A 124615-nucleotide genomic window follows, 5' to 3' on the forward strand; every position below is an offset into this window, starting at 1 on the left:
CTTGCTGTAAAATCCTGTTCTCTGTCCGCAATAAACGGAAGAGAAGGAATTCAAGTATTCAGTCCTCCCAGCTATACCCTTCTTACAGGGACTAAAGGCCCCTTTACACTGCTAAGCACTTGTTCATCAGGTAATAGGATTGTTTGCTGGCAGCAGATCATACGGTCTAAACAGCCTCTGCTGCCTGCAAACAAGGATTCTGTATGGGGACAGAATTTGCTGTTCGAGAAGGCACCGGTGCTCAGCCCCATAGAAGTGAATGGGGCTGAGCGCAATACCAAGCACAGCCGCTATACAGTGTATGGTGCTGTGAAAAGGCCACGGTGCTCACAGGAGTGCCAGTGTCTTCTCAAACAGCTGATCAGCGGGAGTCCCGGGCGTTAGACCCTCACTGATCAGATACTGATGACCTATGCCAGTGGTCGGCAAAGTGCGGCTCTTTAGAACCTTCAATGCAGCTCTTTGGTGCGGGTGGGCGGCCGCGCATCCATATCGCGCCGCTCAAGCCGCTTGCAAAATGTCCGTCATGCGCCTCCTGCCCCGTCTGTCTGCTCCTTCCACTTTATAAATGAAGCAGGCAGGAGGCGCATGACGGAGGGTGAGATGTCACGCTGCGCACAGCAGCAGAAGGGCGGGCAGCGCGGCTCTAGTTCGGCTGCCTACTGTGAGGAGGGGTGGAGTGGTGAAGAGGCCGCCGCTCAGGAGACTTGGAGCGAAATGTCCTGCAGCAGAAAGGTAGGAGCTGCCCCTGGTGTGTGCCCAGCGCCGGGCACTGCACCGGCCCCGCCGCAAATGTCCCTGCCTCCTCCCTTCCCCCCCACTAATACATTACTTTACTTACTAGAAGTCACTTATGGGGGATATCTGTGGATGACGCACTTATGGGGGATATCTGTGGAGGGCACATATATAGCATCTTATGCTATAAGTGCGTCATCCACAGATATCCCCCATAAGTGCGTCATCCACAGATATCCCCCATAAGTGCGTCATCCACATTACATCCACATCTGCAGACAAGTTTAATAAAAGTAAAAAAAATTATAAAGATAAAATGAAACAATAATCAAGATCCAAATAAAAGAAAGTACATATAAAAGTATTCAAAAACACACTCTGGGCTCATGCCCAGGAATGTAAGGGTGCCGTGCCTGTGCTGCGGTCCGCAATGCACGGACACAGACCATGGGGCAGCTGCATGAGGATCGCGGACCCGTTCACTTGAAGGGTTCGCGATCCACATCCGACTGCCCGCACCGCAAAAAAGTAGCGCATGCTGAAGTGAATGGGTCCATGATGCGGGCTGCACACGACCGTGTGAAGCCCGCATCATGGACCCATTCACTTCAATGGGTCCAGGATCCGGGATATGAGTGCTACAGAGTGCTTCCGTGGTGCTTCCGGCTGTGCCTCCGCACCGCAAAAAAAGTAGTGCATGCGCTACTTTTTTGCGGTGCGGAGGCATAGCCAGAAGCACTACGGAAGCACTCTGTAGCACTCATATCCCGGATCCTGGACCCATTGAAGTTAATGGGTCCTTGATGCGGGAGTGTGCCCAAATCGAGTCAACCATCATTTGAGATGCTGGGGTGTGGGGTCGTGGACTGCCGGCAAAGGTAGACAGGATGCGCTGGAACTCAGTGTGATAATTAGAACATGCAAAATGAGTTATGGAGGTCACCACCTGCCTGGGGGTTCTGTTATTTTGACATGACCAAGATTGGGTTAATGCCTATCCCTGTAGGATTGCAAAGCTAAGCAGATCTAAGCTAAGCTATGGCAGATCTTACCGGGTTTCCAGAAAACTTCCCCCTCCCTCCCCCCGTATGTCTACTAGAGGGCGCAGTGTTTCTCCACATTTCCAACAGCTAACACAGGATCAAGTTTACAATTCCAATAGATGGCGCTGTGACAGTGAAATCTTCGTATTGTGCCGAATGCATAGGATAAGATTATGAGTCTAATAGATGGTGCCCTCTTTTTTTGAGGAGTGAATTATACTAGGATTATGACTATATCATGAACTCTGCTGCCCTTTTAACCCCCTAGATGCTGTGGTGCCTAATCACCTGCAGCATCTATGGGGTTAATCCGCTCTGCCATACTTTAGTGAGGACGTGATGGACGTTGCTCCAGAAAAATGCCAAGAAGCTTAAAAAGTTGCAAATTATGGTACATGCATGTCATGCGCTATAATCGGTGACTTTTACATCAGTATAGTGGCATAAGACAATTAGTAAATGTCCTCTGTTGTGTCTGTGTGACCAAAAATCTGGGTGCATGCCAGAAACTCGGAGCATCCTTGGCATCACTGTGCTGATTGGTGGGAGAGTTGAGACCCCCATGATCAGTATTGATGGCCTACAATAGCGCTCAGCAACCTTTGGCCAGGAACGCAGCTTTAGATGTCCTATTCTTGTCCATGTTGCAGATAAGGACAGGTATTGTTACAATGGATCCGCAAAAATAACAAAGAAAAAAAAATGGATGCAATACGGATGTCACACAGACGTCATCCTTATTTTTGTCAATCCGTGTTTTGTGGACCATAAAATACATACATTTGTGTGCATGAGCCCTTAGGGTAAGGGCTCATGCACATGACTATGTATTTTGTGGTCCGCAAAAAATACGGATGACGTTCGTGAGTGTATTCCATATTTTACGGAACAGCTGGCCTCTAATAGAACAGTACTATCCTTGTCCGTAATGCGGATAATAATAGGACATGTTATATTTCTTTGCAGAACAGACATACGGAAACGGAATGTACACAGAGTAACTTCCGTTTATTTTGCGGACCCATTAAAGTGAATGGTTCCGCAAAAAAAAAAAAACATGGAAAGAAAATATGTTCGTGTGCATGACCCCTAAGTGTCACGGTTTGGTCGGTATTAAGGTTAGGGTCAGTTTTAGGGCTCATACACACAAACGTATTTTCTTTCCGTGTCCGTTCTGTTTTTTTTTTGCGGACTGTATGTGGAACAATTCATTTCAATGGATCCGCAATAAAATGGAAGTTACTCCGTGCGCATTCTGTTTCCGTATTTCCGTTCAGCAAAAAAATAGAACATGTCCTATTATTGTCCGTATTACGGACAAGGGTAGTACTGTTCAATTAGGGGCCAGCTGATCCGTTCCGCAAAATACAGAATGCACACGGACCACATCCGTATTTTTTGCGGATCCGTTTTAGGCGGACCGCAAAATACATACGGTCGTGTGCATGAGGATTAATAATAGGGTCAGTATTAGTTACCGCTATTATTAGGGTTGGTATTACAGTTAGGAGTCCGGATTAGGAATAGTAATAAGGTTAGGGTCAGTATTATAGTAAGGTTCTGTCTCAGTATTAGGGTAAGGGGTCAATATTACAGTTTGGAGCAGTATTAGGGCCAGGGGTCAGTTTTCGGGCACATGAACAGAAAAGGGAAGGACTGTCTCAACGAACCTGTCATAGAGGGGTCCCACGATGATCATGCAGTGATGCAGACAGGCCTGCTCTGGTGTAACGTCGCAGGCAGTGCGATGACATCCTCTACGTCACAGAGAAGCGCCCAGAATGGAGGGACAGGGAACCAATTGAGTGCAGGAGCTCCAGAAACCAAGTGAATTCACCTGGTGCCATTGTTGGACTGGGGTGCCTGGGGCCCACCCTATAGCTACATGGAAATATTAGGGCACATCATGTCACACTGGACATAAACGCTGTAGATTTGCTGCACACAAGTATATGGTGGCAGGTCCACAGCGTTTACGTGCCAGCAAAGTGCATATCATTTCAAAGAGTCTCAGCCACATGTTACGAACAAAATTCACTGCACAGATTGGACTGCGGTGTGGATTTTAATTCAGTGGCTTGATTTGCTGTGGATTTTACTGCTGCAGATTTACAAAATGACGGACCCGCGCCTGTTCTTTTGTCAGGACTGCACCACACAGAACTGTATTGTGCACTGCCATATATCAATATGGTAGGCTGGGGATCGGCAACCTCCGGCGCTCCAACTGTACTGAAACTACAACTCCCAGAATCCTCCTTTTACATCTATGGGAGTTACAAGAACAGCTGAGTAAATGTGCATGCTGGGAGTTGTAGTTTCACAGCAGCTGGAGTGCCGAAGGCAGTGGCGTAGCTAAAGGCTCATGCCCCCCGATGCAAGAGTTCAGCTTGGGCCCCCTTACCTCAGTGCTTTGTGGCCAGGGAAGCACATTGCTTTTGCGGTGCCTGAGGCAAAAATTGAAATGGCAATAGAAATGGAAATTTTAAATGAAAAAGGCTATTTATTTTTACATTTATTTTTGACACTTATGACCCACACTGGACTTGGAAAAGAAAATTCAAATGGAGAAATTGAATGTTCTTTTTACTTTTGCCATGCATTTTGCAGACACTAGATGAAATTAAAATGTTAAAACCTTATTTTAATTATAATTTTAGTTTTTTCAATTTCATTTTAAATTAGGCAGGTTTTACCTCCCATACACATGCGGCAGAGTTTGTGGCAGAAAATTCTGCGACTGAAAATCAGTTCCATTTACCTTGCAGAAATTCATGTGCTTGCTGCCCCATTCAAATTAGTGGAACTGATTTTCAGTCGCAGAATTTTCCGCCACAAAATCTGCTGCGCATGCCAGCACCCTAAGGCTGGTTTCACACGGGCGTTGCGGGAAAAGATGCGGGTGCGTTGCAGGAACATGCATGATTTTTCCACGCGAGTGCAAAACATTGTAATGCGTTTCGCACGCGTGTGAGAAAAATCGGCATGTATGGTACCCGAACTTCTTCACAGAAGTTCGGGTTTGGGTTAGGTGTTGTGGAGATAGTATTATTTTCCCTTATAACCATGTTATAAGGGAAAATAATAGCATTCTAAAATACAGAATGCATAGTACAATGGGGCTGGAGGGGTTAAAAAAAATATATATATATATTTTTTTTAACTCACCTTAATCCACTTGTTCGCGCAGCCCGGCTTCTCTTCTGTCTTCATCTTTGCTGTGCACAGGAAAAGGACCTGTGGTGATGTCACTGCGCTCATCACATGGTCCGTCACATGATCCATTACCATGGTGATGGATCATGTGATGAGCACAGTGACGTCACCACAGGTCCTTTTCCTGTGCACAGCAAAGATGAAGACAGAAGAGAAGCCGGGCTGCGAACAAGTGGATTAAGGTGAGTTAAATTATTTAAAAAAACATTTTTAACCCCTCCAGTGCTATTTTACTAAGCATTCTGTATTAAGAATGCTATTATTTTCCCTTATAACCATGTTATAAGGGAAAATAATAAAGATCGGGTACCCATCCCGATCGTCTCCTAGCAACAGTGCGTGAAAAATCGCACCGCATCCGCACTTGCTTGCGGATGCTTGCGATTTTCACGCAGCCCTATTCACTTCTATGGGGCCTGCGTTGCGTGAAAAAACGCGCAAAGAGGAGCATGCTGCGATTTTCACGCAACGCACAAGTGATGCGTGAAAATCCCCGCTCATCTGCACAGCCCCATAGAAATGAATGGGTCCGGATTCAGTGCGGGTGCAATGCGTTCACCTCACGCATTGCACCTGCGCGGAAATCTCACCCGTGTGAAAGGGGCCTAAGGGAGGAATATGCCCCATTCACGTGCCTGGATAGCACAGAACCACCTAGGTTCCCCCAGCAAAACAAAGGTGTGAGAATGGGAGAAAGAGGTGACGTGGCCGAGACAAGGGTTTCCCAACATGTCTGCCGAAGGAATGCCTCCCCAAGCAGGGTCACCCCCTTCAGTGTACCACTCCTTGGGGAGGGCAGTTACACTGGGAGTCCTGACGCTGAGGTGACCCTAAGGCTGGCAGGAAACAAAAAAGATTTCAGGGTCTGCTGTGCTGCCTGTAAACCCGTAGGTATAATTAAATGCAGACCTGCCAAAGGTCCAAATCTTGTGTGCCTCCGCGTTTTTTCACGGACCCATTGACTTGAATGGGTCACCGAACCGTTGTCAGTCAAAAAAATAGGACAGGTCATATTTTTTTGACGGGCTGGAAACACGGATCACGGACGCGGATGACAAACGGTGCATTTTCCGAGTTTTCCATGGACCCATTGAAAGTCAATGGGTCCGCAGAAAATCACGGAAAACGGAACGGACGCACACAACGGTCGTGTGCATGAGGCCTATCTGAAACCATGTTGTCAGACGGACCCCACTGACGATAATAAAGGACTTTTTTTGTCTGTTGTTTTTAACTGGCCCCAGTCATGCAGATTGTTGCCCCTGCTCCTAGAGGCTCCGTTCACCCACCTCTGGCCACGCCCTGCTACACTAGATTGACAGGGGCCGGCATCGTTTGTCTCCTACCTCCGGCTGTGTCTGCAGTGTAAAAATCGCGCCTGCGCCGTCCTGTTCAGTATACGGCGCAGGCGCAGTGAGTGAAGGGCACTCGCCGGCTGCCAGCTTCCTCTCTGCGCCTGCGCCGAATACTGAACGGCGCGAGATCTTCCCAGAGCACAGGACCAGCAGGAGGAGGTGAAGGCTGCCTGGCCTTGTCAATCTAGTGTAGCAGAGCGTGGCCAGAGGTGGGAGAACGGAGCCTCTAGGTGCAGGAACAACGCCCTCCTCCTGCTCCTAGAGGCTAATTAGCATATTATTAAAGTTAGTTTTTCTCAATAAAGGCTTTAGGCAGTGAGATGGCACTAATATAGTTATGTTCAGCTGACATTGGCACATCGCTAATGTCAGCCAGCTTAATACCCATTTTTCAGGTGACAGAAACCCTTTAAGGTTTACACTAGCTCCTAGCTGATGTACATTCCAGTTCTGACACAAGGACTGGCCAAGAGGCAGCACTATAATTAGGAGCTGTGCGTCTCCTAACAACTACAGTGTATCTGACAGTAGTGTCACTGAAATGAATACTATTACTGGTGTATTCCTCCTTTAGACCAGTTTCATGTAATCATATTCCGTCTGGGAAAAACCGCTCCGTGTTGTAGATGTACTTGTATATCCTGGACTGAACACTACTCCTATAAAGTGAACTTGCAGTATAATAATGATATATGATGCTGTGAGTCTGCTGAACTGTAGTCACATAATGCTGTGACTCCAGTTCGGTAGACTCACGATGAGATGGGAATTCACAGCATCATAAATCATTATGATGCTGCGAGTTTACTTCAGAGGAACAGTGTTCAGTCTGGGAAATACATCTCCCAGTGTCTCCTGGAATTAAAATGCTCGTGCGAAATTGCCCTTAATGTATCGGATGGGTAACCACCACCAGTACACAGATGCTAAAATACACCCAGTGTCTACATGGCACAATGAGCTTCTTCTACCCTGGATAATAAGGTTTGGACGGATGAGTGTTCCTTTTACATTGTTACTCTAATGAAAGCAGCAGAAGTATCAGATTTGTATAATGGTATATATATTAGCTGAAATGAATCCATCCTTACATGTATGAGGCCTATAAATGGGAATTCCCACATCGTAACCAACTGTAAATACGTCAATGACTAAGTCCTCCTGAGATGGCACAGAACCAACGGCCCTGTGTTGGCTAATCACCAATGTTCTTCTCGTACTTTGGGTTTTCGCGCCAACTGAGGGTTGAATTGGGAGTTGTATCGTCGCTTTCTGTCGTCTATCTCCAGTTCTGGCGCTGGCTGGTCCTTTCTACCAGACAGCAGAGCCTCAGCACGCGCTCTCTCTGCAGCTTCTCTCTTCAACCGCTCTTGCCTCAGCTGTTCCATGGATGGTTTGGATCCCCTGTGTGGTTGAAGAGAGTGAAATCAGCAGCCATTACTGCAGCTTTACACCTCTAAACATTCACTAATCTTATATTTGTTACTTTCCACAGAAAGATTCAATACTATACGAGGCATAACATTAAAACAAAAAAGATTACAAAAATCATATTGCGTCAAAAGAGGGCCTAGAGTGCAAGATGTGGAAAGTATGCCTTCATAGAAGGAGAGGAGCAAAGGAACACCCATCCTATTCTACAGAGTCAGGCTACATGCACACGACCGGTGTGTGTTTTGCGGTCCGCAAAACAAGGATGGCGTCCGTGTGCGTTCCGCAATTTGAGGAACAGCACGGACAGCCTTTAATATAACTGCCTATTCTTGTCCGCAAAGCGCAGACAAGAATAGGACATGTTATTTTTTTTTTGGGCGGATTACGCAACGGAGCAACATTGATGTGAATGGGTCCAAGTCGCCAAAACTGCAACTCGGATGCGGACCAAAACAACGGCCGTGTGCATGAGGCCTCAAGCTGAAGTAAATTAAAGGGGTTGTCCAAGTTATTTTTATTGATGACCTATCCTCAGGATAGGTCATCAATATCAGATTGACGGGGGGGGGGGTCTAACACCCTGGCCGATCAGCTGGTTGAAGAGAGGGCGCGCACCGTGCCAGCGCTGCCTTCTTTTCATGTTTACCAGCTCTCTGTCTCAACAGCAGCGGTAAGCAGGTTTAATTACAAAAAGCCGTCCCATACCCATACCATTGTGCGCCGGAGCGATCTGCTGTTTCCTGGCCAGAAGGTGGTCGGGACCTGTGTCTCATCTCCCCTTAGTAACGACGAGGTGAGAAAAGCCCTTTAACACTTCATTACCAAAACTGCTGAATACTTTTTATAAAGACCAGTAGTAAAAATGATTTTTAGCCCAAAATGAGTAAAATGCAATCATAAAAAAAAAAATTTTTATTGTCCCTGAAGGTATCCATAGCTTGGGAGCAGCAAGGGATCAGGAAATAGGCTTTTTAAAACAATTGCGATGGCTGTACAATCCCTTAAAGGGGTATTCCCATCACAGACAATGGGGTATATAGCTAGGATATGCCCTCATTGTCTGATAGGTGCAGGACCCGCTCCTACAACGAGAATGGAGCAGGGAGAGCTGTGGCTGGAAGACCCCGGGGTCCGTCCACCACCAAGCGCTGCTCCCATAGAAGTGAATGGGAGCGCACCGCGCATGCGTGGCCCCTGCTCCCATTCATTTCTATGGGGCAGACGGAAGTAGCCGACCCAGTGCTCGGCTATTTTCGACGGCCCTATAGACATGAATGTAGGGTGGCTGCGCATGCGCAGTGCGCCCTCCGTTCATTTCCCCGCTCCATATTCACATTGTAGGTGCGGGTCCCATCAGACAATGGGGGCATATCCTAGCGATATGCCCCCATTGTTTGTGATGGGAATACCTCTTTAAACCCACTGGCCCAGATTTACTAATGTATCTGCATCAATTTGGTTTATCTAGGTCAGGGCTGGCCAACCTGCGGCTCTCCAGCTGTTGCAAAACTACAACTCCCAGCATGCCCAGACAGCCTACAACAGTGCATGGTGGGAATTGTAGTTTTACAATAGCTGGAGGGCCGCAGGTTGGCCAGCCCTGATCTAGGTGGTCAGGATTAGTAAATCTAGGCTACAGTTTGGGTCTTGTGAAACCAACCAATAAGGTACAGTTTATTTAATGCACCTATGTGGAGCCTCACTTACCCCTTCTTATCATTTCCTTTCTCCTTCACTTTCTTGTGCTCTTTTTTACCAGAGGGCCTCTTTTTCTCCCCCGTTTTCTTATGAAGGTATTTTTCCATTTCAGTCATAGGATCCAGCATCCGTTTCAGCTTTTCATCCTTTGCCGTATCATCTTTTTCCTTCTTTTGAGGAACAGGAACCTCTTGGTACCAGGGGCGACATGTCTGGGCTTCTGCTGCACTCTGTCCTAAGTAAGTCAGAATCCCCAAAGCTTTTTCTTGACGTTCCTAGGAGAACCAATATTTAAAATGAATACATTTTCTCCCGTAATAAATGGACAAACTCTGATCGAGCAGAAATCACCTTCTCTCTGCGTTTCTCTTCTTCATATTCCTTGTTTCCTTGGGTGGTCCCTTTGCCCTCCTGAACATCTTGAAATAAATTGATGTGGCCAGACTCTTCGTACACGTCCACCACTGTTGACCTGGCCGTAGATGTCTCTGGTAGTGACGAGCGAGCCTTTTTACGCAGAAAGTCAGTACGAGCCTGAAATATGAAATGGATACAGACAAATGATGTGATATACTAAAGGGGTATTCCAGTTACATCAAGTAATCCCCTATCCACAGTATAGGAGATAACTATTAGATCTGTGGGGGTGCTGAATGAAGCAGCAGGTCGAGCATGCCGCTCCATGCACCTCTACTATGAAACATACATATGAAGGATCTAATATTCCTTTGGGTAGGATCACATGGGACTGAAAATCGACAGATTTTATGCTGGAATTCCACTAAATAGCGCAGTTTTTGTTGCGGATTTCATTACAAAAATGCAATAGATTTGACACCGTTTTCACTTTTTGCAAAGGGTAAAATCCCCAATGAAAATCTGTAACGTAAATCGACAAGCGGCAGATTTAAAATCTGTACCGCAAATCAATTTCCAATGAAGAAGATTTTTATGCAGCATGTGGATGAGATTAAATGGCTGGAAGCAACCTGTCCTACAGTGTAAGCAGGGCTGGGCGCCTCCCCTGCAGAGCTGCCTAGGGAGGGGGGTTGAGGGGGCGAAGCTCTGGTACTTGCATATGCTACAAACTGGTGAGCGTTCCTGTCAGGCTGCTCAGCCATGATGATTAATGGTTGGAAGGATTGCATCATTTCCATCTATTGCGGAGCAGAGCCGTGAGGCCACGCTCCCTCCTCAGTCAGCTCTGCAAGTGGGGGCAACTAGTCCTAGTCAGATTGTAGGACAGGCTGCTGGCGGCCATTTTAACTCGTTCCTGGAGAACCCCTTTAAAAACATAATCTCATTTACTTTTTTCTGCTACTGTAAAACATGGAGAATTTTCCACATGCGATTCTGTGTCAGAAAATACACAGCGTATCTGCTACATGTGAGCATACCCTCAAAGGGCAAATCCAGCGTATCTCTGGGACAGTTAGTGAGCTCAGACCCAAATTGATTCTAGAACTGAAGGTGCTGCACCCTGAATCCCTCTGGTGCCAGCTGCATGGTGGATCGGGGTGAGCACCGCTGCAACATTAGGTTCAGTGGAGGGCAGTGCTGCCATATAAACAGCAGGAGAAATATCCGCCAAGTAATCCAACATATCCTGTGGGAAACCTTGCAGTAAGAGTTTTATTTCCCCGCAGCGCCACCTCATGGGGAATTAAGTATTACAGCTATTACCCATTCAAATCAATGGGCTGTCTGTGTAACGCCCAGGTCCGCAGAGAGAGACACTCTTTCTCTCCAATCTGACCAAGAGGTGAGGATCCTATACAGAAGACGTGCCTTTATTAAAGGGGTTGTCTGACTGTTTTATACTGATGACTAGTGTTCGGCATCTACAGTTCGGGTTATCAAAGAATCGCGTTATGGATTCCGCTACCACGGACCATAACGGAATTTAGAATCCATAACGCGATTCTTTGATAACCCGAACCCGAACTTTAGACGCCGAACTTAAAACACAAGTTAGCTCAACACTACTGATGACATATCTTCAGGATAGGTCCTCAGTATCTGATTGGTTGGGATGCTGGAAGTCGGACGCCCTCAGGTGAGCGCCATCGCCTCTTCCTAGGCCAGTGGCGTCACATTCATGAGGAGAGCATCCCCGGCTTCTTCAAACCGCTGATTGGCAGGGGGTGCCAGTACCCCCACCAATCACATCCTGAGGACCTATCCTGAGGAACTGGCGTTGCCTCTCATTACCCCTCCAGAATAATCATGGCTCGCCAGCCCCTCCTTCTGGTCACAACAGGTTATTATTATTATTGGGGACTGGATAACCTTATGGATACAGCCGTTTTGTTTTTAACTTGAACAGGAGGGTTGACACCACTTTTGGTAGTTTTTTGGGGAAAATGACTGATCTTTCTTGATATGGGCGGGGGGGGAGAGCAAAACAATGGTAACAGTGACAACTTTGACAATTAGGATGACGTTCAAAGCGATAAAATAGCAGGAACACCTTGATGCCTGATTCTGACCCACCTCTTGCTCTGCTAGCTCCGCCCTCTTCCCGCGCTGTCGCTCCTCCTCCGCGGCCTGGGCTTCATCTCTCCGCACTCGCGCAACGTTGTCCTTATTGCGCACATGCCAGCTCTTTTTCGGCAGGATATTCATCTTCGGGTCACGTGGTTAATACTCAGTAAGTAACAAGCCCCGCCCCTGTAGCCCCCCGGGCTGTACAAGTATTCAGCGGTGAGGTCTTCTTCCAGCGCTTGTTTACATTGTACGGGACTTCCTCGCCAAAAAAGGTGATGATTCGCTAGCGAGCCAAAACGTCATCATAACGCGCTACGCTTCTATTGGGAAATTGGTACAATCATGTGATCCCATAGAATCACGTGGGTGGAAGTCGTCAATTCGAACTGTTGGGTCGGCCATGTTTGATTTGGGAATGTTCAGCTTTGCCAGGATGGATTAGCTGCCAGCTATAATTCAGTCAGCTGCAGGGCACTGAGGCTGGTGCTGCTCTCACGAGAAGTTCAATATCTGTATTGGTTAAGTGAAAACATAAAAAGGAGAATTCCTACAGAAGAAAACGCAGTCCTCAACATGGCACAAAGAGTCCTGGTGACAGCTGAAGGGGTTATACATACTCAGGATGGCATTTTAATCACCCCTTTACCATCCGCACCCCCCAAAAAAATCCAAAGTCTGTGTGCCGTAAGGACCTTGTGATGTCACAGGGTCACATGACATGCTATAGTCACGTGGGTTTAAAGCAGCCGCAGGTTAATAGCTACATCAAATGGTCCTTCCTAGAGAAGAGCGAAGCTTCAGATGTTACATCATTACTTTGGATTAATACTGTTCGGAGATCCGTCCCTGTAGAGAATCAGAATGAATGGACTGGTCATCACTGATAGTTGTACACAGGGGAGGTGTTATCAGTGATTGATAGCATTCTCTGTGTAAGGGTGCACTCAGACGTCCGTATAAATGGATACGCATCCGTTCCGCAAATTTGCGGAACGGGTGCGGACCCATTCATTTCAATGAGACTGCAAAAGATGCGGACAGCACACCGTGTGCTGTCCGCATCCGTTGTTCTGTTCCGTGACCCCGCAAAAAAGATAGAGCATGTCCTATTCTTGTCCGCAACCGCAGACAAGCTTAGGCATTCTCTATATAGCGCTGGCCATGTGCGGTCCGCAAATTGCGGAACGTACACGGCCGGTATCCGTGTTTTGCGGATCCGCAATTTGCGGACTGCAAAACACTAACGGTCGTGTGAATGCACCCTTAGGCCTCCTGCACACAACCATTTTTTTTTTTTTCCATTTACGAGCCATTTTTTGTATGTCTGTATACGGTCCTTATACGGAACCATTCATTTTAATGGTTCCGCAAAAAAGGTTATGTACTCCGTATGCATTCCGTTTCCGTTTTTCCGTTTCGTTGAAAGATAGAACATGTACTATTATTGCCCGCAAATAACGATCCGTGGCTCCATCCAAGTCAATGGGTCAGCAAAAAAAACAGAATGCATACGGAATGCATCCATATGTCTTCCATATTCGTTCCGTTTTTGCGGAACCATCTATTGAAAATTTTATGCCCAGCCTAATTTTTTTGTGTACTTAAAATTGTTTTAACATTATTGTATGCTTCCGTTTCTGTTTGCGATTCGCAAAAAACGGATCACAAACGGGAACCAAACGGATCGGAAACACTACTGAAACAATTTTTTTTTTTAAACGGATCCGTTTAAAACGGACCGCAAAATCATACAGTTGTGTGCAGGAGTCCTAAGTGTGTATACAAAGGCCCCTTTCACACGGGCGAGTATTCCGCGCGGATGCGATGCGTGAGTTGAACGCATTGCACCCGCACTGAATACCGACCCATTCATTTCTATGGGGCTGTTCAGATGAGCGGTGATTTTCACGAATCACTTGTGCGTTGCGTGAAAATCGCAGCATGCTCTATATTCTACGTTTTTCACGCAACGCAGGCCCCATAGAAGTGAATGGGGTTGCGTGAAAATCGCAAGCATCCACAAACAAGTGCGGATGCGGTGCGATTTTCACGCACGGTTGCTAGGAGACGATCGGGATGGAGACCCGATCATTATTATTTTCCCTTATAACATGGTTATAAGGGAAAATAATAGCATTCTGAATACAGAATGCATAGTAAACTAGCGCTGGAGGGGTTAAAAAAATAATAATAATAATTTAACTCACCTTAGTCCACTTGATCGCGCTGCGTGGGATCTCCTTCTGTCTCCTTTGTTGAATAGGGCCTGTGGAGAGCATTAAATACAGTTACAGGACCTTTGATGACGTCACTCCGGTCATCACATGGTACGTCACATGATCTTTTACCATGGTGATGGGTCATGTGATGACCGGAATGACGTCACCAAAGGTCCTGTTGCTGCACAGAGATCAGATGAAACGAGAAGGAGATGCCGGGCCGCGAACAAGTGGACTAAGGTGAGTTAAATTTTTTTTTATTTTTTTTTAACCCCTCCAGTGCTATTTTACTATGCATTCTGTATTCAGAATGCTATTATTTTCCCTTATAACCATGTTATAAGGGAAAATAATACAATCTACAGAACTCCGATCCCAAGCCCGAACTTCTGTGAAGAAGTTCGGGTTTGGGTACCAAACACGTGCGATTTTTCTCATGCGAGTGCAAAACGCATTACAATGTTTTGCACTTGTGCAGAAAAATCGCGGGTGTTCCCGTAACGCACCCACACATTTTCCCGTAACGCCCGTGTGAAAGAGGCCAAAGAGATAGCTGTCAGTCACTGAAAGCTGTACACAGGGGAAGTGTTATCAGTGACTGATAGCATTCTCTGTGAAGACCTCTTGCACTCGAAAGTATTTTTTTCCTGTTTACGTTCCGTTTTTTGCGTTCCGTATATGGACTGTATACAGAACCATTCATTTCAATAGATCCGCAAAAAAGCGGAAGGTACTCCGTATGCCTTCCGTTTCTGTATTTCTGTTCCGTTCAAAGATAGAACATGTCCTATTATTGTCCACATAACGGACAAGGATAGTACCGTTCTATCAGGGGCCAGCTGTTCCGTTCCACAAAAAACGAAATGCACATGGACGTCATCCGTATTTTTTGCGGACCGCAAAATACTGAAAAAGCCATACAGTCGTGTGCAAGAGGCCTAAGGCTAGTTTCACACTAGCGGCAGTGGACTCCGGCAGGCTGTTCCGGCCTGTGCTCCTCCACACATGCTTAAAGTCAAGGGGACAGCGGCCTCCTTGCTTCAAGTCACGGTAACCACGCCCCCTTCCCTGCCCCTTCACTGTGACTGGCCCCTTCACTGCTCATGGTCGTGACTCCTGGACCCGCATGCTGTTGCCGCGGTCTGGTCTTTTTATCAATCACAGGTGAGGGCTGAAGTATATGGCCTCACGTGTGGTTGCCACTGGCAACAGGATGTTATTCACAGTATAGCGTCCTGAGCTGTTGCTAGGCAGCTTGCTGTTAAGGGCATGCGGTTGCACCTGGCAACCTGTCTTTGTAGGTGTTCCTTTTGTCTGTATGGTGTGCACTGTGACATTTTCCCTTCACTTGCGGTTGCTCGCGGTAACGTGTGGTGTTCTGTGCATGTGGTGGCAGTGTCTCGGCCTTCTGGCTGGTTCCCAGGACATGGTTGCCACGCATGCCAATGCCGGCGGTAACAGGTGGAGTGTGGTGTTTATGTGTGTATTTCCCTTTAAGTGGTTTCCGTTCTTTGCCTGGTGTAGGAAGGGTTAACTCCCTTCTTAGTGTGTGAACACTGATATTACTGTAGGGGAAAGCTTGGGATCTAGTGATCACCAGTCAGTGTGGTTTACTATAAGTACAGTGACTGAGTCACACCACACAAAAACAAAAGTTTTAGATTTTAGAAAAACAGACTTTTCTAAAATTAGATTAGTGGTATACGAGTCCCTATCAGATTGGAACAGTTTCATTGGAGTCCAGGAGAAATGGGACTACTTAAAAGTGGCACTATTGAAGGCAACAGAAAATTGCATTAGGCTTGTCAGTAAAAGCAAAAAAAGGAAGAGACCACTGTGGTACTCAGCAGAAGTGGCCAAAATCATTAAAAACAAAAATATAGCATTTAGGAATTATAAAAAAAAAAAAAAACGAGGATGACAGGCAAATTTATAAGATTAGGCAGAGAGAGGCCAAACAAGTTATAAGAGCTTCTAAAGCACAGGCAGAAGAGAAATTAGCTCAGTCAGGGAAAAAAGGCGATAAGGCATTCTTCAGATACATAAATGAAAAAAGGAAACTAAAACAAGGAATTACCAAATTAAAAACAAAAGAAGGAAGGTATATGGAAGAAGATAAAGAACTAGCTGACTGCCTCAATGAATATTTCTGTTCAGTTTTTACAAAGGAAAATGAAGGAGAAGGACCTCAGTTAGGAAAGAAGACTAATGAATCTTTTGATGCATGTGTCTTTACAGAGGAAAAGGTTCTAAGTCAGTTGTCTAAAATTAATACAAATAAGTCACAGGGGCCTGATGGGATACACCCAAAGCTATTAAAAGAGCTCAGCGGTGAACTAGCAAAACCATTAACAGATTTATTTAACCAATCACTGGCAACAGGAGTCGTCCCAGAAGATTGGAAATTAGCAAATGTTGTGCCCATTCACAAGAAAGGTAGTAGGGAGGAATCGGGCAACTATAGGCCAGTAAGCCTGACATCAATAGTGGGGAAATTAATGGAAACCATACTTAAGGAGAGGATTGTGGAACATCTAAAATCCCATGGATTGAAAGATGAAAAACAGCATGGGTTTACTTCAGGGAGATCATGTCAAACTAATCTTATTGATTTTTTTGATTGGGTGACTAAAATAATAGATGGAGGAGGTGCTGTAGACATCGCTTATCTAGACTTTAGTAAGGCTTTTGATACTGTCCCACATAGAAGGCTTATCAATAAAGTGCAGTCTTTGGGCTTGGACTCCCATATTGTTGAATGGATTAGGCAGTGGCTGAGGGACAGGCAACAGAGGGTTGTAGTCAATGGAGTATATTCAGACAAAGGTCTTGTTACCAGTGGGGTACCTCAGGGATCTGTTCTGGGACCCATATTGTTTAATATCTTTATCAGCGAAATTTCAGAAGGCCTCGATGGTAAGGTGTGTCTTTTTGCTGATGACACAAAGATTTGTAACAGGGTTGATGTTCCTGGAGGGATACACCAAATGGAAAAGGACTTAGGAAAACTAGAGGAATGGTCAAAAATATGGCAACTAAAACTTAATGTTGATAAGTGCAAGATAATGCACCTGGGACGTAAAAACCCAAGAGCAGAATATAAAATCAGTGATACAGTCCTAACCTCAGTATCTGAGGAAAGTGATTTAGGGATCATTATTTCAGAAGACTTAAAGGTAGGCAGACAATGTCACAGAGCAGCAGGAAATGCTAGCAGAATGCTTGGGTGTATAGCAAGAGGAATTACCAGTAGAAAGAGGGAGGTGCTCATGCCGCTCTACAGAGCACTAGTGAGACCTCATTTGGAGTATTGTGCGCAGTACTGGAGGCCATATCTCCAGAAGGATATAGATACTCTAGAGAGAGTTCAGAGAAGAGCTACTAAGCTGGTACATGGATTGCAGGATAAAACTTACCAGGAAAGATTAAAGGACCTTAACATGTATAGCTTGGAAGAAAGACGAGACAGAGGGGATATGATAGAAACTTTTAAATACATAAAGGGAATCAACAAGGTAAAAGAGGAGAGAATATTTAAAAGAAGAAAAACTGCTACAAGAGGACATCGTTTTAAATTAGAGGGGCAAAGGTTTAAAAGTAATATCTGGAAGTATTACTTTACTGAGAGTAGTGGATGCATGGAATAGCCTTCCTGCAGAAGTGGTAGCTGCAAATACAGTGGAGGAGTTTAAGCATGCATGGGATAGGCATAAGGCCATCCTTCATATAAGATAAGGGCCGAGGGCTATCCATAGTATTCAGTATATTGGGCAGACTAGATGGGCCAAATGGTTATTATCTGCCGACACATTCTATGTTTCTATGTCTGTGTGGGTGTGGCTACTTGGGCTATTTAGCTTCCGCTGGATTCCTGTAGCTGAGGGGTACTTCAGCCATGTTTATGCTGGAGTCAGCCTCCTGGTATTATACCATCTGTCCAGTGAGGGCCACCCTTGTGGTCATAAGTAATGTTTAGACATAGATGTTTTTATCTTATTATATGTCTAGTGGTGTCTCTATGTTTATTGCAGCTTATGGTTTCTGGGTTCCTGTGTGATTTGTGTGTGTGCTGTGTCCTTTTGTATTTGGTGTGGACATTAGCACTTGTGCACGGGTTCCAGTCTGTGGCAGGTAGGTGTTGTACTAGTTTCACTACCTGCCATTGCCATCTGCTGTATATGTTCCCCATTCCTTGCAGCTTGGCCAGTGAGACCCCTGTTCATCCGTGCCTAGGTGGAACAGGTCGTCTTACCCTGCTCCTAGTTCCAGGGCTATCCTGAGGGCTAGTAGGGACCCTAGGTTCCGGAGTATGAGCCCTCCTACCATCAGGGTTGGCTCATACAGCTAGGAGTCAGGGTCAGATTTACGGACGCTATAGGAGGTGACCTGCTCCCTGTTTCCTGTCCTGGCCCAGCAGCTACCCTTTATTATTGACACCACAAGGCTGAGGGTTTACCCCACCCTCAGCCGTGACAAGCGTTGGGCAAAGCTAGCCAAACTGCCGGCTGTCAGTCACAGCGAAGGGGCAGGGAAGGGGGCGTGGTTATCTTGACTTGAAGCAAGGAGGCTGCTGCCCCCTTGACTTCAAGCATGTGTGGAGAAGCGCGTCGGGCGGGGGATGAAAGAACGTTTTCTGAGCTGCCGCATCGGCCTTCAGGAAGAAAATTTTCATCGGAAACACGCTGCTGGCTACTGTCAGGTACTGCTGGTGGCGTGGGATGGTTTTTGGAGGTGACAGGTTCCCTTTAAGAGGCATCTGCATCTCACTCACTCCCACTCCGGCGCAGAGGGATGAAGACTAATGTATGATAAATGTCCTTCATGTATTGACGAGGAGTGTGGTCTCCTAGGTACACAGCAGCCCAGAGGTGGGGGGAAGGCATGCACTCTCCTCAGCAAAGTTATAAATGATTCCAGATGCTGCCTATGCATAATAATCTGTAATATTTAGCAGTTTACACTTCTCACATCACAAAGTGATGATAAATGTGGGTGGGTTTAGTGTAAGGGAGGGACCACCTGTGGACTGTAAGACTTACGGTAATTTGCTCCAGAAATTGGCAACCTACATGTTGTAGCAGAAATCTCTTCCTGCATAGATTTCCACTTTTGACATAGTTATAGATACACCAGGTTTATTAAGAGGCATGCTCCCCTTCATAAATTTTGTACATCTTACGACAAATTAGTTTAGTTTAAGACTAGTGAATAAAGCGCTATTCTAGCAGATCACTTTCGGTGAGTCTCCTGGATTTTCTGATCACTCCTTTTAGTCAAATGGCTTAGTATCTTTTTGTACTATTTTGGCTAATAGGAAAGCAGATCTGTCCCTATACCGCTGGGACCCGCACCTATATCGGGAACGGAGCCCTGCAAGGTGGTGGCTGGAGGACTCCGGTCCGGCCACCACCAAGCGCGCTCCCCATAGAAGTTAATAGGAGCGCACCGCGCATGACCGGCCACCGCTCCCATTGACTTCTATGGGCCTGACGGAATAGCCAGCTATTTTCACTGGCCCCATAGAAAATGAATGGAGGGCGGCTGCGCATGTGCACTGCGCCCTCCAATACATTCGGGGCTCCATTCTTGATATAGGTGGGGGTGCCGGCGGTGGGACCCGCGCCTGTCAGACAATGGGGGCATATCCTAGCGATATGCCCCCATTGTCTGTGATGGGACAGCCCCTTTTATGTCCTCATACTATGCTAGGGATTCTCCACCCTTTTGGCTTTTTTCTTTAAAGGCACACTACCATCATTTCTTTTTTTTTTATCACATATTAACAGCCTATATGTGAATATTCTATATGCTTTTTTTTTTGCAAAAAAAAATAAAACGGGTGGATGGTTTTCTGGATATCACTACTTTCTCTACTACCTCTGCTTCTTGTCCTGACTCCTCAGGACAGAGATACAGTTAAATGCTGCAGCAGGGCACAGGAGCAATGTCTCTCTGCCCCACCATTCCCTTTGATAAAAGCTTTGGGCCTAATGCCTGTACCCTACAACAGGTCAGCGCAAGCGGCACAGGCAGGATAATGGGTCAGGGGGGGGGGGGGGGCGAGTCATTATTATAACTGTGGGAAGCACTATGGGGACATTTGTTCTACTGGGGGCACTAAAAAGGGGTATGTTTTGTACAGCCACATGTTATAAGGAGCATTTTTATGTACTGGCACATGTTAGAGGGAGCATTTTTTGTACTGGCACACATTATAACGGATATTTTTTCTACTGGCGTGCATTATAAAGGGAATTTTTGTTCTGGACCACATATGGGGTTATATTTTGAACTGGTTCATATTATAAGGGGGCATTTTCTGTACTGGCACACAATAATGGGGCATTTTTGTACTGGCATACATTGTAATGGTGTATTTTTTGTACTGGCACGCATTATAAGGGAATATTTTTTGTACTGGTACAGATTAGGGGGCATTGTTTTCACTGGCACATATTATAAGGGGACTTATAAACTACATAAACTAGTGACATAGCCCCTTACCAGAATGCTGGGTCATTTTTTTTATTACTATAATTGTAATTTTGTATTGGCTCACACACCTCACAACATGCACCAGGTGCTCACTTTCAACGGCAACACCTAATGCCGGTACAAAAAATATATAGAAAAAACAACAGACTGAAAGGGAACTTCATCTAATGTATGAGGATGTCCCTTTGTTTATTAGCATATGGATATCCTTATGCATGTGTTACTAATTATGTGCTTGCAATTGTGTGCATAATTCTTTTTTGACAATCAAGAGTCCAGTTACTAACTCATAACTTGCAATTAACCATATGTGCTGATCAAATACATTAGTCCATCGTATTTGTGGCCGTGAGTGACTAGAGATCAGGCCAGTAGAGATGGCCTTGCGGTTTGCCCGGCGGTCGTTTCGCGGCGAACTTTGCGTGTTCGCGATTCGCCGAACATGCGAACATATGGAGAAATTCGCGCCCGCCATATTCTTTTACATTATGAAGAACTTTGACCCTTGACACATCCATCAGGTGGTACAGGACAGCCAATTGAGACATTTCAGCACATGGACATACCCCCTACCTTATAAATAAACCTGATCTGGCCGCCATTTTACATTCTGTGTTTTGCCAGTGTAGGGAGAGGTTGCTGTGTGGAGCAGGGACAGACTGTTAGGGACGCCAAACGCTAGCTAATAGGGCCACAAAAGTAATTTTAAGGACTAGTATAGGTGTGCTATCGATAGGTGTGATACACAGAGGGGTGCGATATACAGTACAGACCAAAAGTTTGGACACACCTTCTCATTCAAAGAGTTTTCTTTATTTTCATGACTATGAAGGCATCAAAACTATGAATTAACACATGTGGAATTATATACATAACAAACAAGTGTGAAACAACTGAAAATATGTCATATTCTAACGCAAAATACAAATGCAATAGCACTCTGCAACCAGCACTCTGCCCTGCCTCTATGCTGGATGAGGCATTGGTGTACATTTTGGCCATATAACAAGTGCTTCAAGAGGTAGTCCCCTGAAATGGTCTTCCAACAGTCTTGAAGGAGTTCCCAGAGATGCTTAGCACTTGTTGGCCCTTTTGCCTTCACTCTGCGGTCCAGCTCACCCCAAACCATCTCGATTGGGTTCAGGTCCGGTGACTGTGGAGGCCAGGTCATCTGGCGCAGCACCCCATCTCTCTCCTTCATGGTCAAATAGCCCTTACTTTCAAAGTGTTCCCAATTTTTCGGCTGACTGACTGACCTTCATTTCTTAAAGTAATGATGGCCACTCGTTTTTCTTTACTTAGCTGCTTTTTTCTTGCCATAATACCAACAGTCTATTCAGTAGGACTATCAGCTGTGTATCCACCTGACTTCTCCTCAACGCAACTGATGGTCCCAACCCCATTTATAAGGCAAGAAATCCCACTTATTAAACCTGACAGGGCACACCTGTGAAGTGAAAACCATTTCAGGGGACTACCTCTTGAAGCTCATCAAGAGAATGCCAAGAGTGTGCAAAGCAGTAATCAAAGCAAAAGGTGGCTACTTTGAAGAACCTAGAATATGACATATTTTCAGTTGTTTCACACTTGTTTGTTATGTATATAATTCCACATGTGTTAATTCATAGTTTTGATGCCTTCAGTGTGAATTTACAATTTTCATAGTCATGAAAATAAAGAAAACTCTTTGAATGAGAAGGTGTGTCCAAACTTTTGGTCTGTACTGTACTTATACTTTTATAATGAGTCAAAAACACATAGATCTATATAGTGATCACCTGGAAGTCAGGGGGCTAGGGTCTAGGGGCTTACTAGGGCCATTTTTATATAGGGTAAGGTTCCGGACGGGGTCGCTCTTATCAGGGCGGGTGGTCTGTGGTTAGGCTATCAGGGCCAGAATAGCACCCCCCTGTAGGGCAATATCAGGGACAGTTCTTTGACCACCCTGTCCTTCAATACCACATCATCATCTAGCCCAGGGATAGATGGTTTTTGCTTTCCCTCCGGGATTCATGGATGTGCACTGGAACATGTGGTAGGACATATGGTTTCTGATTTGGTGCCGCCGAGCACCTGTTTTAGTGCCGCAGAGCACTTGTTATTGTCTACCACATCTATGCTTTTTGCTTAAAGGGGTTCTGCACTTTGTTTTAACTGATGATCTATACTCTGGATAAAATCTTGTTTGAGAAGGCAGCGGCGCTTCAGCAGCGCCGCGGCCTTCTCGCTGTTTACCGCTGGCCCAGTAACGTCACAACTAGTATCAACTAGCGTGGGCGGGGCTAAGCTCTGTTCACTTGAATGGATACTAGTCGTGACATCACTGGGCCAGCGGTAAACAGTGAGGAGGCCGCGCCGCTGCCTTCTCCAACAGCTGATCGGCGGGGGTCCTGGGTGTCGGACCCCTGCCGATCAGATGCTGATGATCTATCCAGAGGATAGATCATCAGTTAAAACAAAGTGCAGAACTCCTTTAACTTTAATATCTTTTCCATTCATACGTCCGCAAAATGGGTCCGCATCCGTTCCGCAATTTTGCGGAACGGATGCAGACCCATTCATGTTCAATGGGGCCGGAATGTGCTGTGCGATGCTCTGCGCTGGGGACTCCAAGATGGCGTTCGGTCCGGATGTCTAGAAGCTCAAGTTCTCGCAAATCTCTTGAGCTCCTTCTCCCTGGCTAAGAGCGGGGCGCTGCGATTGGATGCGCTCGCTGCCAGGGAGAGCATAACCGCGCCCACCAGAACTTAGAGAACAACGCCTACTATAACTTCATCGCCTCATTTGCATATGAGGCGACGAAACTAACGGAGAGCGTAGCGGCCGAATGGGGGCTCCATTTTAAAAAAAAGTGTCCGGACATCAGTGAGAGCAGCCCCATAAGGTCCTATAAGAATTTAACCCACTATTTTCTGATGAAAGTTCCTCTTTAAACTCTTGTAATAAAGCTTTAGTGCATGCCAATGAATCCTGATATTCATTAGCTCAATGTCAAGACTTCACCCTCTGTTTCGATCACAACCCGTCTTCATCCAGGTCTGTTCTCCCATGCTTCTCCGCCACACGGCACAAAACCAGTCAGAGCACTAGGTTGTGTGCTGTGCCAGTGGGCAGGAAGGGCGTGGGGGGAGCGGAGCAAATAGAAGATTAGCACTGATTGGCTGTGGCTCAGCCAATCATTGTTAGATGTCATTTCAACACCGCCTCCTGGCTCGGCACTGTGTTTGACTAAAGAAGAGCAGCTCTGGACAGTGCCACCCAAAAAGTTCAATGTCTTCATCTTGCATCTCCTTGGTTCAACGGATAGCCAGTGAGATGCAGCTTGTCTCAGTTCAGCAAATAGCATGTATCATGTACAGAAAGTTAATATAAGGCACTTACTAATGTATTGTTATCATCCATATTGCCTCCTTTGCCAGCTAGTTAAATTTGTCTATTACATTATACACTGCTCGTTTCCATGGCTACAACCATCCTGCAATCCAGCAGTGGTGTTGGGACCACGGGAGTATGCATAGTGCAGCACTTTTCTCTATAGTGTGCAAGCATGGCCACCGCTGATGGATTTCAGGGTGGTTGTAACCATGGAAACAAGCAGTGTACAATGTGATGGAAAAATGAAGCAAGCCACGAAAGAAGGCAATACATTATTAAGTTGTTTTTATTCACTTTCTCTACATGATAAATGCTATTTGCTGAAGTGACACAACCCCTTTAAATACTGATGACCTATCTTCTGTTTGAGAAGGCAGTAGCACTCACAGTAGCGCCACAACTATCTCTCAGCTTTCCCTAGGCCGAGTGATGACACGTTCATCAGTTCCATGGCCTATGAGCAGGCCAGCACTCTAGAGGTGAATGGGGCGTAGCTGCGATAACAAGCACAACCGCTGTACAATGTACGGCACTGTTCTTGGTAAACTGAGAGAAGGCCATGGCAATCACAGGAGCACCGATGCCTTCTCAAACAGCTGATCGGAGGGGGTCCCAGGTGTTGGACCCTCACCGATCAGATACTTGTGACCTATCCGGATGTTGGTATTAAACAAAACAAAGATTAATAAAAGAAAGACGGATGGCAGCCATAAAAAGTGATGAATTTCAGCTTAGCATAAGTCATCAATTTATTTCTAAGAAGTGCCAAGTGATCCAGTCACACTTCTTGATCCTGTACATGTCCATATGAGATGTATGATATGATATATGATTTCAACAAAAGTCAATATCATTAAACGTTTAACTATATATACATATATACACAATCACTGGTTTCAGAAAACGGTGTTGGTGTGGCATTTTTGCTAACATATCTCCTGAATTATAACGGTGGGATTATTATTAATTGATCAGTATACAGCAGGGAATGTGATGTCACCCAGTAAATTAAGTCCATACAGTCCATGGTGTAATATACACTTGATGGCTCCTCAGGGGTGGGACTGTCACAATGCATTAAAGTTACAGTCTAATGGGCTGTTAGCAATAACATTGCAGTTACAAATATGTCAAACATATGACTTATATTCATGTCTTATATGGTATGACTTGCTGGAATATAACATCCACTTTAGATTGTTGAAGCTTGTGAATATCCTCATTGATGCTCTTGAATCTGGCTTTACTGGTATGCCTGATTCAGTAATATCTTTCTGCTTCTTTCCTAGAAGAAATAAAATAGAAGCATGAATGTAGTAACAGTGGGGAAGCTGTATTAACCTCTTAAAGGGAATCTGACAGCAGTTGTGTTCATGCTAAACCATTGACAGGGTATTGGGAAGCAGTAGATACATAGACATACCCATTGTGGACCAGTAGCAATGCGAATATGAACTTTCCTTTTTCTAGATTCTGCTCCAGGTGCACTCTGCGTACCACACTGAGCTGCTTCAACCCCCCCTCCCCCCAACCAGCTGTAGTGCCCTCCTGATTGGATACTACAGCTGTCAGAGGGCAAGGGTTGTGAAGCAGCTCAATGCATAAAGCACTTCACAGTGAATCCCCACCTCCAGTGCACTTGCAGGAGCAGAACCTGGCAGAATATAAGTTCATATTCTCACTACTCCATATAAGGTACCACTTGGAACGGAAACCGAGTTCGGGAAAAGGTTAATAACAGTAGAAATACATTTTTGAAGTTATTACCCGAAGTCTCGCGAGACTTCACAAAGTAATAACTTCGACTCATCTGAGCCAATACATTCTAATACTGTACCGTATTTAATCAAAGTTTTATGCGAATCAACTTCGGATGTTTCATCCGAAGTCGATTCGCTCATCCCTACAGGTAACCAATATTAAGTGTGGCTAGATGGCGAAAAGAAGTCTCAAAAAGTTGTGTGACCATGTTGAATTTTCTGCATTTGTCATGTCGCAGCCGCAGCATGTTGCGTTTTCATAATGCAACCCCGTTGACAATCAGATGCAATGTCACGTGATCTTCAGGTCGTATGACACATTGCCTTGTAGCCCCAGCCTAAAAGTGATGGACACTAAACAGCAACAGCTCATGTTGACCTCTAGTTGTGGTCATATCACGATCTGATATTGGCATTATACATTCACTGTATATGTTGTATCCTTCAACTTACCATTTGCAGTTGATCTTTGAGTGTTTTCACTAATTTCCCATATGAACTTCCAAGTGCCATGAGGTAGAACATGATAATACTGTAGGACAGAAAACAGATTCAGTTAGGTACAACATAAACATCTGATATCTGTCCGATTCTCCATTTTAATCTGCATCAAAGACTTTATTTGTCTCACCATGAAAAGAAGAACAATGGTATCGCAAACGCCTGCGATCCAATAAACTGAAAGAATGCCCTGGCGACTCTTGGTAGGACCTCAACAGACGTGGAAATAGTATCCCAGATGAACTTCTGGTTTCTAAAGGGACCACAGGCTTTTGATGGAGTCATACTGGAAAGAGAAAGGTACAGCCTAGAATGCTTACAATGATAACAGTGCCAGATTGTCAAGTACAGTAATGGACCAGGACTACAATATATATCGCACATTTAGATATTTCATGAGTAGTGACTGTTCTGGAAGGATTTATTGAATATTTAGCTATGAATACAAGTAATATGTTGTCTTTTTTTGCCCTCTTAAAGGTTATATATTACATGGCTGAGCTCGGAGGGGGCTGTCTTTGATTAGAAGAAAAGGGTCTTCTTTTCCCTTTTCCAGAAAGTACAGCACTCGTCTGTGAGCTGTGACTGGTTTTGCAGTTAATCCCTGTTCAAGTGCATGGGGATAAGTTGCAATACCAGGCATAGTCCATGGATAGGTGTGGCGCTGTTTCTGGAAAACTTTTTTGTAAACTAGACCACACTTCTATGTCACTGTTTGACCTCCATCCCCATACTTTCCCTCTCTCTTGCTACAAATAGACACCTTTCACAGTGTTTGAGCCATTATGCATTTTTTCCACTGCTTCAGATATGTACTAATATTTTATCCTTCATTTATTTCACAGCATTTTTCTTGATTGTTCTGACAAATGACACAAAAATGCACTAGTGACAAATGAAAAAACACCTGGAAAACTTAATTCGCTTGAGCTGAGAATGACAAAGTATAAACTACTAGAGGTGATTGGTCAATGATCACACAACCAAGGTGGTGCGCACATTACTTTGGGTTCTTCAGCAGGGTATAGGAGGGTTGGAGAATGCGTACTGCCTTCATGCATTGTGCGGAGACACGCAGGATTAGCCAGGTGTCATGGTGTGGGGCAGCATTAGCTATCATGTTCCTTACCGTCTGGTATTCATGGAGGGAACACTGACCAGTCTTCGGTATGTTCAGGACATCGTGGAACCAGTTCTACTACCTTTTTTTGACTCAGTTGAGAGATGTGGCGCTCCAACATAATAACACCTGCCCACATACCGTCCGTGCTACACAATGTGCTCTTCAGGGTATTCAGCAGCTTCCCTGGCCAGCTCCATCACCATATCTCTCCCCCATCAATAATATCTGGGACTGGATGGGACAACGGATCTCCCATGCAGAGCAGCTAACAACCACCTTGGATTAAATAGGGGTCCCAGTTTAAAGAGCTTGGAAGGACATACCACAGGAGGTCAGATATCCAGCAACTGTATAACTGTTACCATGCCAGAGTGTCAGCCTGTATGGCAGCAAGGAGAGATGCCACCCAGTATTAATGTGACCCGGCCTCAATGTATACCCTGCTGCAGAACCCAAAATAATGGGTGCACCACCTTGTTTGTGTGATTGTTAACCAAGCACCACTAGTAATTTATACTTTGTTAATCTCAGCTCAATCACATAGATTTTTCCAGGTTTATTTTCCAGTAGTGTATATTTTCATTAGAAACCATGAAAACAAAATTTTGCAATTGACCAACATCTAGGAACACTGGAGTGAATTTTATTTGTGGTGATTATGACTTTTACAATGCCCTATGATAACCGGGACTTGTCAAAGACAGTGTGGTGTTATAGGGACACAGAAGAAGAGGAACTGCAGGTTCTGGGCCAATAATTTCTATCAACGATTTGTTCAGAGGGCAAAAATTATTCCAATCTTAAATGTCCCCTATATTTACATATTTTGCAAGTTGTCTATAGTACTTTATAATCACACCTACCTATAGCTGTATAAAATAAGTGTTTATTCTTGGAATACTTACGAAAACATGCTATACAGGACAGGCACCCAAGATATGGCAAGACCAAGGAGCAAGACCAGCAGAAAAAAGAAGTTTGCACTGGATGCCCGAAATGTGCGACTGGCTGGTCGGCAGTTGCTGAATAGTGTTACCTATAATGAAATATGTTGTATAATGTAATTAGTGGTTTCCTGATACAATATCTCTCACTGTTTCCTGCATTTTTAGCCCTCTTTACAGTAGAAGAATAACTCTTACCTTTTTCATATAGAATACGATGAAGTATTTTATTGTGTTGAGGAGAGGAAGCAAAGGGCAGAAAAAGGTTCCAATCCAGCATACCGTCTGCCCATAGATAATGTCCAGCACAAATGGGGGGACCTCAAATTCCTGCTGACCCCATAATTGGATGAGCTTACATGAACAGTGGTCAACAATCATCCTGAAACAAGATATAAGAAGATGATGTATTAACCCCTTAAGGACCCTGAGATTTTCCATTTTTCCTTTTTTATTTTTCACTCCCTGCCTTCTCATAGTCCTAACTTTTTAATTTTTTCATTCACATAGCCTTGAGGGCTTATTTTTGCGGGACAAGTTGTACTTTCTAATGGCACCATTTAAGGTTGCATACCATGTAGTAGGAAGCGGAAAAAAATTCCAAATGGGGTAAACCTTTGAGGAAAAAATAAATACATTTTATAACCATATTATGACCCCTATAACTTTTTTGTAGTTATGTGTACAGGGCTGCGTGAGGGCTAATTTTTTGCGGGATGATCGGTTCTTTTCAGTGATACCTGTTTGAAGTGTGTGCGACTTTTTCATCACTTTTTATAAAAATAATTATTGGGTAGTTGAAGGGACAAAAAATGGCAAATTGGCTGTTTTCATTTTTTCCCCGTTACGCCATTTGCCGTATGCCATTAATATTGTTATATTTTAATTGTATGGGCATTTTTGCATGCGGCGATGCCCATGATGTTTATTTTTTTATTGTTTAAGTATTTTGTTTTTTATTTTAAGGAAAGGGGGGTGATTTGAACTTTTTTTGGTCCATCAGGTTTCCTTCATTGTATGTCAAAAATAGTTCTACATGCTATGCTTTTCTGGCCAAAAAATGGAAAATCAATGCAATGGAAAACAACAGTAATGTGAACAAAGCCTTAGCCTTTAAAGTACAGAATAAAATATGTCCTTATCCATCATCTTTTGGTTCTGGGGGAAAATATGTATCATGTGCACCACCTAAATATACTGAAATGCGTATATAAAAAATTATTTATCCAGACATCATGCACACATATATGAAAATGTATGTTCTTGTTTCTCTTACTTTCGAGGGAAGTCCATCAGTAATATCTTTACCAAGACAGTAAGGAAATCAAAGATCAGCAGTTTATACATCTCCTGACCAACCCGATTCTCCCAGCACTGCAAACACAAGACAGAATGATTACATTGTGACTTTAATGGTTTGAATACATCTATACACTCACATATAATAAAGTCTCTATTTCACAGTCTGCTATAGTCACTACATACAGTTGCAAGAAAAAGTATGTGAACCCTTTGAAATGATATGGATTTCTGAACAAATTGGTCATAAAATGTGATCTGATCTTCATCTAAGTCACAACAATAGACAATCACGGTCTGCTTAAACTAATAACACACAAAGAATTAAATGTTACCATGTTTTTATTGCACACACCATGTAAACATTCACAGGGCAGGTGGAAAAAGTATGTGAACCCGTGGATTTAATAACTGGTTGAACCTCTTTTGGCAGCAATAACTTCAACCAAACGTTTACTGTAATTGCAGATCAGACGTGCACAACGGTCAGGAGCAATTCTTGACCATTCCTCTTTACAGAACTGTTTCAGCTCAGCAATATTCTTGGGATGTCTGGTGTGAATCGCTTTCTTGAGGTCATGCCACAGCATCTCAATCGGGTTGAGGTCAGGACTATGACTGGGCCACTCCAGAAGGCGTATTTTCTTCTGTTTAAGCCATTCTGTTGTTGATTTACTTCTATGCTTTGGGTCATTGTCCTGTTGCAACACCGATCTTCTGTTGAGCTTCAGCTGGTGGACAGATGGCCTTAAGTTCTCCTGCAAAATGTCTTGATAAACTTGTGAATTCATTTTTCCTTCGATGATAGCAATCCGTCCAGGCCCTGATGCAGCAAAGCAGCCCCAAACCATGATGCCCCCACCACCATACTTCACAGTTGGGATGAGGTTTTGATGTTGGTGTGCTGTGCCTCTTTTCTCCACACATAGTGTTGTGCGTTTCTTCAAAACAACTTAACTTTGGTTTAATCTATCCACAGAATATTTTGCCAGTACTGCTGTGGAACATCCAGGTGCTCTTGTGCAAACTGTAAACGTGCAGCAATGTTTTTTTTTGGACAGCAGTGGCTTACTCTGTGGTATCCTCCCATGAAATCCATTCTTGTTTAGTGTTTTACGTATCGTAGATTTGCTAACAGGGATGTTAGCATATGCCAGAGACTTTTGTAAGTCTTTAGCTGACACTCTAGGATTCTTCTTTATCTTATTGAGCAGTCTGAGCTGTGCTCTTGCAGTCATCTTTACAGGATGGCCACTCCTAGGGAGAGTAGCAGCAGTGCTGAACTTTCTCCATTTATAGACAATTTGTCTTACCATGGACTGATGAACAGCAAGGCTTTTGGAGATACTTTTATAACCCTTTCCAGCTTTATGGAAGTCAACAATTCTTAATCGTAGGTCTTCTGAGAGCTCTTTTGTGAGAGGCATCATTTACATCAGGCAATGCTTCTTGTGAAAAGAAAACCCAGAACTGGTGTGTGTTTTTTATAGGGCAGGGCAGCTGTAACCAACACCTCCAATCTCATCTCATTGACTGGACTCCAGTTGGCTGACACCTCACTCCAATTAGCTCTTGGAGATGTCATTAGTCTAGAGATTCACATACTTTTTCCACCTGCCCTGTGAATGTTTATATGGTGTGTTCAATAAAAACATGGTAACATTTAATTCTTTGTGTGTTATTAGTTTAAGCAGACTGTGATTGTCTATTGTTGTGACTTAGATGAAGATCAGATCACATTTTATGACCAATTTGTGCAGAAATCCATATAATTCCAAAGGGTTTGCATACCTTTTCTTGCAACTGTAGGTGTGGAGGGACCTGGGTAGGTTGTATTCAAAGAAAACCAGGGGGCATCTGAATATATTCCACCCTTTAATCTCCTTTAGGACCAAACTACCTTTTTGGGGACTGAAATGTGTGTTTGTTTTTTAAATCAGCATTCTAGATTTTTTTACTGATTTACTTCATTACTGTAGCTATCTTTTTTGTGAGTTAAGTTGTAATTCTGTATGTAACTTTTTGGGGTATATGTTAGTTGTAAATTTAAATAATTTAATTTTTTAGAGGGACAAGCAAAAAAATTACTTTTTTCTTTGTTCATGCCATTATTTGCTGTCTTATAATAAGTATATATATTTATAGCACACGTGGTTACAGTTATGGGGATAACACACATGTTTAAGCCCATTCTACAGGGACCCCCAGTGATCTGTCGTTTTTTTTACCTTGTCTGTGGATATGCTTTGGTGTCTTTATAACTTACTTTGTTGTCCACATAATTGTATCCGCATATCTCACAAGGTGTTTTATCTTCTCTATCCCCACAGGTGATATTGTTCCATAGAGAGTACAGCAACATTCCCAGACTGGCCAGCCGTAGAAACACACACCTGTAAAGAAAGTCTGTGAGGAATTCAAGTGTAATCTGTTAGTCCTGAAGGAACTTGAATTAGAGATCTAGTTTATAACCTATGCTTGTACGCCTATTTAGTCGAAAGGCGTCACATCTGCCTGAATTCTGTTTATGGCAATAAAATAAAGATTTATTAGCATAAAAAATTGAGTTCTGGTCCACTTCTTCTACAAACCGGATTCCAAAAAAGTTAGGACACTAAACAAATTGTGAATAAAAACTGAATGCAATGATGTGGAGATGGCAAATGTAAATATTTTATTTGTAATAGAATGTAGATGACAGATCAAACGTTTAATCCGAGTAAATGTATCATTTTAAAGGAAAAATAAGTTGATTCCAATTTTCACGGTGTCAACAAATCCCCAAAAAGTTGGGACAAGTAGCAATAAGAGGCTGGAAAAAGTAAATCTGAGCATAACGAAGAGCTGGAAGACCAATTAACACTAATTAGGTCAATTGGCAACATGATTGGGTATAAAAAGAGCTTCTCAGAGTGGCAGTGTCTCTCAGAAGCCAAGATGGGTAGAGGATCACCAATTCCCACAATGTTGCGCAGAAAGATAGTGGAGCAATATCAGAAAGGTGTTACCCAGCGAAAAATTGCAAAGACTTTGCATCTATCATCATCAACTGTTCATAACATCATCCGAAGATTCAGAGAATCTGGAACAATCTCTGTGCGTAAGGGTCAAGGCCGTAAAACCATACTGGATGCCCGTGATCTCTGGGCCCTTAAACGACACTGCACCACAAACAGGAATGCTACTGTAAAGGAAATCACAGAATGGGCTCAGGAATACTTCTAGAAACCATTGTCAGTGAACACAATCCACAGTGCCATCCGCCGTTGCCAGCTGAAACTCTACAGTGCAAAGAAGAAGCCATTTCTAAGCAAGATCCACAAGCTCAGTCGTTTTCACTGGGCCAGGGATCATTTAAAATGGAGTGTGGCAAAATGGAAGACTGTTCTGTGGTCAGATGAGTCACGATTCGAAGTTCTTTTTGGAAATCTGGGACGCCATGTCATCCGGACCAAAGAGGACAAGGACAACTCAAGTTGTTATCAACGCTCAGTTCAGAAGCCTGCATCTCTGATGGTATGGGGTTGCATGAGTGCGTGTGGCATGGGCAGCTTGCATGTCTGGAAAGGCACCATCAATGCAGAAAAATATATTCAGGTTCTAGAACAACATATGCTCCCATCCAGACGTCATCTCTTTCAGGGAAGACCCTGCATTTTTCAACAAGATAATGCCAGACCACATTCTGCATCAATCACAACATCATGGCTGCGTAGGAGAAGGATCCGGGTACTGAAATGGCCAGTCTGCAGTCCAGATCTTTCACCTATGGAGAACATTTGGCGCATCATAAAGAGGAAGGTGCAACAAAGAAGGACCAAGACGATTGAACAGTTAGAGGCCTGTATTAGACAAGAATGGGAGAGCATTCCTATTTCTAAACTTAAGAAACTGGTCTCCTCAGTCCCCAGACGTCTGTTGAGTGTTGTAAGAAGAAGGGGAGATGCCACACAGTGGTGAAAATGGCCCTGTCCCAACTTTTGGGGGATTTGTTGACACCATGAAATTCAGATTCAACATATTTTTCCCTTAAAATGGTACATTTTCTCAGTTTAAACTTTTGTTCCGTGATTTCTGTTCTATTCTGAATAAAATATTAGAAGTTGGCACCTCCACATCATTGCATTCAGTTTTTATTCACGATTTGTATAGTGTCCCAACTTTTTTGGAATCCGGTTTGTACTTGGATATATAACCTACAAATTAAGCAAAAAATCATACCAAATCATTCTCTAAAATGGTTTTCTGAAATTTTCTTTACTGATGACCTATGTGATTGCCGGGGATCCTGGGTGTTGGACCCCCCACTGATGACCTATCCTGAGGAAATCTCAGAAAATTTGGACAATCATATGGTAGAAGAGTCCATTAAAATGGTTTTCTAGAAAGTACAATATTGATATCCTCAGATTGGCCATTCTTGGTAAGCTCTGAGGAGGCCACATTGCTTACCAGAGTTTAGCAGACTCCTCAAACAGCTGATGGGTGGGATTGCTGGCTGTTGTGAAATTAAGCATTACACAGTTCCCATTCACATAAACATAATACCGGACAGGTCCTCAAGAGTGATAGAAGACATTTTTAACTAATCTCCACTAATGACAGGAGCAGGCATGGGCTTGGCATTTCTGTGGCCAGAAGCAAAATTATGTCTTGGGGCCCTAAGAATGTCTCCTCTAATGTAAAAATTATTTTTCCTCATCTTTTGGACCAGACCGCCATGACAAATTGTTTTAACCACGTCTTATCTCTGCAGAGTTTGCCACACAGACATTTTAGATTACTAATTTTTCCATCATCCTCCACCTTCTGGTCGCCCAACAGTGTTATCCTGCTGCCAACTAAAATACTGTAACCATTGTGTTCCCCAGCATTCCCCCTGTATTATTATAATGCCTCTGCAATTCCCCCCTGTATTATGTCTCCCAGCAGTGCCCCCTCTCTTATTATAATGCACCCTGCAGTGCTCCCTGCATTAGTATGTGCCCCAGCAGTCTCCCCTGCATCATTATAAAGCCTTCTGTATTTGGTATAATTTCCACCAATAGTGGACCCTGTATGTTTATAATGGCTCCCAGCAGTGCCCCCTACATTAGTATAATGGCCCCCAGCATTGCTTCCTGCATTAGTATAATGGTCCCCACTATTGTCCCTGCATTAGTATAATGTCCCCCAAAGCCGCTAATAGTGTCCCCTCCATTAGTATGTCCCCCAGCAGTGCCCCCTACATTAGTATAATGGTCCCCACTATTGTCCCTGCATTAGTATAATGTTCCCCAGCAGTGCCCCAATGCCCCCAGTAGTGTCCCCTCCATTAGTGTCATCCCCCAGCAGTGACTATAATGTCCCCCAGCAGTGCCCTAATGTCCTCAATAGTTCCCCTGCTATAGTTTGTCCCCCAGCAGTGCCCCTTGCATTAGTTTAATGCTCCCCAGTAATGCCTCCCAGCAATGCCCCCAGTAGTGACCCTTGCATTAGTATAATTAGCCCCAGCAGTGCCCAATGCCCCCAATGGTGACCCCTGCATTAGTACAATGTCCCCTAATAGTGCTGGCTGGGAAATTTAAAGAAAAAAAAAGTACTTACCTCACTAGCACTTAATGAAGCATATCCTGAGGGCCTGAATTGCCTGTATGATGATGTCATTTCACCTCTTGACACCTGGAGATATTTATATGTGACTGCCTGCACTGGTATATTTCCTCATAGGCTTCAGGCCTAGTGGCCTGAAGCTTATGATATTGACGGCGCTGTCTGACTCGCCCCCTTGGGGCCCCCTGACAATTGCGTCGTTTGCTTGGCGCTTGACTGCCACTGGACAGAAGATGAGGATCTTGAATAGGGGATTTTATTAAAAGTTATTTTTGAGACTTATACACTGATGACCTATCCTTAAGAAAGGCCAGTAATATTAGTTCAGTAGGGGTCCGACACCTAGAAGCCCTACCGATCAGCTGTTTCGGACAGCTGCTGGTGCCAGACACTATACAGCGGACAAGAGGCTGTGTACACTGTATATTTCCCAATGGCAGCATAGTGCAGCTTAGCTCCCATTCACTTCTGCTTCCGGCTCCATCCACTCTATAGTTTCTGGTGCCTGCCGCTGATCGGTGAGGGTGCCAAGTGTCAGACCCTGACCAATCTGTTATTGATGACTTATACTGTAGGTGGCAGTGATACTGGTAACAGCGAGAGATGGACCAAGTAGAAAAAGATAAGGTATTTGGGGCATATCTAGGATGTGCAGTTTAAAAAAATGCGTATGGGTCTCTGAGAGCCCTTTAAGCCCCAACTCCCTGGATAAGCCCTGTCCCTTCATCTAGTCCTCTGATGAAAATGGAACAGATCAGCAGGAGATTGATCTTTTATCTCTGCAGGTTTTAACAAGGCTGTTTGTTTATGATTGCATTTTAATCATTTTGGGCTAAAAATCTTTTTTTTTTTAAAGCATTTTTTTTTCAATTGGTCTTCCTTAAAAATGTTCAGCCATTTCTGAGATACAGGAGTTAAAAATCCGTCTGTTTCAAGCTGTCATCAGTGGCATACCTCCAATAGAGGCAGACCACGCAGCTGCTATGGGGCCTGTTGGAAAGGGGGGTTGGTAGTGGACTAAAGGCTTAAATAAGTGTTTACGAGACCAGAAGGTAAAAATGATTTAGTGAGGGCTGCTCCAGGCTTGGACTGGACCACAGGGGAACAGGTGAATCCCCCGGTGGGCCCCTGACAAAAGGTGGGCCCCCAGTCCACCAGCACAGCATCTCAAATAACCTATATCAATATAAAAAACTGAGTAGGATATTTAACAAATGATCCAGATTATTATAGATGCCTCAGAAAGGCTAAGATGACCTCTAGGAACAGAGGCAGTATCCTCTCTCCCCTGGGACCCACCTTATGAAGTTGTGGCAGAGACCCCCATAATCAATCATCTTGTTGCTGTCTGCCGCTGTGTGGGCATGTAATATTTGCATGTAGCTGTACAGTGGGCCCCCAGAATGAATTTTACTGGTGGGCCTTGGCACCACCAGTCCGACACTGGGCTGCTCAGTAAGCGTATGGTTGAGAGATGGGCCCTCCATACATTGGTCCCTTAGGCAGATTCAGAGGAGCCATGACATGCACATCACTTCAACCATCCAAAGAAAATACACTTTCCCTTTTCATGTGTTGGACATCACTTCCATAGAAATTTGACTGTGTGAAGAAGATTGCATTTGCAATGCTGTCAGTCTTTGGGTCGACGTATTTCTGGGAGCAGATCTTCTTACATATCAATGCCATCCTCTGCCCTTCTGAAAGTAGGCTCACTGCAAACCACTGAGAAGCCATTCCTTGTGCTCCCGGGTCCGTGTGGCCAAGCCACAGAAGATAGGACAAGTCGTATCTTTGGCTGCAACATGCCAGTTAATGGGTCTGCACTGCGATGCCATGTGCACATGGCCGGTGTCCGTGTTTTGTGGATCCGGGTTCGCGGTTTACAAATCAGACATGGTTGTGTGCATAGGGCTTTAAACTGTGGAGGGAGAACCAATGTCTCAACAACTCAATACCTATATGAAATGAAAATTTAGCCCCCCTACTGGTGCATACTGCTGTCCTTTTTGACATAAAGGTCATATTTAGGAAGCACCGCATTGGCCATTTTTGGACACCATCGACAATTCATTTGTTAAAGTTTCTACTCCACTTCTCATTTTACAACAATGCACAAGTATGGTATAGCAGGTTTTCATTTCTGTACAGACCTGAATAGCGTCATCTTAATTTCCACGCTAACAATGTACTTCTCCCATTTGATGCTGATATTAAATAACATCGGCAAAAGGATGTTGGCGGCTGTGATGACGATTGAAGGCAGATAGCCAGTCAGCAGTTCCAGGATGAAGTTACCCTTCACTGTTTCCTGTGAAATGCACAATTATTTCTTATCACACTCCCATTTATTCCCATGTATTACTTATTAGTATATTATTAGTAAGTCCTCACCGATTCAAGCAGTAGTTGAGATTGTTCTGTAGAAAGGTAGATACAATAGAAAGCGCCACATATGAGGCCAAAGACAATGAAATTGAGTAAGATTCGGATGGAGTAAATTTTAATTCTTTGATTCATGGTACGCTGGGCATGGAGACGCTTCATTTTTTCCTCTTCAAGATCTACCTGGATAAATGATAACCATAGTTAATGAAGAAAGAGTTCCTAAGATGATTACAAATTAAGGAAACAGCAGTGTGAGCTTTGTTTTCATATGACCTGAAAACATTAAATATTCTTCACAACCCTTTTCCTCTTAAAGGGGTTGTCATAGGTGCAAATTATAACTTCCACTCAATAGAACCCACTGCAGGTAACAAGTATTATTACATGGTTGGCCACAAGAGCGGGAGCTAATCAAATTTAGCAGCTCTCCACTCTGACTCATAAATACAGTGCCTTGAAAAAGTATTCATACCCCTTGAACTTTTTAAAATGTTTTCACATTACACCTACAGAGTTTCAGGGCCGTCTTTAATGCGGGGCAAAAGGGGCAGCTGCCCGGGGCCCAGTTGCTCCTGGGGGTCCCAAGGCAGCTGCCTCTTGAGCCCTGCTGGCCATTGGTGATGTGGGGGGTGGCGGCAGGGCACAAGGAGATGAGACATTGTGGAAGCGCTCATCTCCATAGTCTTCTGTATCGCCGTCCTCAGGACAGCAATACAGATAGAAGTGCTGCAGTGGGGCAGGGGAGGGAGAGGCATCTCCCTTCCCCATTCCTCTGATAGGCTTCAGGTAGAGATGGCCTTGCGGTTTGCCCGGCGGTCGTTTCGCTGCAAACTTTACTCGTTCGCGATTCACAATATACTTGCTTCCACAAAATACTGATTAAAGGTTTTGATATACCTGCTTCCACCAAATATTGATTAAGGGGTTCTATATACCTGCTTCCACAAAATACAAATTGAGGGGTGCGATATACCTGCTTCCACCAAATATTGATTAAGGCCTGCGATATACCTGCTTCCACAAAATACTGATTGAGGGGTGCGATATACCTGCTTCCACCAAATATTGATTAAATGGTTCTATATACCTGCTTCCACAAAATACAGATTGAGGGGTGCGATATACCTGCTTCCACAAAATACTTAATAAGGGGTTTGATATAACTGCTTCCACAAAATACAGATTGAGGGTTGCGATATATCTGCTTCCACCAAATATTGATTAAGGGGTTCTATATACCTGCTTCCACAAAATACTGATTAAGGGGATTAATATACCTGCTTCCATAAAATATTGATTGAAGCCTGCGAAATACCTGCTTCCGGAAAATACTGATTAAGGGGTTTGATATACCTGCTTCCACAAAATACTGATTGAGGGGTGCGATATACCTGCTTCCACCAAATATTGATTAAATGGTTCTATATACCTGCTTCCACAAAATACAGATTGAGGTGTGCGATATACCTGCTTCCACAAAATACTGATTGAGGGGTGCGATATACCTGCTTCCACAAAATACTTAATAAGGGGTTTGATATAACTGCTTCCACAAAATACAGATTGAGGGTTGCGATATACCTGCTTCCACCAAATATTGATTAAATGGTTCTATATACCTGCTTCCACAAAATACAGATTGAGGTGTGCGATATACCTGCTTCCACAAAATACTGATTGAGGGGTGCGATATACCTGCTTCCACAAAATACTTAATAAGGGGTTTGATATAACTGCTTCCACAAAATACAGATTGAGGGTTGCGATATACCTGCTTCCACCAAATATTGATTAAGGGGTTCTATATACCTGCTTCCACAAAATACTGATTAAGGGGATTGATATACCTGCTTCCACAAAATACAGATTGAGGGGTGCAATATACCTGCTTCCACCAAATATTGATTAAGGGGTTCTGTGATGTACTAAACCGTCACTGGCGCTGCTGGAGAAGCCTGAGGGCTAGCCTCCTTCCTACAGACTATGGACCCAGAAATATGGAGACCCCCTCAGACCTTTTGGGGTTACAAGGAACTATGAACCCTGATTTATGTGTGGAATTTATATGACACATATTTCCTATTGCCCATTAAAGGTGCAGGGTGTGAATTCAGCAACACAAAAAGGGGTTAACTCTGCACTGAGACTCCCACTAATTGTGTTAGTGATGGGATTAAGATAGCTGACTCTAGGAGCAGCCGACTCTTAGATGAGTAGATCACCCTATGATACACTCAGGAGATAATCCCATCACATGTGTCTCCTCTCTCCCTATTCATTCATTATGGAGTGGGGGGGAGATGTCTGTTTGCATGTTGTTCATGGTTGATTGCGTTATGTTGTTAGACTTCTTGAACTGTATATATATTGAGTTGGTCTTCAATAAAGTGAGTTCCTGTTTTGGCCTTCAACGTAGAGCCTCGTCTCATGTGTGTGTGGATTGCTATACGCTGTATACTCCCCTGGCTATAACCCCTAGCTCTTGTAAGAGCTGTTCCTGTTCCTTGTTCCTGTGGTGGTTACGGTGTCGAGCGGAGTGCTTGGAGCCCTCGGGAAGCACTAGGAGCAACCATCAATGGAGGTACCCAGTTGGGATGCCAGGAGATCCAATACAGGTTCTATATACCTGCTTCCACAAAATACTGATTGAGGGGTGCGATATACCTGCTTCCACCAAATATTGATTAAGGGGTTCTATATACCTGCTTCCACAAAATACTGATTGAGGGGTGCGATATACCTGCTTCCACCACATATTGATTAAGGGGTTCTATATACCTGCTTCCACAAAATACTGATTAAGGGGATTGATATACCTGCTTCCACCAAATATCGATTGAGGCCTGTGATACACCTGCTTCCACAAAATACTGATTGAAGGGTGCGATACACCTGCTTCCACAAATATTGATTAAGGGGTTCTATATACCTGTTTTCACAAAATACTGATTGAGGGTTGCGATATACCTGCTTCCACCAAATACTGATTAAGGGGTTTGATATACCTGCTTCTACAAAATACAGATTGAGGGGTGTGATATATCTGCTTCCACCAAATATTGATTAGGGGTTCTATATACCTGCTTATACAAAATACTGATTGAGATGTGCGATATACCTGCTTCCACAAAATATTGATTGAGACCTGCGATACACCTGCTTCCACAAAATACTGATTATGGGGTGCGATATACCTGCTTCCACCAAATATTGATTAAGGGTTCTATATACCTGTTTCCACAAAATACTGATTGAGGCTTACGCAAAATAATGATTAAGGGGTTTGATATACCAGCTTCCACAAAATATAGATTGAGGAGTGCGATATACCTGCTTCCACCAAATATTTATTAAGGGGTTCTATATACCTGCTTCCACCCTAATATTGATTAAGGGGTTCTGTGATGTACTAAACCGTCACTGGCGCTGCTGGAGAAGCCTGAGGGCTAGCCTCCTTCCTACGGACTATGGACCCAGAAATATGGAGACCCCCTCAGACCTTTTGGGGTTACAAGGAACTATGAACCCTGATTTATGTGTGGAATTTATATGACACATATTTCCTATTGCCCATTAAAGGTGCAGGGTGTGAATTCAGCAACACAAAAAGGGGTTAACTCTGCACTGAGACTCCCACTAATTGTGTTAGTGATGGGATTAAGATAGCTGACTCTAGGAGCAGCCGACTTTTAGATGAGTAGATCACCCTATTATACACTCAGGAGATAATCCCATCACATGAGTCTCCTCTCTCCCTATTCATTCATTATGGAGTGGGGGGGGGGGGGGGGGGGGGGGGGGGGGGGGAGATGTCTGTTTGCATGTTGTTCATGGTTGATTGCGTTATGTTGTTAGACTTCTTGAACTGTATATATATTGAGTTGGTCTTCAATAAAGTGAGTTCCTGTTTTGGCCTTCAACATAGAGCCTCAACTCATGTTTGTGTGGATTGCTATACGCTGTATACTCCCCTGGCTATAACCCCTAGCTCTTGTAAGAGCTGTTCCTGTTTCTTGTTCCTGTGGTGGTTACGGTGTCGAGCGGAGTGCTTGGAGCCCTCGGGAAGCACTAGGAGCATCCATCAATGGAGGTACCCAGTCGGGGTGCCAGGAGATCCAATACAGGTTCTATATACCTGTTTTCACAAAATACTGATCGAGGGTTGCGATATACCTGCTTCCACCAAATACTGATTGAAGCCTGCGATACACCTGCTTCCACAAAATACTGATTGAGGGGTGCGATATACCTGCTTCCACCAAATACTGATTGAGGGGTTTGATATACCTGCTTCTACAAAATACAGATTGAGGGGTGTGATATATCTGCTTCCACCAAATATTGATTAGGGGTTCTATATACCTGCTTATACAAAATACTGATTGAGGTGTGCGATGTACCTGCTTCCACCAAATATTGATTAAGGGGTTCTATATACCTGCTTCCACAAAATATTGATTGAGGCCTGCGATACACCTGCTTCCACAAAATACTGATTATGGGGTGCGATACACCTGCTTCCACCAAATATTGATTAAGGGTTCTATATACCTGTTTCCACAAAATACTAATTGAGGTTTGCGATATACCTGCTTCCACCAAATATTGATTAAGGCTTACGAAAAATAATGATTAAGGGGTTTGATATACCAGCTTCCACAAAATATAGATTGAGGGGTGCGATATACCTGCTTCCACCAAATATTTATTAAGGGGTTCTATATACCTGCTTCCACAAAGTACTGATTGAGGCCTTCGATACACCTGCTTCCACAAAATACTGATTAAAAGGATTGATACACCTGCTTCCACCAAATATTGATTCAGGCCTGTGATATACCTGCTTCTGCAAAATACTAATTAAGGGGTTTGATATACTTGCTTCCACAAAATACAGATTGAGAGGTGCGATATACCTGCTTCTACCAAATATTGATTAAGGGGTTCTATATACATGCTTCCACAAAATACTAATTAAGGGGATTGATATACCTGTAAATCACAGAAAAAATGCACCAAACGGATATGCCACTGACTATACTGGCTAGTCATAAATGCAGATATTAAAAGCTGAGACTTTTGCCAATATATTCCTGTCAGGAAAATATCGGAGCCCATCATGCACCACGTCACGGTCACTCAGCATGGCAAGGGGTCCTACCACTACGCTAACTATGGTGTGAACAAGGTCTGAAGGTGATGAAATCCAGCTCACAGCCAAGCTTCCACACAACCGCCTAGCAGGACAACTAGTGCAATGTGAACAAAGCAAGACTGTAAGCCACACCCATATCAGACCATGTGATGGAGGTTACCAGGTGCAAAAGAGTGTTGGAATGCCAGGTAGAGGCACATCCACTACATATAAAACAAGACACAAACACAGAAATATAGTGGCAATTCTGGGGGAACTGCTCAACCCCTAACACTGTAGCGTGTTTTTCATTGGGGGAGCAGCAAACGACTATCCCCAGCAAAAAAATGCATACAATGGAGGATGTCGGCGCGGTCCACATGCACCACAAAGGCATCCTACACAAAACGGAGCATTGTGCGGATGAAAATATAATCATATAAATCACAGAAAAAATGCACCAAACGGGCTCCGATATTTTCCTGACAGGAATATATTGGCAAAAGTCTCAGCTTTTAATATCTGCATTTATGACTAGCCAGTATAGTCAGTGGCATATCTGTTTGGTGCATTTTTTCTGTGATTTATATGATTATATTTTCATCCGCACAATGCTCCATTTTGTGTAGGATGCCTTTGTGGTGCATGTGGACCGCGCCGACATCCTCCATTGTATGCATTTTTTTGCTGGGGATAGTCGTTTGCTGCGGTCCACATGCGGTGGGGCTGCCCCCCCCAATGAAAAACATGCTACAGTGTTAGGGGTTGAGCAGCTCCCCCAGAATTGCCACTATATTTCTGTGTTTGTGATTGATATACCTGCTTCCACAAATACTGATTAAGGGGTTTGATATACCTGCCTCCACAAAATATTGATTGAGGGGTGCGATTTACCTGCTTCCACAAAATACTGAATAAGGGGTTTGATATACCTACTTCCACAAAATGCTGATTGAGGGGTGCGATATACCTGCTTCCACCAAATATTGATTGAGGCCTGCGATACACTTGCTTCCACAAAATACTGATTGAGGGGTTCTATATACCTGTTTTCACAAAATACTGATTGACAGTTGCAATATACCTGCTTCCACCAAATACTGATTGAAGCCTGCGATACACTTGCTTCCACAAAATACTTAATAAGGGGTTTAATATACCTGCTTCCACAAAATACTGATTGAGGGGTTTGATATACCTGCTTCCACAAAATACAGATTGAGAGGTGCGATATACCTGCTTCCACCAAATATTGATTAAGGGATTCTCTATTCCTGCTTCCACAAAATACTGATTGAGGGGTGCGATATACCTGCTTCCACCAAATATTGATTAAGGGGTTCTATATACCTGTTTCCACAAAATACTGATTGAGGCCTGCGATACACATGTATCCACAAAATACTGATTAAGGGGATTGATATACCTGCTTCAACCAAATATTGATTGAGGCCTGCGATACACCTGCTTCCACAAAATACTGATTAAGGTTATTGATATACCTGCTTTTACAAAATACTGAATAAGGGGTTTGATATAACTGCTTCCACAAAATAATGATTGAGGGTTGTGATACACCTGCTTCCACCAAATATTGATTAAGGGGTTCTATATACCTGCTTACACAAAATACTGATTAAGGGGATTGATATACCTGCTTCCACCAATTATTGATTGATGCCTGCAATACACCTGCTTCCACAAAATACTGATTAAGGGGTTTGATATACCTACTTCCACAACATACAGATTGATCGGTGCAATATACCTGCTTCCAACAAATATTGATTAGGGGTTCTATATTTCTGCTTCCACAAAATACTGATTGAGGGGTGCGATATACCTGCTTCCACCAAATATTGATTGAGGCCTGCGATACACCTACTTCCACAAAATATTTATTAAGGGGTGTGATACACCTGCCTCAACCAAATATTGATTAAGGTGTTCTATATACCTGTTTTCACAAAATACAGATTGAGGGTTGCGATATACCTGCTTCCAACAAATACTGATTCAAGCCTGCAATACACTTGCTTCCACAAAATCTGATTAAGGGGATTGATATACCTGCTATCACAAAATATTGATTGAGGCCTGCTATACACCTGCTTCCGCAAATTACTGATTAAAGGGAATCATATACCTGCTTTCGCCAAATACTGATTGAGGCCTGTGATACACCTGCTTCCACAAAATACTGATTAAGAGGTTTGATATACTAGGTTTCACCAAATACTGATTGAGACCTGCGATATACTTGCTTCCACAAATACTGCTCTTCTCTAGGGTCTTTGGCACAGGGTCATTTTAAAAATGACAGGTAGAGGAAGAGGCAGGCCGTTCCTCAGGGGTGGTTGAGGTCTGGCAGGTGCACCAGGCCGGAGCCTAAGTGGGAAGTTGGAGAAGGTGCGTGTGTCAAAGAACGCACCGGAGTTGGTTGAGTGGCTCACTCAGCCTTCCGCTTCTGCACTCTCCACATCCTGTGTATCTGCACCCTCCTCACTCTCTGCTGCGTGCACCCCCAAAGACACCACCACCACCATAGCCCCTCCACTCGAGTCAGAGGAATTATTTTCCCATCCATTCCCAGACCTTACCGATGCGCAGCCATTCTTGACATCAGATGAGGAAGAGGAGGTAGCAACGGCTGCCACCCAGCAGTCTGACGACAGTACCCAGATCAGCCCAAGGAGGGTGGTCCCTGCTGTTGATCTCTAATGTCAGTGGTGATGAAGGTGACGACTGATGACGTGTCGATGGACGTCACGTGCGTGCCCACATGAGAGGAAGAGGAGGGGAGTTCAGAGGGAAAAATGGAGCAACAGATAGGGAGGAGAAGGAGGAGAAGCAGGCAGAACTCGCAGTGCACCAGAGGCAAAAAGCAGACTGCAAATGTATTTGGAGCAAGCCATCCACAGTGCACGGTCACATCTTGCGCTCCCAGGTCGCCGGCATATGGCTCCGCAGTGTGGGCTTTTTTTTAACGTGTCAGCTGCTGACAATAATGTTGCCATCTGCAGCCTGTGCTGTCAACGCATAAGTCGTGGTAAGCCCAACACTCACCTAGGGACGACTGCCTTAAGAAGGCACCTGGCCTCCCATCACCGAGCCCAGTGGGAGCAACGCCGTCAGAACCCACAAAGCCAGCGCTCCACGTCCTGCCTCTTCTCCTCTCTCCTCCCATTTGTCCTCCACTCCACCTTCCACCGTGCCGTCGTCGCGTTCATCTGGCAGAAGGCAGGCTTCCATGGCCCAAATGTTCGAGCAAAAAATGTTAATGACGCCGCATAACCCTCTTGCCCAACGGCTGACTGCTGGCTTGTTGGAACTGCTAGCCCGCCAACTACTGCCATATAAACTGGTGGACTAGGAGACCTTTAGAAAGTTTGTGGCCATTGGCACACCGCAATGGAAAGTCCCCGGAAGGAAATATTTCTCCCAGAAGGACATCCCAGAGGTACAGTTGTGTTCAAAATAATAGCAGTCAGACATCACTAACCTGATCAATCACTATTTTTGGTAGAAATTATATTTCTACATGGCAAATAATTTACTAGCAGGTGTAGTAGAGTATGCTTCTGATTCTGTGTAATTGAATCACTAATTGAAAGGGGCATATTCAAAATAATAGCAGTGTGGAGTTCAATGAATGAGGTCATTCATTCTTTGAAAAACAGGTGGCAATTATTGCACTTATTTAAGGAAGGAAAGCAGCAAATGTTGTACATGCTGGTTACAGTGCATTTCTCTCCAAAATTCTGAGGAAAATGGATTGTTCCAGACATTGTTCAGAAGAACAGCGTACTTTGATTAAAACGATTGGAGAGAGGAAAACATATAAAGAAGTGCAGAAAATGATAGGCTGCTCAGCTAAAATGGTCGCAAATGCTTTAAAATGTCAACCAAAACCTGAAAGACGTGGAAGAAAGCGAAAAACTACCATTCAAATGGATAGAAGAATAGCCAAAATGGCAAGGACTCAGCCAACAATCAGCTCCAGGAAGATCAAAGAAGGTCTAAAGTTACCTGTGAGTACTGTTACAACTAGAAGACTCCTATGTGAAGCCAAGCTATCTGAAAGAAGCCCCCGCAAAGTCCCACTATTGAAAAAAGACATGTGCTGAAGAGGTTACAATTTGCCAAAGAGCACATTGACTGGCCTAAAGAGATATTTTGTGGACTGATGAAAGTAAGATTGTTCTTTTTGGGTCTAGTGGCCGGAGACAGTTTGTCAGACGACCCCCAAACACTGAATTCAAGCCTCAGTACACTGTGAAGACAGTGAAGCATGGTGGCGCAAGCATCATGATATGGGGATGTTTCTCATGCTATGGTGTTGGGCCTATTTATTGCAGGGATCATGGATCAGTTTGAATACATCAGAATACTTTTTTTTTTTCATTTAATTATCTTTATTATTTAATATATCAAACAAGTTACGATACAAGAGAAAATACAAAAAATAAATTTTTTCCCTTCCCTTTTTCCCACCCCCCTCCCCTTACCTGTGGTGCGAAAAAAAAAAAACAAAAAAAAAAAAACACAGCAGCCACAATTTTCACAACTAATCAAATCCTCCAACCACCCCATATCTTAGTCCACTTATCATCAGCTCCCCTCTGTTTAAAGATGATTTTCTCATAGTTTTTTACATTGTCAATAAGGTTTACCCATGTATTTATATCTGGAGTATAACGAGCAAACCAGGTCCGACTAACCAGAACTCGGGCCAGCATCAATATCCTACCCAGAAAAATCTTTTGATACTTAGGATTATCTATTTTGGAAAGATCATTAAGCAAGAATAGATGAGGTTCAAAAGGGATTCGTATTTTTAGTTTGTACCTGATAAAATTATTGATGCTGTTCCAATAGTTTATGAGTTCTTGGCAGGTCCAGATCATATGAAGATAATCCGCTCCTAAAGTGTCACATTTAGGGCAATTAGACGTATCCCTTAGTCCACATTTATTCATCCATAAAGGAGTAATATATAATCTGTGGCAGATATAAAAATGTACTACAACATGGTTGAAGTTCAGGGATAGTGAACCTAAATTCCCAAAAATATTCTCCCACCCTTCTCGTTGTATATTCGGACAATCCACCTCCCATGCTCTTTGTCCTGGTGACTGTGTATCACTAAAACGTGCCTTAAGTAATCGCTTATATATATTTGAGATCTTTATTCTAGACAGTGTATCCCCTACCCAATCATTCAAAAAAGATGAACTATCTATTTCCAACACCAATTTATCGTCCAGACTAGATAGTACTGAACGCAATTGAAAATACCTAAACCATGAAAAATTTTCTATATTATGTGTCATCTCTATAAATGGCTTAATGTCTCCATCCCTAACTACCTGTGAGATATACAAAATGTTGTTCCTTTGCCAAAATGTGTCAGCTGCAATATCATCTAACCTTTGTAGGTAGACATTGTGCCAAAGAGGAGTGAATGTAAGTGAACCTTTTACCTTCAACCATGTCCTAGTAGTAGCCCACACTTTCAGGAGCAGCTTTATAGTCTCTCTGTAGCCCAGCTCATAGATCTTCAATAGCCCGGATTCCAAAAGAGTAAATATATTATTATGAGCGTAGCTCCCTACCAACTTCCCTAACAGTGCACTATTTTCTGATTCGTAGCACATCAATAACTGAGCTGCAATAAAATAACCTTTAAAATAAGGGAGATTTAGACCCCCACACTCCAGTGATTTATACAGATATTCCAACTTTAATCGAACTCGTTTTCTTCCCCATATTAAATCATTAATTATTCTTTCCATGAGTTTAAAGTATTTATCTTGAATCCAAATAGGTGAATTCCTAAGCACATAGAGAAGTTGTGGTAGTATCACCATCTTGACCAGTGAAACTCGGTCAGCTCTAGATAGGGGAAGTTTCAACCAGATCCCTATTTTAGCTCTAATCCTTGCCATTGTGGGGATCAAATTAAGTTGTACAAAATTTTCCACCCGGGGTGATATATTCAAGCCCAAATATTGAAAAGTGTCAACGATGTCCAACTGTGTTACGAGAACCTCTTTCTGTGGCAGGGGGTCTATTGGCATCAGACTGGTCTTAGACCAGTTTATAAGAAGACCGGACACCTCACCAAATGCTTTAACCATTTGAATAATTCTAGGAAGAGTTATTTCCGTGTGGTCTATAAAAAAAAGAACATCATCCGCATATAAAGAGATGCGATCTTGCACTCCTAACGTACCGAATCCTTTAGCCCGATCGTCCTGCCTAATGGCCATCGCAAGGGGTTCAATATAGATGTCAAATAACAATGGGGAAAGTGGACAGCCCTGCCGCGTCCCTCTGTTTAAATCAATGCTAGTAGTCAAGGTCCCATTTAAACTTAGTTTTGCCCTAGGGGATCTATAAAGTAGTTTGAGAATACCTATAAATTTTTCCCCAAAGCCCATCCTTGCCAGAACCTTCCAGAGGAAGCGCCACTCCACCCTGTCAAAGGCCTTAGAGGCATCCAGTGACAGGATGGATCGAGCGGTCCCCCCAGGGGCCTGTATATTGGAAAAAAGCCGATGCAGATTATGATGGGTACCCTTGTTTTGAATAAAGCCATTCTGATCCGGATGTATAATAGAGGAAACAACCCTAGAGAGCCTTGTGGCTAGAACCCTCGCAAGAAGCTTAACATCTGCATTCAGCAGTGAGATTGGTCTATAAGATTCTATATCTAGTGGATCCTTTCCTTTTTTTGGAATTAATGTTATTACAGCTTCCATCATTGAGTCTGGCAACTTCCCGTCCTCCACTGATTCAGAAAAAACCTCCAGCAATCTAGGGAGAATACAATCCCCGTATTTACTATAAAATTCATATGGAAGTCCATCTGAACCAGGGGTGGAGTTGGCTGAGCATAGTTTAATAGCTCCCTCCAGTTCCTGAATTGAGATCTCTAGTTCAAGTGCTTTCCTTTGCACTTCAGTGATAGTTGAAAAAGCAATGCCATCAAGATACGAATCCATCTTATCATCTGTGATCTTAGATTCAGCCTTATACAAATCCAGGAAATAATCCACAAAGGCCTCCTCTACAGGACCCTGTCCACTAACCATCCTACCATTACTCAGTCGAACCTTATCTATGTATTTTTTAGATTGGTGACTTGAGATCACTCTGGACAAGAGTTTACCAGGTCGCCCTGACTCCGTAAAGTATTTTTGCCCCTTAAAAAAAAGGGATTGTTGGGCCTTATCCAATAAAAAGTTAGAGTATACTTGTGTGGCTCTTTGCATACTTTCCCTATTCTCCTCCGTCTTATTCATATAGAAGGATTGTGTCGCCAGTGATGCAAGTTCTTCTAAATATTTCTGTTTTTTCCCATACTCCTTTCTGAGATTCGCAATATTACTAATCATCATTCCCCTCATATACGCCTTAAGGCACGGGTGTCAAACACAAGGCCCGCGGGCCGAATCCGGCCCGCCAGACCTCGTCATGTGGCCCGCGTAGCCGCAGGCGGCCCCCGCTCCTCCTGGCTCCTGTATCGGGTGTATCGCATAAGGAGCGCTGTGTATTACCGGTACTTACAGATACAAGCGCTCGCCGAGAGGAGGCAGGCTGGGAGGACGGGCGCTGGCAGTGTGAGTCATACGTCACGCGCCTGCGCCGCCCACTTTATGAATGAAGCAGGCGCGTGACGTATGACTCACGCTGCCAGCGCCTCTCCTCCTGGCCTGCCTCCTGCCTCCTCTCTGCTACCTACCGAGCGGCGAGCGCTTGTAGTTGTAAGTACCGTAATACCCAGCGCTCCTTATGCGATTACATACAATTACAATTAACTATTAGACATAGGATTATACAGTGAGCGGGGCCCGTGTAGTAGAATAGTCACTGCACGGGCCCCGCTGACATAATAAAAGCAGATGCCGGCCCCTAGCCCGTGTATTGGGGGTCATTCACACTACAGGGACACTTATGGAGGGGATCTGTGGATGACACATAGCATAAGATGCTATATATGTGTCACCCACAGATCCCCCCCATAAGTGTCACCCACAGATCCCCCATAAGTGTCACCCACAGATCCCCCATAAGTGTCACCCACAGATCCCCCATAAGTGTCACCCACAGATCCCCCATAAGTGTCACCTCAGATCCCCCATAAGTGTCACCACAGATCCCCCATAAGTGTCACCACAGATCCCCCATAAGTGTCACCACAGATCCCCCATAAGTGTCACCACAGATCCCCCATAAGTGTCACCACAGATCCCCCATAAGTGTCACCCACAGATCCCCCATAAGTGTCACCACAGATCCCCCATAAGTGTCACCACAGATCCCCCATAAGTGTCACCCACAGATCCCCCATAACAGTGTGTCACCCACAGATCCCCCATACCAGTGCGTCACCCACAGATCCCCCATACCAGTGCGTCACCCACAGATCCCCCATACCAGTGCGTCACCCACAGATCCCCCATACCAGTGCGTCACCCACAGATCCCCCATAACAGTGCGTCACCCACAGATCCCCCATAACAGTGCCATCCACAGATCCCCCATAACAGTGCCATCCACAGATCCCCCATAACAGTGCCATCCACAGATCCCCCATAACAGTGCCACCCACAGACCACAATTAGTTCAAAACCCACCAAAAGCACACCTTTTGGTTCAAATTTTTTTTTTCTTATTTTCCTCCTCAAAAACCTAGGTGCGTCTTATGGGCCGGTGCGTCTTATAGGGCGAAAAATACGGTAACCCTTACAGTTCTGGAATGTGTTGGATAACACTGACAGCATTATGTCAGTGTTATCCAACACGTTCCAGAACTGTAAGGGTCACATAGCATCATGAATCAGTATAATGCTATGTGACCCCAGTCAGCGCTTGCAGGTCAGGCCGGGACCGGCCCTTTGAGGGGGACCAAACTGCTGATGCGGCCCCCGATGAATTTGAGTTTGACACCCCTGCCTTAAGGGTATCCCATACCACTTGAATTTTTGCTGAGCCATAGTTGTTATCCCAGAAACGGACAATTTCCTTCTGAATTATTTCATGTGTCTTTATCACTGATAACCAATAAGGGTTTAATCTGAAAGGGGGTTTTTGTGTATATCTTTCCTGGGTTAAACAGAGTTCAAGGACTAACGGTGAATGGTCCGATATTGACCTTGTTTCATATTTCATTCGTTTTACCAATTTCACATGTTTACTACTTATCAGTGCAAGATCTATTCTGGACATAGATTTACCTGCTTTGCTAAAGCATGAAAAAGCCATTTTCCCCTGTCCTAAGTATCCCCAGACATCTTCAAAACCAGCCTCAGAGCAAAACCGTGCCAGGGGAGACCCCTGGACCGGACTGTCTCCCTTGACACTCGTAGAGACCCTATCACGTAGAGCAGGGGTACTCAACTAGTTTTATTAAAGGTCCACATACCAGGGTCTGCAGTCAGGTGAAGGTCCGAGCTGAACGCCAACAGTAAAGATGCCATGCGATCATGTGATCCATGCACGTGGGGCGCTCTGACGTTATAGTGGAGCGCCCCGGGTAAGTCCCAGAATTAGTAATGGCCACATTAGTGCCCCAGTAAGAATAATGTCCCCATTAGTGCCCCCAGTAAGAGTATTGCCCCCATTAGTGCCCCCCTTCTCTGCTTTTGCAAAAAAAAAAAAAATATTAGCATTCACCTGGCTGCGGTGAACATTCGCTGCTGACTGCAATCTCAGGAGTGGTGCTCCAACGTGATGGCGTCTTGTAGGTCCTGTCCTGAGCTTCTAGTCAGCAGGGAGTGTTCTCCACAGCGTGAGCAAATGGAGGTGGAGGTACCGTAATACAGTGTTTCCCAACCAGTGTGCCTCCAGCTGTTGCAAAACTACAACTCCCAGCATGCCCGCACAGCCAAAGGCTGTCCAGGCATTCTGGGAGTTGTAGTTTTGCAACAGCTGGAGGCACAATGGTTGGGAAACACTGCCGTAATATATATATTTTTTTTACTAGCACAAGTAGCGGTGGAGGTAAAGGCTGTACTAATGGGCGTTCCATGATGGAAGCGCTCATTAGTAAGGGTACTTTCACACTTGCAGCAGGATGGATCCGACAGGCTGCTCACCCTGTCAGATCCATCTTGCCACTACTACGCCGTGCCGCTGCTCTGTGCCCATCGACTATAATGGGGATGGGGGCAGAGTTACGGCGCAGCACGGTGAGAGGCCGCCAGACTAAAAGTACTACATGTCCGACTTTTTCGTCTGGCGGCCCCCTCAATATAATAAACATTGGTGGCGCAGTGCGCCCCCCCTTTAAAATAATAAACATTGGTGGCGCAGTGCGCCCCCCCTCAAAATAATAAACATTGGTGGCGCAGTGCGCCCCCCCTCAAAATAATAAACATTGGTGGCGCAGTGCGCCCCCCCTCAAAATAATAAACATTGGTGGAGCAGTGCGCCCCCCCTCAAAATAATAAACATTGGTGGCGCAGTGCGCCCCCCCTCAAAATAATAAACATTAGTGGCGCAGTGCGCCCCCCCCATCACCCCAGTATAATAAACATTGGTGGCGCAGTGCGCCCCCCCTCAATATAATAAACATTGGTGGCGCAGTGTGCCCCCCAATATAATAAACATTGGTGGCGCAGTGTGCCCCCAATATAATAAACATTGGTGGCGCAGTGTGCCCCCCAATATAATAAACATTGGTGGCGCAGTGTGCCCCCCAATATAATAAACATTGGTGGCGCAGTGCGCCCCCCAACATAATAAACATTGGTGGCGCAGTGTGCCCCCCAACATAATAAACATTGGTGGCGCAGTGTGCCCCCCAATATAATAAACATTGGTGGCGCAGTGTGCCCCCCAATATAATAAACATTGGTGGCGCAGTGTGCCCCCCAACATAATAAACATTGGTGGCGCAGTGCGCCCCCCCTCAAAATAATAAACATTGGTGGCGCAGTGCGCCCCCCAATATAATAAACATTGGTAATGCAGTGGGCAGTGCCAATGAGGGTTAAAAAATAATTTACTCACCTCCTCCAGTTGATCGATTAGCTGCCGGTCTCCAGTTCTTACTTCTTTCTTCAGGACCTGTGGTGACATCACTGAGCTCATCACATGATCCATCACCATGGTAATGGGCCATGTGATGAGCTCAGTGACGTCACCACAGGTCCTGAAGAAAGAAGTAAGAACAGGAGACCGGCAGTTAAGCGATCAACTGGAGGAGGTGAGTTAATTTTCTTTTATTATTTTTAACCCTCATTGGCACTTCCCACTGAGCCACCAATGTTTCTTATAATGGGGAAGGGGGGGGGGGGGCGCACTGCGCACCAATGTTTCTTATACTGGGGTGTTGGGGGGGGGGGGGGCGCACTGTGCCACCAACGTTTCTTATACAAATACAGGAGGCGGGTGCTGGAATCAAATAGCCGGCACCCGACCTTTGTGACAGGGGGCTGCGATCAGCTACAATTAACCCCTCAGGTACCGCACCTGAAGGGTTAACTCAACTGCAGCTGATCGCAGCTCCCTGTCACAGAGGTCGGGTGCCGGCTATTTGATTCCGGCACCCGCCTCCTGTATTTGTAATACAGGTCAGTTTTCTTCATTGGTGGCGCAGTGGCCACAGCCCCTCCCCTCCTCCTCCTGCCTCTTCTTATTGGCAGCGGCGGGGACAGCAGCAGCACAGGGGGGAGGGAGAGACTCCTCCTGTGCCCGCCGCTGTATTGAGCAGAGCTGCCAGAGTGTGCAGGAGGAGGAGCGCTACATGTGGAGGAAGCCCTGTCTCACTGCGCTGTGGGACAGGTGGAAGTGCGCCGGTAAGCTCCTCCTCCTGCACGGCACAGTGTGCAGGAGAGGAGCAGCGCTCTAAAGGATGGCCGGGGTCCGGACAACTGGCGGCCGCGGTCCGTATTTGGACCGCGGTCCGCCAGTTGAGTACCCCTGACGTAGAGGATCAATAACACAATTGAAATCGCCAATAATCAATTTTGGACACTCTGGCCATTTATCCATAAATAATAACAAGGAATTAAGAACCAAAAAGGAAAATGGCGGTGGAATGTAAACAAAAGCCAAAATACATGTCTTCCCCCTTAATCTACAATATAGGAAGATATATCTCCCCTGATGGTCGACAGAGGATGCCTCACAAGCGAAATCAATCAGTCTATGTACCAAGACAGTAACACCTCTGGAGTAACTGGAAAAAGTAGAATGATACGAATGGGAAGCCCATCCCCTGCCGACCACCCTGGAAGTTTCTTCAGTGAGATGGGTCTCTAACAAGCATACTATTGCTGGTAAGTGGACCCGTGTCAAATCAAAAACCGCTTGTTTTTTTCCTCTGTCCCCCAGACCGCGTATATTCCAGGCAATAATTCTAGTCGACATTATCAAAAGCGGTTAGGTCGGACAAAACAAAAATAAATAAATAAATAAATAAAATAAAATAAAATTTTTGGACGCACCACAGCCCAACCCCACCCCTGACCCCCACCCCCCCATACAGGTAATCCACCACATATTGTAGTAGATTTCTCTCCTATGACCATCCCTCCCACACTCCCCCCGCTCGACCACCCCTATTAGGAAGCAAAGAGAAACAAAATTGGGGGTATAAGCCCCCATAACAATTATTGTTCCCACTAAATCCTAAAGCGATTGGATCATAGATCATTTTGTTCAAGCCAGTCCACGGCTTCATCCGGGGTATCGAAAAAAAGGGTTTTATCCTTAGAAATAATCCGCAATTTTGCTGGGAACATAAGAGAGTATTTAATATCTCTTTCTCTTAGCCTCTTTTTTACCGTCATAAATGTGCGTCTCTTTTCTTGTATGTCCTTTGAAAAGTCTGGAAAAAAGGCCACTCTATTACCATTATATACAACCGGTGAACATTCCCTCGCCCTTCTCAATAGCATGTCTTTATCCCCTATGACCAGTAGCTTGACAAGAAATGTCCGAGGTTGTCTCCCTGGGATTGGTTTACCCCCGGGACCCGATGAGCTCTTTCTATCATAAACAATGGGGAGAACGAGTCCTTCCCAAAATTCTCAAAAATTAGCTTCTGTATGAATTCGGTTGGGTTCTTCTCTTCAGCGCCCTCAGGGATCCCTATTATTCTCACGTTGTATCTTCGTGATCTATCCTCAAGGTCCACCACCTTTTTTTTCAAAAGGCTACACTCTGATTTCAGTGTGGAGATTTCAGAGTTTGTTTTTTGGGATTCATTCTGTATCAGGGCGACGGAGCTCTCCAGATTGTTAACTCTGTCTCGCATTTTGGACAAATCATCTTTTATTAGTCCCACATCGACTTGGATAAACCCAAGTTGAGTTGTAACAACTTGTATTAAATCCCCATTTTGTTTAACCGCTAGCAATATTTCCTCTAGCGGAGAGGAATTATCATTAGGGATAACTTCTCCCATTATACCCTCTTCCTCTTCAGGGTATCTGGAAGCTTTTTGTGGTTCTAACCCAGTCACCTCAGAGTCGTCATTTTTTTTGGAGGCAAGATCCTTTTGTCCGCCCCTCGTATTAACCCTCGGGGACCTCAGAAACTGATCTATTTTTATTGTTTCAAAAGTTTTTGACCCCGGTTTCTGACCGGAGAAGTCGGCCGAGCGTCTACTAGCTTTTGGAGCCATGCCTTGTTGTTGTATATCCTTGGTCTCTTTTTTTTTTTTTTTTTTTTTTCTCCCTCTTCTTTCTTTTTCCTCCTTTTGTTTACGGCTTTCCTCTTTTCCTTTTCTTTTTTTTTTTTTCTCTCCTTTTACGTTATTTATTTATTTTTTATTTATTTTATTTTTTTCTTCTTTTTCTCTTTCCTTTCTTCTCCCCCCCTTTTTTTTCCCCTTTTCTCTTCTTTTTTTTTTTTTCTTTCTTTTTTTTCTTTTCTTTTTCCTTCCTTTCTTTCCCCTCGCCTTTCTCTTTTCTCTTTTCTCTCCTCTTGTCCCCCTTCCCTCCTTTCTCTTCTCTCCTCCTTTTTTTTCTCCTCCCTTTTCTTCTTCTTTTCTTCGTTTTATTTCACCTTTTTTTTTTTTTTCCTTCTTTTCCTCCCCCTTCAGAATACTTGAAGAGGTCATGCTGCCTTATGCTGAAGAGGAAATTGCCCTTGAAATAGGTGTTCCAACAAGACAACAACCCCAAACACACCAGTAAACATGCAACATCTTGGTTCCAGACTAACAAGATTGACGTTATGGAGTGGTCAGCCCAATCCCCGGATCTTAATCCAATAGAAAACTTGTAGGGTGACATCAAAAATGCAGTTTCTGAGGCAAAACCAAGAAATAGAGAAGAACTGTGGAATGTAGTCCAATCATCCTGGGCTGGAATACCTGTTCACAGGTGCCAGAAGTTGGTTGTCTCCATGCAAAACAGATGTACAGCAGTTCTCAGAAACAGTGGTTATACAACTAGATATTAGTTAAGTGATTCAAAGCAAAGCAAAATCTTCAAACATTTTTCAGTTTATATAGTGAATGCTTGAGTTTGTAAAGAAGAATACAAAAACTGCTATTTTTTTGAACAGTCTAATATTCACTTTTCTTAATTTTTTTTAGAGGAACAACACAAATTTGATATATTTTTCTTCATGTTTTGATTTGGAATAGAATGTGTAGTGTTCCCAATGCATTTGTGTGTATGGAAATAAAAGCTATTAGAAGGATTTTGAGCTTTAGTCACTTTTTTAAGCACACTGCTATTATTTTGAACAAAACTGTATATGGCCATGTTCAGCTGCAAGTGAATACATCTCTGGCACACATTGTCAGTGCCAAGATACATCTGACCACAGACACGTGGTCTAGCAAACACGGGCAGGGAAGGTACATAACTTTTACTGCCCACTGGCTGAACTTTCTGACGGCCGTCAAGCATGTAACCCGTGGCACCCATGTGGATTTGGTGTTACCGCCACGGACTGCATGCAGGCCTGCCTCTTCTTCTCCTCCTCCTACTCCATCCTCCGTCTCCTCCTCGGCTGACTCCTCCTTTTCCACTGCTACTGCCTCTTCCGCAGCACCCCTCAAGCTCCCCAGAACCTATTTGACGTGCAAGGGGAGACGTTGCCATGCAGTGCTGCGTCTGTTGCGCCTGGAAGCCAAGAGCCACACATTGCCTTCAGCTCTGCGGTCACAGGCCGATCAGTGGCTAACCCCGCTCAATTTGACAGTTGGTAAAGTGGTGTGTGACAACAGTGCCAATCTGCTGAGCGCACTGAAACAGGGCAAAATGACCCACAAGCCGTGCATGGCACACGTCCTGAACTTAGTTGTGCAGCGATTCGTTGCCAAATACCCCGGGGTCCAGGATGTCTTGCGGCAGAACAGGAAAATCTCTGCCCATTTTAGAAGATCTTACACGGCCATGGCTCGCCCGTTAGACGTCTGGAACTCCACCTTGTATATGCTTGATAGGCTGCTCCAGCAACAGCATGCCGTTAACGACTACCTGTACGAACTCTGCAGCAGGACAGGTTCTGGGGAGCTTGGTTTCTTTTCACCGCACCAGTGGCTGCTCATGCGCGACTCATGCAGACTTCTGCGGCCATTTGATGAGATCACCAAACTGGTCAGTCGCAGCCAGGGCACCATCAGTGACATCGTACCTCACGCCTTCTTTCTGGAGCGTGCATTGTGTCGAGTCATTGATCAAGCTGTCGAGGAGCAGGAGCAGGAAGATGAGGAAGTCGAAATGCTTAATGAATTCCCAGGGGGGCTACTCTATCTGAGACAAGTCAGCAGGAGTGTGAAGAGGAGTCAGAGGAGGATGGTGGCTGGGGGGAGGAGGAGGAGGAGGAGGAGGAGGAGCAAGAAGAGCAGGCTTTGAGGGGGATTTTAAACTTTTCGGGGATCCCTGGTGTTGTCCGTGGCTGGGGGGAGGAGACCGAGGACGACATTCTCCTGGGCGATGAGCAGGAGCCAGGGCGCACCACCGCTTCTAATTTAGTGCAAATGGGAGCTCCAGTGTTTGTAGAGGGACCCACGTATAAAAAGCATAAAGGGCAAGGACCAGTACTGGGTGGCAACGTACTTAGACCCCCGATACAAACAGAAAATGGCGGACATGTTACCAGCATCACAGAGGGCTGGCAGAATGCAGCATTTTCAGGTCTTGCTGCGAGAGATGCTGCATTCTGCTGTTGCGGGCGCTGGCAGAGGAATTTCCACCCACAGCGAAACAGGTGCGGATACCAATCCTACTGCGCTTGCAAGAAGAGGGCTCTTTGAAGATGTTTTGGTCACTTCGGATATGAGGTCATTCTTGCAGCCAACCCATCGACAGCCACCCTCCGGATCCAGCCTCAGGGAACGCCTAGACCAGTGGTGGGCAACCTTTTTTGTCAACTGAGCCAAATATCGCCAAAACCACGATTGGAATTTCTTTCGAGACCCACATTTTTATAACCTAAAATATTGCATCAACAGTACCAGTGAGGACTATTAGGCTAATGCACACGACCATGTGCCCGCAAAAAAGTAGCGCATGCTGAAGTGAATGGGTCCATGATGCGTGCTGCACACGGCCGTGTGCAGCCCACATCAAGGACCCATTCACTTCAATAGGTCCAGGATCCGGGCGCATGCACTACTTTTTTGCGGTGCGGAGGCACAGCCAGAAGCACCACGGAAGCACACTGTAGCACTCATATCCCGGATCCTGGACCCATTGAAGTGAATCATGGACCCGCATCATGGACCCATTCACTTCAGCATGCGCTACTTTTTTGCGGTGCGGGCAGTCGGATGCGGATCGCGAACCCCATTCAAGTGAATCGGTCCGCGATCCTCATGCAGCTGCCCCATGGTCTGTGTCCGTGCATTGCGGACCGCTATTTGCGGTCCGCAGCACAGGCACGGCGCCCTTACATTCATGGGCATGAGCCCAGAGTGTGTTTTTGAATACTTTTATATGTACTTTCTTTTATTTGGATCTTGATTATTATTTCATTTTATCTTTATCATCTTTTACTTTTCTTAAACTTGTCTGCAGATGTGGATGTAATGTGGATGACGCACTTATGGGGGATATCTGTGGATGACGCACTTATGGGGGATATCTGTGGATGACGCACTTATGGGGGATATCTGTGGATGACGCACTTATGGGGGATATCTGTGGATGACGCACTTATGGGGGATATCTGTGGATGACGCACTTATGGGGGATATCTGTGGATGACGCACTTATGGGGGATATCTGTGGATGACGCACTTATGGGGGATAAATAGTAGTGTAGAAGCAGCACTGTGCGGTCTCAGGATAATGCGTCTATGTCAATGCAGCAGCCTAACCGTAGGCCCTTGATCCATCAGGCCAAATCGTATACGTGTAGAAAAGAAGATGGCTTTGGCAGCATTCCGGAATGCTGCCGAAGCCATCTTCTTTTCTGCACTTATGGGGGATATCTGTGGATGACACATACAGTTGCAAGAAAAAGTATGTGAACCCTTTGGAATGATATGGATTTCTGCACAAATTGGTCATAAAATGTGATCTGATCTTCATCTAAGTCACAACAATAGACAATCACAGTCTGCTTAAACTAACAACACACAAAGAATTTAATGTTACCATGTTTTTATTGAACACACCATGTAAACATTCACAGAGCAGGTGGAAAAAGTATGTGAACCCTTGGATTTATTAACTGGTTGAACCTCCTTTTGCAGCAATAACTTCAACCAAACGTTTCCTGTAGTTGCAGATCAGACATGCACAACGGTCAGGAGTAATTCTTGACCATTCCTCTTTACAGAACTATTTCAGTTCAGTAATATTCTTGGGATGTCTGGTGTGAATCGCTTTCTTGAGGTCTTGCCACAGCATCTCAATCGGGTTGAGGTCAGGACTCTGACTGGGCCACTCCAGAAGGCGTATTTTCTTCTGTTTAAGCCATTCTGTTGTTGATTTACTTCTATGCTTTGGGTCGTTGTCCTATTGCAACACCAATCTTCTGTTGAGCTTCAGCTGGTGGACAGATGGCCTTAAGTTCTCCTGCAAAATGTCTTGATAAACTTGGGAATTCATTTTTCCTTCGATGATAGCAATCTGTCCAGGCCCTGACGTAGCAAAGCAGCCCCAAACCATGATGCCCCCACCACCATACTTCACAGTTGGGATGAGGTTTTGATGTTGGTGTGCTATGCCTCTTTTCCTCCACACGTAGTGTTGTGTGTTTCTTCCAAACAACTCAACTTTGGTTTCATCTGTCCAAAGAATATTTTGCCAGTACTGCTGTGCAACATCCAGGTGCTCTTGTGCAAACTGTAAACGTGCAGCAATGTTTTTTTTTTGGACAGCAGTGGCTTCCTCTGTGATATCCTCCCATGAAATCCATTCTTGTTTAGTGTTTTAAGTATCGTAGATTCGGTAACATATATGTTAGCATATGCCAGAAACTTTTGTAAGTCTTTAGCTGACACTCTAGGATTCTTCTTCACCTCATTGAGCAGTCTGCGCTGTGCTCTTGCAGTCATCTTTACAGGATGGCCACTCCTAGGGAGAGTAGCAGCAGTGCTGAACTTTCTCCATTTATAGATAATTTGTCTTACCATGGACTGATGAACAGCAAGGCTTTTGGAGATACTTTTATAACCCTTTCCAGCTTTATGCAAGTTAACAATTCCTAATCGTAGGTCTTCTGAGAGCTCTTTTGTGCGAGGCATCATTCACATCAGGCAATGCTTCTTGTGAAAAGCAAACCCAGAACTGGTGTGTGTTTTTTATAGGGCAGGGCTGCTGTAACAAACACCTCCAATCTCATCTCATTGACTGGACTCCAGTTGGCTGACACCTCACTCCAATTAGCTCTTGGAGATGTCATTAGTCTAGGGGTTCACATACTTTTTCCACCTGCACTGTGAATGTTTACATGGTGTGTTCAATAAAAACATGGTAACATTTAATTCTTTGTGTGTTTATTAGTTTAAGCAGACTGTGATTGTCTATTGTTGTGACTTAGATGAAGATCAGATCACATTTTATGACCAATTTGTGCAGAAATCCATATCATTCCAAAGGGTTCACATACTTTTTCTTGCAACTGTATATAGCATAAGATGCTATATATGTGTCATCCACAGATATCCCCCATAAGTGCCCTCCACAGATATCCCCCATAAGTGCCCTCCACAGATATCCCCCATAAGTGCCCTCCACAGATATCCCCCATAAGTGAGCCATCCACAGATATCCCCCATAAGTGCCTTACAGTAAGTAATGTATTAGTGGGGGGAAGGAAGGGGGCAGGGACACTTGCGGCGGGGCCGGTGCAGTGCACACACCGGGGGCAGCTTTTACCTTTCTGCTGCAGGACATTTCGTTCCTCCTGAGCGGCGGCCTCTTCACCACTCCACCCCTCCTCACAGTGGGCAGCCGAATTAGAGCCGCGCTGCCCGCCCTTCTGCTGCTGTGCGCAGCGTGACAGCTCTCCCTCCTTCATGCGCCTCCTGCCCCGCCTGCCTGCTTCATTCATAAAGTGGAAGGAGCAGACAGACGGGGCAGCAGGCGCATGACGGACAATTTACAAGCAGCTTGAACGGCGCAATATGGCTGCGCGACTGCCCACCCACCAGCCCGAATCAAAGAGCCGCAGTGAAGGATCAAAAGAGCCGCATGTGGCTCGCGAGCCGCGGCTTGCCGACCACTGGCCTAGACCAACAGGTATCCGACTAAATCGGGTTAACGCCCGATGTAGACGATCTGAGAAGCGAGGAACCGGCTTGACGTGTGGCCAGAGCTGGAACAATTTGCCATGGAACTCTTGGCTTGCCCCTCATCGAGTGTCCTGTCCGAAAGGACCTTCAGCGCAGAACGGGGGATGGCGACCAATAAGCGCACTCGCCTAGCTCACGACAGTGTGGACTACCTCACATTTCTAAAAATGAATGAGGCATGGATCTCGTAGGAATTCAACAGCTGCGATGACCACGTGTAATTGAATTTCATCATGCCAGCCCACACATATCCGCCACCATTCAGAACAAAGAATGGTCCTTGTCTTATGTATATACAGCGCCATAAAAGGCCTTTTCTGTCAGGTGAATGCCTCATTTTTGGGGCCTCTACTCCAGCGTCCTACAGTAAAATTTTTATTTTAATGACTGCCTAATGTACCTCCAGACACATGATCACTAGTTATTTTCTGTCAGGTGAATGTCTAATTTTTGGGGCCTGTACTGGCCTACAGTAAAATTTTTAGCCGGTGACCGCCTATTGTACCTCCAGTCACATCATTACAAGTTCTTTTCTGTCAGGTGAATGCCTAATTTTTGGGGCCTGTACTGGCCTACAGTAAAATTGTTATCCACTGACTGTTTAATATACCTCCAGCCACATAATCACTTGTTCTTTTCTGTCAGGTGAATGCCTAATTTTTGGGACCTGTACTCCACTGGCCTGCAGTAAAATCGTTAATCAGTGACCACCTAATGTACCTCCAGCCATATAATCACTTGTTCTTTCCTGTCAGGTGAATGCCTAATTTTTGGGGCCTGTACTCCATTGACCTACAGTAAAATTGTTATTCAGTGACCGCCTAATGTACCTCCAGCCACATAATCAGTTGTTCTTTTCTGTCAGGTGAATGCCTATTTTTTGGGGGCTGTACTCCACTGGCCTACAGTAAAATTGGTATTCAGTGACCGCCTAATGTACCTCCAGCCACATAATCACTTGTTCTTTTCTGTCAGGTGAATGCCTATTTTTTGGGGCCTGTACTCCACTGGCCTACAGTAAAATTGTTATTCAGTGACCACCTAATTGTCACGGCAATTGGGGATAAGAGGAACACCAAGTAAACAAACAGACTAGGCCCCAAAGCTAGGGAGGAGAGAATGGTAACCTCCTAACAATCCCTGAGCCTCTCCCTGACTGCTGACAGTATAAGCAAGTCCTGATGGAGAACGAACTCATACGCTTGAACCTAAAGCAAACCCTAACTTAGGGAGCAGGGAATGAGACAGCCAGTACCTTCCACCGTGTAGGAACCAGAGCCTCCCTGAGACCTAGAAGCAACACACGCACAAAGGGGAGAAAAGGAGGACTTAGCTTGAGACGAGCGGGAAGTAGAGGATCCACAAACAATCTGTATAGAACCTGTATAGAAGGAAAATATCAACCGCAAAATCAGCAGTTAGATGCGGACTTAAATAGGGCCACATAATCACTTGTTCTTTTCTGAAAGGTGAATGCCTAATTTTTGGGGCCTGTACTGGCCTACAGTAAAATTGTTATCCACTGACTGTCTAGTGTGCTTCCAGCCACATAATCACTTGTTCTTTTCTGTCAGGTGAATGCCTAATTTGTGGGGCCTGTACTTCCGTGGCCTAAAATAATTTTTTTCTAGGCTCCAGGAGGGCACATTTTTGAGAGTTCCCTTTAATACGCATAAAAATGGCCCCTGATTAAAATACTATTTTTTTTGTGGGAATTTTTGCCATTGATCCCCCTCTGGCATGTCCTTGTTGTAGGACTATTTGTGCACTTATAGTAAGTATTTGGTGGCTGCAAAATGAATAGGGTTCGCCGCGAACGCGTGTTCTCAAAACATCCCGGCCGATGTTCGTCCATCACTAGTTGCAGGCACTAGGCCTGCAACCTATCAGAGGCCGGTGCAGGCAGTGCAATGATGTCATCGCGCCACCTGAGCCGTACAGCGCGGGACACAGGCCGGAAGAGGCCTGCATCGCATCACTGCCAGCCTGATGGAGGTAAGTATAAGTGTTTTTTTTTTTTTATATGGTACTACTACTGGCACATGATTGCGGCATCTATGAGGGCACCTGTTACTGGCACATGATTGGGGGCATCTATGGGGGCACCTGTTACTGGCACATGATTGGGGGGCATCTATGGGTGCACTTGTTACTGGCAAATTAATTGGGGGGCATCTATGGGGGCACTTGTTATTGGCACATGATTGGGGGTATCTATGGGGCACCTGTTACTGGCACATGATTGGGGGGCATCTATGGGACCACTTGTTACTGGCACATGATTGGGGGGAATCTATGGGGCCACTTGTTACTGGCACATGATTGGGGGGCATCTATGGGGGCACTTGTTACTGGCACATGATTGGGGGGAATCTATGGGGCCACTTGTTACTGGCACATGATTGGGGGGCATCTATGGGGCCACTTGTTACTGGCACATGATTGGGGGGCATCTATGGGGCCACTTGTTACTGGCACATGATTAGGGGTATCTATGGGGGCACCTGTTACTGGCACATGATTGGGGGCATCTATAGGGAACCTGTTACTGGCACATGATTGGGGGGCATCTATGGGGCCACTTGTTACTGGCACATGATTGGGGGGCATCTATGGGGGTACTTGTTACTGTCACATGATTGGGGTCATTTATGGGGGCACTTGTTACTGGCACATGATTGGGGGGAATCTATCGGGGCAGATCTTACTGGCACATGATTGGGGGCATCTATGGGGGCACTTCTTACTGGAACATTATTGGTGGCACTTTTTACTGGCACATTATTGGGTGGCACTATGGGGGCACTTCTTACTGGCACATTATTGGAGGCACTATGGGGGCATCTACTGAGGCTACAAAGAAGGGCTATTTTATATGGGGGAAGAGGAGAGGAACACTATGGGGGCTTCTACTGAGGCCACAAAGAAGGGCTATTTTATATGGGGGGCTCTGTTTAGGGGCATTTTATACTGGGGCACATTATGCTGGGTACTATGGGGAAGTGGAGAGAGTAGTACTATGGGCTCATCTATGGGGGCACTAAGAAGGGGTATTTTATACTTGCAAATTATGCGGGACACTGAGGGCATCTACTGGGTTACTATATATGGGGCATTTTATACTGGTACATTATAGGGGTACTAGGAAGAAGGCGGAGAGGAGCACTATGGTGACATTTACTGGGGGCAATATATAGTAGTATTTTATACTGGCACATTATGGGGGCACTATGGGGACATTAGCTCAACTGGGGGCATTAAAAGGAGGTATTTTTTGCACTGGCACATTATAAGGAGAATTATTACTATTGGGAGGCATTATGATGGGCTTTAGTACTACTGTGGGTCTATGGGGAACATGATTACTAGTATGGGCACTATGGGAGCATTATTACTTCTGGGGTGCAGTGGGGACATGTTGGGGGCACTGTAGGAGCACTAATACTACCATGTGTGCTCTAGCAGAAAATTATTCCTATTGGTGGGACTTTTGGGAGCACTATTACTGTGGGGGCACCTTGGCACAGTATCAGCTTACCACAATTATTTTTCGGGGACGTTATGTTTACACTATTAGTATTAGGGGCCCTATTTGCTGGGCGCAGTTATTTTAGGACACTGTGTGGCAATAATTATTGAAGGGCACTATCTGCATGGTACTACTATTATCAGGGGGTTTATCTGTTTCTGCAGTATAGTATTGAGGAGCACAGCGGCACAGTATTGGGGGTGGTAGGATGATTTGTCCAGAAGATGGGAGAATGATGGAAAAGTAGTAAACTAAGATTTTGTTTGTCAAACTGCAGAGACAAGAAATGGCTGAAAAATGGTGGTCTAGTCTGAAGGTCTAAAAGGAGAAGATGAGGAAAGAGAACATCTACATCAAAGAGACGTCACTGGATGTAAAAGGTATGTGGCGCTGTATTACCCTGTATATAGGGGTGGATGGAGGGGTTAGTAGTACAGTACTATCTGCACATTGTAAAAAAAAAAAAAAAAGTAGTCTGCAAAATACTATATATTTGTGTTAGAAGTTATTATTTTTTTAATTTTTAGAATAATGATACAGCCATTTTATTTGATACTTTTGTGCCGATTCTTTTTTTCCCCCTCTATATTAAGGGACACTATAGTCACCAGAACCACAACAGCAAAAACGTAGTAGTTCTGGTGTCTATAGCATGTCTCTGCAAGCTTTCTAATGTAAACACTGTCTTTTCAGAAAAAAAGGCAGTATTTACATTACTGCCAAGGGACACCTCTAGTGGCCACTTATCATTATTAAAGTTTACTACTCTACGAGGTGTGTGCATTTTTTTGGGGTATGTGTGTGTTGTGGTGGAGAGTGTGATTGCATGCTAGGGTGTGGGAAGGCGGGATCCAGGGGGCCCAAGTAAATTCTTGCCCAGGGTCCAAACAATATTAAAGACTGCCCTGCAGACTTTAGTGGATTTTATTGGGACTTTATGTGATAGACTAACACAAAGTAGCAAGTATGTGTGAAGTGAAACGAAAATGATTCATGGTTTTCAAAATTTTGAATAAATAAAATTTTATTTATGTATAAAATTTGGCATGCATTTGTATTTAGTCAATACTTTGTAGGATCACCTTTCTCTGCAATTACAGCTGTAAGTCTGGGGTATCTCTCTACCAGCTTTGCACATCTAGGGGCTGAAATTTTTGCTTATTTTTTGCAAAATAGCTCGAGCTCAGTCAGATTGGATGGAGAGTTTTGCCACAGATTCTCAATAGAATTTAGGTAGGAACTTTGATTGGGCCATTCTAACACATGAATAGGCTTTGATATAAACCATTCCATTGTAGCTCTGGCTTTATGTTTATGGTTGTTGTGAACCTCCATCAGAGTCTCAAATCTTTTGCAGCCTCTACTAGGTTTTCCTCCAGGATTGCACTGTATTTAGCTCCATCCATATTCCTATCAACTCTGACCAGCTTCCCTGTCCCTGCTGAAGAAAAGCATCCCCACAGCATGATGCTGACACCCTCATGTTTCACTGTGGGGATGATGTGTTCTGGGTGATGTGCAGTGTTAGTTTTCAGCCACACATAGTGTTGTTCATGTAGGCCATAAAGTTCAACTTTGGTCTCATCTGACCAGAGCACCTTCTTCCACATGTTTGCTGTGTCCCCTACATGGCTTGTGGCAAACTACAAACAGGACTTCTTACGGCTTGCTTTCTAAAATAGCTTTCTTTTTGTCACTATTCCATAAAAGCCAGCTTTGTGGAGTACACGACTAATAGTTATCCTGTGGACAGATTCTCTGCAGCTTGTCCAGAGTGACCATGGGCCTCTTGGCTGCCTCTCTAATTAGTGCTATCCTTGCCTGGCTGTCAGTTTACTTGGACGGTTATGTCTTGGTAGGTTTGCAGTTGTGCCATACTCCTTCCATTTTTGCTTGATGGATTGAACAGTGCTCCATGTTCAGAACTTGGAATATTTTCTTTTATAACCCTGCTTTATACTTTTCCACAACTATATCCCTGACCTGTCTGCTGTGTTCCTTGTTTTTCATGATGTTCACTAACAAACCTTTGAGGCCTTCACAGAACAGATGTAGTTATACTGAGAATAAATTAAACACAGATGGACTCTATTTACTGATTAGGTGACATCTGAAATCAATTGGTCATACTGGATTTTATTTAGGTATATCAGCATACAGGGGGCTGAATACAAATGCACGCCACAATTTTCAGATTTACCGTATTTTTCGCCCCATAAGACGCACTTTTCCCCCCCAAAAGTCGGGGGGAAATGGCAGTGCGTATTATGGGGTGAATGCTGCAATTTTTACTCTGCTAACACGGATACTTCGCGGGCCGCGATGCTGCACAGCGCAACCTGCGATGTATCAGCGGAGAGGGAGGAGGAGCTGGAGGCCCGCAACTGCTGTCGGAATAGCGGCGGGGCCCGGTGCAGTCACTGTACTCTATTACACCGGGCTCCGCACACAGCAGTATTCATATGTAAAGTGTAGGTAATCCATATGTAAAGTGTAGAAATCCTCGGCGGTAGCGCAATCCACATAGTACTCACTATGAAACTCCTGTACTACACAAATATAAAAATACAATAAACAAGGAACTATTAACAGAAATGTACAGAGGGGTAGAGGATGCTGTCTACAAGATCTTACAATTTATGGGGAGAACACAGTAGGTAGGGGCAGGGCTGTTTCTAGGGGCGGGCGGGCCGGGCGGCTGCCCAGGGCGCTGTCAGAAGGGGGGCGCCGGCAGGGGCGCCCTCTTGTCGTTTCTCTGCCGTGCGCCCTGGCTCCCTCCCTCTGAGATCTCGCCTGCCCTGCGACCTGCGCCCGAATGCAGAGTCCTCTCACTCTTCAGACAGTGCCCGTACGTACTACCGAGTCCAGTCACTCAGCTCCGGTACGTGCGGGCGGCACTTACTGACGTCACCCGCCTGCTCCTCCCACTAGGCGGCGCAGGCGCGTGACGTACAGTGAGTGAGTGCCGCACTGCCTTTCTCTTCAGCAACTACGTCCTTTTAGTAACCAATATATGAGCTGGACATTTATTATAATAGGTGACAATAGGTCATTTGAATTGCAGCAGGAGTGCACGGTGTGGAATCTCTGTCCGTGCTGCATGAAGCACAATATGGTCATGATGTAAATTACATGAAGTTATGCAAACAGCATTGTTCTGCCTTCAGTATTGATTTACCTTTTGGGTTATAACACGGCATATTGGTGATCCATTACTGATTTTATCATTTATTAATTGTACTCGTTTATTCTATATTTTACTACGTTTTATCAATGAACTGTTTGATGTATTCAGCATAAATAAAGTTGACTCTTGGAGTGATTCTGAAATTGGAGTGCCGACCCCCTCTTTTAAGTTATTATAAATAAATACTTGCCGTGACAGTTACTCTGTAATGGGATTATCCTAGAATAACATTCAATTTAGTAAATCGGAGGACTTCTTATACATGTAATAGGTCATATGCTATTGGATATGTAGAGATACAAATAAGAAGAAAGGGGCGCCACATGTACGATATCAATTGTTTACCAATGAATTTTAGAAAAACGCAATTGCGCTTATCGGATAATGTTGTAAAAAGTCACAACTGCTATAGATCACTTGACCAGTTATTTAGAATCCCGACCGGTGGGCGGTTATCCTAGGCTGCAGCCGTGGTCCTCTGTGTCCTCTGTGTTGCTCCTAGGGCAAACGACAGGTATAGAAGATAACTTGCAAAAAGGTCAGGATCACTGGAGGCGCTGCCAAGGTTCAGATGAATAATACATCGGAGGTGGCATAGTTGATGTAAGGTATCTTTATTTCCCCCTTCGTCAGGACTGTGCCCGTACCTGCCGTCTCCTGGGCTGGCAACTCGCCAATAACCGCCAATCCAGCCCCAGAAACACGTAGACTATCTGTGAATAAAGATACCTTACATCAACTATACCACCTCCTATGTATTATTCATCTGAACCTTGGCAGCGCCTCCAGTGATCATTCTATTGGATGCAATCCAAGGCTTGAACACCAGAGGCCTTGTTCTTTCTCTTTTGCTCCTTTTTATACACTGCTTGGTGTCACATATTCCAATTTCCCTACTGGTTTTAAAAATAACTTATTTCAATTGTGTGTGATCCAGATCTGATCCTGACAGATGTTGTAGAAGATGACAACAATGGGACACGTGCCAGTCACACAAGGAGATTTAATAACAAGCACTGACCTTTAACTCATATCGAATACTTCTCTGCTTCTGCTTTATAATCTTCTCATCTTTTATGCAGAAGTCCCAGCCTGAAAGCACCTTATCTGTGTAATTAGTCATTGACGAATCATCGGTTATCAAACTCTGCTTGAAACCTTGAACTGATCTGAAAGAAGAAGAGGATTAAAAATCATTCTTAGTACTGTCAGGGCTCTTTCCCACTGCATTGCTGTGTTCACACGTTACGATGGAATTTGTCATTCCTATGGGTCTATGTTAATGACATGTATGTGTAGGCACCATATTCCACCTAGTAAAAATGCCTCCACTGCGGCCCTTATATCAGATGTCAAAATTACAAGCATCTCATTATTAGCTAGAAAGTCCCAAAAGTCTCTCAGTATTCATTTACTCTTTCCACAGTGCTGTGCAAACACAGTGCAAATGAACAGGATATATATTACAACATACATAATATCCAGTTACACAGTACAACAGTATAAGTCAATGCAAGTTAAACCTTTAAAGTGAAATAAAGTAAGAAGTTGATGACTTTGCATAGGGGAAACAGGGAAATGTCCACAAATGTTCAGACTTCAAAGTACCCCTGCTCCAGGGCATTATACGGGTGAGGGGAGCCAACACAGTCATACAACGATGTTAGATGTAAGGGCCTCGGTGGCAAAACACTTTACAGTCACTGTTTACAGGAGCAGTAATGAGTAATAAAAGAGCTGGATAAACAGAATATGGGTGGAAGTTTGCTTAGCACATCTGCAGAAGTCACTATTATACAGTGAGTTTCAGAAAAAAACTTTGCAAAGTGATCAACCCCTTTAATAAAGAAACCTTTGATGGAGATGCTGGCATCATCAAGTCTTTGAAGTTAAGGGGGGTTGTCCTTTCTGCTGCAGCTCCCTCCCTAACACAACTTAGGGAGTGTGTCCTTTTTCAGGGTGGCACTATTGGTCCACAGACCTGTCTGCAGACTTCAGGTGGCTGTTTATGGCAGCCTGTACTGTCTGTGGAATTCAGACAAAAAGTTACATAACTGACAGCACTGCTTGGGGAACCTGAATATTTTATACGGGGAGTGACAGCTTGATATCTGTAAGCAAAGTTTTTTTTACCCAGACATAGTACCAAGCCTGTGCATGGGTTTCATCTGGTATTACTTAGCCTCATTCACTAGAATGGGCTTTGATCTTGTGTGATAGCTTTTCTTACCTGATCACTGTCCACAATAGACTGAGAAGAAAGTAAACCAGAGTCGTTACAAGATAGGCCAGAGGAATATTATAGGAAAAGTCAGCCAAGTTCACAGACGAGTTCTTGTAGTATCCATAAAACATATAAGTGAGCTCCATAAAACCCTGGAGGAAAGAAGAACACGTACAGTAAGAGTTCTCAATGTATAGCAACGCACCAAAAACTGTCACAAATCATTATAGAAAAGTAGGAACAGCCACTTATGGGGGGATGTAGTCTGCATAATTCTGACAAATGTATTAATCAGGAAGAAGACGGCGCATTTTGTTGCAAATCTACATAGGAGCGGGCATAGATTTCTTATTTGAAGTCTTTAGGACAGTCGAAAATGTACCACATTTATTTACAAGACTGCATCTCTTATAAAACGTGTCATATTTTGGCGTATAAAAAACATCAGTTTCCCTCAAGGGGAGGAAAACCGCAGTAGGGCACAAATGAATAAATTAAATGAATAAATTCACATTTATTTGATATTACATTGTGTATTTTTGTAAATAAACTGCGATCAAGGAGGACAAAAGCTGGATCTCTATTGCCACCTATAGGATGGCTAGCCTATAAATCAATATCTGGCCCTTGAAGCAATGGATTTAAAGGGGTTTTCTGGGTTCAGGGCTGATCCCGGATATCACCTCTCCTGTATTTACTTAGTATGTATGAGAGGTACATTGGCGCATTTCCTTGCTCTGACCCTCACCTTTGCCTGCCTACATCGCGCAGCGCAAGCCCCTGTTTGTTGTGATGTACTGGGCTTCACAACATGATGCTAGACAGAGGCTTCCTCCTAGCAGTGAGCCTTGTGACGTCACCGGCAGATATAGGCGGTATATAGCGCTACCCTAGGCTCTTTTGGAGGCGGGTACTGTGCAAAGCAGCAAGAGTAGCGCTGGTCAGGAAGAAAGCAGTGTCCTACAATAAAAAGGACACCATGACATGTCAAACATTGAAAATCTATTTTACGCTCACCGTTCCCATTAGGATGTCCATGATGAAGACGTAAAATCTCTCTAGTCCTTGTGGATTCGGATCATACTTGAAACAAACATCTTTGAAGGAAATGGAACAACTTATAATAACTTTTAAGCCATTCCTATATAATTAAAGTTGCCTACTCTACATCAGGGATGAACATATTGAATGTGCAGCTTAGCTGGAGCTCTCAGGTTAAATGGGTCAGAATAGGTCATCAATGTCTGATTGGTGGGTATCTAACACCCGGCACCCTGTCAGTCATCTGTTGAATGGAGCTGAGGCGCTCGTAAGCGTGCCACGGCCTCTTCATCAGACCGTGATGTCACATTCATCGGTCACATGGCCCTTTTGCAGCTCAGTCCCGTTCAAGTAAATGGTACCAAGCTGCAATACTAAGCACAGCTATTAAACAATGGACGGCACTGTGCTTGAGTGCCATGGCCCCATCAAACAGCTGACCACAGGGGTGCTGGGTGTCGGACCCTCACCATTCAGATAATAATGACCTATCCTGAGAATAGGACATCAATATTTGAGTCCTGGACTCAAAGCGAACCTGTCATTTGCACTATGCTGCCCTCAGTGAGGTCAGCATATTGTAGTGCCAGACCTGCTCATTTACACTCATTTCTGTTTTCTTTCCTGTTTCCTGTTGCGCAGAAGTACAGTCCGACTTTATGGGAAACTGATTTGCATAATATCGTGTTTACTTGCAGTGAATGGATCACTTCCTGGATACGGTTTGATCTTTTGTGCCAGACCTGTCTTGGTGCCAGCAATTACGTGCAAGCCTTTATTCAACTATAATACCATGTGCCCATGGCAATTAGAATATAATTCATGCAAATAAAACTAGGGCTGCCATCAGGGGAATACAGGTGGTACTGCCCTCAGGGGCCTGGTCCAATAGGGAGACCACTGTGCTGCACATCAGCTGCTACCACTGTAATAAATAACATATGTGCTGCATACCTCCACCGACCCGGACGGCCACACATTACCCCGGCAAAATCTTAAATCATCAGGAACTTCTCATTAATAAAAATTTCAATTTCATTAGTTTTCTGATGTGCAAACATTATTAAAAAAAAGCCTTTTGAGATGCCGTATCACTACAAGTAACATCTATCTATCTACTGTATGTACCTACCTCATATCTATCTATCTATCTACTGTATCTTCCTACCTCATATCTATCTATCTATCAAATCAAATCAGCTTTATTGGCAGGAATAAATACATTTTAGCATTGCCAAAGCAAGTGGGAAATAATTGGGTAGGGTTGGGGGGTGGGGACACGTCCAGGGTGGGGATAAAGGAGTCCATGGTATATCAGGCTCCTCTCAGTCTATCTCCTATCTATCTATCTCATATCTATCTATCTATCTATCTATCTATCTCATATCTATCTATCTACCAAACGTCAAGGTGGCTTCTTAGTGCATTTAGTAGTGTGCTGCTACTTATTTGTTTTTCTACATAGTTAAGTTGCTACAGTAGCTTGCACCTGCAATTATCTCTGGAGGTGCGGTTTCTTTTTTTTATTATATACAGTCAGGTCCATAAATATTGGGACATCTACACAATTCTAACATTTTTGGCTCTATACACCACCACAATGGTTTTGAAATGAAACGAACAAGATGTGCTTTAACTGCAGACTGTCAGCTTTAATTTGAGGGTATTTACATCCAAATCAGGTGAACGGTGTAGGAATTACAACAGTTTGCATATGTGCCTCCCACTTGTTAAGGAACCAAAAGTAATGGGATAGAATAATAATCATAAATCAAACTTTCAGTTTTTAATACTTGGTTGCAAATTCTTTGCAGTCAATTACAGCCTGAAGTCTGGAACACATGGACATCACCAGACGCTGGGTTTCATCCCTGCTGATGCTCTGCCAGGCCTCTACTGCAACTGTCTTTAGTTCCTGCTTGTTCTTGGGGCATTTTCCCTTCAGTTTTGTCTTCAGCAAGTGAAATGCATGCTCAATCGGATTCAGGTCAGGTGATTGACTTGGCCACTGCATAACATTCTACTTCTTTCCCTTAAAAAACTCTTTGGTTGCTTTTGCAGTATGCTTTGGGTCATTGTCCATCTGCACTGTGAAGCGCCGTCCAATGAGTTCTGAAGAATTTGGCTGAATATGAGCAGATAATATTGCCCGAAACACTTCAGAATTCATCCTGCTGCTTTTGTCAGCAGTCACATCATCAATAAATACAAGAGACCCAGTTCCATTGGCTGCCATACATGCCCACGCCATGACACTACCACCACCATGCTTCACTAATGAGGTGGTATGCTTAGGATCATGAGCAGTTGCTTTCCTTCTACATACTCTTCTCTTCCCATCACTCTGGTACAAGTTGATCTTGGTCTCATCTGTCCTTAGGATGTTGTTCCAGAACTGTGAAGGCTTTTTTAGATGTTGTTTGGCAAACTCTAATCTGGCCTTCCTGTTTTTGAGGCTCACCAATGGTTTACATCTTGTGGTGAACCCTCTGTATTCACTCTGGTGAAGTCTTCTCTTGATTGTTGACTTTGACACACATACACCTACCTCCTGGAGAGTGTTCTTGATCTGGCCAACTGTTGTGAAGGGTGTTTTCTTCACCAGGGAAAGAATTATTCGGTCATCCACCACAGTTGTTTTCCGTGGTCTTCCGGGTCTTTGGGTGTTGCTGAGCTCACCGATGCGTTCCTTCTTTTTAAGAATGTTCCAAACAGTTGTTTTGGCCACGCCTAATATTTTTGCTATCTCTCTGATGGGTTTGTTTAGTTTTTTCAGCCTAATGATGGCTTGCTTGACTGATAATGACAGCATTTTGGATCTCATCTTGAGAGTTGACAGCAACAGATTCCAAATGCAAATAGCACGCTTGAAATGAACTCTGGACCCATAATTGGCATAATGAGGTAATAACACACACCTGGCCATGGAACAGCTGAGAAGCCAATTGTCCCATTACTTTTGGTTCCTTAACATGTGGGAGGCACATATGCAAACTGTTGTAATTCCTACACCGTTCACCTGATTTGGATGTAAATACCCTTAAATTAAAGCTGGCAGTCTGCAGTTAAAGCACATCTTGTTTGTTTTATTTCAAATCCATTGGGGTGGTGTATAGAGCCAAAAATGTTAGAATTGTGTCGATGTCCCAATATTTATGGGCCTGACTGTATATATAGTAGAGGAGTAGGCATCCTCTGTGGAACTTAGCACTCCCCGCCCACCTGCCTGGTGCTTTTAATCAGAGTAAGGGTCCATTCATACGTCCGTGTGTGTTTTGCGGATCCGCGGATCCGCAAAACACGAACATCGGCAATGTGCGTTCCGCATTATGCGGACCGCACATCACCGGCACTTAATAGAAAATGCCTATTCTTGTCTGCAATTGCGGACAAGAATAGGACATGTTCTATTTTTTTCGGGAACGGAATTGCGGATCCGCAATTCCGGATCCGGGCAGCACATCGTGCTGCCCCATAGAAATGAATGGGTCCGCAATTTCGTTCTGCAAAATGCGGAATGAAATTGCGGACGTGTGAATGGACCCTAACAATGGAGCTGGACACTCCGTGTTAGAGTAGGTCCCATCTGATTAGAAGGATAGCTCAAGTCTGAGTGCATATTATTAGGTGAATGACACTCAGACTACACGAATACACTAAAATTAGCTATCTGGGTACCCTCACATAACATACAATAAAATTCCAAAGACAGAAAAATACATGAACTTATATAACTATGCTGCTATTGCATTAAACCGGTGCATACAACATCGGACCGTAATCACATTGTAAGAGGCTGGCAAGTTGTCCTCTCCAAGCACTCGTGGCAACCTCAAAAGAGGGGAGTTCGTCACATAGGTCCCATCTGATTAGAAGCCACCTTGACGTCTGGTAGATGGGTCCAACATATTTTTGATCAATTATATCCGCTAAGAGCTTCTACTCTGCTTAATAGTAAGTAAGGGCGACATGTATTTGACCTTGTTCACACATTCACCTGTTTACCCACCCTTAGTGCATTTAGTGGTGTGCTGCTACTTATTTGTTTTTCTACATAGTTGCTATGGTAGCTTGCACCTGCAATTATCTCTGGAGGTGCTGTTCCATCTATCTAATCTATCTATCTATCTATCTATCTATCTATCTATCTATCTATCTATCTATCTATCTATCTATCTATCTATCTATCTATCTATATATCTATCTAATCTATCTATCTATCTATCTATCTATCATATCCAAAGAAAAGGCAGCACTCCAAATGTGGTAAAAGGTGATGAGTGACCCGTTTATTCCCTGGCAACGTTTCAGCCCACATAATGGGGCCCTTGTCTTGACAAAGGCCCCATTCTGTGGGCTGAAACGTTGCCAGGGAATAAACGGATCATCACCTTTTACTACATTTGGAGTGCTGCCTTTTCATTGGATATACTACAATTGGGGAAAGGTCGTCCACCTTTCCAGAGGATTTGCACCCGAACTTTTTCCTTCACTGTGCTGCTGTTACTTTTTGTTTTTTGTTATCTATCTATCTATTTCATATCTATCTATCTATCTATCCTGAGCAAAAATATAACCGCAACACTTTCGGGTTTGCTCTCATTTTGCATGAGCTGAACTCGGAGATCTGAAAATTTTTCTACATACACAAAAGACCCATTACTCTCAAATATTGTTCACAAATCTGTCTAAGGCCTCATGCACACGACCGTTGTGTGCACCCGTGGCCGTTGTGCCGTTTTCCGTTTTTTTTTCGCGGACCCATTGACTTTCAATGGGTCCGTGGAAAAATCTGAAAAAGCACCGTTTTGCAGCCGCATCCGTGATCCGTGTTTCCTGGCCGTGAAAAAAATATGACCTGTCCTATTTTTTTCACGGCCAACGGTTCACGGACCCATTCAAGTCAATGGGTCCGTGAAAGAACACGGATGCACACAAGATTGGCATCCGTGTCCGTGATCCGTGGCCGTAGGTTAGTTTTTATACAGACGGATCCGAAGATCCGTCTGCATAAAAGCTTTTTCATAGCTGAGTTTTCACTTCGTGAAAACTCAGAACCGACAGTATATTCTAACACAGAGGCGTTAGAATATACTACGAACTGTGTACATGACTGCCCCCTGCTGCCTGGAAGGTGCTGCCAGGCAGCAGGGGGCAGCCTCCCCCCCCCGTAGTTAACACATTGGTGGCCAGTGTGGCCGGCCCCCCCCTCCCTCCCCTGTAGTTTACTCATTGGTGGCCAGTGCGGCCGGCCCCCCCTCCCCTGTAGTTAACTCATTGGTGGCCAGTGGGCCCCCCCCTCCCCTGTAGTTAACTCATTGGTGGCCAGTGCAGCCGGCCCCCCTCCCTCCCCTGTAGTTAACTCGTTGGTGGCCAGTGGGCCCCCCCTCCCTCCCCTGTAGTTAACTCGTTGGTGGCCAGTGGGCCCCCCCTCCCTCCCCTGTAGTTAACTCGTTGGTGGCCAGTGGGCCTTCTCCCCTCCCTCCCCCTCCTAATTAAAATCTCCCCCCTATCATTGGTGGCAGCGGAGTGTACCGATCGGAGTCCCAGTTTAATCGATGGGGCTCCGATCGGTAACCATGGCAACCAGGACGCTACTGCAGTCCCGGTTGCCATGGTTACTTAGCAATTTGTAGAACCATTATACTTACCTGCGAGCTGCGATCTCTGCGTCCGGTCGGGAGCTCCTCCTACTGGTAAGTGACAGGTCCGGCCGGGAGCTCCTCCTACTGGTAAGTGACAGGTCATGTCACTTACCAGTAGGAGGAGCTCCCGGCCGGACCTGTCACTTACCAGTAGGAGGAGCTCCCGGCCGGACGCAGAGGGGAGGGAGGGGGGGGGGGCGGCCACACTGGCCACCAATGTGTTAACTACAGGGGGGGGGGGCTGCCCCCTGCTGCCTGGCAGCAGGGGGCAGTCATGTACACAGTTCTTTTAGTATATTCTAACCTGAAGCGTCCCCATCACCATGGGAACGCCTCTGTGTTAGAATATACTGTCGGATTTGAGTTTCACGATGTAACTCAAATCCGACAGTATATTCTAACATAGAGGCGTTCCCATGGTGATGGGGACGCTTCAAGTTAAAATATACCATCGGATTGGAGAAAACTCCGATCCGATGGTATATTAACTCCTGACTTTACATTGAAAGTCAATGGGGGACGGATCCGTTTGAAATTGCACCATATTGTGTCAACGTCAAACGGATCCGTCCCCATTGACTTGCATTGTAATTCAGGACGGATCCGTTTGGCTCCGCACGGCCAGGCGAACACTTTTTTTTCATGTCCGTGGATCCTCCAAAAATCAAGGAAGACCCACGGACGAAAAAACGGTCACGGATCACGGAAAAACGGAACCCCGTTTTGCGGACCGCAAAAAAATACGGTCGTGTGCATGAGGCCTAAATCTGTGTTAGTGAGCACTTCTCCTTTGCCGAGATAATCCATCCCACCTCACAGGTGTGGCATATCAAGGTGCTGATCAGACAGCATGAATATTGCACAGGTGTGCCTTAGACTGCCCACAATAAAAGACCACTCTGAAATGTGCCGTTTTGTCTAACTGGAGGGGAGGGTCAGAAAACCAGTCAGTATCTACCATTTGCCTCACGCAGTGCAACACATCTACGTCGCATAGAGTTGATCAGGTTGTTGAGTGTGGCCTGTGGAATGTTGGTCCACTCCTCTTCAATAGCTGTGCAAAGTTGCAGAATGTTGACAGGAACTGGAACACGCTGTCGTATACGCCGATCCAGAGCATCCCAAACATGCTCAATGACATATTCGGTCAGTATGCTGGTCATGCAAGAACTGGGATGTTTTCATCTTCCAGGAATTGTGTACAGATCCTTGCAATATGGGGCCGTGCATTATCATGCTGCAACATGAGGTGATGGTCGTGGATGAATGGCACAACAATGGGCCTCACGATCTCGTCACGGTATCTCTGTGCATTCAAAATGCCATCAATAAAATGCACCTGTGTTCGTTGTCCATAACATACGCCTGCCCATACCATAACCCCACCGCCACCATGAACCACTTGGTCCACAACGTTGACGTCAGCAAACCGCTCACCCACACGACGCCACACACGCTGTCTGCCATCTGCCCTGAACAGTGAAAACCGGGACTCATCCGTGAAAAGAACGCCTCTCCAACGTGCCAGATGCCATCGAATGTGAGCATTTGCCCACTCAAGTCAGTTACGATGACAAACTGCAGTCAGTTCCAGACCCCAATGAGGACGACGAGCATGCAGATGAGCTTTCCTGAGACGGTTTCTGACAGTTTGTGCAGAAATTCTTTGGTTATGCAAACCGATTGTTGCTGCAGCTATCCGGGTGGCTGGTCTCAGACGATCATGGAGGTGAACATGCTGGATGTGGAGGTCCTGGGCTGGTGTGGTTACACGTGGTCTGCGGTTGTGAGGCCGGTTGGATGTACTGCCAAATTCTCTGAAACGCCTTTGGAGACGGCTTATGGTAGAGAAATGAACATTTATTGCACGGGCATTCCTGCAGTCAGCATGCCAATTGCACGCTCCTTTAAACATTGCATCTGTGGCATTGTGCTGTGTGATCAAACTGCACATTTCAGAGTGGTCTTTTATTGTGGGCAGTCTAAGGCACACCTGTGCAATATTCATGTTGTCTAATCAGCACCTTGATATGCCACACCTGTGAGGTGGGATGGATTATCTCAGCAAAGGAGAAGTGCTAACTAACACAGATTTAGACAGATTTGTGAACAATATTTGAGAGTAATGGGTCTTTTGTGTATGTAGAAAATGTTTCAGATCTTTGAGTTCAGCTCATGCCAAATGGGAGCAAAACCGAAAGTGTTGCTTTTATATTTTTGTTCAGTCTATCTATCTATCTATCTATCTATCTATCTATCTATCTATCTCCTGCCTCCCAACTGTCCAACTTTTGGAGGGACAGTCCCTCTTTTTGACCCAAGTCCCTCTGTCCCTCTTTGATCCTTAAATGTTCCTCTTTTTGACCTGGTGAATGAATGCCTAAATGTGCATTAATAAATTTACTAAATTGCTCCTTACTAAAGTGACTGTATGGTTTCTTCCTGTATATTAGACCAGAACTTCATTATTTTGACCTTAAAATATCCATAATCGGATGATTAATGTGCTAATATTTAAATGGATAATGAAGCGCAAGAAAAAAAATTGTCCCAGGGGCTCCACAATAACTGATCCCCACCTGCTGCAGTTGTGACGGAGTCAATAATTATGCTTTGGGCGGAGTTAGAGGTGTGGCCTAGTATGAGAAAAACAGCTGTGATGCGCGGCAAGAATATTGTCCCTCTTTGCAATTTTTAAAAGTTGGGAGGTATGATCTATCTATCTATCTATATCTAGTTTAGAATCTATGTTAAAGGGGTTTTCCAGGCTTTTAATATTGATGACCTGTCCTCAGAATAGCTCATCAATATTAGATCGGCGGTGCTGCCGATCAGCTGTATGAAGAGAAGGCACACGCTGTCTCCTGTCTTTCTTCCTGCTTACCATAGACATAGCAGCAGTGAGCAGGAAGAGAGACAGGTGACATGTGCATTTATACAGCGTCATACATTTTCATATTTTGAAGGGGTTTTCCAGGCTTTTATTATTGATGACCTATCCTCAGGAGAGGTAATCAATATTAGTTCCCCCCCCCCCCGATCTGATCTGATATTAATGACCTCTCCTGAAATCCCCTTTAAAATATGAAAATGTGTGCATTAGCGTTTTTGTGCCTTCTTCATAGACTTCTCTATAGAGCAATAACTTTAGTAAAGACACACATGCAAAATGTCACTAAAAAAACAACAAAAGTGTTAGTAAAAAATGCTTGAAACTAAATTTTTTTCACAAGCTTAAAGGTTTGAATGAGGGTTTAGGGTTTTGATACATCATCGCCTCATTGCATCAAAAATGCATAGTTTTTGCCACAGTTTTTGAAAACTACGAGGCAGCTGCAATGTGTGAACCCATTCTTCATCTACCATACACTTCTAGGCTTATTAACTTCTGAAGTAAACATTCCCCAAGCTATTTTATACTGTACTGTGTGAAACCAGGAATCAGGGGTAGACATTGCTCCTTGTTGTATGAGCACTGAATATTACCCCTCGCTGTCTATTACAAACTTTTCCATTTCCTTTACCGTTTCCTTTCCCCTCCCTTTTTTGGCTTATATACTGGATCTAAACCGTTACAGAAGACAAAAAGTTCTTGTTTCCCATAGGAGCTAATCACAGCTCAGATCTGATTACACAGAAAAGTTTAGTAAATGAAAGTTGAACTCTGGACATCTGGACACAACATGGCGAGTATACTTATCATCAAGGGCATCATTTACATTCATCAATTTGCTGACTTTATAGAAACTCACCGTCTGTGTTAGAAATGGTAAAGGTCTGTTCTAAACCTAATGCATTAAAGGCAATGTTGGGAATCAGAATGAATCCAGCAATTAGGAGAAAAGTCATAAAGTTCATTAGCACCAATAACCTTAGGAAACTGAAGTAGGATTGTATTCCGGCTCCAAACTGACCTGTAGAAGATAAAAGGTTAATATATATTCATAAAAAAAAAATATTTTGTTCATATAGTTATATACAGGGGCATGTCATTGCCCAAAAAAAATTAGCTGGCCAAGTCACCCTTTCCATTCTCTTATGTCCTGCAGAGCAAAATTTGCAAGTGTGAACTATAGAGGATGCAGAGGTAGTAGTCACACCCAGGTCCTGCTGCCTCTGGAGAGTGAAGCTTCTCTTGAGATAGGAGGGGGTCCTAAAGGTGGGACCTGCACCTTTTGGACATTTATAGCATATCCTATCTATATGCCACAAATGTCTAGAAGGGACAACCCATCTAAGAGTCGATGACGTAGGATCAGCTGTCTGCGGGAGCTGCAGTACCAGAACCAAGCGCACAGCTGGGTCCACTGTGTAGTGGCCGTGTCTGGTTACTGCAGCACTGCTCCTATTCACTTGCGATTATCAGGCACAGCCACTACACAGTGGACCCAGCTATGTGGTTCTGGTGCTGCAGCTCATACAAACAGCTTATCAGCGGGGGTTCTGGAAGTCACATCTCCTTCAATCTAATATTGAATACCTATCCTAAGGACAGGTAGTCATTACTTATATCAATACTTATGTTATATACAGTACAGACCAAAAGTTTGGACACACCTTCTCATTCAAAGAGTTTTATTTATTTTCATGACTATGAAAATTGTAGATTCACACTGAAGGCATCAAAACTATGAATTAATACATGTGGAATTATATACATAACAAACAAGTGTGAAACAACTGAAAATATGTCATATTCTAGGTTCTTCAAAGTAGCCACCTTTTGCTTTCATTACTGCTTTGCACACTCTTGGCATTCTCTTGATGAGCTTCAAGAGGTAGTCCCCTTAAATGGTTTTCACTTCACAGGTGTGCCCTGTCAGGTTTAATAAATGGGATTTCTTGCCTTATAAATGGGGTTGGGACCATCAGTTGCGTTGAGGAGAAGTCAGGTGGATACACAGCTGATAGTCCTACTGAATAGACTGTTAGAATTTGTATTATGGCAAGAAAAAAGCAGCTAAGTAAAGGAAAACGAGTGGCCATCATTACTTTAAGAAATGAAGGTCAGTCAGTCAGCCGAAAAATTGGGAAAACTTTAAAAGTAAGGGCTATTTGACCATGAAGGAGAGTGATGGGGTGCTGCGCCAGATGACCTGGCCTCCACAGTCACCGGACCTGAACCCAATCTAGATGGTTTGGGGTGAGCTGGACCGCAGAGTGAAGGCAAAAGGGCCAACAAGTGCTAAGCATCTCTGGGAACTCCTTCAAGACTGTTGGAAGACCATTTCAGGGGACTACCTCTTGAAGCTCATCAAGAGAATGCCAAGAGTGTGCAAAGCAGTAATCAAAGCAAAAGGTGGCTACTTTGAAGAACCTAGAATATGACATATTTTCAGTTGTTTCACACTTGTTTGTTATGTATATAATTCCACATGTGTTAATTCATAGTTTTGATGCCTTCATAGTCATGAAAATAAAGAAAACTCTTTGAATGCGAAGGTGTGTCCAAACTTTTGGTCTGTACTGTGTATATATATATACATACAATTCAAAGAATCAAGGTCAGTCAAGGCCAAAGTCACCATGTAGTCCCAGATTTATGTTTTTATTGTAAATCAAAATGTTATTACAATGATCAAATATATACAAGTCACACATAAAAACAGAAAACAACATCTAAATAATTCACACATACTGTAAGCAAATCAGGTGTAAAGGTTAAAAAATAAACACATCATATTCTGCTCTAGTCACATCTAGTAAAGGGGCACTTTTATGTTTTTAAAAAATATTCTACAGTTTTCAACCCAGCACCTAGATCTGAATACTTTTGTAACTGCATGTAATAAAAAAATGTGTGAGTTATTCAATAAAATATATCGCCACCTGCTGTTTTTTTACTTATTTTTTTTGTCCTGCTCCATGAGATGGCCGCACATGCTCAGTTTAATCCTTCAGCTGCCTCCTGAGCTGTGATAAGGGAGAGAGATGCAGCAGCAGAATAGACACACCCCCTGAGTTGTTAGCTTGATATAAATCTAGCAGAGCAATGAATGTGGAGATCTCTGGATCCATGTGAGGTATAGGGCTGGTTCTAGCTTTAGAACGAGATTCTCATGTACTATATGGAATAACCCCTTAAAGCAAGCATGTCAAACTCAAAAGCTAACATGGGCCAAAAAAACAAAATTTTAGTTTATGTGGGCCGCATCAAAAAAATATTTTTTTTACAATATAATGCAGACGGATCCGTTCTGAACGGATCCACCGTCTGCATTATATGAGCGGATCTGTCTCAGACGGATCCGCTCTGAACGCAAGTGTGAAAGTAGCCTTAGGGGCGAGAACCTGGGATCTTTCATCCCTTGTCCTATTCAGCTCTATCAGGGTGAATAGGACTTCACACTGTCCCTGCTGCTCTGTGCCTTGTGCACACAGCATCAGGGATGTTACCATGGCAACCAGGGCTTCTGTAGCGTCCTGGCTGCCATGGTAACTGATCGGAGCCCCAGGCTTACACAGCTGGGGCTCCGATCAGAAGCTGCCACTGCACCATCAATGAGGGGGAGGGGAGAGGTCCCTGTGGCCACTGCCACCAATGATTTTAATACTGGGGGGGTTGAGAGGGGCTGGCGCACTGTGCCACCAATGATTTTAATGGGATGGGGGGTTGAGGGGGGGGGGGATGGGGGCACACTGCACCACCAATGATAAATTACCCCTTTATACAGGAGGCTGGTACTGGCAGATCAGCAGTTAACCCCTCAGGTGCAGCACCTAAGGGGTTAACTGCCTCTGATCGCAGCCCCCTGTCAGCGACAGGGTGCCGGCAATGCGATTCTGCTGCCGGCACCCGCCTCCTGTATTGTGTTAAAGACTGACTTTCACTATCAGGCCACACAGAGCGGCGCCCAGCGATGTCTCAGCACTCACCATTAGTCCTGGGCGCCGCTCCGTTCGCCTGCAGTGCTCCATTACTGTCTCCTCTCCTGCTCCACATGCTGCTGATTACTATCGGAGCGATGGGAGGAGACATCAGCTTCACTAGTGGGCGTTCCTTCTCCCTGCGCTGCGATTGGACAGCGCTACAGCCAGGAAGAAGGAACGCCCACTAGTGACGCTGATGTCTCCTCCCATCGCTCCGATAGTAATCAGCAGCATGTGGAGCAGGAGAGGAGACAGTAAGGGGGCACTGCGGGCGAACGGAACGGAGCGGCGCCCAGGACTAATGGTGAGTGCTGAGACATCGCTGGGCGCCGCTCTGTGTGGGAAATGGGAATAGTCCTATCATTGGTGGCTTAGTACGCCCGCCCCTCTCTCCTCATTGGTGGCGCAGTGCGCCCGCCCCTCCTCCCCCCCCCTCTCCTCTCATTGGTGGCAGCAGCACAGGGGGAGGGAGGACAGCTTCCTTCTCCCCGTGCTGCTGAGAGAACATGAGCGCGCCGATAGCAGCGCGCTCATCTTCATAGATACTAGACTGCCGGGCCGCAAAGATATTCATTGCGGGCCGCATGCGGCCCGCGGGCCGCATGTTTGACACCCATTCCTTAAAGCATTATAGGCTATTATTTATACATTTTGAAAAAGGAAGTGTCACCACGTCTGTCATGTTTGTTTCAGTAAAAACTTACCATGAAACAACACTGAAAACCTTCCCTCAAACTCAGTTTTGTCTTTCCTCTGTTATTCCTCTAAGAAAATTATGAATAAATTGACAACTAGCTGTTTTGCATTTCCCTTGCCAAATTGGTGTGTCCCTACAGACACTGCCTGCACTGATAGGAGACCATCAGACACACCCCTCCAACTGGTAATACCCAGTTATCAATTTATTAATACATCTAGGAAGGAAGAGTAGGAATAGCAGAGGAACCGCACAATGCAGAGACCTAAGAAAAGATGCTTCAGAATTGTTATTTCATGTCTGGAGAGGTGACAGATGTTCCTCATGTGACATCATGTCAAATATCAGGTACTTGTGGGGCATTGGTGGACTGACCATTTAGGCAATGTCTGAGAGCCAATGGCCAAGGGGCCCATAGCAAAATTATCATATCCTGCCCCAATGCTAAATAAGATTGAAGGGGTTGTCCCAATACAACAACTTATCCCCTGGGGATGTGTCTGATCAGCGGGGGCCTCTGTTCCTCTGTTTGAATGGAGTGGCAGTCGGCAGACATACATGTTCATTCAATGCTATGAGGCTGCAAGACATAGCCGAGTACCTGTACCATTAAAGGTGTTATTATAATAATCAGGCTTATTATGTGGATTAGTGATAAACATTTATTACCTACATACCTCCAATAGTTTGCAGGGTGCCTTTCCACAGAATCAGATATTGTAGAACATCCAACATTATAGTCTTAAATTTTCTCCAAGATCTTGTCCTTTCCTCCTTCCAGGACTCCCATCCTGTCTTCTTTGCAATTTTCCTTTCCTGCTTTCTCCTTTATAAAAAGAACATGAATCCACAATGGCACTTTTACGTCATTGTTTGCTCTGCTACTGATATATGTGTGTATCTAATACCTGATCATCTTCTTCTCATTGATGATTCAGGTACCTATAGCTTAAAATAATTATTTCATTGTTGTAGTGGAAATTAGCTATAGAATTTATTCAGAAGTAGCAATCATGGCCTTCTGAATCACGCTTCCCCTGGCCTACGTGATGACCCGGGCGCACACCTGCAAAATATACCTGTGCACCCCCATGTCACCACCATGTACCGTTACACCATGAAAATTGCAACAAAGCAATAATTATCACAAAAAGACGTTCATGCCATTGTTATCAATTAATCCTAAAGGGCACATTAGTATGTAACAATTCTTTATGTCGATCTCCTCCAGCAATTAGGGCCCACTCTTTAAAAACACGTATACAATGTAATTATATATACTATGCTGCCTTTACATAGGAGAGCTTATTAATCGGACAGATCTAATTTAGAGATTCAATACATGAAATAAAAATAAAACAGCTCCACAAATAGTCTTGATATAAAAATATCCTACCTGTGCAGATGTGTCTCCATGGTTACAGACTACAAACAAACCCTGTGCAGTCTGATCCTACAGTCATGTATTACCTTCTAACATATGGCCACTTCTTTTTGCTTGGTTTTCCGGGATCAGAATATTGATGGCCTATTCTCCATATTAGATTAGTGGGGTTTTGAATTTGAGCACCCCTGTAATCGGCTGTTTGGGTTGGCTATGGCCTTCGGCCTCTTCATTATTTTCCACAGTCCATCTACCTGTGTGCGGCATGTACATAGTAATGGCAGTGTAGGTTATTGCAGGTTCATCCCATTCACTTGAATGGGACAAAGCTACAATACCTTGTACCACTGATACCTCATAGATGGCTGGAAAGTCGACAGACCAATATAAACAATGTAGAGACTGCAGTGCTTGCACGAGTGCCGCAACACCTTCAAGCGGTGGAGAGATGGACTCCCACCAATCAGATATTGCTAGCCTATCCTGAGAATAGTCCATAATGATTCTGATCCTGGAAAGCCCCTTTAAATCCAGGAGGGTAACAAAAGGTTTGTTTTTAGTTCATAACCATGGAGACCCTTTGGTCTATATAGAAGCTGTGGACTCAAATGGTTGATTGTTTTTATCAGGGTGATTTGCTAATTACTGGAGCAATAAAAACTATTGTTTAAAAAACCTGAAAAGTTACCTTATTTCTCTTTTCTTCTGTATAGAGCAATACAAGTCTTTTATAGGTCTGTTTTCATCCTCCAGCCACATGTCCACCCATTGGTCTTCTAGAACCCTTGTCGGTGGGTATGTTTCGGTCCATGTTTGCTCTTCATGGCCCCGATAACGTAAGGACTCAGACGACTCATTTGTCTGCCACACTGCATCTGTTAATTACATGCATGTATTTGTAGTTAATGTTTTTCCCCTCATAATAACTACGGTCAGAATTTACTGATGGAGGGCAAAGTATAGCCACAGACAACTATAACGATTTTGCCTGAGAAATCAGGGCGTTCTGTGGGTGTCGGTCGTTACACTTTGTTGTTTCAGGGGCACATTTAATAAGACTGGTCTTAATAAAGTCCTGCAGTGGCAGTGGATCCGCCAAAGTTATGTAGAGCCGCCGGCCCCTACACAGCTTCGGTGGATCCTCTGCCGCTTCTAAATGTAAGACAACTTCCTAGCTGTCTTACATTTAGACCATTTTCTACGCCTAAACCAGATGTAGAAAATGCTCTGTTCCTCTCTGTGATCTTTTTACTACAAAACCACAGTGACAACTTTATCTCACTGTGATTTTATAGTAAAAAGTTCACAGAGAGTCACAGAGCATTATTAATCATGTTAATGCTCCGTGTCTCTGCTGTCCAGTGCGGGGCTTGGCTGTCATTCACGCTGCGGATGAAACGCGCGGCATTCGCTCGTGTGAAACAGCCCTTAGTGTCAAAATTTAGTAGTACAGGATTCACTATTGCCAATTGTCACGGCCACGGTTATGGCCGTGACTCCTTGGGAGCCGCATACTGTTGCCCGCGGTTTTGGGTTGTAGTGTCAACCGCAGCTTGAGGCATAATGTAGTTGGCCTCAGGTGCGGTTGCCGCGGACAACAGCTATGTGTGCGGTTCCCTTGGAGTTGTGTGCGCGTTTGTAGCACTTTTGTATGTCTGTGTGCACTTTGTTTATGTTTGGTGTGCACTGACATTTTCCCTGCACTGTGGCTGTCCGTGGCAACGTTTGGTTGTATGATGTACATGTGGTGGCAGTGTCCCGGCCTTCGGGCTGACTCCCAGGACACGCTTGCCACCCATGTCGTTGCCTGCGGCAACAGCCACAGTGTGTTTATTGTTTGGACACTTCCCCTTTAGTTATGTTTTCCCTTCTGTGGTTTTGGAAGGGTTAACTCCCTTTCAGTGTGTGTGAGTCACGGGGTGTGTCTGATTGTTGGGTGTGGCCTCTTGGCCCTATAAAGCCTCAGTTGTAGGCAGTAGCCAGAGAGGGTGTTTCAGCCATGCTGGCTGTAGACATCCTCCTGGTTACTTACCAACTGCCAGTGGGGGCCAACCTTCTGGTCATAAGCAATTATTTATGTCCTTTGGTGTCTGGAAGATGTTGTTTGCTTTTATGTTTCTTTATTGCACCTGTGGTCCTGGGTTCCCGTGTGTTGTATGTTTGTGTGCTGAGTCCTGCTGTCTGTGGGCAGTACACCCACATGGGTTCCAGGCTTGGTTGTCTGTGGCAGGTCAGTGTGATGTTTGTGGCAAGTACCTGCCACTGCCATAGGTTGCACTTGTTCTCCCTTCCTTGCAGCTTGGCCAGTGAGACTCCTGTTCCTCCGTATCCTGAAGGAACAGGATGTCTTACTCTGACTCCTAGCCTAGGGACCGGCTTAGGGCGAGTAGGGATCCGAGGTTCCTGCGCATGGGTCCTCCTACCTTCAAGGTCGGCCCATGCAGGTAGGAGTTAGGGTCAGGTTAGGGACGCTGTAGGAGGTGACCTGCTCCCTAATCCTGTTTGTCCTGGTCAAGCAGCGACCATCTTCCTTCCGGCACACGGCTGAGGGTTTCCCCCATCCTCAGCTGTGACACCAATACAGTAAAGAAGAAACTACAGGTCTTCAATGTGGCCGCCTCTTGGTACACTGTAGATGAGCCAGACAGAGTCACAGTGGCCCTCTGTGTACCCACCTTGTAGATTTTAGGGACTGCAGGTAATTGTACAGGTGCCACTCCATGATTTGCACCGTGTTTACGCAAAAACCTGGGGGATGCAACTGCATACTTTTTAATAAACCATCATTTTTTTTTTTTTAAAGGATAAGTAAAGGGCAATGGAGTGGGCACAACCTTGGGGAGATACAGTTTAACTGGTTTGTAACTGGGTACTGCAAGTTCCTCTCAGGTAGCCAGTACAAGCTCTCCAGGTGCTTAGCCGTGAAGCTGCTCATCATAGCTTGTCCTGCTGATTTAAAAAAGGATGAATTTTGATTGTTGCCTGTTTATCCGGACAGTTCTCCGTTGCTTGTTTATTCTCGAAAGGTCAACTATTACATTGATTGTCGTCTGCTTATAGGCTGTTTGTTCATGTTCCTGTTTGATCTCATGTTCATACTGTAACGGAAAGCTGGCGACGTGCTCGCTCCCTGCAACGCCGCCAGCATCCTATCCCTGAGGAGGAGGACGGCACCTATCAATTAGACCTATTTAAACAGGTAACCTGCTGGCCACAGGTTGCCTGTGATTTTTTATTTATTTAACATCTTTATTACTATACAAAACGAGTACACAAAAAGAAATTCATTCTTAGTATAAACTATCACCATTTTTTTTTCCCTTGACCCCATTACCCCCCACCTCCCTGCGATGCGTCCCCCCCCCCCCCTCAAAAAGAAATAGGGAGAAGGGGAGAGAGAAAAAAAGAATAATAATAAAAAAAATTATAATTTATTCCACGTGCAGTCATATCAGAGCTACCAGCCATCCCATATCTTAACTCATTTCTCTAATCCACCTCTCTGCTTATAGAGAATCCGTTCATAATTTTTAACCTTGTTAACCAGGTTTATCCAATTGTTTACCTCTGGGGCATGGCATGCGAACCAGCTCTGACTGATCAGGAGCCTGGCCAATAGTACTGTTCTACCTAATAGGATCTTTTGAGATTTATGACTACTTAATGTCGAAAGATCGTTCAGTAGAAACAATTGTGGCTCAAGAGGAATCCGTATTTTTAACTTATGGGTGAGGAGATTATTAATACCATTCCAATATGATCCGAGTTCTGGGCATGCCCAGAGCATATGCAAATAATCTGCACCAACAGTATCGCAAAGAGGAAACTTGGAGGTAGCTCTTATTCTACACTTGTTTAACCAGATAGGGGTAACATATAGTCTGTGATAAATATTAAACTGTATTAAAACATGATTAAAATTGTGAGAAAGTACATCTGGGTTAGTGAAAATACTCCCCCACCCTACCATTTGTATGTTTGGGCAATCCATCTCCCAGGCCCTTTGTCCCGGTGATCGTGTCTCAGAAAATCGTGACTTAATTAGTAATTTATATATATTTGAAATATTCATTCTTAATGTTATCTTCCCGAACCTCTCATTTAACAGAGAAGAATTATCTATTTCTAACAGTGATTTATCATCCAAACTAAAAAGTGCCGACCGAAGCTGAAAATACCTAAACCAAGATAAATTCTCTACACTGTGTGATAATTCCAAAAACGACTTAATTTCTCTATTCTTAATAACCTGTGCCATATAAATAATCCTATTCTTTTGGCAGAATTGATCCATTGCTATACCATCTAAGATCTGTAAGTGAATATTGTGCCAGAGAGTCGTGAATATAAGTGATCCCTTTACCCCAAACCATGCTCTAGTAATAGCCCACCTTTTCGATAGTAATTTTGTAGTCCCTTTATAACCCCGATCCCTGTTAGTCAATAGCCCAGATTCCAGAAGCGTGAATATGTTATTGTGTGCAGAGCTTCTTACTAGGCTACTTAGAAGTGTACTATTTGGCCATTCATTACACATCCATAGCTGAGCAGCAATAAAATAGCCTTTAAACCATGGGAGATTTAAACCCCCATGCTCCAAGGGTTTATATAGATATTCCAATTTGAGTCTCACTCGTTTTCTTCCCCAGACTAAATCATTAATTATTCTTTCCATAAGTTAAAAATATTTATCCTCTATCCAAATAGGTATATTCCTAAGAACATAGAGGAATTGGGGTAGAATTACCATTTTAATCAGTGAAACTCGGTCAGCTCTGGATAAAGGAAGTCTCAGCCAAATCCCTATTTTTGCCCTAGTTTTTGTTATCAATGGGATCAGGTTAAGATGTACAGAATTTTCAACCTTGGGAGATATCGTCATACCCAAGTATTGAACAGTATCGACCACATCTAGCTGGGTTATCAATGACTCCTTTTGGGACACCGGGTCTATTGGCATCAAAGTGGTCTTTGACCAGTTTATATCTAGGCCTGATACCTCACCAAATAGTTTAACCATACGGATAATTCTTGGGACAGTTATTTCTGTATTATCTACGAAAAAAAGGACATCGTCCGCGTATAGAGAAATGCGGTCTTCCACTCCTAATGTTCCAAATCCTTTAATTTGAACATCCTGCCTAATACCCAAAGCCAGGGGCTCAATATAAATATCAAATAGGAGTGGAGATAGTGGGCAGCCCTGGCGAGTACCTCTATTTAGGTTAATACTGGGAGTAATACTCTCAATGAGACTCAGCTTAGCCGTAGGGGATCTATACAGTGTTTTAATCATATTTATAAATCTCTCCCCAAAGCCCATCCTCGCCAAAACCCTCCATAGGAATCGCCACTCCACTCTGTCAAAGGCCTTAGAGGCATCTAAAGACAGGATGGAGCGAGCAGACCCCCCAGGAGCCTGTATATTGGCAAAGAGCCGATGAAGATTATGATGAGTACCTTTATTTGGAATAAAGCCGTTCTGGCCTGGATGGACAACGGAGGAGATAACCCCAGAAAGTCTTGTGGCCAAGATCCTCGCCAGGAGCTTTACATCCGCGTTCAGCAATGAGATCGGTCTATAGGATCCCATATCTATTGGGTCCTTACCTTTTTTGGGAATTAGTATTATTACCGCTTCCATCATTGAACCCGGCAGGTTCCCCTCCTCCACCGATTCAGCAAGGACCTCCAGCAATTTAGGAAAAACAACCTCCTTATATTTACCATAAAATTCATATGGGAGTCCGTCTGAACCGGGGGTGGAGTTCCCCGAGCATAGTTTAATTGCCCCTTCGAGCTCCTGAATAGAGAGATCGGCCTCAAGTACCTTCTTTTGAGCCAGAGTAATAGTAGGAAAGACAATACCATCAAGATAGGAGTCCATAATTTCATCTGTGATCCTGCAGTCGGCTTTATAAAAGGTCTGAAAAGTACTCAAGGAATTCTATGGAATTTTGTCCCCTAACCATCCTCCCATTAGCCAATCGTATATTATCTATATTTTTTTTTTATTCCTGGCTCGAGCTCACCCTAGATAGGAGTTTCCCCGGTCGCCCTGATTCAGTAAAATATTTTTGCCCCTTAAAGAATAGACTCTGTTGTGCCTTCTCCAGCAAGAAGCTGGAGTATGCCTGTATAGTCTTCTGCATAGTTTCCCTACTTTCCTCTGTCCTATCTATATAGAAAAGTTGTGTAGCTGAGGAGGCTTGTTCTTTTAAGTTTTTCTCATTTTTCCCATACTCCTTTCTCAGGTTTGCAATGTGACTGACCATTATTCCCCTCATATAGGCCTTAAAGGTATCCCATACTATTTGGATTTTAGTTGACCTATAATTAGTAACCGAGAATTGATTAATTTCCTTATGTATTATTTCATGGTTCTTTATTAATGATAGCCAATAAGGATTCAATCTAAAAAGAGGTCTACCTATTTGTTTATCCTGGGCCAGGCAAAGTTCAAGGAGTAACAGTAGATGGTCTGAGAGTGACCTAGTCTCATACGTCATTCGTTTTACATATCGCACATATTTTTTTTTGATCAGAGCATGGTCTATTCTGGACATGGATCTACCTAATTTACTAATACATGAGAAGACCCTTCTCCCCTGACCCAAACTTCCCCAAACATCCTCAAACCCAGCCTCAGAACAAAAACGTGCCAGGGGGGACCCCTGAACAGAGGCGTCTCTCTCGACACCCATAGAGACCCTATCTACTGCCGCGTTAATAACACAATTAAAGTCACCAGTAATCAATGTGGGGCATTCCGGCCATTTGTCCATAAATTTTAACAGAGAGTTAAGCACTGAGAAAGAAAATGGAGGTGGGATATAAACAAAGGCCAAAATGCACATCTCCCATCCCAGCTTGCAGTATAGGAAGACAAACCTTACCTGGTGGTCAACAGAGGATGCCTCGCAGAAAAATTCAATCGTTCTATGAATGCAAACAGTTACTCCCCTAGAGTGACTAGAGAAGGTCGAGTGGTAGGTGTGCGCAGCCCATCCCCTGGTGACCACCCTGGAGGTCTCCCCAGTAAGGTGTGTTTCTATAAAGCATACAATTGCTGGGAGGTGTATACGCATCAAATCAAAAACCGCTTGTCTCTTTCTACTGTCCCCCAAGCTCCAAACGGTGAAGGTAAGAATTCTAATAGACATTATGAACAGCAATTAATGAAAAAAAAAAAAAAGGGAAAGTAGACGCATCCCAGCCCAATCCCAACCCCCCCCTACAAGTAATCCACCACATATTGCAGCAGATATCTCGCCTATAACCATCCCTCCCACACTCCCCCCTCCCTGCTCTGCACCTCCTCGCTAGCTAAACAAAGAAAGTGGAAAATATAAAGACCCTCTAACAATTGTTATTCCCAGCCAACCCTACAACAGTAAGGTCACATATTATTTCGTTCAAGCCAATCCGCAGCCTTACCCGGAGTGTCAAAGAAAAAGGTTGTGTCCTTAAAAATAATCCAAAGTTTTGCTGGGAAAATAAGTGAGTATTTAATATCCCTTTCTCTTAACCTCTTTTTAACAGTCATAAACGAGCGTCTCTTTTGTTGGATATCCTTTGAAAAATCAGGAAAGAAGGCCAATCTGTTCCCATCATATAGAACAGGGGAACATTCCCTCGCCCTTCTTAGTACCATATCTCTGTCACTTGAAACCAGCATTTTAGCAAGGAATGTCCGTGGTTGTCTCCCAGGGATTGGTTTCCCACCTGGGACCCGATGGGCTCTTTCTACCATAAACAAAGGTGAAAAAAGATCCCTCCCAAAATTCTCCAGGATCATCATCTGTATAAATTGGGTAGGGTTCTTATCTTCCACACCCTCTGGAACCCCCAGAATTCTCATGTTATATCTTCGTGATCTGTCTTCGAAGTCCACCACCTTTCTTTTAAGAAGATTGAGATCTATCTTCAGGGTGGACACCTCGCTGTTTATTTTTTGGGATTCATTCTGTATTATAGCCATAGAACTCTCCACATTGTTAACTCTATCTCGGATTTTTGACAAATCGTCTCTAATCAGTCCCACATCGGCTTGAATTGACCCAAGTTGGGTTGTAATGCCTTGTATTAAATCCCCATTCTGTTTTACTGCCAATAGTATTTCTTTTAGCGAGATAGAGTGGACGTTAAACATGTCTTCTCCCTCTATTCCCCCTTCCCTTTGAGGGTAGCCAGAAACTTTTTGTGATTCTGCTTCCATCACCTCAAAATTGTCAGTTCTTTTGGAACTAATGTCCTTTTGACCACCTCTGGTATTAACCCTTGGGGACCTTAGGAATTGGTCTATTTTTGTTCCTTCAAAGGATTTAGTGGCCGGTTTCTGGCCAGAGAGGTCTGCGGAACGCCTACTAGCTTTTGGGGCCATTCCGCGTTCCTCTTTTTCCTTACTTCCCTCTCTTCTTTTTAATTTTTTTTCTCCTTTCCCTTCCCCTTTTCTCTCTCTTTTTTTTTTTTTAAATATGTCTTTTTCTCTTTCTTTCTCTCCTTCTCCCTCCTTTTCTTTTCTCTTTTCTTCACTTTTCTTCCTCTTCCTTTATTTTTCTTTTTTTTTTTCCTCCCCTTCTCCTTCCTTTTGCTCTCCTCCCCCCTCTTTTCCTGTTTCTTTGTCTTTATCTCCTCGTTCTCCCTCAGTAATGGCCCATGTGGGATGTAGGTTGAGTACACATTAGTATCCTTTAACTCGTTTTGGTTACAATGTTAGTTGATTAGTAAAAAAAAAAAAAATGGGAGAACCAAAAAAAAGAAAAAGGAACCGTCTCACCAGTTTCCACAGAAAGATGGACCAAGCTCCGATGGACACCACAGGCAGCCCGGAGAGGAGCCGGAGGCACAGCGACACAGCTGGAGAAGATCGTCAGGAGGAGCAGCCGACCAAGCTCCGATGGACACCGCAGGCAGCCCAAGACACAGGGCGCAGAGAGGATCCACCAGGAAGAGAGGAACGCCACCACCAGCGGGCACAGGGGAACCGGAAGTCGCCGACAGGAGGACCACGGACCGAGCTGTGCCGGCCAAGGAGGCAGAGATGAGAGAGCCGAGGCATACGAGCGGAGCGAAGCGGAGCCCAGGAAAGAAGTCCACGGTCCACGATCTCGGCCAGGTGAGGAGGTAATAGGGTGAAGAGGAAAACGAGGAGACGCCAGATAGCCCTTGGAGGCAGAGGCAGGGGCACAGCTGAATCGGGGACCGGGACTACAGCACGAGTCCCCGAGTCTAGGGAAGCAGGAGAGGCTACAGAGACGCTCAAGACAGCGGGGTAGCCGAGCCACGGGAGGAGGGAAGAGCGTGACGTGCTAGGTGCTACGTCATCCTTCCATGCAGGTTACCTGTGATTGGTCTTATTACCTCACTAGCGTTTTCTGCATTTGTGACTTCGTTTGACTTCAGCTTGTATTTCACCTTGACCTGGTGTTATCCCTTGTACTGACGTGATCACTTGGCTCCTGATCTCTGTATTGACTTCAATTTTGTATTAACCCTTTGTGCCTGTGTTACCTCCTGGCTCTTGACCTCGGCTTCCAGTTGTTCCTGTTGTAGTACTTTCCCAGCCTGGGAAACTTTGCGCTTGTCTTTGTCTTTTGTTTTCTTCCCTCTTTATTTCCTTCCTTTAGGCCCCTGCACGTACGTAAGCTAGGGACTGTCGCCCAGTTGTACCCCGTCTGTTAGGACGGACCCTGCAAGTAGGTAGGGATAGAGGAGTGGGTGGAGTTTAGGGCTGCACTTATCCCTACCTTTTCGTGACACATACTTTATGATGTTCAGTTCTTTTTTTGGATTAGGTAGTCAAGCAGGAGGGTGGTTGGTTGTCCATGCTTTACTATCTTGGTGATTTTTTGTTTGTAGTCCCTTTAATTGTATTTGGCAGTTTGCTTTGGGTGCTGCTAAAGCCGGAAAAAATAGGGATTTTTAGGTATTATTATTGATTGGGTCAAGATGGACTGCAGGCTGCTAGAGGATAAATTAGGAGAATACATTGGTTCAGTTTAGGAGGGCAACAATGGTTTAGCTGAGGGAAGTTCAAGTTCCTTATTGGATGAGTTTAAAGGGTTTCTACTACCACATTTTGACCTAATTAGCTGTCAGACACTAGTGATCTGCTAGTGTCTGCTGTACCTAACCATGCTATTGTAATTCCTTTCTCTGCAGCGGTTACCCTAAAAAACTTAGTTTTATTGGTATGCTAATTAGCCTCAAGGTGCTATGGGGGCATCTTTTCAGCACCTAGAGGCTCCGTCCACTTACATTTTAAAATAAATGGGTGCGTGTGCAGTCTGTGGAGAACATGTACAGTACATGTATGTGGAACACTGATGTGTAAATGAGGCTTTATGCACACAATGCCATCAATCACTGATAACCCATCGTCCCTGTACTGAAAGGTATTCACAGAAGGTGAAAAAAGTGAGATATACATGTGTAAATGACAGGTTTTACTGAATCTTTTCCCACAAAACTTATATATAAATCTGCTCAGCTTCTCCTGCTCTGTAACATGGTGCTGTCAACGGTTAGTTGCGCCAAAATCTGCAACTTTTTACCACTCACGCCAGGTCTACAAAAAGTGATCATGGCACGGGTGGGGAAGGGGCCTGTTTCAGGCCTAGAAAAAGGTCTAAATATAAGACAGCTAGGAAGTTGTACATTTAGAACTGGCGGAAGTTTTTCATAACTGCCAGGTATAGAGGTTTATTAAGACCGGCGTCTAAAACACCAGTCTTAATAAATGACCCCCTTTGTATCTATTTACATAATGTACACTTATGGGGTGTATATTGCACAGTGCGCCCATTGAACATTTCTTTCGACCCACTTGTCCAGAAGCCACAATGATTGACAAGCTACCCACCCTGGTCAGCACTGAGCAGACTAATGACACCCCTACTCATCTCAAAACAGGGGCACGGGGTAAGATAGAATTTTTGGTGAACAATGGGAGTTAGAATATTCAACCTTAGGTCGATGGTGAATCATTAGCAATTGTCTCACTTCATTCTGACTTAATTAAGGCAAATCTACGTGTACAGCGTCTCTACAGTGGCATACAGAGTCCCCGCAATTCAGTATTACAGGTGCAGGAGTGGGTGAAGGATTAGGAAACTGTCCCAAAAAACAAACAAAAAAAAACAAAAACATTTTTGTTACTCATAGCAACCTAACACATCACTGCTTTCATTTCTTATCCTGCTCTTGAAAACTTACACGCAGCAGTTCTGTACCTATGACACTGGCTGACCTGTTACATGTGCACTTGGCAGCTGAAGACATCTGTGTTGGTCCCATGTCCATATGTGCCCGCATTACTGAGAAAAATGATGCTTTAATATATGCAAATGAGTGTCTAGGAGCAACAAGGGCGTTGTCATTACACTTAGTGGCTCTGCCCTCTCTGCAACTGCCACGTCCTCTCCACTTTGACAGTAAAAGGGCCAGTTCACACGACAAAAAATTAGCGCGGAATCCCTTTTTTTAATGCATTTTTATGTGAGATTTTTTTATGCGTCTTTTTTTAAACCAATAGGTGTTCAATATAAGGGTGAATTTTCAGCTTGAGGTTTTTGATATTGATCTGCGCCAAAAAATGAGCAGAAAACATACAAAAAACACTTGGACTTACACGGAGCTGTTTTTTCTGCGTCCTATTCATTTCAATGGGATATACAGCGCTGATTCTGCCCCAAGATAGGGCATGCTGCTTCTTTTTTACGTGTGTAAAAAAAATAAAAAATTGCTGCTTCCCATTGAAATGAATGGGATGCTGTTTTTGAGGCTTTTTTTTATTTTAGTGCAAAAAAAACTTTGTGTGAACTGGCCCTTTAAATGTTTAGACTGCCTGACCCTGTCAATCAAAGCATACCTCCCAACTTTTGAAAAGAAGGAGACGCGATGTGCGGCGTGCAAATTTTTTCCGCACTAGGCGACACCTCTAACTCCACCTAAAACATAACTAAACACCTAATCCCACCCAGTCCCGTAAATGCCCCCACATAGTTATTATTCCCTCTTTATGCCACTATACAATAGTTATGTGAGCATTGTGCCCCCATCACAGTAATATGCCCAGTTATGTGCCCCCTCACAATAGTATGCCTAGGTATGTGCCCCCCCACAGAAATATGACCAGCTGTGCCCCCTCACAGAAATATGCCCAGCTGTGCCCCCTCACAGAAATATGCCAGGCTGTGCCCCCTCAGAAATATGCCCAGGACTGTGCCCCCTCAGAAATATGCCCAGGACTGTGCCCCCCAGAAATATGCCCAGGACTGTGCCCCTTAATAAATATGCCCAGCTGTGCCCCATCAGAAATATACCCAAGACTGTGCCCCCTTCACAGAAAGTAAAAAAAATGAAAAAGAAAAAACTCCACTTACTCACCTCTTTCAGCAGCAGCAGGATCCACATCGGCTGCTCTGGTCTGTGGAGGAGGAGGAGCAGAGGCTGACTGCCGAACGCCCCCTCCCCCCTCGCCCGGAGAGGAATGATGGAGCAGGAAGCCGATGGCTCTTTGCTTTATCATTACAGGCAGCAGTCTCTGCTGAAGCAGGGACAGCTGCCTGAGAGAGGGACATACCTCCCTCGTACTGGGACAACCACTGAAATCCAGGACTGTCCCGCCGGATCCGGGATGGTTGGGAGGTATGAATCAAAGTACAGAGGACACGGCAGATGCAGAGAGAGCAGAACCTCTAAGAGTAACATCAACTCCCCCATTGCTCCTAGAGGCTCATTTGAATAAATTTTTCTCAGCAGTGCGGGCACATATGAACATAGGACCAACACAGATGCTTTCAGATGCCAAGTGCACATACAACTTGTCCTTTAGACAATCTGCTGCAATATCATGCATCCGTGCTGCACCAGATTCTCACCCCTGTATTTGAAAATCCACATGGCAGGTCAATTTTTGCACGTAAAAAATATGCAAAGTGTACATAAGATTTGTCAACTCTCATTCACTATACTAGTACTTTTAAACAACAGGAGACACTTTATTTATGAAAAAGCTAAGAAAGTCCAGTGGCACTCACCAGTAGTTGCTGTTCTTCTTTATTGTATATTCTCCAACATGAGGATACATGTAAAAGAACACAGACGGCAGCAGGTGGACACGTACCTGCAGTGCAAGGGAATTGCGGCGACGGACGTTTCACGCGTATAGCACTTCATCAGGCCAGCATATCAGCAGCAAAGAAATGCCTGCTTTTATACCCCTTGTCTGACATCACTAGGCGGCGCCCAGCCGTGGCGCTCATGAAGTCGGCAGTCATGTTGAACCCCAATGGTCCTATGGCCGCCGGCTTCTGACCCTCACCTTTCTCCCGACTACTGCATGGTACCTTGCTAAAAAAACCTTCTCAGGTTTAGCTTTCTCACAGATTTGAACAAATCAACCTCAAACCCGACTGGGTCAAACTGCTCCACCAGGCCGTAATTAAGGCCTCGGTTGAGGACTTTCTCACAGCCTGGTGGTAGCTTGGAGCCAGTGAGGTTGATGACCAGATTGTATGAAGTGGTGTCCTCCTCAATTATCGTCTCCAAGAGACTTATTTCCGTTTGTAGCCTTTTCATATTTGTTTTGCCTTTTGCCTCGGCCCCTTCTGATTTCTCTTCTAAAGGGCGATTGATGCCTGAACCACTGGTCATTCCCTGGGACTGTGTATCATCCGAGGCACTAGAATCGGAGTCAGTTGTCCAATAGTCACTTTTTTTCCGGCGCTGACGTGTACGTTGCCTTGCCTCAAAGACCTTCCCTGTGTCAAAGTCCTGTTTGTCCCTCAGGAACTTGTCTCTCTTTTTCTCTTTAATATCTCCTTGGTTCACAATTAATTTTTTATCCAGGCGTTTAGTATACACTTGCAGTTGGCTTTCTTTTAACCGGGTCTGTAACATTTGCTTTGCTTTCAGTAGTTCTTCACTTATGGTGATGTACTCTTTTTCATTTCTTGTGAGCACCGTTTCTAAGATCTTTAAAGAAAATTGCAGATGTATGTGCTGCCATTCATTCATGAATTCCACATCTTCTAAGTACTGTGACATTTCTTTATATATACGCAAGCCGCGTGGTACTCGGTTGCTATCCCTATATGACTTGAGGGAACTGACCGTCCAGTACAGGCGGACCTCTTTTTCCGCCAATTGGGTCACTCTTGCTTCAAGTGCCTTGGTACTAAGTGTTTCCAATATATCTTTCTGATTGCACTGCAAAAAATACGTGTCCGCCCCTTCCCTGCCTTGTGATACACTCTGGTGCGTTTCTTCCGTTGTTGTGACTTCCATTCTGAGGATCAGTTACGTGTGTGCTATATTTGAGATACGTGATAGCAGTTCATATGAAATGTGGCAGGAAAAATTGTTGAAGTGACACTACACACTGATTTCCTCTATAAAACAGGTGGTTACTAAATGAGCAGCAGAGATGTATAAATTCGCAGCCTGGCGGTGCTCCACTGTGCAGACTGTGTGAGAAACAGTAGTGTATAACTTTAAGAAAAAGCAAAGAAAGTCCAGTGGCACTCACCATTAGTTGCGGTTCTTCTTTATTGTAAATTCCCTCCATGTACTACAGCAAAGTGCAGACTAGCGGCAGAGACGTTTCGTGTCTTAAAATGGGGTATGTCTGAAATATGTTTTCTTATTCTAGTTTTAATTTCATTAGTTGTGCAGCCTACATATCAAAGTGAACAGACCTCACATGTGATTAGATACACGGCAAATTTAGTATTACAATTCAGATAAGTTTTGATCTCAAATTTCTTACAATTTGCCGTGGATTCAAAGGTTCTGCCCATTCTCATGTGGCTGCACAAATACACCTACTATGCCCGCACTTATAGCTTCCTCTGCTAGTCAGCCAAGTCGGTTGTATTTTGGGAATATCAACATATAGACTGGGGTTCAGCATATTTCCCAGTGTAGGAGACAGACGCGCCACACACTTAATACCGCTCTTTGTGAACTTAGACCAATTTTTATCATAACTCAGCACAGGAAGATGCTTCTTAATAATTTGACATATATTTCCAAACTCTTCACTGTAACACGTAGAAAACATGATGGCATTGTCGCTGCATAGATTATTTTTATCTCGTTTATTTTTATTTTCATTAGTATTTTGTGGAAATGGCTTCCATTTTCTTCATTCGATCCTGGATAATGTCCGTTGATCATAGTGACAAATGAGCCATACCCCAGAAAAATTAAGAGGAATGAGGGAAAAATGCAGTATCTGAATAATATCACAGGGAGTGCACGCAGTCCACACCGGCAGAAGCAATCAATAAAAAATGCAGCTCTGACCTGATGTGAGCACGGACGCCAGTCTGGACACGGCTGTTGCTTTAAACTTGTAAAAATCAATGAAAAAAATCCAGCTCTTTTAAACAACAGGAGACACTTTATTTATATTACGGTAAAAACTTTCCAATCTTCATACGCAAGAAGCAATCTACGCTTCTTGTGTATGAGGATTGGAAAGTTTTTACTGCATCATAAATAAAGTCTCCTGTTGTTTAAAAGAGCTGGATTTTTTCATTGATTTTTACAAGTTTAAAGCAACAGCCGTGTCCAGACTGGCGTCCGTGCTCATAACAGGTGCAACAGGTGAGAGCTGCAATTTTCTTCCCTTTTATTGATTACTATACTGGTACTGTATTAGGCTGTGTTTTTTTCTGCACAAAAAGCCGTACAGCAAAACCGCACATAATCCACATAGTATGTAGTTACCCTTATAAAGTAGAACATCAAGTTCCCCACAACTATATTAAAGGGCAACTGTCATGTTTTCATCAAAAATCTATTTTAGCATATGTTACTGCTGCAGCAGCATTATGCATTAAGCAATCTTTAGTTTCTTCACATACCACTGTTTTCCTTGAGCTTTTCCCTTAGTTACGGCTGTTTAAACATTTACAATATGAGGATCAGATGGCTCTTCTGCCAGTTCTCTAAGGCCAAAACTGCTTTCCCTTACTTCCCATACACACTTGCTGTAGCCAGCAGCTCCCTGCCAGCCAATCAGATTGGATTACTGAGAGACACGCCTCCTCACGCTGAAGCCTAATGCAGGCATGCAGTGTGAAGGACCGCTCCTCAGTCTTCCTGTCTTCTTAGCCAGAGACAGACAAGCCATAGCAACTGTCTTTTAAGGGAGCAGTGGAAAGGGACAAAGGACATTAATGAAAGCTGTTATTATGAGGTAATTACAGATCTTTTGACAATCATTGACAGACTAACTCATGTATACATGCCTAGCTCTAATAAACTGGCAATAAAAAATATATATGACAGTTACCCTTTAAAGTGGAGAGACAGAGTGGCTGTGATGATGCCGGCAGTACATTTCTTCTCATAAATTACTGGCACTGTAAATGTCACCTTGACTGCGTTGATGATGCTTGGGATAGATAGTAGCCATGGAACATTTCATTGCCCTTTGTAAAGGAAGCAAATCTTTTACTGAGGAGAGGCTTCTTTCAGGCCACTCTGCCATAAAGCCCAGATTGGTGGAGTGATGCAGTGATGGTTGACCTGGAAGTTTCTCCCATGTGCACACAGGACCTCTGAAGCTCAGTCGTGTGACTATTGAGTTACTGGTCACCTCTCTTACTAAGGTCCTTTTCCTCCAGTTACTTAGTTTGGTAGGGCAGCCAGCTCTAGGAAGTGCCCTGGTTGTACCAAACTTATTCCATTTTTTGTACCCTTCTCCAGATATGTGCCTCCACACAATCCTGTCTCTGAGCTCTACATGCAGTTCTTTCCTCTTCATGGCTCGGTTTTGTCTCTGATATGCATTGTTGGATGTGAGACCTTATAGAGACAGGGCTATGTCTTTCCAAATCATGCCCAGATGTACAAACATCTCAAATCAAGAGAAGTGGGAGGCCACCAGAGCTAAGTTTCAAGTGTCATAGAAAAGGGTCTGAATACTTATGTCCATGCAACATTTTAGTTTTTCCTCTTAAATAAACTAGCAAAAATTTCTAAAATTAATTTTTTACTCCCTAATTATAGGGTACTGAGTGCAAATTGATAGGGGAGGATTTTCTTTTTATTATTTCAGCACAATTTATAAAAAAAAATGCCACCTACGGTAACTAGCAAAAACAGCAGTAGCAAAAAAAACACTTGGGTGTCCTGAGTTTCATGTTTCCGATAAATTTTCAGCTGACATCTGGGGCTGGCATTTTTATTACATTCAGGCTACATGCACACGACCGTTGTGTGTTTTGCGGTCCGCAAATCGCGGATCTGCAAAACACGGATGGCGTCCGCGTGCGTTCCGCAATTTGCGAAACGGCATGGACAGCCTATAATATAACTGCCTATTCTTGTCCGCAAAGCGAGGACAAGAATAGGATAGATCATATTTTTTTGCGGACCACGGAACAGAGCAATGGATGCGGACAGCACACGGAGTACTGTCCGCATCTTTTGCGGCCCCATTGAAGTGAATGGGTCTGCATCCTAGTCGCCAAAACTGCGGCTCGGATGCGGACCAAAACAACGGCCGTGTGCTTGAGGCCTAAAACACATTAAAAGAGATATTCACAAAATGCTAATAAAACTGCAAAAGTACACAAAAATGTCAATAACAACCCATGTTTGACCCACCCTAAAGGCAAAGGTTCACTTGTATGTCTAAATGCAACTTTCATTGGACATAGATGTCCCAATTTATAGGGTGTCATCTGTACATGTAGGTGGGGTCGGCGAAGATATAGTTTATTTCGCCCAAAACTTCACTTAGGAAAATCCACAGAAATGTAAGGCAAAAACAAAGAATCACCTGCCCGTCTGGGCTCTACCTATACAGCAGAGGTTGTCCTCACCTGTCCACTCAGCATAAGGCCCTATGCACACGGCCGTACCGTGTTTTGCGGTCCGCAAATAGCGGATCCACAAAACACAGATAAGGGCCCCGTGCGTTCCGCATTTTGCAGAATGGAAGGTCTGGCTCTTAATAGACCAGTCCTATCCTTGTCCGTGATACGGACAAGAATAGGACATGTTCTATTTTTTTGGGGCGGAGATGCGGAACGGAAGTACGGATGCGGACAGCACACAGAGTGCTGTCCGCATCTTTTGCAGTCCCATTGAAGTGAATGGGAGTTAATTAGGAGTGTGTATGTGTGATCTGAACGTATCTTTTCCCCCTCTCTCCTTCCCCTGTTTAGGGATGTAAGAAAGGAGTAAGGGGAGATTTTAGGAGTGGAAGAGGTCACTCTCCACACCTGTTTATGACTGCAATCACAAAATCGAATGCTCCTCTGCTACTTCGGAAGAATCCAATAAGTAGCCTGCAGCCAGACCACACTGAGATAACTAGACTCGGAACGTATTGGGTAATCCGGATACTTATAGATTCACCCCAAAATACTGGTGAATTAACACTTCACTCCAATATCCTATCAATAACATGGGGGGGGGGTTTGATCTGAGGTCTGTATCAGAGTATTGTATACAGAGGAGATTTTATATATATATATATATATATATATATATATATATATATATATATATATATATATATACACACACACATACATACACATACATACACACACTGCCTGTCCCAAAAAAAAGTCGACACCTGGATTTAACTAAGCAAATAGTTATGAGCCTCATTTTGGATAATTACTGCCTGGGCGATTATCTTTTAGCTGGCAGTAAGTTATTTAACCCCAACTGGTGCAATGAGTTGCTTCTCATTTCTTAAACAACCATGTCGAAAGACACATCTCGTGGTCGTGGAAAAGATGTTGTTAGTCTGTTTGAGAAGGGTCAAATCATTGGCATGCATCAAGCAGAGAAAACATCTAAGGAGATTGCAGAAACGACTAAAATTGGGTTAAGAACTGTCCAACGCATTATTAAAAACTGTAAGGATAGTGGGGACCCATCGTATTCGAGGAAGAAATGTGGCGGGGAAAAAATCCTGAATGATCGTGATCGGCGATCACAAACGTTTGGTGAAATCAAATCAAGGAAAAAAACAACAGTATAACTCAGGGCTATGTTTAATAGTGAAAGTAAGAGCATTTCCACACGCACAATGCGAAGGGAACTCAAGGGATTGGGACTGAACAGCTGTGGAGCCGTAAGAAAACCACTAATCAGTGAGGCAAACCAGAAAAATAGGCTTCAATTTGCTAGGGAGCATAAAGATAGGACTCTGGAGCAATGGAAGAAGGTCCTGTGGTCTGATGAGTCCAGATTTACCCTGTTCCAGAGTGATGGGCGCATCAGGGTAAGAAGAGAGGCAGATGAAGTGATGTACCCATCATGCCTAGTGCCTACTGTACAGGCCTGTGGGGGCAGTGCTATGATCTGGGGTTGCTGCAGTTGGTCAGGTCTAGGTTCAGCAACAGTAAGTGCTCCAAGAATGAGGTCAGCTGACTACCTGAACATACTGAATGACCAGGTTATTCCATCAATGGATTTCTTCTTCCCTGATGGCACGGGCATATTCCAAGATGACAATGCCAGGATTCATCGGGCTCAAATTGTGAAAGAGTGGTTCAGGGAGCATGAGACATCATTTTCACACATGGATTGGCCTCCACAGAGTCCAGACCTTAACTCCATTGAGAATCTTTGGGATGTGCTGGAGAAGGCTTTGCACAGCAGTCAGACTCTACCATCATCAATGCAAGATCTTGATAAAAAAATGTATGCAACACTGGATGGAAATAAATCTTGTGACATTGCAGAAGCTTATCGAAACAATGCCACAGCGAATGCGTGCCGTAATCAAAGCTAAAGGCTTTTTTTTGGTGGCGACTTTTTTTTTTGGACAGGCAGTGTATATACATACTGTATATACATACATACATTGCATTTTATGCTATATATTAAAGTTTTTATTCATAACTGCCAGGTGATCTTCCGGACTTTAGTGGGATCCTGCATATCGGGCTACTAACAATATCCCTGTAAGCCAAAAAAAATAGGGCATGGATTGGCCTCTTGGAGACCATTGAGCATACAACCAGACAGACCAACACTTAATACCTGGGCAGCGCTGGTTACTTTTTCTAGTATTAAATATTCACTATGCAATGAAAAAGCTGTACAGCTTTCTATTATATTTAGTGTTTTAGTACCTTGCAGCTTTCAAGATCTCTGCTTGCACTCATTGAATTTGCTACTATTCACAATACATCAAATGAAAGCTAATATGAATTCTATTTCCAATAACATAATATTGTCTTAATGAGTTAGGGTTCGGCTATGCAGCGATTTTGGGCGTGACATGTGTCATGCACTCAAGTGTTGCAGTGTAGCAGGGCTGCCATAGAAATGAATGGGGTCGCAGAGCGACTTGCACATTTGTTGCGATCAGGCGCCCAGAATCGCAAAAGAACAGCAGTGTTGGATATTTAGCAATTCTGGGGTCGCAGTTGCAGCAAATATGCGCGTTGCTCTGCATCTCATTAATTCCTATGCCTGCCCTGCTATACACGTTGAGCCAAAATCGCTGTGTAGCCGAACCCTTAAAGACACCCTAAAAATAAATTCCACAACTAACGCCAGCTAGGCACAGGTGCTACTAATTATGGGAGACACTCCTTAACTTCCAATCTTTCACGGAAATCAAGTGCTACGCCATTTCTGATCCTCTGCAGCACATGACGCGCGCATAGTAAGGTACATTAGCTTTACATTAGGTTGTGCAGAGGGGATGTGGGCTCCAGCAGGAGGATATTCTGGAGGACTGCTCCAGGTATTCATCACTTGATTTTCATTTGAAAAGAATGGGACGGGACCTAAAACAACATGAAATGTGACCCCAGGCCAAAGCAGATTTATAGGGCTTGCCCCAGAATAACAGTTTTATGTAAGTGACTGACTTGTGGGGGTCTGACCGCTGGAATTTGTGGGTGCACAATAGCCAGAGACCACTGGTCTGTACTGCAGAGTCTCAGACCCTGGATAGTGGAACTGTACTGTTCTGAAAAGTGAATTATATGTGTCACCTACCTGTCCCAAGTGGATGTGCGTTATAGTCCGAAATCCCATCCTCAATATGATGCATCCTTCAAGGAAATATCTAGTGGTGGCTAGGGAGGTCAGGAAATATTCAAGGATGTCCCCAGTTCCTTGTGCAGTTCAGTAAAGTCACAAACAAGGAAGCTATGCCCGAGGAAACTGCATGTCACCTCAGTGATAGTGCTGCTGGTTAATGATCTGTTGCTGGTATTTATGTAGCATATAAAACAGGAGTGGCCCCTGAGTGACACCATCTTATCAATACAGCAGCAGAGAAGACTGAGTGACAAGTATTAGAGGACACATGTAAATGAAGTGGTCAGGCAAGAATCAGGATTGGGTGTGATAGGACGTGCCACAGTGCCAGTTAGTGCCCTAGAGACAGAGCTAAACACACAATCAACTGCAGAAATGAGTCAAAGTCCTGGAGTCGTCTGCTTTAGTCGAATGATGAAATATTCCAAGTAGCCACCTCTCATCTATATCTGTTCCGGGAAAGCTGAACGACAACCAATATGAATGTAATGACTGCTCAGGGACTGTCACCAAGGCTACGGAATGGCATATATGTCCAAGGGCTCATGCACACGACCGTATGCATTTTGCTGTCCGCAAAACACGGATCTGCAAAAAATACAGATGACGTTCCTGTGACATATGCATTGCATCCGTTTTTTTTTGCGGATCAATTGTAACAATCACTAAGCTTGTCCGCAAATGGACAAAAATAGGACTTGTTCTATCTTTTTTGCAGGGCTATGGAACAACAGACGATCAAATAAATGGGTCGGCAAAATAAACGGAACAGACGTGAAAACAAAATACGTTTGTGTGCATAAACCCTAAGGGTGTATTCTCACGACCACGTCAATTCTGCAGATCCGCAAAACACAGACACCGGCAGTGTGCATTCCGCATTGCGGTGCAGACCCATGCGTGCGTGCCGTCTCCTGTCTCTCTTCCTGCTTGCTGTGGACATAGTAGCAGTGAGCAGGAAGAAAGACAGGAGACGGTGCGTGCCTTCTATTCATATAGCTGATCGGCGGGGGGGTGACGTGATTCCGGTCGATCTGATATTAATGACCTGATAGGTCATCAATATTAAAAGCCTGGAAAACCTCTTTAAAGGGGTTATCCCATGACTAATCTAAAAAATGAAAAATTAGACATCATACGGTACATGATAATGTCTTTCTAACAAAGCTAGAACCAGCGCTGTACCTCACATGGATCCAGAGATCTCCCCATTCATTGCTCTGCTCGATTTATATCAAGCTTTTCTGCTGCAGCTCAGGGGGCGTGTCCATTCTGCTGCCGCTTATTTGCTTTGATTACTGCTTTGCACACTCTTGATGAGCTTCAAGAGGTAGTCCCCTGAAATGGTCTTCCAACAGTCTTGAAGGAGTTCCCAGAGATGCTTAGCACTTGTTGGCCCTTTTGCCTTCACTCTGCGGTCCAGCTCACCCCAAACCATCTCGATTGGGTTCAGGTCCGGTGACTGTGGAGGCCAGGTCATCTGGCGCAGCACCCCATCACTCTCCTTCATGGTCAAATAGCCCTTACTTTCAAAGTTTTCCCAATTTTTCGGCTGACTGACTGACCTTCATTTCTTAAAGTAATGATGGCCACTCGTTTTTTTTTTTACTTAGCTGCTTTTTTCTTGCCATAATACAAATTCTAACAGTCTATTCAGTAGGACTATCAGCTGTGTATCCACCTGACTTCTCCTCAACGCCACTGATGGTCCCAACCCCATTTATAAGGCAAGAAATCCCACTTATTAAACCTGACAGGGCACACCTGTGAAGTGAAAACCATTTCAGGGGACTACCTCTTGAAGCTCATCAAGAGAATGCCAAGAGTGTGCAAAGCAGTAATCAAAGCAAAAGGTGGCTACTTTGAAGAACCTAGAATATGACATATTTTCAGTTGTTTCACACTTGTTTGTTATGTATATAATTCCACATGTGTTAATTCATAGTTTTGATGCCTTCAGTATGAATCTACAATTTTCATAGTCATGAAAATAAAGAAAACTCTTTGAATGAGGTGTGCCCAAACTTTTGGTCTGTACTGTATATATATATATATATATATATATATATATATATATATATATATATATATATATATATATACATATACATACACACACACACACACATTCTCTTTATACAATCCTTTTGCTGATAACAGAGAACAGCAGTGAGCAGCAAGTGCTGTGTGTGTGTGTATGTATGTGTATATATATATATATATATATATTGTGGGGGGGGGGGGGGTAAGCTCGGGATCGCCTTTGCTGGGGTCAAAGGACACTTGTCTGTTTCACACAATTCCGACCAGCCACCAAGGTATACGTTTGCAGCTGGCCTGGAGCCAGGTTTATTGAGCAGGTTGCATAAATAAAATAAAACAACAAAAGAAAAGTCTTGCCTGTCCGGCACTCACTAAACATCAAAGGTTCCTATCTATCCGCTGAGGGGCTTCTCCCGGCCAGCTCACAAAACAAGGCTTCAGCAACCTAGTACTCACAGTTTGCTCACACACACACAGACATGCTTTCTGTGTCCCCAGGCAGAGAGAGAGACTGACCTCCTGCTCTGTTATATCCCCACCCTCAGTGCTGCTTCATTAATTACCTCACAGGTGAGAGTCTTTCACCTGCTACTTACATAGGAGAGGAATCTTGGGGAAATATACCTCCCTTCCACTACCAATCCAGCATTGGTATCACATATCCCCCCCTCTGCTCAGGCAAGTGGGTCTGAGCAACTGAAACCAGCAGACAATGCACACGTGACAACGCATCCGCATTTCCTTGCCACTTTCCTGGCCTGTGCTCCACTGAAAAACTGTAAGCCTGCAGGGCCAAAAACCATCTTGTCACTCTGCTATTTTTCTCTCTGTTCAGGTTCATCCACTTCAGAGGGGCATGATCAGTGACCAAGCGAAACTTCCGACCCAGCAAGTAGTATTTGAGTGATTCTAAGGCCCACTTGATGGCCAAACACTCCTTCTCTACAACTGCATAGTTCTTCTCATGCTTATTTAGTTTGCGACTCAAGTAAAGCACGGGATGCTCCTCTCCATTAACAGTCTGTGACAACACTGCCCCTATTCCTGAGCTGGAAGCATCTGTCTGTACCACAAAATCATTTCTAAAGTCAGGGGTCATCAATACTGGTTGGGAACAAAGAGCCTGTTTTAGAGTCTGAAACGCTTCTTCTGCCTCATAATTCCATTTTTTTGCCATCACCGACCCGCTTCCCTTGGTGAGATCGGTTAAGGGAACTGCTATAGCTGCAAAATTGGGTATGAACCGCCTATAATAGCCAGTAATCCCCAGAAATGCCTTCACTTGTTTTTTATTTACAGAACGGGGCCAGTTCTGTATAGCTTCAATCTTGTCAACTTGGGGCTTGACTACCCCTCTCCCAATAATGTAACCCAAGTACTTGGCTTCTTCTAGACCAATGCTACATTTCTTGGGGTTTTCAGTCAACCCTGCTCTCCTCAAATCATCAATCATTGCCTGTACTTTGAGTAGGTGTGTTTCCCAGTCTGCACTGTGTATCACCATATCATCAAGAAAAGCAGACGAGTACTGTCTATGTGGTCTCAACACTCTGTCCATTAGCCGCTGAAATGTTGCAGGAGGCCCATGTAGTCCAAAAGGCATAGTTACATATTGGAATAGGCCGTCAGGTGTGGAAAATGCTGTCTTCTCTTTGGCAGCGTCCGTCAGGGGTATTTGCCAATAACCCTTTGTCAGGTCTAAGGTCGTAATGTAACGGGCTGTACCAAGTCGGTCTATAAGTTCGTCCACTCGTGGCATAGGGTATGCATCGAATTTAGACACAGTATTTAACCTCCTAAAATCATTACAGAACCTTATGGTACCATCAGGCTTTGGAATTAACACAATCGGGCTTGACCATTCACTATGAGACTCCTCAATTACTCCCAACTCCAGCATATCTTTTACTTCTTTTGAGACTGCTTCTCGTCTGGCCTCAGGAATCCTATAAGGTTTTACATGGACCTTAACCCCAGGTTCAGTTATGATGTCATGTTTTATGAGTGATGTCTGCCCCGGCTTTTCTGAAAAAAATTCTCTGTTCTGAGCGACCAACTGTCTAGCTTCCTTCTTTTGGACATCGGACAGAGTTTTGGCTATTCTGACAGAAGGTATTGCTGCCCCATTATTGATGGGTGGAGCAAGTGCTGCTGCCAGGACTGGTCTGTCCTTCCAAGGTTTCAACAGATTTATATGGTAAATCTGTTCTGGCTTCCTTTTACCTGGTTGGTATACTTTATAGTTCACCTCACCTACTCTTTTAATTATTTCAAACGGACCTTGCCATTTAGCCAAGAATTTACTCTCCACGGTGGGGACGAGAACTAGTACTCGATCCCCTGGCGCAAATGTTCGAATCTTGGCCCCTCTATCATAAATCATTTTCTGTACTCCTTGAGACCATTCCATATGTTCCTTAACAATTGGCATGACTGAGGAAATCCTGTCCTGCATCTGGGACAAAGTGCCAACCCCTTTAATAGAGACCTCCACAGTGCCCGCCCCTTTAAAAGTGACTTCCAGAGTGACCTCCACAGTGACCGCCCCTTCAACAGTGACCTCCACAATGACCGCCCCTTCAACAGTGACCTCCACAGTGCCCACCCCTTTAAGCAGTAAAGAAAAATGTCTGGGTTGTTATGGAAACCTGGAGTAAAACTGTGTTTATAGCAGTTGGGATTTGAAGAGAAAGACTTGCAGGCTTGTATGGGGGGGCTCTAATTTTTGGGAATATCTCAGGAACGGTAAAACCTTCCTGGACACCTGATGTACCCGTGTGCCAAATTTGGTGAAGATCGGTCCAATGTTTGGTCGCGCATAAAGAACGTCTAGACAGACAGACAGATAGAAACTCATATATATATATATATATATATATATATATATATATATATGAGATATCTATCATATATACACACACACACATACTGTATATACAGTGCCTTGAAAAAGTATTCATGCCCCTTGAACTTTTCCAAATTTTTCACGTCACACCCACAATCTAAGGCCGAGGTCACACTTCAGTTATGTGGTCAGTTATTTTCTTTAGTTCTTGTGAACCAGGTTCGGGTCAAAAACACAGAACAGGAGGAAATCTTTCCATTATACCTTCTCTCTGAGTAGGCGTCACCACTGGTTTTGGCTCACATTAACTGATTGAAATAACTGACAAAATAACAAAAACTGTGAACTCAGACTGTTGTTGGCAGGCTCGGATCATGGGGTCTCTTATTCGGTGGGGCAGACCATCTATTGAGCCATTTTTAGGTTAAAGTAGACTTCGGCCTCTTTCACACGAGCGTGACGGATTGGCTCCAGATGCGTTCAGTGAAACTTGCACCATTTTGCAAGCAAGTTCAGTCAGTTTTGTCTGCGATTGCATTCAGTTGTTCAGTTTTTTCCGCGCGAGTGCAATGCATTTTGATGCATTTTTCACGCGTGTGATAAAAAACGAAAGATTTACAAACAACATCTCTTAGCAACCATCAGTGAAAAACGCATTGCATCCGCACTTGCTTCTGGATGCAATGAGTTTTTGACTGAAGCCCCATTTAAGTGGGGCCAGGGCTGCGTGAAGAACGCAGAATATAGAACATGCTGCGATTTTCACGCAATGCAAAAGTGATGCGTGAAAAACAACGCTCATGTACACAGACCCATTGAAATGAATAGGTCAGGATTCAGTGCAGGTGCAATGCGCTCACGTCACATATTGCACCAGCGCGGAAACGGAAAGCTTTTTTTCTGGATCCGTTGAAATACCAAATCCATCTCATCTGGAATAACAAATTCGGTATTTAAATTTTTCAAAGATCAAAAGCCCGATGCATGCGCAGACCGGAAAACCAGATCCGGCGATGCAGAAAAATTCCAGAACACTTGGTTCCAGATCCGGCATTAATACATCTCTATGGAAATTAATGAGTTATTTTTCCGGGATTCTGGCCAGAAAAAATACCGCAGCATGCTGCAGTATTTGGTCCGTTCAAATACCGTACAAGGGACGGACGGAAGACATCCTGATGCATACTGAACTGATTTGCTTTCCATTCAGGATGCATTAGGACAAAATTGATGCGTTTTTTTCTTCTGGTATTGAGACACTTTACCAGATTTCAATACCGGAAAAGAATAATGCTAGTGTGAAAGTACCCTTACTACATAACATTTCAGGCATCACCCTTCCTAATGATCCAGCACTTCTGATCTCCATGCTTATAGGTTCTCTAAAATTGAGGTCATGGAACTGGGTCAGATTTTTACTCATAGCAACCTGTACTATGAAAAGCTTCCTGAGCCTCTACTGTAACTGCACGTTTCAGGAAATATGGAGGATTATGGTGGATTAAAGATGTCCTCACATTTTTTGTGTTCTGGAGGCCCTAGCTCAACTTTGTTCTCTCTCCAGAATACAGCACATTTTCCTGGTCACATCACGACCTAACTGATGCACATAATTCTCCTCCATTGTTCACTGAGAAGTGTTTGTGCTTTCAGGATATCTGACCTATGGTGTCATATACTGCCGTATTGTTCTTAAGGCGGAGCTGGTTTCTTTGTTGGGTTGTTTGCCCTGGTTTTTCATTACATTAATGACTAGTTTTTCTATTTGCTTCATCAGATGAAATAAATAATTTGTTTGGGATTAGCTTTTTCCTAACAATCCCAAAAAATTATGTTTTATATACTTAACACCCTCTACATCAGGTTAATTTCTTTGTGGCTGCATTTCAAATATCTTCTATCTTTTCCCCTCCCTTTTCCTTTTCTTTTTTGTGCCTCTCCTCCCTACCTCATTTTTCTATGTGGAATTGGAAAAAACTTAAAGGCTATGTGCACCTTTGGGGGTATTTTTTTTTTAAAATTATGGCATTGTATTGATTTTGAGGTAGAAAAGGAGATTTTTTGTGAAACTCACCTGTAAAATCTTTTTCTCGTCTTTTCCATTGGGGGACACAGACCATGGGTATAGCTTAGAGGTATTACTAGGAGGGACACTATGCAAATATAAAAGAGAGCTCCTCCTCCTCGGGCTATACCCCCAAGCTCCACCAGGAAGTCAGACGTTGCAAAAGCAGTAGGAGAAGGAGAAAAGAAAAAGATAATGGAAACCATCGAACCAAAGCCCATGAGGTCCAACCACAAACAAAACTGAACTGGACCCCTCTTGCAACAGGCAGAATGGGTGGGAGCTGTGTCCCCCAATGGAAAAGACGAGAAAAAGATTTTACAGGCGAGTTTCACAAAAAAATCTCCTTTTCTCGTACATTCCATTGGGGGACACAGACCATGGGACGTCCCAAAGCAGTCCATGGGGTTGGAAAAAACATCAGCACCACCAGGAGGAACGTCCAACGGTCAAACAGGAACCACAGCCTGCAAAACCCTGCAGCCCAAGACAGCATCAGCCGAAGCCAGTGAATGCAACTGATAAAACTTCGTAAAAAGTATGTAAGGACGACCAGGTGGCCACCTTACACAGCTGAGACGCAGAGGCCCGATTGCGCCTTGCTCAGGAAGCTCCCACCACCCTAGTGGAGTCAGCGGTAATCCGAGCCGGGGGAACCCTACCACGAGCGCGATAAGCCGCGGAGATAGTCGAACGGATCCATCGCGCCACAGTGACCCTGGAGGCCGCCAGACCCTTACGAGGTCCCTCGGGAATCACAAAGAGTGTGTCTGAACGGCGGACAGAGGCGGTAGCCATCAGATACACCTTCAGGGCTCGGACGACATTCATGAAATGGAGAGCGCGTTCCTTGGGGTTTGCCGGAGAAGGACAAAAAGAGGGCAGGACAAGATCCTCGTTAAGGTGGAATGGAGAGACCACCTTGGGCAAAAAGGAGGGAACCGGACGGAGCACCACCTTATCCTGGTGAAAAACCAGAAAAGGCTCCTGGCAGGAAAGTGCGGCTAGCTCCGATACCCGCCTGATGGAAGTTATGGCCACAAGGAAGACCACTTTCCAAGTGAGAAAGGTCAGGGAAACCTCCCTCAGAGGCTCGAAGGGGGCAGTCTGGAGGGCGCGCAGGACCAAGATCCCAAGGAGGTAAAGGGGAGACGTACGGAGGAACCGAATGCGCCTCCCCCTGAAGAAAGGTCCTCACAGGACCCAGGAGAGCAAAGGTCCTCTGAAAAAGGACGGCCAGAGCCGAAACTTGACCCTTCAGGGAGCTCAGCGACAGCCCCAACTCGAGACCGGACTGAAGAAAAGAGAGCACCGTAGGGACGGAAAAACGAAGGGGAGGAAAACCCGAGTTCTCACAAAAGGCAAGGAAGGCCTTCCAGGTACGATAGTAAATCCGGGAGGAAGCCGGCTTCCTCGCTTTGATCATGGTTCTAATCACCGAATCAGAGAACCCCTTCTTCAGGATGGCGGTTTCAACAGCCACGCCGTTAAACGAAGCGACTGTAAATTCCTGTGGAAGAGCGGGCCCTGAGACAGTAGATCTTCTCTGTCGGGAAGAGGCCATGGGGCGTCCGCCAGCATCCGAGCCACGTGAGAGGACCATGCGCGGCGAGCCCAATCCGGGGCGACGAGAACGGTCGGAATCCCCTCCGCCTCGATCTTGCGTAGAACCTTCGGCAGTAGAGGAAGTGGAGGGAAGACATAGAGGAGGCTGAAGTCCGACCACGGAGACACCAACGCGTCCACCCCGTACGCCTTCGGATCCCGGGCGCGAGCCAGGAACACCGGGAGCTTGTTGTTGAGCCTGGACGCCATCAGGTCCACATCCGGACGGCCCCACCGGCGGCAGACGTCTTCGAATACATCCGGATGCAGAGACCACTAGCCCCGGATCCACCTTGTTGCGGCTTAGAAAGTCCGCTGTCCAGTTGTCTACTCCTGGAATGTATACCGCTGACAACACCGGAACGTGAGACTCAGCCCACAGCAGAATTCTCCTCACTTCCTGCATCACTGCCTGGCTGCGGGTCCCACCTTGATGGTTGATGTAAGCCACAGCCGTGGCATTGTCCGACTGAATCCTTACCGGGTGGCCGGCCGGCCAGCCAGGAGAGGAGTCCAATGGGAGAGGGAGTGGAAAATCGCTCTCAGCTCCAGGATGTTGATCGGGAGGCGAGATTCCGCCGCCGACCAAACCTCCTGAACCGTGTGGGACAGGAGAACGCCACCCCAACCCCGGAGGCTGGCATCGGTGGTGACGATCATCCAGGAGAACGGGAGGAAAGATCTTCCACGTCAGGTTCATAGGGGACAGCCACCAAGGAAGAGCCGCCCAAACCCGCTGAGACAGGCGGATGCGAGCGTCCAGACCACGAGAGGTCTTGTCCCAGAGGGAAAGGATCTCCTGTTGCATAAGGCCCAGGACCCGCATGCACTCCCGGATGGAGAGACACGGGAAGCGCAGCAGGTGCGACACTGCCCCCTGGATCTGGGAGGACTTGGAGACTGGAAGAAACACTCTGGCGGCCGAGGTATCCAAAACCATCCCCAGGAAGGAGAGCTTCTGGGACGGGAGGAGAGAGGATTTTGGGAAGTTGATCATCAGCCGAACTGTTCCAGAGTCTGAACAGTGATCCTGACGCTGTCCTCTGCCTGCGGAAGCGAGGGGGCCTTTATCAGGATGTCGTCCAGGTAGGGCAGCAAAGGAATACCCCTGGTGCGAAGAAGCGCCATGAGCGGCGCTAGGATCTTGGTAAAGACCCGAGGGGCGGTCGCTAACCCGAAAGGAAGGGCGACAAACTGAAAGTGCCTCCAATGGTGAAGCGCAGGAATCGTTGGTGAGATTCTGCGATCCGGACATGCAGATAGGCGTCCTGGATGTCTACGGACGCGAGGAACTCCCCTGGAAGAAGAGAAACAATAACGGAGCGGAGGGATTCCATTCGAAACCTCCGCACCCGCAGAAACTTATTGAGCAGCTTTAGATCCAGGATCGGACACACTGACCCCTCCTTCTTTGGGACCACGAAAAAGGTTTGAATAGAAACCTGTGCCCTGTTCCTCTGGGGGAACTGGGGTAATAACGCCCCGGTCCAGAAGGGAGGAAACTGCCATCAAGAGGTCTGAGGCTCGGGCCGGATCCCCCAGAACGCGAGAAGGGGAAAAAAACGTTCTGGCGGTCTGTACGCAAATTCTATCTTGTAACCTGAGGTTACAATTTCTAAAACCCATGCGTCCTGAACATGAGCCCTCCAAACATGCTGAAAAGAGAGCAGGCGGCCCCCCACCACGAGGGGTGGGGGGTGCCCCTTCATGAGGAAGACTGCTTGGGAGCAGCAGGGCAAGCCGACTGTGCCCTCTGGCGCCAGGAAGGCTGGGGCTTGAAGGAGGGCTTCTTGCGGGAGTCCTGAGACCCCCCAGCGGAGGAAGCAGGCGACATCCTACTGGACGAGAAGCGGCGAAAGGACTGGTACCGGGAGTCGGAGGACCTGGTCCGAAAAATGCACTTGGACCTGGGTTGGGGAAGATGAGTGCTCTTGCCCCCAGTGGCGGCAGAGATGAACTCGTCCAGCTGAGCCCCAAAAAGTCTGGAACCCCCAAAAGGGGAGATTAGCAAGGGAGCGTTTGGAAGAGGCGTCAGCGTCCCACACCTTTAACCAGACCTCTCTGCGCTGAATTACCGAGAGGGCTGAAATGCGGGCAAAGAGGGAAGCAATGTCCATGGAAGCTTCGCAAAGGAACTTGGAAGCCTGAGACATCTGGAGAACCAAATCCAGTGTGTCAGCAGACGCATCTTGTTCCGCCAGGTCCTGGTGGTGGCGATGTAACCACACCGAAAGGGCTCTGGCCACCCATGCCAAGGCAAAAGCAGGCCGCAGGGACGTGCCTGCCAGTGAGAAAATGGACTTGGAAAGAGAGTCTATGCGCCTGTCTACAGCATCCTGCAAAGAGGCTAATCTGGCTTGGCTAATCTGGCCACCGGGGGATCCACCTTGGGGGGAGAAGACCACTTCTCCACACTGTCAGCCGGAAAAGGATAAAGCATATCCATGCGTTTGGTGGCAGAGAACTTTTGATTAGGACGGTCCCAGGCCCTGGATATGACCGCGGAAAATTCCTCATGGACAGGAAATGCGCCAGCCTCCGGCTTCTTGGGCGGGAAAAGGGCGAACTCCCGACTAGTGGAAGGAGGAGAATCCCCTTGGAGGTTAAAGGTGTCATGAACAGCCGCCACTAAGTCAGCCACCATGGTGGAGAGCTTAGGCGAGGGGTTCCGTTCCATGACCTCGTCCGAGCCGGACAATTCCCCTTCAGACTTGCGCTCCCTAGGGGAAGGGAGAGTCGTCCGAACGCGCCTCTAGACGGGGGGGGGGGGGGAACGGAGTCATCCGAGGAGGGATGCTGCCGCTCACGCTGCCTCTTGGTAGTCAGGCGACCTCTGCGGGAACCACTGAGAGGAGATGGAGTGGTTGGCGCCACAGGATTGGAAACTGCCATACGTTCCATAAAGGACATGGCTGCCTTAGCGACTACGGCCAAATCAGTGGCCGCGCTGGACATGGCAGATGCCCAAGCGGGAACCGCAGGCTCCGTAGGGACAGGAGGGGAACTGGACTGGGCCCGGGGCAGGAGGCACAGATACCAGAGACCGAAAGTGGCAGAAGACACTTCATACAGGACCCCATTGGGGTCTGAGAAGAGGTCTTGGCCGTTTTAAGGGGGGCCCCAGGCTTAGGCATGATGGCAACCACAACCCGATGCAAAAGAAAAAAGGGCTAAACAATCCTACCACCCTGGCAACACACAGACATCCACCGGATGAGCAGAGAGCAGCAGGAGCTTCTCAGGAAGCGGAGGAAGGCCCCAGAGCGAAGCGCTGAGGCTCCGCCCCCAGGACACGTCATAGAAGCGGGAAGGTAGTGCGCGCTTTATGTAAAAAAATGGCCGCCCCCGGTCGGGTGTCTGAAAAGCGGCGCGGGTTAAAAGCGTCGGAGGCCCTCAGAATAAGCGGGGAGTCCACCGCTCGCCGGGAGCTGACGGAAAGAAGACTCCGCCCCTAACCAGGGCCGGCGTTGCAGGCATCGGCGGTTAATGTCTAAGAGACCCAGCAGGGAGATAATCGTGGTATAGTGCCTCCAGGTGCCCCTTCCAGGACGAAAACACCCATCTCCCAGCTCACCCAGGCAGCCCATCCATTCCCCAGAATCAGTGTCAGGAGCCAGCCGCCACCAGATCCCAGAAGGGGGTACAGAGGGGAAGCCATACTTATCTGCTCCTGCAGTCTTCTCCCTGTGTTCTGTACCAGCAGGGCTCACCTCTTCAGACATCTGACTCACCTGAGTACAGTGCTCTGGATGGAGGGCAGCAACAGGTGACCCAGGAGCTGGTGGGATGCCGGAGCTAACAGGTCGAACCCGGATCCGCTTGTCTTCTTTGGGGGGAAAAGGAGGCAGCGTCCAACAGACGGCGGCGGGCACTCCACGGGGGACCAAGAAAGCGCCATGCTGACCTGTGTCCCCATCTAGAAAGAAAATAACAAAACGGAGTAGCATCACTAAAGTGTCATCCTCCTTCACCAGACACTAAGCAAAGACTGACTTCCTCCTGGTGGAGCTTGGGGGTATAGCCCGAGGAGGAGGAGCTCTCTTTTATATTTGCATAGTGTCCCTCCTAGTAATACCTCTAAGCTATACCCATGGTCTGTGTACCCCAATGGAATGTACGAGAAATCTTTTTTTCTATTGGTCTTTATTAAAAATGTTGAGCCCCTTTCCCTGTGCAGTCTTGATATTCTCTAGTAGCAGGTTCTGTATTTTTACTTTGTTCCACCAGGCAAGCTCTGCTGACGGCTCCTTATCTCTGACCTTATAACACTCATTACAGCTCAATCCTTATCTTACTTATAAGAATGTGGCTTAAATAAGTGTGTGAAAGTATGATACACACAACTAAATTAACCCTTTGTGACAAAACGGCTGAATATTTATTATTAAAGACCAACTGAAAAAAATGATTTTTAGCCCAAAATGAGTAAAACGCAAATCATAAAACTGTAGATAGAAGTTTTCAAGGCTCCTGATATTAATGACCTATCCTCAGGATAGGTCATTAATATCAGATCAGTGAGGATCTAACACCCCGCATCCCCATTGATCAGCTGTTCTCTGCAGCCTCTGAATGGAGCAGAAAGCACAGCAAGTGGACGTGCTGGGTTACTGCAGCTCATCTACCATTGAAAGCTGTGGTAAACCAGCACATTCACTACACTTTGAAAGGAGCTGTGCTTCCTGTCCCATTTTAATGTGCAAGTTCCAGTGCCAGAGGCTGCAGAGAACAGCTGATCAAAAGGGATGCAGGATGCTGTGCCACCAACGATCGGATATTGATGACCTATTCTGAGACTAGGTCATCAGAATCAGAATCCTGGTTCTGAAACCCCTTTAATCAAGATCTGAATGCTCTGCATAAAAGGTTGACGTAGACCCTCAGAATAATTTCTCTGGGGGGGCTCTATGGAACTCAAGCCCAACACTGCTACAATTTACCTCCGCCATCCCAAGCCACATATATTTCTAACCCATCATAATTTCTCCCTAGAATGGGAACACAAGGGCAGATCTTTCATCAAGGGACTGAAAATGTAAAATAGAAACAATCTTTATTATAACAAGACGAGAGCCTCTCCATGAATAACGTCGGCCTGTGTCTGATGGCGAAATGCAGGAAAAACCACTCAACCAGCAATTTATACAGATAAAATGTGATGGCAAACATGGCTTCTTTCTTGTCCACAGCAGGACAGAGAAAATAACATACATACAATGGCACAAAGAACTCTTAACACTGTATGTTCTCATATAAGGACAGGAATTACCATGTGACATGAGTCAAATGCTGAAGAATAAAGGACAAGTATTTGTAACAAAAGGGTTACAGAATAAAACACAAATACGTGGTTGTCACCTAAAGAACTGCGTAAACGGAGATTGCTTTACAGTGCATGGGCAAAAACGGCAATAAATCTTTTTTCCTCAGGTTATCCCAATTTAGACTGCATTTACACTGCCCGATGGAGTAGGCAATTATTCGGAAGGAATCATTCCTTCCTGTTAACTGCCTGTTCCTTAGTGAAGGTGAAGAGCTGCATTTACATATCCTGCAATCCCCTCCATTATATGGGAAAGAACAATGGCTATTGCTATCACTTGTCAATATATAAAGTCATTATTTCTGGGCAGCAGAGTGTGGTTTAGACTCCACAATCTGCTGCCCAGAAACGGTGATTGAAGTGTCCGCACCAACAACCACCTTTACATGGGCAAAATATTGGGAATGAGCGTTCTTATGAACATTTGTTCCTGATCATCTGCCTGACAACCAGCCAGTGTAAATCCAGCTTTACTTTCCAAGGTCCTACCTTTAAGATCTGTACTCCTGGCGTTGTGATCTGCCCAGTCATCTGTATAATGAAATGCTTCCTCTGCTGGGTGATGTAATAGGGAGAATTACTTTACACAAATGACTGGGCAGGTCATAAAAATACTACCCAGCGACCATACTCCCTGTCTCCCATAGCATCATACTTTAAAAGGACTTTAAAGGGGTTCTCCTGGAATTAAGAAAATAAAAATACTTACTGTAAATATTACTTTATTATAAATATATTCCTTAATACCTTTAATTATAACGGCTCATTTTGTCTATGGAGTAATTATTAGGAGAAATAAAATGGCTGCTGTCCTATTAGTAGACACAAAACCTGTCCTGATCACACTGGAAGACAAGTAACTTCACAACACTGAGGTAAAGAGCCAACTCATCCTCCTCTCTACTTGTCAGGGATTATGATCCTGAATACAGATGATAAGATCTTCAGCTGAATCTCTGTGGGAATGGAGTTTATGAGGAGACATGAAGTACAGAGAGGATGGGCAGGACAGACTGGTAATGTAGACTGCGTACAAGAGCTGCTGCTCATCAGCCACATCCCCACCCTCCTCTCTGTACTTCATGTCTCCTCATGAACTCCATTCCTACAGAGATTCAGCTAATATTATCTGTATTCAGGATCATAATTCTTGACAATTAGAAGTGGATGCTGAGGCAGCTCTTTAGCTCACTGCTGTGAAGTAACTTGTCCTGCTGTGTGATTTGGACAGGTTTTGTGTGTACTAATAGGACAGCGGCCATTTTATTTCTCCTAATGATTGCTCCCTAGACAAAACAAGCCATTATAACTAATGAAAGGTATTTGGGAATATATTTATAATAAAGTAATATTTTAGTATTTTTAATTTTCTTAATTCCCAGAGAACCCCTTTAAGAACTTCTGGATTGTTACCACTGTGGGACCTGAAGTGAGATTTTAAGGGTTGGCAAACTGATCCTTATATATCTCTTACTACAGTACTGACCAACCTGTGGTTCTCAGCTGGTCAACACCTATATTTAATACAACAGTGGCCCCACAAACTTTTTGGACACTTTAGAAACTGAGACAGTTGCAGAAAAAGATTTAAGTTCTGGCAAATTCTCAACATTATACAAACAGCGAGTGCGTCTCCATGGTATCTAGGATAAAGTGATGCAGTAAGTATTCAATGCACTTAATGCATCCAAATTAGCATCATTTTGATTTTAAGACCACAAATAATACAAGGCACCTCTCAGGAACGTATCCGTTCAATGGTCACCATATACAGTATTGTTTCGGACTATAAGATGCACCTGACCAAAAGATGCCCTCCAGGTTTAGACAACAGGAAATTAGAAAATAAATATTTTCTACTTATTAAAACTTCCCTGCTAGTTTAACGAAGAGAAGCGGTCCATGTCACCAACATTGGGGTCTAGTGTAAAGGGGGTTTCATAGTTTTGGTCAGCTTCTGTTAATCCTAGGGTGTCATCTTTTGAGCATTAAAACAAATGGCAATGGTGCGTGTGGCCACAGGATAGGAGTATAACCCGCACAAGTTACAGTGTACAGTACAATACAGTATCCACTGTGTAGCCCTGGTCTGACTCCTCCCACTGATGATATCATCAAAAGGTCGTTTAACTACACTAAGGGCTCATGCACACGACCGTATGCCCTCCGAGACATACGGTCCGTGAGCGGGCCATATGTCCCGGAACGGCATACATCGTGCGCACAGCATCATAGGTTACTATGATGCTGTGCGCATCGGGCCGCCTGCGGAACTATTATCCCGCACTCATATGATATTATTTGTGTGGCCCGATGCACACAGCATCATAGTAACCTATGATGCTGTGCGTGCCCGTGCGCACGATGTATGTCGCTCTGGGACATATGGCCCGCTCACGGACCATATGTCTCGGAGGGCATACGGTCGTGTGCAAGAGCCCTAAGTCAGGGCTTTCCTCTCCTTCCCGACTGCCTGGAGACCTGTTTCTCACAGTCGTCTCCATATTATCTCACCCTTCTCTCCTGCATGCATCGATCACACATATTGGTGTCAGGCAGGGAGAGAGAGAGGCGTGTGCAGACGCAAATCTCTCTTATTG

At 44.7% G+C, this 124615-nt stretch overlaps 2 protein-coding genes across 2 annotated transcripts; both read right to left on the reverse strand.

Moving 5' to 3' along the window:
• Window positions 1–6801: 6801 nt before the first annotated feature.
• LENG1 (leukocyte receptor cluster member 1) lies at window positions 6802–12587 on the reverse strand. Its single transcript, XM_040432701.1, has 4 exons — window positions 11978–12587; window positions 9836–10018; window positions 9494–9759; window positions 6802–7756 (listed from the first exon to the last, which is right to left on the reverse strand). The coding sequence occupies exons 1-4, from the start codon at window positions 12107–12109 to the stop codon at window positions 7552–7554; spliced, it is 786 nt and encodes a 261-aa protein (XP_040288635.1). The 5' UTR covers window positions 12110–12587; the 3' UTR covers window positions 6802–7551.
• A 12204-nt stretch (window positions 12588–24791) lies between these two features.
• On the reverse strand, window positions 24792–108391 carry TMC4 (transmembrane channel like 4). Its single transcript, XM_040432714.1, has 16 exons — window positions 108090–108391; window positions 87784–87970; window positions 86389–86537; window positions 81897–82058; window positions 72476–72555; window positions 71465–71610; window positions 70256–70403; window positions 37674–37847; window positions 37433–37590; window positions 31954–32080; window positions 29665–29762; window positions 28587–28770; window positions 28350–28480; window positions 26452–26607; window positions 26274–26352; window positions 24792–25345 (listed from the first exon to the last, which is right to left on the reverse strand). The coding sequence occupies exons 1-16, from the start codon at window positions 108142–108144 to the stop codon at window positions 25304–25306; spliced, it is 2076 nt and encodes a 691-aa protein (XP_040288648.1). The 5' UTR covers window positions 108145–108391; the 3' UTR covers window positions 24792–25303.
• Between the last annotated feature and the right edge of the window lie 16224 nt (window positions 108392–124615).

Source organism: Bufo bufo, chromosome 1 (assembly GCF_905171765.1).
Source record: "Bufo bufo chromosome 1, aBufBuf1.1, whole genome shotgun sequence".
Classification (NCBI taxonomy): domain Eukaryota; kingdom Metazoa; phylum Chordata; class Amphibia; order Anura; family Bufonidae; genus Bufo; species Bufo bufo.

Bases quoted from the DNA above. Each gene is read 5' to 3' on its own strand.
- LENG1 (XM_040432701.1), bottom strand. From the start codon at position 12,109: ATGAATATCCTGCCGAAAAAGAGCTGGCATGTGCGCAATAAGGACAAC. The intron at 9,760-9,835 runs GTGATTTCTGCT...TGGTTCTCCTAG, and splicing joins AAGAGAAACGCAGAGAGAAG to GAACGTCAAGAAAAAGCTTT. The intron at 7,757-9,493 runs GTAAGTGAGGCT...TCAACCACACAG, and splicing joins AAAGGAAATGATAAGAAGGG to GGGATCCAAACCATCCATGG.
- TMC4 (XM_040432714.1), bottom strand. From the start codon at position 108,144: ATGCATCATATTGAGGATGGGATTTCGGACTATAACGCACATCCACTT. The intron at 32,081-37,432 runs GTCTGTACAGAA...CTTTCTTTACAG, and splicing joins ATTAAGATGACGCTATTCAG to GTGTGTGTTTCTACGGCTGG. The intron at 29,763-31,953 runs GTAAGTTATAAA...TTGTGTTTGCAG, and splicing joins ACAATTATGTGGACAACAAA to TGCTGGGAGAATCGGGTTGG.